The sequence below is a fragment of the Hevea brasiliensis genome, chromosome 10, assembly GCF_030052815.1.
Source record: "Hevea brasiliensis isolate MT/VB/25A 57/8 chromosome 10, ASM3005281v1, whole genome shotgun sequence".
Lineage (NCBI taxonomy): Eukaryota > Viridiplantae > Streptophyta > Magnoliopsida > Malpighiales > Euphorbiaceae > Hevea > Hevea brasiliensis.
This window is the reverse complement of record NC_079502.1, coordinates 71,633,467-71,777,645: the sequence shown is the minus strand read 5'-3', so window position 1 is coordinate 71,777,645 and position 144,179 is coordinate 71,633,467. Positions and strand designations below refer to the sequence as shown.

Here is a 144,179-nt window from a genome sequence, read left to right as displayed (position 1 = left end):
GTTGTCTTTTGACCTAAATGTCCATTAAAAATAAATGATATTACAGTTGGAAAATGTCATGAAAAAATAAATTAGTGGTACCTAATGTAAATAGCAAAAATGGAGAGTTATATGTGGGAAAATGAAACTTTTGAATAAATAAACATTAAACATAACTTAGTGCTCCACTCACTCATCAAAGTAGACCACTTGCTCATCATTTTGGACAGATTTCATCTTCTTCCTCAAGCTCCCAAAGAACCAGCCGAAAGTGTCTTGAGGGAATCCACCATTGCCGTCCACTTGAAAGCTCCATGCAAGCTTGATCCAAGCTTGTTTCTTGGCACTTCCCTTCATTAAAAGTTGTCCATACACCTTGGGCAATAGATAGGCAACAAGAAGACCAAGTTTTGGAGAAGTTTTGAAGAGTTTCCAAAGTGGTAAGTATGTGTTTTTTATTATTGCTTCATTAAAGTTTGTGAGGATGTTATGGGTACTTGAATTGTGGAGAGATTTTTGGAGATTGATGTATTAAGGGAGATGTTTATTTTTGGCAGCCATGGAAACTCCTTAAGGGCAGTTTATTCTTCCTTGTAAATGGTAGATTAAAGGGTTGATTAAGTGTTTATATGTGTAGGAATAAATTGGGTGATGTATACTAAGTATATGTGAATGTATACTTGAATTTGGAAGCTTGGAACTTTATTCAAAGTGAGGTACAAATTGGCAGCTTGAATTGTGAACCAAAAAAATGTTATTTCATAGTTTGGTTTATGGAGTTGTATGGTTGAGTTCTGGTACTTGTTGTGGCAGCTTGTGTATGTGTATAAGGGTTTGAATGTGGACATGCAAATGAGCCATATTATGTAGTTAAATTGTGAGTAAATTAGACTTGGTAAATTCTATACTATAAGGTGCATATTGAGTGTGGTTATAAGCTGCCAAAGTGACCAAAAATGTGTTGTGAAATGTGTTTAGGTTATGGTACAAAACATAAATGGCATGAATGTGTAACTTGGTAATGTTAAATGTGTCCTTTGATTGAGTGATGGACAATGTGCAATAGGGCAGTGTGTAATTTGGCCTAGAACCTTAAGTGTGTAGCTCCAATTGGTATGAGACCAATTGGAGGTGAAACTAGGCACAAAAAGTGCCAACTTTCATGAAGGAAGCTTGCCAAAATTCTGCTTGGAAGGTAACTTGAAAAATGACCAAATCCGGATTAGTGCATTTAAGGCCTGAAAATTGACCATTTGGGCAGCAGTTACTGTTTTGGCCATAACTCACTCAAAACAGGTCCAATTGACCTGAACATTTTACCATGAATAACTGAGACATATATCTACAAGTCTTATGAAGACACCAAAGCCTAGAAATGATCATAAGCAAGTCAAATAGCTTGCACAATTTCGGGTCCAAAAACTGGCCGAACCTAAATGACCTAATATGACCTAAAGTGACCAATTTTGATGCACTTTGATAAGCAACAGCAAAATTACCATAACTTGGCCTAGTAAACACAGAATGACCTGAAATTTTGCCCCGCGTGCAATAAGACATAGATCTACAAGTTTGTAGTTTTGACCGAAACTCAAAAACCGAGGGAACTAGGTCATCCAGTTAGGTCAAATTAGTATACCGGAATCCGACAAATTGCACGAAAGTGCACTATACATGGAAATGAATCGGGTAACATGTACCAACACTAAAAGGCTATAAAATATGACATATTGGTAACATTGAAACCTAATTCACCTAGACTGCATCGAGGGTCGACATCTTAGGTTGACTAAGGAAATAATAGAATTGGATAAATTAATTATTGAACCTTATTCTTAGAGACAGTTTAAATGAGTACTGAAACACTTCAAATTATGTTTCTCAGTTAGCAAAGACTCAGGGAAAGGGAAGGAAACACTGAGTCAGAGGCAAGAGACAGTTATCAGAGGTTTGTGCACAATAGTTATTTCTTTTGAATTTTTCAATTGAAATAAATTATGATTATTTGTATGTTATTATTTTAAATTGTGTTTGTACACAATAGTTATTTCTTTTCAATTTTTCAATTGAAATAAATTATGATTATTTGTATGTTATTGTTTTAAATTGTGTTTGTGCACAATAGTTATTTCTTTTGAATTTTTCAATTGAAATAAATTATGATTATTTCCATATTATATTTTAAATTGTGTTTGTGCACAATAATTTTGATTTCTTATTTTCTAGTTTCCTCCCTCATTGATTTCGATTATTGGGGTGAGTGTGTCTTGTCGTGGTGTACAGCACAACATGTGTGGAAAAATTGTGACATGGCCTAAATTGTGTTATTGATTGGTAAAACTGTGTTATTCAGTTATTTGTTCAAATTGTGTTATTGATTTGCAAAACTGTGTTATTCAGTTATTTGATCAAATTGTGTTATTGATTGGCAAAACTGTATTTTTCAGTTATTTGATCAAATTGTGTTATTGATTGGCCAAACTATGTTACTCAGTTATTTGATCAAATTTGTGTTATATGAACTTTGTAAATTGTGAAATGGAATTGTGAATCATTTGATTTGTGAATTGTCAATAAAAGATTTATATATCGCATTCCAAATTGTTATTGTGCACCAATGAGTAAATTTTACTCAGCGATAGCTTTTCATTGTTGTCGCAGGTAGACAGACTGACAGGGCAGTAGACTAGTCTGCTAGTGCTTTAGAGAGAGATCATCGGGTATATTGAGTATACCATATTTTGCATTTTGTATTATATTGTATGATCACTGTATATATATAGTGTTCTAGGTTTTGAGCAGTTGTAAATTAAAATTGTACATTGAAGTTGTAAAAATAAATTGTGAATTATTTTGGCTTGAAAAAAATTGTATTATATTTCTTTTATCTCAGCCTTTGGAAATATTGAAAAATTATTGTGGTTTTGAGTTGAGAAACATATTGTGTTGATTAAATGTTGGAGTTTGAGATTGAGAAATATATTTGAAGTGCTTTTTACAGGTTTTTGAAGAACTGCTTTATTCAAACTACAGATGGCACTCCGCCAAAATTTTTACAGAAATTTCTAATAATTCAAATGTGTTAGCTGTTTCACTTCAGTTCAAAAAAGCTTTTAACACCTCTAAATAGTGCTCACCACTGTACAAAGAAGTAAGAAAAGTTTTAAAATTCCTTGTAGTGTATTTAATGGGTTATTAGTAAATGAAGTTGGTAATTCATTAGGTATACTACGGGATCATGTCATGCCTTACAGAGGGGTAGTGTGTGACATAAATTATGGTTGACTATATTGTTTTGGAATATTATTGGAGGTTGGGGTTGTGAAATGAAATTATTGTTAGTGTTTTCACAGGTTTTGAAGAACTGATTTTCCCAATTATAGACGGCATTCTGCCGAAATTTTTCAAAATTTGCGGAGAAATAAAAATGGATAAAAATTTTAATTAGTTTTGAAACTTCAATTAAATGTTTTTAATTTCTACCAAAAATGCTAACCACTCCTAGAAAAGTAAGGAAATGGTTTTAAAATCCCTTGTGGTGTACTTAATGAGTTATCGATAGGTGAAGTTCGGTAATTCATTAGGTATTCTACGGGATCATGTTATGCCTTACAGAGGGGGTAAGGTGTGACAGAATAGACATTGGTCAACGGAACATTAGAATGTACGGAACTACCTAATATGAGGGCGTTACAGTTAAATCATCAAGAACATTTAAATGAACATAGGATTTTATCCCTATTTACTTAGGGTAACGGATCCCATCTTGACTAACACCTATCTCTATATATAACTAGTTAGAGCTAACTCATGCCCATATACTCATACTTAGTATAAGTATGAAAGCAGTATCAAACTCAAACTACCTATATAGAAGATAATTGTGTTATCTCAGGTCAAGGGATTATATGCACTATTATGATCTAGATGACTTAGTATTGACAAGAGAAAACTCCATGTGCAAGTCATCTTATGTCACTGGTTTAGCCTATTTATCATATAAGTGCCCACCATATTTGTCATAGGCATGAGACTTGCCATTCCATCCCATTAGTATCTAATGCTAATCTATGAAACAAACAAAAGTGACAATCTTTCTGGATAAGTCATGCCCAATGAAGTATCCTAGATTGTGAACTGAATTTATAATACTTGTATTAGAATTTTCTATCACTCATATTCTTAACAACTTAAGAATAGAACATCTAACAAGATATTAAAAGGCCTTTTCAATTAAATTCAAAACATTTAAATATAAATGAAAAGAATAATTGCCATTAAATGGGAATAAATATTTACATGACACAATACAATGATATGCTCTAGGGCATATCACTAACAAATCTCTCACTTGCACTAGAGCCATTCATTACAAAATCTAAAACCCATCTTCTTAAGAAGTTGGTCTAGCTAGTTTTGTGCCATGGCCTTGGTGAAGGGATCAGTCGAATTATCTCCCAACTATTTCTATAATAATATGATAGCACCTTTCTATGTATTTGGATTTCTAGTGAGACCAAGTTTTCTTTGCTTGTATGACTGCACCATTATTATCACAATGCAGTGCAATTAGTGATACAATTGATGGAACCACTCCGAGTTCTATTATGAACTTCTTAATCCAAATAGCTTCCTTTATTGCATCCGATGCAACAATATATTCGGCCTCTGTAGTGGAGTGTGCAGTTGAAAACTATTTGGAACTCTTCTAACTCACTGCTCTTCCATTACATATGATCACAAAATCAGAGATATACATTCTATCATCCACTTCTGATTGACAATTAGAATCTGTAAAACCATCTATTTGGAGATCACCTCCTCCATATATCAAGAATAAATTCTTAATTCTTTTCAAGTACTTAAGGATATTCTTGACAGCTATCTAGTGTTCCAAACTTAGATTGGATTGAAATCTTCTATTCAAACTAATAGCGTAAGCAATATTTGGCCTTGTACACAATATTGCATACATTAAACTTCCAATTGTCGAAGCATATAGAATCCTGGCTATTTTCTCTCTTTTCTCAAATGTTTCTAGAGACATTTTCTTGGGAAGATGAATACCATGCCTTCCTGGTAACAATCTCCTCTTAGAATCAAGCATGTTAAACCTCTTTAACACATTTTCTAAGTAGAGACTTTAGGATAAACCTATTATTTTTTTCGATCTATCTCTATAGATACGAACACCAAGAATATAAGTTGTTTCTCCTAAGTCTTTCATGAAGAAAGTATTTGATAACCATAATTTTATAGTAGTATGCATACCGACATTATTACCTATTAATAAAATATCATCCACATACAAAACTAAGAAAGTGATTGCGCTCCCACTAACCTTTTTGTATACACAAGGCTCATCCTCATTTTTGATAAAACCAAAGGATTTAATGGCTTCATCAAAATGGATGTTCCAACTCCTTAAAGCTTGCTTTAACCCATAAATGCATCATTTTAGCTTACATACGTTGGAACCATCTTAGGATTCAAAACCCCTAGGTTATTTTATGAATATATCTTCCTTAATATATCCATTGAGAAAGGCTATTTTGACATCATAGTCATTGTATGCTGCTATAGCAATAAAATCCTAATTGATTTAAGCATGGTAACAGGCGAGAAGGTCTCCTCATAGTCGATCCCCTACCTTTGGCGAAACCCTTTCATAAATAGCCTTACTTTATAGGTCTCTACCTTTCCATCAGAACTAATTTTCTTTTTAAAAACTCATTTATTCCCTATTGGTACAATACCTTCAAGGGGGTCAATAAGATCCCAAACTTGGTTCTTATACATGGAATCCATTTCGGATTTCATTGCTTTAATTCATTTTAAAGAGCTATATCTAATATAGCTACTTCATAGGTCAAAGGATCATCATTATGATCTTTTTCCACATGAACAAACAACTCTTGTTCATTTTCATGAAGAAATCCATATCTCTTCAGTGGATGAGATATTCTGGTTGACCTTTGAAGTTGTATTATGGATATATTGTAACACCCTCACCATAGGTAGACCATACATTCTACTATTTTGACGATTAATGTTTGTCCGGACAGTCAGGATGTCTAGAACTACACTGAAATGATAGTGAGGAGATATAAAATGATAGAATACATGGTAAGAAAATACAAGAAAAATTAAGAGAAAATAAAAGAAAGGAAATGCAACTAGGTTAAACGAGCTGAAACCATAGCTGTAACGCCCTCACTTTACGTAGTCCATACATTTGACTAATCCGGTGATCTAATGTCAGTCCGGACAAGTCAGGATGTCTGGAACTACACTTCAGTGATAATAAACAGGCATAAAATAATGAAATAAATAAAAAGAAAATACAAGAAAAACTAAGAAAAAAATAAAAGAGATGAAATGAAAGTAAGTTAAATGAGCCGGCACCATAGTGATGGGTTACCGCACCGGAAAGTTACAGCAAAGATCGTTGACTAGGTCTGGACAGTGGGGAACCCTAGAAAATATTTTTAAGACTTAAATAAACATCTATTGAGGTATAATTAACTTAGAAAATATCAAAGAAAATTTAATTAATTAGTACAAAGAAAATGAAAATTAAAGAAATCGACGGGTTAAGAAATTAATCGGTAGTACCGAAAAATCCGAAATACAACCCGAAGAGGGGCATTTTGGTCAATTAATACCTAGAGTTGACTTTTGACCTAAATGTCCATAAAAAATTAGTAGTATTAAATTTTGAAAATGTCATAAAAATAAAAAATTTGACATAAAATGTAAATAGTGAGGAATTTGGGGCATAATTATAATTAAGGGAAAATTTAGATTATTAAATATTTAATCCACCTTAGTGGAGCACTATGGATTGGTATATCGATTAAGTGGAAAACATATCCCACTTCAGCCACTTCTTCATCTTCATTTCATCTTCAAGCCGAATCCAATCCTCCCAAAAACTCCATGGATGGCCAAAGCTTCAAGCTCTCATCCACCAAGATCAAGCGATGAAATCTTCAAGGTTCTTTCATTAAACTTTATCCTCATACCTTGGGCAGCATATTGGGAGCAAAAAGAAGGAGTTTTGTTAAGGTTTGAGCAAGCTCCAAAAAGAGGTAAGGGTCCAATTCACTTCCTTTCTTAAGTAAAGTTTATGTTTAGCTTGAGATGAGTTGATTGGTAATGAAAATTAATGGAATTGTTGAGTTGTTGGACAGTCCAATTTTAGGCAGCCATGGGAGCCTATATTATTTGAGTATTCTGCCCAATTTACTTTGCTAAAATTGTGTTGAATAAATATAGAAGTGCCAAGAATGAATATTGAAGTATTGGGAGGAGGAGGATTGCCAAATTGGGAGTGTAAATTCTCTTATGGAGGTTGTGATTGTTGGTAGTGTATAAATTAGGTTATAAGTGTAAAGTTGTGACTCTAATTGGTATGAGGCCAATTGGAGGTGAAACTAGACATAAAATAGGAAAAATTTTAATGTAGAGAGCTTGTCCAAATTCTGCATAGAAGTAACCTAAAAGAATGACCAAATCTGGAATTGCATGACATGAAAACCCAGAATTTTGACCATATGAATAGTAGTTAGTATTTTGGCCATAACTCACTCAAAACAGGTCCAAATGACCTGAACTTTATACCATTGAAAGCTTAGACACAGAGCTACAACTCTTATGAAGACACCAAAGCCCAAAAATGACCAGAACCCAGTCAAAATGCTTGCAAAGTTTGGGTTATAAAAACTGGCCGAATTGACTTTGGCCTAAAAATGACCTAAACTTTGCAATATAAGTGCAACTTGACCAGCAATAGTAAAATGACTATAACTTGGTCCATAGAACTCCAAATAACATGAAACCAGTGCAAAATTTTCACTAAGACACAGGCATACAATAATGGTATTTTGACCAAAACCCAGAAACTTAGAGAACTAGGTCAATTAACTTGATTAAGTTGGCATACCAAATCTGGAAATGGTTCAAATGACCATTAACTCCTGCAAAGTGTTTAAGTATAACTCTCACTAGAAGTCTTCAAACAAAATGAGCCATACCATTCTAAAAAGCTAAGAAATAGACCTTCAACTTTGTTTTAGACCTCTCCCTCACCATATGAATGTTAGAAGCTCAAATGCTGGGGCAAAGCTACTGCCCTAGTTGACCATCCTGTCACTAAAAGACCATTGAGTCTAGTCCAATAACTTAACCATAAGTAACTCTACAAGACTTGAAAAATTACAAAAAAAAATTCTTAGTGACCATAAGACATAGGGTAACATATCCTATGAAGAGTAATAGACCTAAATATAGCAGCAACTTACTCAAATAAAATTGGCAAAGTGTAATACTAAAACTGCCTAGTAAGGGAATCAAAATTCAGGATTGACCATAACTTGAGTTATACAAATCTAAATGATATGATTCAAAAAAGAAAAATATAGAAGCGCTAAGAATGAATATTGAAGTATTAGGAGGAGGAGGATTGCCAAATTGGGAGGGTAAATTCTCTTATGGAGGTTGTAATTGTTGGCAGTATATAAATTAGGTTATAAGTGTAAAGTTGTGTCACATCCTACTCCTCCGTAAGATGTAACATGATCCCGTAGTACACCTAATAAATTACTGTACTTCGCCTACCGGTAACCCATTAAATATACTACAAGGGATTTTAAATCAATTTTCGTGAAATTTAAATCATCGATTAAAATCTGGTGTTATAAAAATTTTTCAAAATTTCGGCATAGTGCCGGTTGTATTTTCAGAAAACAGTTCTTCAAACCTGAAAAAGAAAACACTCCCAATATGTTTTCTCAAATACAACTCCAATAAACTTCATTTCATCTCACAATTCAATCTCAATAATCAAATCATTTCATTTTCAAACCAACCTCATCATAAAAGAAACATTTCATTGATTACAAGACTCAAAATTTAATATTACAAAATTATTAAGGTAAATGAAATCTCAAATTTACATTTACAATAATTTACATTTAATTACATACCAAAATATTTTTACAAGAGTTTTTATACAACTGCTCAAATAATTTACACATATATTATTACATGCATACATCAAAACCTGGAGCTGATCTAAGTGTGTCTTCAAAGAAGCTTACTCAACTGCTCTATGCTCTTTTCACCTGTGACAGCATACAAAGCTATGGCTGAGTGGTAAACTCAGTGGTGCACAACTATAATTTAAAACATAGTACAATAAACATTGACAAAATTATAACAATTAATTTGAAAGTCTCAAAATTCAATAAAATTCCAAAAGTCAAAATCTTCATTGCCAATAATATAAATCATTAGTTAAAATGACTTTGAGCAAGAAATTCAATTTATCAAATCACAACTGGACATTTAAATTAATTCCAGCAATCATGGAAATAAATATTAATTCCAACAAAATCAATTATGCATAAATCCCATTTGAAATTGAAATTCTTTACTATTCAAAATCATTCTTTATCTCACTAACTATGCAAGACTAATTCGCAAAGGCGATCTTCGGGGTGATTCTAACTCCCTATGGTCAGGGAGGTTGAATCGGATTCTAACTCCCTATGGTCGAGGAGGTCGAATCATTGTGCACAGTACACATCACAATAATAAAACTTCCGAAAGGGCCATAACATAAAAACTTATATCTAACCTCTAGTAAGAGGAGAATCTAAGCCTGTGCACGTACCATGGTAATCAAAACAAAGCTAACTCCATTGTCTCCTTAGCAAATGAGCGAGACGGGTAATAACCTAGTCAAGCATCTATAGTGAGATACAAAATAATATCATCAATCTCTTTATCCTTTTTGTGAGCATAAATCACAACACAATTCGATTCAAAGTCAATTTCAATATCCAATAATTTTTTATGCTCATCACAATTTAAAACATAAATTTGTATTTTTCTATGCAAAGTGCCCATCACAATTCAAAACATATTCTATCACAATTTTCCAAAACATAATTTATTCAATCCACAACAAATGCTTAATACTTGTTGAAATACCATTTCACAAAGCTAAATTCATACATACTATAACAATTTCAATAATCATTGAATTAAATCCAATACTTGATAAACATAATACATAAGGAAAATAACGTCATTTAATCATATGAAATATTCAGAACAAAATCAATTAAAAACTAGTTATGCACAAACCTTTGATGATCTACCTCTTGGCCTTGACTCAATGTTCTTTATGCTTTTCAATATCCTTTTCAATTGAAACACACAATTTAAAGTGTTTTAGTACTTAGTTAAATCGTTTCTGATAATAAAATCCAATATCTAAATTTTTTTTGTACTATTTCCTTCAATTCATTTTATTAGTCAACCTATAATGTTGACCTTTGATGCACTCTAAGCGAGTCAATTTTAATGTTCCCAATTTGTCACATTTTATAGTCTCTAAGTGTTGGTATATGTTACCAATTTCATTTTAAAGCTTATTACATTTTATTGTAATTATTCAGATTTCATTGCCAATGTTTACTGTCTATTAGATCAAAGAACAGTGCAAATTTAACAGATTTCTCTTCATGAAATTGTTTCTCATTGTGTCTTCTTTAATTTCCTTTTTGAATCATGTCATTTGAATTTGTATAACTCAAGTTATGGTCAATTGACCATAACTAGGTCAATTCTGAATTTTGGTTCCTTTACTAGGCAGTTTTAGTATTACACTTTGCCAATTTTATTTGAGTAGGTTGCTGCCATATTTATGTAACATCCTCACTTTAGCTAGTCTGTACAGCCTACTGTTCTGGTGACCAGTGTCAGTCCGGATATCTATAACGTCTGGAAAAACATTTAAACTAAAGTGAGGAACCATAATTAACTAAAATATTAGTAAGAAAAATTTAGGAAAAATTTTAGAAATAAAATACAACCAAGTTAAATGAGCCAGTGCCCTAGCGATGGGTAACCTAGTGAGAAGTTGCGATTCTCGCAACTAGGAGTCCTAGACCTGGGGGAAAAATTATAAAATAATTTTTGGGACCCCAGAGAAGGGTCATTGAGGTTCTAATGGCATTAAAATTCCAAGAAATTACTTAGAAAAATTTTTCAATCGGTACAGACAATTTTAGCTTGTTAAGCCAAACGGAGGGCATTTTGGTCATTTTGTCATCAGAGATGATTTTTGGCCAACTTGTCCAATTAAATAAATAATTTCTATAACATAAAATATGAATAAATGTTGTTAAAAATTTAATTGTAATTAAATAGACAAGAAATGGAGAGAAAATGAAAGAAAATGGACTTATGACATCATAATTATGTCATTAAGATTCTCCCAACCTATCCAATATGGACACATGGCATAAACTTATCTTCAAGAGACAAAATCGGCTGAAAATGAACAAGAAAAAATCAGCTCTTCCTTGCCGTGACCCTCATCCATAACCACCATTTTTAAGTTTTTTCAAAGCTTGATTTTACTAACTTCTACCCAACAAAACCCTAACCTAGCAACACAAAAAAGTGTTCTTGCATCTTGGTGATTCTTTTGGGAGCAAAAAGAAGAGGAAAACAAGAGCACTAGCAAGTGGAGAAACTTCACTCCATAGAGGTTAGTGACCTAACCTTAATTTTCACCTTAAATTCATGTTAAGGACTATGTATGAGTGCAAATTACAAAGAAAATTTGTTAAATACTATTTGTATGCCATTCCATAAATTTTGGCAGCCTTGGTTAGGGTATGATTATGATGAGTTTATGGAGTTAGAATGATAGTTTGGCTTCCCTCAATATGCATGAATTGAATGGATTGATGAAATGCCATGATAATGCATGTTTGTGATATTTGAGTTAGGGTTTGGGGTGAAAAATGAGACTTTAAACATGTGATAATGAAAGTAGGTTTTAATGGTCAATTAGTAACCATTTGGTATTGTTTGAATAAAAAATGAAGTGCATTGTGTAGTGGGATTGGAGCTTGGTGTGACTGCTCTTGGTGTCCTGCAGGATTGGACATGAGTCCAGCAGGTTTGGGCAGCAATAACTTGAATTGTAGAGGTTCAATTGGTGCAAGGCAAATTGGATATGAAACTAGACACATAATGGCACAACTTTGGTGAAGAAACCATGCCCAAAAAACTAAACCAAGTTAACCAAAAGTTTACCCTAATCCGGGTGACCTACAATCTGCCTGGGCAAAATGACCAAATGAATAGTGTTTGGTCATTTGGCCATAACTCAGTGTAGAAAGGTCCAATTTACATGAAATTTTACCAGCTACAAGCTGAGATATATAACAACAACTTTCATGAAGAAACCTAACCCAAATTATGAGCAAAACATATTCAAAAAGTGAGTTGCACTCACTGCTCTAAGTACTATAGATTTGGTCAGTCCAGAAATTCTGGACAAAATTTTAATCCGTCCAGCTGTGGTTTTTGGGCCATAACTAGAGCTATAAAACATCAAATGGAGTTATTCAAAAAAGGAAATGCAACTAGACAAAATAAGGAACAACTTTCATGATGATCATTTTACTAAATTCCCAATGCAAAAATGACTAATGGAACAGTAAAGACAAAGCATGAAAACTGAAAATTCTGTCCAATTAACATTAAGTTTAGAAATGGTATTGGCAATCAATACCAACAAATTTAAAATGCAAAATGTGGTATGTTGGGAGTATTAGAACCAATGTACCTATTGCCTATGCAAAAGTCAACATTTTTGTTGACTAATAAATGGAATAGTAACACTAAAACTTAAATTTTAAAAATTGTGAAACTTAAAAGTGTAAAATGCCCTAGTATACCTAACAAGATTGGTTTGGATAGCTTGGCATGCCAATAGGGTTCTGTTAGCAGTACTGCATATGGCTTCATGCAATTTTGTGTTTTATGGCTTCCCATGCCATTCTGTGACATAATAGCCTTTGGCTATGTTATTTGAGTTGATATACTTAGGTTTTAACCCTGATAATTATTACAGCTTATTAGCTGTTCTGTTACACACCGGGAGATACAATGTGATCGATGGTGTGATGGTCCGAGGTACTTATTTACCCGTTTATCCAGTCCAATCGGCTAATATGGGTTACTCGGGCAATGATAATAAACCTTACCAAATTTTATTTGAATAACACTGCAAATAATATCAGAAATTAAGTCTACTAAAAAATGTAAACATACATTCTGCATACTTATTTTTATTATATATATATATATATATATATATATATATATATATATATATATTGTCACCACTAAGCAGAATTGCTTAGCGCGTCGCTTTTGCCATGCGTAGATACTGAACACCTAGCTGGGGAGCCCAGCAAACATCAGACTGGGTGAGCCTTCAGAGCTGCATCCGGGGTCCAGAGTCACCTCACATCTGCACTGCATATGGTAGGACATTAGGATTTTGGATAGCATTTTGTATTTTGCATTTTGTATTTTGCATTTTGTATTATGTATTAGTTTTGGGATTGTAACTATCAACTCTTGTAATTATGTAATAATGTAAATATATGAAATTTCATGTTATCGAAATTTTCTGTATAATGTATGTTGATAAATAAAATATTGAGAAATATTTATGAATATGCTTTAAGTGATGAAGTGAACAGAAAAATTTCTGAAAATAGTGTTGTGATTTGAGATTGAGATTTTGAGATTGATTTGAAATGTGTATAATGGAGTTTGAATTTGGAAATTATATTAGAAGTGTTTTTAAACAGGTTCAGAAGAACTGTTTTTCCAATTTACAGCCGGCACTCCGCCGGATTTTCTATAAAATTTGTGAAAAATTTCAGATTTATCAAAAATTGAAAATAAATGAATTAAAAGGGATAAATTGTAATAGAAACATAAATTGGTGCTCTGGCACACTGAGTGGCATAACTTGCTAGGCTACACTATAGACGGGTAAGGGGTGTCACATTTAGTGGTATCAGAGCATCGGTTTAAGCGTTTCTGGGCCTAGATAGAGTGCATACCATTGCATTGCATTTGTAAGTGTTGAGGTGACACTGATGCAGATCTGTTTGTTTTCTTATTTTGAATAGGATATGGATCCTGCTTCGCAAAGAGCAGTTGATGAAGAGGTGGAGAGTCGTGCTCCACCAAGGGCTGAATCTGGGGGCGGGGGAGAATCTGCTCTACCAGCAGCTGAGGCACCTGCCCAACCTCAGTTTTCTCTATTTTAGTAAATGACTGAATTCTACCGGCAAATGATGGGGGCAATACCACCACCATAACCATAGCCACAACCTCCACCAGTACCACAGAAGTCCCATATGGAGAAACTGCAAAAACATGGGGCTGTGGATTTTTTTGGGAAGAGGGAGGATGATCCCATGGCCACAGAAAACTAGTTGGATAGAACCATCAGAGTGCTGAAACAGTTAAATTGCACACCCGGGCAGAACCTAGTGGGTGTTGTGTCCCTACTTCAGGATCATGCATATTAGTGGTAGGACACAGTAACCAGTGAAGTGCAACCTGAACGAATCACCTGGGAATTCTTCCTCACAGAGTTCAGGAAGAAATATGTTAGCAAAGTGTACCTAGAAGAGCGAAGAAGGGAATTTATCAGTCTAAGATAGAGGCAATTATCAGTGGTGGAATATGAGCATGAGTTTGTCAAACTGAGTCGATATGGGAGGGAGATAGTCCTTACTGCGGCAGAGAGGTGCAGAAGGTTTGAAGGACTCAATGACAATATCAAAGTTATGATAACAGCATTGGAGATCACAGATTTTGCTAAATTAGTAGATGCTGCATCAAAAGTGGAAAGAGTCTGAATAAATGAACAAAATAGAAGGGAAAGACAGCAGAAGAGGGGTCTGGGTTAGTCCAGTACATTTTCTACTCCCAGTAAGAAGAGTAAGGGTCCTCTTGTTCAGAGTTCAGGACCACCACAGGGTCAGGGTCAGTCTCAGGGGCCCAGACCACAATTCACACTTAGGAGAGGCCAATCCACACCATCAGTGGGCAGCTCTCTAGGGATGGTGTTTAGCATACCAGCCCCAGCATCTTCTGCCTGTCAGTATTGTTAGAAGTGGCATAAGGGGGATTGTTGGCGAGTGACCGGTGCATGCTTACGGTGTGGATCGACAGAACATCATATCAAGAATTGTTCGAAGAGGACTACTATAGTTGCTCCAACACAAGCTGACAGACCTGCTCATGCACCACAAAGGGGTAGGAAGCCCAGTAAATCTGAGGTAGCTGGTCCATCACTGAGGCCTACATTCGAGTCAACTGAGAGGCCAGACACTAGAGTATCTGCCAGGGCCTATGCCATCAGAGCTCAGGAGGAGCAAGATGCCCCAAATGTCATTAGGGGTATATTTTCCCTCTACAACACTTCTGTGCATGCATTGGTGGATCCAGGATCCACTCATTCCTACATTTGCATCAAACTACCCATAGAGAGGGGAGTTCCAGTAGAGGAGAGTGATCAAGACATTCTGGTCACAAATCCACTAGGCCACAGTGTGGTAGAAAATAAGGTGTATAAAGGTTGCCCGTTGAGGATTCAGGGGTATGAATTCTCGGCAAACCTAATTGAATTGCCCTTTGACGAGTTTGACGTGATTTTGGGTATGGACTGGTTGTCACGTCATTAGGCAATAGTTGATTGCAAACTGAAGAGGATTTCTCTGAAAACTTCTGAGGGTAATGAGATTACTATTGTGGGTGAAAGGATAGATTTCCTGTCCAATGTTATCTTAGCCGCAGTTGCAAGAAGATTGATGAGAAAAGGCTATGAAGCTTATCTAGCACATGTGGTTGATACTAGGCAGGCTAAGCCAACTTAAGCCACAGTAAGAGACTTCCCAGATGTATTTCCTGAAGAGTTGCCTGGTTTACCACCAGAAAGGGAAGTCGAGTTTGCTATTGAGGTAATGCCGGGTACAGCATCCATTTCAATTGCTTCTTATAGAATGAGACCCACTGAATTGAAGGAGTTGAAAACTCAGTTGCAGGAGTTACTTGATAAGGGATTCATACGCCCTAGTGTGTCACCATGGGGAGCTCCGATGCTATTTGTGAAGAAGAAGGATGGAACTTTGAGATTGTGTATTAATTACCGGTAGTTGAACAAAGTAACTGTGAAGAATAAATATCCATTACCCAGAATTGACGATCTATTTGATCAGTTGAAGGGAGCAAGTGTATTTTCAAAAATTAATCTCAGATCAGGGTATCATCAGTTGAGGGTAAAGAATGCAGATGTGTCAAAAACTGCATTCAAAACCTGGTATGGGCATTATGAGTTCCTAGTGATGCCCTTTGGCCTAACAAATGCACCAGCAGCATTTATGGACCTTATGAACCGTATCTTCCATCCATACTTAGATCGGTTTGTAGTGGTCTTTATTGATGATATTCTAGTGTATTCCAAGACCAAGGAAGAACATGATGAACATTTGAGGATTGTTCTGCAAACCCTGCGAGAAAAGAAGCTGTATGCTAAGTTGTCCAAATGTGACTTTTGGATAAGTGAAATCTCCTTCCTTGGACACATAGTATCAGTTGAGGGGATTAGAGTGGATCCCAAAAAGATAGAAGCAGTAATGGAGTGGAAGCCTCCTAGAAATACAACTGAGGTCAGAAGTTTCTTGGGGCTAGTTGGGTATTACAGAAGATTTGTGAAGGAGTTTTCTCTTATAGCTGCTCCAACGACCAAGTTGTTGCACAAGAATGTGAAATTTGGCAGGAATGACAAGTGCCAAGCCAGTTTTGAGAGGTTAAAAGCTATGTTAACAGAAGCACCAGTATTAACACAGCCAGTGTTAGGAAAAGACTTCGTGGTCTATAGTGATGCCTCACATAATGGGCTAGGGTGTGTATTGATGCAAGAGGGGAAAGTGGTCGCCTATGCTTCCAGGTAGTTAAGGCCACATGAATAAAACTACCCTACTCATGACTTAGAATTAGCAGCAATTATCTTCGCACTGAAGATATGGAGGCATTACTTGTATGGTGAAAAGTGCTACATTTACACAAACCATAAAAGTCTGAAATATTTGCCAACCCAGAAGGAGCTCAATCTTAGACAGAGGCGATGGATTGAGTTCCTAAAGGACTATGATTATGTGATAAATTATCATCTTGGAAAGGCAAATGTCGTTGCTGATGCTTTAAGCAGGAAATCCATCACAGCTTTAAGATCATTAAATGCCTGTCTGTCCTTAGCTCAAGATGGAGCTATCTTAGCTGAGTTACAAGTGAGGCCAAACCTGCTACAATAGATACAAGATGGGCAGAGGGCAGATTAAAAATTAATGGCCATTATGGGTAAAATTCTAGAGGGAAAGGAAACTGAATATGAGGTGAAAGCAGATGGGTGTCTGTACTACAGAGGAAGAGTGTGTGTGCCAAATGATGGGGAACTGAAGACTAGTATTCTGAAAGAGGCACACACTAGTGTTTATGCTATGCACCCAAGAAGCATGAAAATGTATAATAATTTGAAGCCTCATTATTGGTGGCCTGGTATGAAGAGGGATATAGCTGATTATGTGACTAAGTGTTTGACATATCAGCAAGTTAAAGCAGAACATCAAGTTCCATCAGGATTACTACAGCCTATAAGCATACCTGAATGGAAATGGGACCGGGTCACTACGGATTTTGCTAGTGGTCTAGCTCTCACCTAGAAAAAGCATGATGCAGTATGGGTGATAGTGGATAGATTGACGAAGTCAGCACATTTTCTGCTAGTTAGGACTGACTACTCACTAGAGAAGCTAGCAGAATTATATATCAGTTAGATAGTTAGACTGCATGAAATCCCACTTTCCATCATATATGACCGAGACTCAAGGTTTACATCGAGATTCTAGAAAAAGTTACAAGAAGCCTTGGGCACACAACTCCGTTTTAGCACGGCTTTTCATCCCCAGACGGATGGACGGTCAGAACGAGTAATCCAGGTAAACCTAGAAACTAATTGAATATTCATAAATAATAAATTGAATAATAGTAACAATGTGAATTATGTGATAGATCTTGGAGGATATGCTAAGGAGTTGTGTTATTGAGTTTGAGGGGAGTTGGGATAGATATCTCCCACTGGCAGAATTCACATACAACAATAGCAACCAAGTTAGCATTCAAATGGCTCCATATGAAGCACTGTATGGGAGGAAATGTAGAAGCCCGCCGTGTTGGACTGAATTGGGCGAAGATAAGCTGGTAGGACCAGACCTAGTGAAACAGACTGAGGAGAAAGTGAATATAATCAAAGCTAACCTGAAGGTTGCCTCAGATAGACAGAAATCTTATGCCGACTTGAAGAGAAAAGAGATAGAGTATGCAGTTGGCAATAAAGTGTTTTTCAAAGTCTCACCATGGAAGAAAGTACTGAGGTTTGGAAGGAAGGGTAAGTTAAGCCCTAGGTTCATTGGCCCATATGAAGTCATTGAACGTGTGGGACCAGTGGCCTATCGGCTAGCTTTACCACCAGAACTGGATAAAATTCACAATGTATTCCATGTTTCTATGCTGAGAAGATATCGCTCAGACCCTTTCACATGTCATTTCCATGGAAGAGATTGAAATACAACCGGACTTGACATATACAGAAGAACCTATACAGATCCTAGCTTGGGAAGTGAAGGAACTGAAAAATAAACAAATTCCATTGGTGAAAGTGCTTTGGAGGTACCACAACACTGAAGAGGCAACTTGGGAAAGTGAAGAGACGATGAGGCAATAGTTTCATCGATTGTTTGCATCAGGCAAATTTCGAGGATGAAATTTTTATTAGAGGGAAAGAGTTGTAACATCCTCACTTTAGCTAGTCCGTACAGTATACTATTTTGTTGACAAGTGTCGGTCTGGACAGCTAGAACTTTCGGAAAAACATTTAAACTAAAGTGAGGAACTATAATTAACTAAAATATTAGTAAGAAAAATTTAGGAAAAATTTTAGAAATAAAATACAACCAAGTTAAATGAGCTGGTGCCCTAGCGATGGGTAACCTAGTGAGAAGTTGCGGTTCTAGCAACTAGGAGCCCTAGACCCAGGGGAAAAATTATAAAATAATTTTTAGGACTCCAGAGAAGGGCCATTGAGGTTCTTATGGCATTAGAATACCAAGAAAATGCTTAGAAAATTTTTTCAATCGGTACAGACAATTTTGGTTCATTAAGCCAAACGGAGGGCATTTTGGTCATTTCGTCTTCAGAGATGATTTTTGGCAAACTTGTCCAGTTAAATAAATAATTTCTATAACATAAAATATGAATAAATGTTGTTAAAAATTTAATTGCAATAAATAGACAAGAAATGAAGAGAAAATGAAAGAAAATGGACTTATGACATCATAAAGATGTCATTAAGATTCTCCCAACCTATCCAATATGGACACATGGCATAAACTTATCTTAAAGAGACAAAATGAACTGAAAATGAACAAAAAAAATCAGATCTCTCTCCTTTTCTTCTTCCTTGCCGTGACCCTCCTCTATAACCAACATTTTCAAGCTTTTTCAAAGCGTGATTTTGCTAACTTCTACCCAATAAAACCCTAACCCAGCAACACAAAAAAGTGTTCTTGCATCTTGGTTATTCTTTTGGGAGCAAAAATAAGAGGAAAACAAGAACCCTAGCAAGTGGGGAAACTTCACTCCATAGAGGTTAGTGACCTAACCTTAATTTTCACCTTAAATTCATGTTAAGGACTATGTATGAGTGCAAATTACAAAGAAAATTTGTTAAATACTATATGTATGCCATCCCATAAATTTCGGCAGCCTTGGTTAGGGTATGATTATGATGAGTTTATGGAGTTAAAATGATAGTTTGGCTGCCCTCAATATGCATGAACTGAATGGATTGATGAAATGCCATGATAATGCATGGTTTGTGATATTTGAGTTAGGGTTTGGGGTGAAAAATGAGACTTTAAACATGTGATAATGAAAGTAGATTTTAATGGTCAATTAGTGACCATTTGGTATTGTTTGAATAAAAATGAAGTGCATTGTGTAGTGGGATTGGAGCTTGGTGTGGCTGCTCTTGGTGACCTACAGGATTGGACATGAGTCCAGTAGGTTTGGGTAGCAATAACTTGAATTGTAGAGGTTCAATTGGTGCAAGGCCAATTGGACTTGAAATTAGACACATAATGTGTAACACCCCTCACCCGACTACAGTGTAGCCGAGTAAAGTGTGCTACATTCGGTGCCGGAGCACCCTATCTTATCTTACTTTATTCCTTTCATAATTTGATCTCATTATATTTTAATATTAATTATTTTTTTGACGGAGAAACCAGCGGAGTTTCCCCTATTTTATTATCAGTTGACGTGTTTTACTATTTACCTATTTGAAAGTTTCAACAATATTTTCAGAATAAAGTCTTATCCATGCTAATCATAATTATCTCATCAATCATTCTCATAATTTTCTCATATTTCAAATCTCATTCATACATTTCAATTTCATAATCATTTTCATGCATACTCAATTCGTATGTAAACATTCTCAAATTACATAAGCAAATTTTTCAAATTTCCTTAATTTACTTAATTTACAAAATAATTACAAAATTTCATAATTTACATGATATACAAATTAATTACAATTTGCTAATTTATATTACAACATAAGAAATAATTAACATACAAAAAATACATGATATGCTTAATGTGAGCCCTATCTACATGCATTGCTGAAGAGGTGACAACCTTTGACACTCTGCAGATCTGAACTCTCAAAATTTCCAGTCAAACGTCCAGTGGGTTCTAGCTTGATTACTGCGAGGAAACAATTCCATCGCGCTAAGCATTGCTGCTTAGTGGTGCAATAATATAATAAGGAAATAATATACAAATAAAGATAGACATAAAACATAATTCAAATAATCAAGATTTATTTATACTTCACATGCGGTTTCTAAAATTTAATGTGTTATATCCTAATTTAGTCTTCTTTGAAAGTGTTTATTTGCCAATGTACAGTAATAATGTACAAAGAAAAATGATTTAAAAATAATAAATTTATGCTTATATTGTTATATAAGCACATTTGCAATATTTATTTATGTTATAATTTTCTTTGCTAATCTTTTAGCATTTTCTCTATACTTGCTAGGTTGTTTTAGATTATCTCATAATAAGTAAATTTTAATAACGGTCCAGTTCATTTTGATACTTTCTAATAAATAACTATTCTAATTTATTTTAGGTCATCTCACTCATTTATTTTATTTGATTTCTAATATTTTAAATTGCTAATATTCTTAACTTATCTCAATAAATACACTGCCCAAGTAACCTACGACAGGTTGACTAAACTGGATAACGGGTCGTTGGCACTGGACATCGCGGTGCCTCGGGCCGTCATACCATGGGACGCAGAACATCAACCATGTATGCAGTCAGTATGGCTAAAAAGCCATGATAACACATAATCGGGCATAAAAGCCATGAATACAGGCATAAAGCCATGAATGTGGGCATAAAGCCATGAATACGGGCATAAAGCCATGAATACAGGCATAAAGCCTTTCGCAGTACTGCTAAAACAATACCCTATTGGCATGCCAAACTATCCAATCTGACACACATGTCTAGGCAATACAAGGGCACATAATATCATTTAATATTAATATATTGTGTTTTATGAGTTTATTATTTCATGATAAATTTCAATTATAATTCATACATTCATTTGATCATTTATATGATCACAATTCACATCAATTATCCTTTTATACCATTGTACTCAAAATGCTTCTCCTCTCTACAATAATGAGAACTAATGTCTCATTCATGCATTAATATAGTTCCTTTATTCATTCATTATGTTATTCATATTAATCACAATTCTAGACAATGGTTTACATGTGCCATTGTATTCAAAACATTTTTGCTTTTCTCATTTATACATTCAAGAATCTACTTATGTAATTTCAAATTTTATATTTCCAGTTGAGTTATTAATATTTTATGAATTCCATTTGTGATGGGTATATAAGCCCTAACTATCTATTCACATCAGTTAGGTGACTATTTTTTCATGTTTCAAGTAATCCATAAACATTTCATGGATTTCAAATTTATGGCCTTAATTTCTTTTTAACAATTTTGACTAGGATGCATAGTCTACATTTGTCATACAATTCTAAGCATTTAAGCTTAGAATTGGTTCTAGGTCTTCATCTTAATTCACTAATCATTTTGATTACTATTCCCTTACTAGTCAACCAAAATGTTGACTTTTTCATACTTAATGGATATATTAATTCTAATTACACCAAGATCCCACATTTTGAGTTTTATCTTCGCTAGTACTAATTGTCAATTGCAATTTAAAGTTCCCTCGATGCATTTCTATATTTTCATACCTTAATTTGTTCTACCAATCTAGTTATTGTACTTTGTGTCTTTGTATTACTATTCATATTACTATTCACTCAAATTGTTGACTTTTTAATATATAATAAATTTATTGAATCTAAGTTCTCAAAGATACCACATTTTGCATTTCAAATTTGTTGGTATTGGTTGCCAATACCATTTCCAAGCTTATTGGATACTTTTGAATTCTTCAAGTTTTGGTGTCACTATTCACCTCATTGGTAAATAAAAATGTTGACTTTTGGATAGAAAATAGGTACACGGGTTTTGGCATTCCCAATATGCCACATTTTGCATTTAAAACTTGTTAGAATTGATCACCAAATCCATTTCCAAACTTAGCACTAAAGGGCAGAATTTTCAGTTTTTGTAGCATAAGTTTATTGTTCCATTAGGGACTGTTACAGTGGAAATTTGAGGAAATGGTAAACATGAAAGTTGTTCCTTATTTTGTCTAGTTGAATATCTTTTTTTTGAATCACTCCATTTGGAGTTTTTTAGCTCCAGATATGGTCCAAAAACCACAGCTGGCCAGATTTCCAAAACTGCAGAGTTACCATATCTACAGTAACATGAACAGTAATTATGATTGCATTTTTGAATTGGTTATGGCCATAATTTGGGATAGATTTCTTCATGAAAGTTGTTTGTCTATGTCTTAACTTGTTTCTGTAAAAATGTCAGGTCAATTTACTATTTCTACAGTGAGTTATGGCCAAATGAACAGTTATTGTTCATTTGATCATTTCTGCAGGTGCTGTTGCAGGGTATCCGGATTGGAGCTAACTTTTGGTCCACTTACTTTGGTCTTTTGGGCATGGCTTCTTCAGCAAAAATGTGCCATTATAAGTCTAGTTTCATGTCCAATTGGCCAAATACCAATTGGACCAACACAGCCAATGATATGGCAGTCCAAACAGGCTGGACTCACAGCCTCATTTCTGCTGTCTTTGGGCAGCCTTCCCATTTCACTTTGCCACGCATTAGCTCACTTCAAATTATGATTAACTTGCCTTAAATGGTCACTAATTGACCATTAGAATGTCCATTAATAATTTCATAAGCCAAGTCCACATTTTACTCCCAAAACCCTAGCTCAAATTCATGGTTCACACAACACACACCAATTAAACATACTAATCACACTTCTCATCATAATCAAGCAAGTTATCCATTTTATTTACAATAAAACACTTCAAATCCTACTCCTACACAAGCTGGCTGGATTCTTAGTCTAACATATATCCATCAATTTCATCATTTATCATGTAATTCTAGTATAACTCACTTTATTTTCATCATTTATCATGTAATTCTAGTGTAATTTACTTTATTTTCATCATTATAAGAGGAAGAAGTAAGAATTTAGCACTAACCTTAGGAGGGCAGAATTTTCCCTTGTAAATTCCTCACTTTCTTTTATTTTCTTGGCTGCCAAACACCTTCCCAAGAGGTAAGGATAATTTTTAATGAAGAGACTTAAGGTTTAGTGGTGAGAATTCAAGGTTTGGAAGAGAGAAAATGAAATGAATTTTAATGGAGGAAGAAAAGGTTCACGTCTAAAATTGGGAAGAAGAAGAAAGCTGCATTTTTCATTCATTTTCTGCCCATTTTATTGATTTTAAATGGGTTATAGCCATGTGTCAACACTTGAGTGGGTGAAGGCACACTAATGACATCATGTGATGTCATAAATTCCCATTTAATTCATTTTTTTTTCTTTTCTTTTCTACTCATTTTCAATTCAATTTTTAGTGATATTTATTCATATTTTAAATCATAATAATTATTTACTCAAGCGGACAAGTCGGTCAAAAATCACCTCTGAAGGCGAAATGACCAAAATGCCCTCCATTTGGCTTAATGGGTCAAAATTGTCTGTACCGATTGAAAAATTTTTCTAAATATTTTGTAGGCATTCTAATGCCATAGGAACCTCAATGACCCTTCTCTAGAGTCTCAAAAATTATTTTATAATTTTTTCCCTGGGTCTAGGGCTCCTCGTTGCGAGAACCGCAACTTCCCTCTGGTTACCCATCACTTGGGCACCGGCTCATTTAACTTGGTTGTATTTTATTTCTAAAATTTTTACTATATTTTTCTTATTAATATTTGAGTTAATTTTGGTCCCTCACTTTAGTTTAAATATTTTTCCGGACGTTCTAGCTATCCGGACCGACACCGGTCACCGGAACAATAGAATGTACGGAGTTGCTACCGGGAGGGTGTTACAACTCTTCCCCTCTAATTTAAATTTCGTCCTCGAAATTTATCCGGTGTAAATAGTCGAGGAGCTATTACCTCCTTATTTCTTCACCTTTCCGTGTTATCCTACTTCACTTTCTCCTTAGTCTCAATCCTATCCTCAAACAGTTATGTACTCATCCTTTTTCATCTTAAATACAGTATCCTTCTCATCTCCATTCGCTATCTCATTGTCTCTTCACTCTCTTATTCCATACCTTAACCTAAAATAAACAGGAAATACAGATCTGCAATAGTGTCACCTCGACTCTTATGAATGCAATGCATGATATGCAATCTATCTAGGTCCAGAAACGCCTAAACCACGCTCTGATACCAATAAATGTATCACCCATCACCCGACTACAGTGTAGCCGAGTAAAGTGTGCTACATTCGGTGCCGGAGCACCCTATCTTATCTTACTTTATTCCTTTCATAATTTGATCTCATTATATTTTAATATTAATTATTTTTTTGACGGAGAAACCAGCGGAGTTTCCCCTATTTTATTATCAGTTGACGTGTTTTACTATTTACCTGTTTGAAAGTTTCAACAATATTTTCAGAATAAAGTCTTATCCATGCTAATCATAATTATCTCATCAATCATTCTCATAATTTTCTCATATTTCAAATCTCATTCATACATTTCAATTTCATAATCATTTCCATGCATACTCAATTCGTATGTAAACATTCTCAAATTACATAAGCAAATTTTTCAAATTTCCTTAATTTACTTAATTTACAAAATAATTACAAAATTTCATAATTTACATGATATACAAATTAATTACAATTTGCTAATTTATATTACAATATAAGAAATAATTAACATACACAAAATACATGATATGCTTAATGTGAGCCCTATCTACATGCATTGCTGAGGAGGTGACAACCTTTGACACTCTGCAGATCTGAACTCTCAAAATTTCCAGTCAAACGTCCAGTGGGTTCTAGCTTCAGTACCTGCGCGAGGAAACAATTCCATCGCGCTAAGCATTGCTGCTTAGTGGTGCAATAATATAACAAGGAAATAATATACAAATAAAGATAGACATAAAACATAATTCAAATAATCAAGATTTATTTATACTTCACATGCGGTTTCTAAAATTTAATGTGTTATATCCTAATTTATTCTTCTTTGAAAGTGTTTATTTGCCAATGTACAGTAATAATGTACAAAGAAAAATGATTTGAAAATAATAAATTTATGCTTATATTGTTATATAAGCACATTTGCAATATTTATTTATGTTATAATTTTCTTTGCTAATCTTTTAGCATTTTCTCTATACTTGCTAGGTTGTTTTAGATTATCTCATAATAAGTAAATTTTAATAACGGTCCAATTCATTTTGATTCTTTCTAATAAATAACTATTCTAATTTATTTTAGGTCATCTCACTCATTTATTTTATTTGATTTCTAATATTTTAAATTGCTAATATTCTTAACTTATCTCAATAAATACAATGCCCAAGTAACCTACGACAGGCTGACTAAACTGGATAATGGGTCGTTGGCACTGGACACCGCGGTGCCTCGGGCCGTCATACCAGGGGACGCAGAACATCAACCATGTATGCAGTCAGTATGGCTAAAAAGCCATGATAACACATAATCGGGCATAAAAGCCATGAATACAGGCATAAAGCCATGAATGTGGGCATAAAGCCATGAATACGGGCATAAAGCCTTTCGCAGTACTGCTAAAACAATACCCTATTGGCATGCCAAACTATCCAATCTGACACACATGTCTAGGCAATACAAGGGCACATAATATCATTAAATATTAATATATTGTGTTTTATGAGTTTATTATTTCATGATAAATTTCAATTATAATTCATACATTCATTTGATCATTTATATGATCACAATTCACATCAATTATCCTTTTATACCATTGTACTCAAAATGCTTCTCCTCTCTACAATAATGAGAACTAATGTCTCATTCATGCATTAATATAGTTCCTTTATTCATATTAATCACAATTCTAAACAATGGTTTACATGTGCCATTGTATTCAAAACATTTTTGCTTTTCTCATTTATACATTCAAGAATCTACTTATGTAATTTCAAATTTTATATTTCCAGTTGAGTTATTAATATTTTATGAATTCCATTTGTGATGGGTATATAAGCCCTAACTATCTATTCACATCAGTTAGGTGACTAATTTTTCATGTTTCAAGTAATCCATAAACATTTCATGGATTTCAAATTTATGGCCTTAATTTCTTTTTAACAATTTTGACTAGGATGCATAGTCTACATTTGTCATACAATTCTAAGCATTTAAGCTTAGAATTGGTTCTAGGTCTTCATCTTAATTCACTAATCATTTTGATTACTATTCCCTTACTAGTCAACCAAAATGTTGACTTTTTCATACTTAATGGATATATTAATTCTAATTACACCAAGATCCCACATTTTGAGTTTTACCTTCGCTAGTACTAATTGTCAATTGCAATTTAAAGTTCCCTAGATGCATTTCTAAATTTTCATACGTTAATTTGTTCTACCAATCTAGTTATTGTACTTTGTGTCTTTGTATTACTATTCATATTACTATTCACTCAAATTGTTGACTTTTTAATATATAATAAATTTATTGAATCTAAGTTCTCAAAGATACCACATTTTGCATTTCAAATTTGTTGGTATTGGTTGCCAATACCATTTCCAAGCTTATTGGATACTTTTGAATTCTTCAAGTTTTGGTGTCACTATTTACCTCATTGGTAAATAAAAATGTTGACTTTTGGATAGAAAACAGGTACATGGGTTTTGGAATTCCCAATATGCCACATTTTGCATTTAAAACTTGTTAGAATTGATCACCAAATCCATTTCCAAACTTAGCACTAAAGGGCAGAATTTTCAGTTTTTGTACCATACGTTTACTGTTCCATTAGGGACTGTTACAGTGGAAATTTGAGGAAATGGTAAACATGAAACTTGTTCCTTATTTTGTCTAGTTGAATTTCCTTTTTTGAATCACTCCATTTGGAGTTTTCTAGCTCTAGATATGGTCCAAAAACCACAGCTGGCCGGATTTCCAAAACTGCAGAGTTACCATATCTACAGTAACATGAACAGTGACTGTGATTGCATTTTTGAATTGGTTATGGCCATAATTTGGGGTAGATTTCTTCATGAAAGTTGTTTGTCTATGTCTTAACTTGTTGCTGTAAAAATGTCAGGTCAATTTACCATTTCTACAGTGAGTTATGGCCAAATGAACAGTTATTGTTCATTTAATCATTTCTGCAGGTGCTGTTGCAGGGTATCCGGATTGGAGCTAACTTTTGGTCCACTTGCTTTCGTCTTTTGGGCATGGTTTCTTCAGCAAAAATGTGCCATTATAAGTCTAGTTTCATGTACAATTGGCCAAACACCAATTGGACCAACACAGCCAATGATATGGCAGTCCAAACAGGCTGGACTCACAGCCTCATTTCTGCTGTCTTTGGGCAGCCTTCCCATTTCACTTTGCCATGCATTAGCTCACTTTAAATTATGATTAACTTGCCTTAAATGGTCACTAATTGACCATTAGAATGTCCATTAATAATTTCATAAGCCAAGTCCACATTTTACTCCCAAAACACTAGCTCAAATTCATGGTTCACACAACACACACCAATTAAACATACTAATCACACTTCTCATCATAATCAAGCAAGTTATCCATTTTATTTACAATAAAACACTTCAAATCCTACTCCTACACAAGCTGGCTGGATTCTTAGTCTAACTTATATCCATCAATTTCATCATTTATCCTGTAATTCTAGTATAGCTCACTTTATTTTCATCATTTATCATGTAATTCTAGTGTAATTCACTTTATTTTCATCATTATAAGAGGAAGAAGTAAGAATTTAGCACTAACCTTAGGAGGGCAGAATTTTCCCTTGTAAATTCCTCACTTTCTTTTGTTTTCTTGGCTGCCAAACACCTTCCCAAGAGGTAAGGATAATTTTTAATGAAGAGACTTAAGGTTTAGTGGTGAGAATTCAAGGTTTGGAAGAGAGAAAATGAAATGAATTTTAATGGAGGAAGAAAAGGTTCACGTCTAAAATTGGGAAGAAGAAGAAAGCTGCATTTTTCATTCATTTTCTGCCCATTTTATTGATTTTAAATGGGTTATAGCCATGTGTCAACACTTGAGTGGGTGAAGGCACATTAATGACATCATGGGATGTCATAAATTCCCATTTAATTCATTTTTTTTTCTTTCTTTTTTCCTCATTTTCAATTCAATTTTTAGTGATATTTATTCATATTTTAAATCATAATAATTATTTACTCAAGCGGACAAGTCGGTCAAAAATCACCTATGAAGGTGAAATGACCAAAATGCCTTCCGTTTGGCTTAATGGGTCAAAATTGTTTGTACGATTGAAAAATTTTTCTAAATATTTTGTAGGCATTCTAATGCCATAGGAACCTCAATGAACCTTCTCTAGAGTCTCAAAAATTATTTTATAATTTTTCCCCCGGGTCTAGGGCTCCTCGTTGCGAGAACCGCAACTTCCCTCTGGTTACCCATCGCTTGGGCACCGGCTCATTTAACTTGGTTGTATTTTATTTCTAAAATTTTTACTATATTTTTCTTATTAATATTTGAGTTAATTTTGGTCCCTCACTTTAGTTTAAATATTTTTCCGGACGTTCTAGCTGTCCGGACCGACACCGGTCACCGGAACAGTAGAATGTACGGAGTTGCTACCGGGAGGGTGTTACAACTCTTCCCCTCTAATTCAAATTTCGACCTCAAAATTTATCCGGTGTAAATAGTCGAGGAGCTATTACCTCCTTATTTCTTCACCTTTCCGTGTTATCCTACTTCACTTTCTCCTTAGTCTCAATCCTATCCTCAAACAGTTATGTACTCATCCTTTTTCATCTTAAATACAGTATCCTTCTCATCTCCATTCGCTATCTCATTGTCTCTTCACTCTCTTATTCCATACCTTAACCTAAAATAAACAGGAAATACAGATCTGCAATAGTGTCACCTCGACTCTTATGAATGCAATGCATGATATGCAATCTATCTAGGTCCAGAAACGCCTAAACCGCGCTCTGATACCAATAAATGTAACACCCCTCACCCGACTACAGTGTAGCCGAGTAAAGTGTGCTACATTCGGTGCCGGAGCACCCTATCTTATCTTACTTTATTCCTTTCATAATTTGATCTCATTATATTTTAATATTAATTATTTTTTTGACGGAGAAACCAGCAGAGTTTCCCCTATTTTATTATCAGTTGACGTGTTTTACTATTTACCTGTTTGAATGTTTCAACAATATTTTCAGAATAAAGTCTTATCCATGCTAATCATAATTATCTCATCAATCATTCTCATAATTTTCTCATATTTCAAATCTCATTCATACATTTCAATTTCATAATCATTTCCATGCATACTCAATTCGTATGTAAACATTCTCAAATTACATAAGCAAAATTTTCAAATTTCCTTAATTTACTTAATTTACAAAATAATTACAAAATTTCATAATTTACATGATATACAAATTAATTATAATTTGCTAATTTATATTACAATATAAGAAATAATTAACATACACAAAATACATGATATGCTTAATGTGAGCCCTATCTACATGCATTGCTGAGGAGGTGACAACCTTTGACACTCTGCAGATCTGAACTCTCAAAATTTCCAGTCAAACGTCCAGTGGGTTCTAGCTTCAGTACCTGCGCGAGGAAATAATTCCATCGCGCTAAGCATTGCTTCTTAGTGGTGCAATAATATAACAAGGAAATAATATACAAATAAAGATAGACATAAAATATAATTCAAATAATCAAGATTTATTTATACTTCACATGCGGTTTCTAAAATTTAATGTGTTATATCCTAATTTAGTCTTCTTTGAAAGTGTTTATTTGCCAATGTACAGTAATAATGTACAAAGAAAAATGATTTGAAAATAATAAATTTATGCTTATATTGTTATATAAGCACATTTGCAATATTTATTTATGTTATAATTTTCTTTGCTAATCTTTTAGCATTTTCTCTATACTTGCTAGGTTGTTTTAGATTATCTCATAATAAGTAAATTTTAATAACGGTCCAGTTCATTTTGATTCTTTCTAATAAATAACTATTCTAATTTATTTTAGGTCATCTCACTCATTTATTTTATTTGATTTCTAATATTTTAAATTGCTAATATTCTTAACTTATCTCAATAAATACACTGCCCAAGTAACCTACGACAGGCTGACTAAACTGGATAACGGGTCGTTGGCACCGACACCGCGTGCCTCGGGCCGTCATACCAGGACGCAGAACATCAACCATGTATGCAGTCAGTATGGCTAAAAAGCCATGATAACACATAATCGGGCATAAAAGCCATGAATACAGGCATAAAGCCATGAATGTGGGCATAAAGCCATGAATACGGGCATAAAGCCATGAATACAGGCATAAAGCCTTTCGCAGTACTGCTAAAACAATACCCTATTGGCATGCCAAACTATCCAATCTGACACACATGTCTAGGCAATACAAGGGCACATAATATCATTAAATATTAATATATTGTGTTTTATGAGTTTATTATTTCATGATAAATTTCAATTATAATTCATACATTCATTTGATCATTTATATGATCACAATTCACATCAATTATCCTTTTATACCATTGTACTCAAAATGCTTCTCCTCTCTACAATAATGAGAACTAATGTCTCATTCATGCATTAATATAGTTCCTTTATTCATATTAATCACAATTCTAAACAATGGTTTACATGTGCCATTGTATTCAAAACATTTTTGCTTTTCTCATTTATACATTCAAGAATCTACTTATGTAATTTCAAATTTTATATTTCCAGTTGAGTTATTAATATTTTATGAATTCCATTTGTGATGGGTATATAAGCCCTAACTATCTATTCACATCAGTTAGGTGACTATTTTTTCATGTTTCAAGTAATCCATAAACATTTCATGAATTTCAAATTTATGGCCTTAATTTCTTTTTAACAATTTTGACTAGGATGCATAGTCTACATTTGTCATACAATTCTAAGCATTTAAGCGTAGAATTGGTTCTAGGTCTTCATCTTAATTCACTAATCATTTTGATTTCTATTCCCTTACTAGTCAACCAATATGTTGACTTTTTCATACTTAATGGATATATTAATTCTAATTACACCAAGATCCCACATTTTGAGTTTTACCTTCGCTAGTACTAATTGTCAATTGCAATTTAAAGTTCCCTAGATGCATTTCTAAATTTTCATACTTAATTTGTTCTACCAATCTAGTTATTGTACTTTGTGTCTTTGTATTACTATTCATATTACTATTCACTCAAATTGTTGACTTTTTAATATATAATAAATTTATTGAATCTAAGTTCTCAAAGATACCACATTTTGCATTTCAAATTTGTTGGTATTGGTTGCCAATACCATTTCCAAGCTTATTGGATACTTTTGAATTCTTCAAGTTTTGGTGTCACTATTCACCTCATTGGTAAATAAAAATGTTGACTTTTGGATAGAAAATAGGTACATGGGTTTTGGCATTCCCAATATGCCATATGTTGCATTTAAAACTTGTTAGAATTGATCACCAAATCCATTTCCAAACTTAGCACTAAAGGGCAGAATTTTCAGTTTTTGTACCATACGTTTACTGTTCCATTAGGGACTGTTACAGTGGAAATTTGAGGAAATGGTAAACATGAAAGTTGTTCCTTATTTTGTCTAGTTAAATTTCCTTTTTTGAATCACTCCATTTGGAGTTTTTTAGCTCCAGATATGGTCCAAAAACCACAGCTGGCCGGATTTCCAAAACTGCAGAGTTACCATATCTACAGTAACATGAACAGTGATTGTGATTGCATTTTTGAATTGGTTATGGCCATAATTTGGGGTAGATTTCTTCATGAAAGTTGTTTTTCTATGTCTTAACTTGTTGCTGTAAAAATGTCAGGTCAATTTACCATTTCTACAGTGAGTTATGGCCAAATGAACAGTTATTGTTCATTTGATCATTTCTGCAGGTGCTGTTGCAGGGTATCCGGATTGGAGCTAACTTTTGGTCCACTTGCTTTGGTCTTTTGGGCATGGTTTCTTCAGCAAAAATGTGCCATTATAAGTCTAGTTTCATGTCCAATTGGCCAAAAACCAATTGGACCAACACATCCAATGATATGGCAGTCCAAACAGGCTGGACTCACAGCCTCATTTCTGCTGTCTTTGGGCAGCCTTCCCATTTCACTTTGCCATGCATTAGCTCACTTCAAATTATGATTAACTTGCCTTAAATGGTCACTAATTGACCATTAGAATGTCCATTAATAATTTCATAAGCCAAGTCCACATTTTACTCCCAAAACCCTAGCTCAAATTCATGGTTCACACAACACACACCAATTAAACATACTAATCACACTTCTCATCATAATCAAGCAAGTTATCCATTTTTTTTACAATAAAACACTTCAAATCCTACTCCTACACAAGCTGGCTGGATTCTTAGTCTAACATATATCCATCAATTTCATCATTTATCATGTAATTCTAGTATAACTCACTTTATATTCATCATTTATCATGTAATTCTAGTGTAATTCACTTTATTTTCATCATTATAAGAGGAAGAAGTAAGAATTTAGCACTAACCTTAGGAGGGCAGAATTTTCCCTTGTAAATTCCTCACTTTCTTTTGTTTTCTTGGCTGCCAAACACCTTCCCAAGAGGTAAGGATAATTTTTAATGAAGAGACTTAAGGTTTAGTGGTGAGAATTCAAGGTTTGGAAGAGAGAAAATGAAATGAATTTTAATGGAGGAAGAAAAGGTTCACGTCTAAAATTGGGAAGAAGAAGAAAGCTGCATTTTTCATTCATTTTCTACCCATTTTATTGATTTTAAATGGGTTATAGCCATGTGTCAACACTTGAGTGGGTGAAGGCACACTAATGACATCATGTGATGTCATAAATTCCCATTTAATTCATTTTTTTTTCTTTTCTTTTCTACTCATTTTCAATTCAATTTTTAGTGACATTTATTCATATTTTAAATCATAATAATTATTTACTCAAGCGGACAAGTCGGTCAAAAATCACCTCTGAAGGCGAAATGACCAAAATGCCCTTCGTTTGGCTTAATGGGTCAAAATTGTTTGTATGATTGAAAAATTTTTCTAAATATTTTGTAGGCATTCTAATGCCATAGGAACCTCAATGACCCTTCTCTAGAATCTCAAAAATTATTTTATAATTTTTCCCCCGGGTCTAGGGCTCCTCGTTGCGAGAACCACAACTTCCCTCTGGTTACCCATCGCTTGGGCACCGGCTCATTTAACTTGGTTGTATTTTATTTCTAAAATTTTTACTATATTTTTCTTATTAATATTTGAGTTAATTTTGGTCCCTCACTTTAGTTTAAATATTTTTCCGGACGTTCTAGCTGTCCGGACCGACACCGGTCACCGGAACAGTAGAATATACGGAGTTGCTACCGGGAGGGTGTTACATAATGGCACAACTTTGGTGAAGAAACTATGCCCAGAAAACCAAACCAAATTGACCAAAAGTTTGCCCTAATCCGGGTGATCTGCAGTCTGCCTGGGCAAAATGACTAAATGAATAGTGTTTGGTCATTTGGCCATAACTCAGTGTAGAAAGGTTCAGTAGACCTAAACTTTTACCAGCAACAAGCTGAGATATAGATGAACAACTTTCATGAAGAAACCTAACCCAAATTATGATCAGAACATATTTAAAAAGTGAGTTGCAGTCACTGTTCCAAGTACTATAATCTGAACAATATTTTAATTCGGCCAGTTATGGTTTTTGGGCCATAACTAGAGTTACAGAACTCCAAATGGACTGATTCAAAAAAGGAAATGCAACTAGACAAAATAAGGAACAACTTTCATGTTGATCATTTTTCCAAATTCCCACTGTAAAAATGACTAATGGAATAGTAAAGACAAAGCATGAAAACTGAAAATTCTGTCCAATTAACATTAAGTTTAGAAATGGTATTGGCAATCAATACCAACAAATTTAAAATGCAAAATGTAGTATGTTGGGAGTATTAGAACCAATGTACCTATTGCCTATGCAAAAGTCAACATTTTTATTGACTAATGAATGGAATAGTAACACTAAAACTTAAATTTCAAAAATTGTGAAACTTAAAAGTGTAAAATGCCCTAGTATACCTAACAAGATTGGTTTGGATAGCTTGGCATGCCAATAGGGTTCTGTTAGCAGTACTACATATGGCTTCATGCCATTTTGTGTTTCATGGCTTCCCATGCCATTCTGTGACATAATAGCCTTTGGCTATGTAATTTGAGTTGATATACTTGTGTTTTAACCATGATAATTATTACAGCTTATTAGTTGTTCTGTTGCACACCGGGAGATACAATGTGACCGATGGTGTGATGGTCCGAAGTACTTATTACCCAGTGCCAGTTTACCCGTTTATCCATTCCAGTCGACTAATATGGGTTACTCGGGCAATGATAATAAACCTTACCAAATTTTATTTGAATAACACTACAAATAATATTAGAAATTAAGTCTACTAAAAAATATAAACATACATTCTGCATACTTATTTTTATTATATTATATTTTTTTTATATTGTCACCAGTAAGCAAAATTTCTTAGCATGTCGCTTTTGCCACGCGCAGGTACTGAAGACCTAGCTAGGGAGCCCAGCAGACATCAGACGGGGTGAGCCTTCAGAGCTGCATTTGGGGTCCAGAGTCATCTCACATCTGCACTACATATGGTAGGACATTAGGATTTTGGGTAGCATTTTGTATTTTGTATTTTGTATTATGTATTAGTTTTGGGATTGTAACTATAAACTCTTGTAATTATGTAATAATGTAAATATATGAAATTTCATGTTATCAAAATTTTCTGTATAATGTATGTTGATAAATAAAATGTTGAGAAATATTTATGAATATGCTTTAAGTGATGAAGTGAACAGAAAAATTTCTGAAAATAGTGTTGTGATTTGAGATTGAGATTTTGAGATTAATTTGAAATGTGTATAATGGAGTTTGGATTTGGAAATTATATTGGAAGTGTTTTTAAACAGGTTCAGAAGAACTGTTTTTCCAATTTACAGCCGGCACTCTGCCGGATTTTCTATAAAATTTGCAAAAAAATTCAAATTTATCAAAAATTGAAAATAAATGAATTAAAAGGGATAAATTGTAATAGAAACATAAATTGGTGCTCCGACACACTGAGTGGCATAACTTGCTCGGCTACACTATAGACGGGGAAAGGGTGTCACAATTTAGGTCTATTACTCTTCATAGCATATGTTACCCTATGTTTTATGGTCACTAAGATTGTTCTTTTTTGTAATTTTTCAAGTCTTGTAGACTTACTTATGGTCAAGTAATTGGACTGGACTCAATGGTCTTGTAGTGACAAGATGTTCAACTAGGGCAGTAGCTTTGACCCAACATTTGAGCTTCTTACATTCATAAGGTGAGGGAGAGGTCTAAAACAAAGTTGAAGGTCTATTTCTTAGCTTTCCAGAATGGTATGGCTCATTTTGTTTGAAGACTTCTAGTGGGAGTTATACTGAAAATACTTTGCTGGAGTTAACGGTCATTTGAACCATTTCCAGATTTGGTATGCCAACTTAATCAAGTTAATTGACCTAGTTCCATAAGTTTCTGAGTTTTGGTCAAAATACTATTATTGTAGGCCTATATCTTAGTGAAAATTTGGCACTGGTTTCAAGGCATTTGGAGTTATATGGACCAATTTATGATCATTTTACTATTGCTGCTCAAGTTGCACTTGTATTGTAAAGTTTAGGTCATTTTTATGTCAAAGTCAATTCAGCCAATTTTTGTAATCCAACTTGTGCAAGCATTTTGACTTGGTTATGGTCATTTCTGGGCTTTGGTGTCTTCATAAGAATTGTAGCTCTATGTCTAAGCTTTCCATGGTATAAATTTCAGGTCATTTGGACCTGTTTTGAGTAAGTTATGGCCAAAATACTAACTGCTGTTCATATGGTCAAATTCTGGGTTCACATTTTAGGCAATCCGGATTTGGTCACTTTTTAGGTCAATTTCTAGGCAGAATTTTGTCAAGTTTTCTACATGAAAGTTGGCCTATTTTATGTTTAGTTTTATCTCCAATTTGTCTCATACCAATTAGGATCACACAAATTCACTTATAACCTAAATTACATACTGCCCTTACTAACCACACTTTGCATTGAAAAATGGCACTTCTAATGGACATCATTCACTTTACAATTTGGTCAATTGTCCAACAACAACCCAATGTAATCAAATATTCAGTAATAACTCAATTTCATTAAATCAATTGTCCCACAACAACTCAATTTAAGTCAAATATCCAGCAACACTTAATTCAATTAAATCAATATCCAACACTTATACAAATCTTAAAACTCTAATCAATTGATCAAAACCACTAATGTACATTCCATTAACTCATAATCAACATTAATATACATGATAATAAGGCCTTCCTAAGCACATCAAGGCTGCCTAAATTGGCACATATGCTTCAACTTCCATATTGACTTCATAACCTTACTTCAAATACACAATTCAAACATACACATGCTAATTAAACTCTTACACATTTAAGCACTTTAATCAACACCTCAAATCACCATTTACATGAAGAAATAATTCATACTCCCATGGACATGAGGGCTGCCAAATTGGCGACTTATCAACACTCAACAATTTCTTCAAATTCTTTCATATTCCTACTCACCATAACCTCAATTACAAGTTTAATGAAGCAAGTAAGGAAAATAAGCACTTACCACTTTTGAAGCTTGTCCAAAACTTCACCAAAACCTTTCTTTCTTGCTCCATATCTCTTCCCCAAGCTATATGGACCAACTTTAGTGAATGATAATGGAAGAAAATTGGCTTGGATCATAGAGAGAGAGAGCTTGGCCATGGATAGCCATGGATGAATTTGAATCGGAAATGGAATTCGGCCAAATGAAAATGTGAGGAAGAAGAAGAAGGTGAAAGTGGAGAAATCTATCCACTTTGGGTTTTATGTAGGTCCATTAAATAATACTTAGTGGAGCACTAATGATAACTAAAAGATTAATTAATCCAAGATTCCTAAAATTGTAATTTTGCCCTCAATCTTTCACTATTTAAATTATATACCCAATTTCTTATTTTTGTGGCATTTTCAAAATTTAATACCACTTATTTCTAATGGACATTTAGGCCAAAAGTCCACTCTAGGTGTCAAATGACCAAAATGCCCCTCTTCGGGTTGTATTTTGAATTTTTCGATAACACCGATTTTTGTTTGTTTCTTGATTTTTCGTTTTTCTTTGTACTAATTTATTAATTTTCTTTGACATTTCTAATGTCATTTATACCTCAATAGATGTTTAATTAGGTCTCAAAAATATTTTCCAGGGTTCCCCGCGGTCCACAGATAGTCAACGGTCCTCGCCACAACTTCCCGGTGCGGTCACCCATCGCTACAATTTTTAGTTCATTTAACTTAATAACATTTCATTGCTCTTATGTTTCCTTTGTTTTTCTTGTATTTTCCTCTATTTTATTTCGCTATTCTATATCTCCTCACTAACATTTAAGTATAATTCTAAGCATCCTAGCTGTCCGGACAGACACTGATCACCGAAACAGTAGAATGCACTACCGAATATAGGTGTGTTACAAGTTGTGACTCCAATTGGTATGAGGCCAAATTGGATGTGAAACTAGACATAAAATAGGCCAAATTTCATGTAGAGAGCTTGTCCAAATTCTGCCTAGAAGAGACCTAAAAGAATGACCAAATCCGGAATTGCATGACATGAAAAATCTAGAATTTTCACCATATGAACAGTAGTCAGTATTTTGATCATAACTCACTCAAAACAGGTCCAAATGACTTGAAATTTATACCATGGAAAGCTTAGAAATAGAGCTACAACTATTATGAAGACAGCAAAGCCTAGAAATGACCAGAACCAAGTCAAAATGCTTGCAAAAGTTGGGTTACAAAAACTGGCCGAATTGACTTTGACCTAAAAATGACCTAAACTTTGCAATATAAGTGCAACTTGACCAGCAATAGTAAAATGACCATAACTTGGTCCATAGAACTCCAAATGACATGAAACTAGTGCCAAATTTTCACTAAGACACAAGCATACAATAATGGTATTTTGACCAAAACCCAGAAACTTAGGAAACTAGGTCAATTAACTTGATTAAATTGGCATACCAAATCTGGAAATGGTTCAAATGACCATTAACTCTAGCAAAATGTTTTAAGTATAACTCCTACTAGAAGTCTTCAAAAAAAAAATGAACCATACCATTCTAGAAAGCTAAGAAATAGACCTTCAACTTTGTTTTAGACCTCTCCCTCACCTTATAAATGTTAGAAGCTCAAATGTTGGGTCAAAGCTACTGCCCTAGTTGAACATCCTGTCACTAAAAGACCATTGAGTCCAGTCCAATAACTTGACCATAAGTAACTCTACAAGACTTGAAAAATTACAAAAAAAAAAAAAAAATTCTTAGTGACCATAAGACATAGGGTAACATATCCTATGAAGAGTAATAGACCTAAATATGGCAGCAACCTGCTCAAATAAAATTGGCAAAGTGTAATACTAAAACTGCCTAGTAAGGGAACCAAAATTCAGAATTGACCTTAACTTGTGTTATACAAATCCAAATGATATGATTCAAAAAGAAAATTAAAGAAGACACAATAAGAAACAATTTAATGAAGAGAAATCTGTTAAATTTACACTGTAACTTGGGCCAATAGACAGTAAACATTGGCCATGATATTTGAATAATTACAATAAAATGCAATAAGCTTTGAAATGAAATTGGCAACATATGTCAACATGTGAGGAATGAAAAATGGAACATACTAGTGTCATTAAAACTAATTCACCTAGTGTGTATTAAAGGTCAACATTATAGGTTGATTAATGAAAGGAATAGTATTAATAAAATTTAATTAATGAACCTTATTATTAGAAACAATTTAAATGAGTACTAAAACACTTTAAATTGTGTGTTTCAGTTAGAAAAGACACTGGGAAGGGAAAAGACCCACTGAGTCAAGGCCAAGAGGCGACTCATCAGAGGTTTATGTACAACTAGTTTTTTAATTAATTTTGTTTTAAATATTTCATATAATTAAATGACGTTATTTTCCTTATGTATTATGTTTATCAAGTATTGGATTTAATTCAATGATTATTGAAATTATTATAGTATGTATGAATTTAGCTTTGTGAAATGGTATTTCAACAAGTATTAAGCATTATTGTGGATTGAATAAATTATGTTTTAGAAAATTTTGATAGAATATGTTCTGAATTGTGATGGGTAATTTGCATGAAAAAATACAAATTTATTTTTTGAATTGTGATGAGCATAAAAATTATTGGATATTAGAATTGACTTGAATTGAATTGTATTGTGATTTATGCTAAAAAAAAAGACAAAGAGATTGACGATATTGTTTTATATCTCACTATAGATACTTGACTAGGTTATTACCCGTCTCTCTCATTTGTTGAGGAGACAATGAAGTTAGCTTTGTTTTGATTACCATGGTATGTGCACAGGCTTAGATTCTCCTCTTATTAGAGGTTAGATCTAAGTTCTTATTTTTATGGCCCTTTTAGAAGTTTCATTATTGTGATGTGTACTGTGGACGATGATTCAACCTCCTCGACCATAGGGAGTTAGAATCCAATTCGACCTCCCCGACCATGGGGAGTTAGAATCACCCCGAAGATGGCCCTTTCGGATTAGTTTTTCATATTTAGTGAGATAAAGAATGATTTTTGAATAATAAAGAATTTTGATTTCAAATGGGAATTATGCATAATTGATGTTATTGGAATTAATCTTTATTTCCATAATTGCTGGAATAACTTTAATTGTTCAATTGTGATTTGACAAATTGAAATTCTTGATCAAGATTATTTTAACAAATGATTATATTATTGGCAACGATTATTTTAACCTTTGAAATTTTTATGAAGTTCAAGATTTTCAAATTATTTGTTATAATTCTGTCAACATATATATGGTATTAGATTTTAAATTATAGTTGTGCACCACTGAGTTCACCACTCAGTGATAGCTTTGCATGCTGTCACAGGTGAAAAGAGTATAGAGCAGTTGAGTAAGCTTCTTTGAAGACAAATTCAGATCAGCTCCAGGTATATCATAGGTATACCCATGTACATAGGTTTTGATGTATACATGTAATAATATGTATGTAAATTATTTGAGCAGTTGTATAAAAACTCTTGTAAAATATTGGGTATGTAATTAAATGTAAATTATTGTAATGTAAATTTGAGATTTCATTTACTTGTATAGTTTTGTAATATTAATTTTTGAGTCTTGTAATCAATAAAATGTTTCTTTTATGATGGGGTTGGTTTGAAAATGAAATGATTTGAATATTGAGATTGAATTATGAGATGAAATGAAGTTTATTTGAGTTGTATTTGAGAAAACATATTATGTGTGTTTTCCTTTTCAGGTTTGAAGAACTGTTTTCTCAAAATACAGCCGGCACTCTGCCGAAATTTTGAAAAAAAAAAATTTATAACACCAGATTTTAATCGATGATTTAAATTTCACGAAAGTTATGTTAAAATCCCTTGTAGTATATTTAATGGATTACCGATAGGCGAAGTACAGTAATTCATTAAGTGTACTACGGGATTATGTTACATCTTATGGAGGAATATGGTGTGACAGTAGCGATGGGTGACCACACCGGGAAGTCACTGCGTAGACTGTTGATGACCCTAGACTTGCGAGGAACCCCGAGAAATAATTTTTGAGATTTAATTAAAGGTCTACTGAGGTACAAATGACATTAAAAATGTCAAAGATAATTTAGTTAATCGGTACAGATAAAAATGAAAATTTAAGGAACCGTAGGATCAGGGATTTAATCGGTATTACTGAAAAAGTGATACTATAACCCGAAAAGGGGCATTTTGGTCATTTGGCACCTAAAGTTGACTTTTAACCTAAATGTCCATTAAAATAAGTGATATTAAAATTTTTGAAAATTCCATGAAAAAAGACATTTACATGTGTAATGTAATTAAAGTAAATATGGGGGATTAATTGAAATATTGTGTAACATCCCCACTTTAGCTAGTCCGTATGTTTTACTGTTCCAGTGACTAATGTTGGTCCGGGCAGCTAGAATGTCTGGAATTATAATTAAACTCGAGTGAGGAGTTATAAATAAATCAAATAATGACAAGAAAAATTAAGGTAAATTTTTAGAAATAAAATGCACTAGGGTTAAATGACCCTTAGGCCCAGCGATGAGTGACCCTGACGGAAAGTAATAGCGAAGGCCGTTAGCAACCCTCGACCTGGGGGAAACCTTGTGAAATAATTTTTGGGATTCTAGAAAAGGATTGTTGAGGTTTCAATGACAATAAATTGCTAAGAAAACACAAGGAAAATTAAATTAATCGGTACACTCGATTTTAGCTCGTTAAGCGAAACGGAGGGCATTTTGGTCATTTCATCTTTAGAGACGATTTTTGACCAAATTTTCCATTTAAGTAAGTGAATTATATGACATAAAATATGAAAAAATATTGATGGAAAATTTATGAAAAATGAATAGAAAGGGAAAGAAAAGAAAATGAAAATAAATTTGATTTATTACACAAGCATTAAGTAAGCATGAGGTAATTAAAACTCCTTGGCCAATCAAAATTCAATAAATACATTTATAATACATTAAAAAGAGGAAGAAGAAGTCAAAATTATCAAAAGCTATCTGCCCTCATCACCTCCTTCTTGGTCGAACCAGCTCCCTCACTCCCTCTACCATTTTTGTTCAATAAAAGCTTTATCTCTCCTTCAATTCCACCTTAAAAACCCTTAGTGATTTCATTAAAAATTGTCTTTACACCTTGGGCAAGCTAAAGGCAGCAAAAAGAAGAAGAAAAATAGAGATTTTACAAGCTTGGAAAGTAACTCTATTAAGGTTAGTGCCATATCCTTCCATTTTTCTTCTTGTAAACTTGAAATAGGGTACAAATATGGGAAGAATTTCAAGGGAAATTGAGAAATTATTCATGTTTAATCCAAGAGGAATTTCTGCCAGCTTATGTGGTTATGGGAATTGATGAATTTAAATGATATAAATGGTGTTTGTTGGAGTTACTTAATATGTATATATGAATAGAATGTTAGTTTTGCATGGGGTGCATGAAATGGACATTTTGAGAATTAGGGTTGAGGCATGAAATTAGGGTTTTGTTCATGTGTTGTGGAATTGGAATTTGACTCAATGGCAATACCAGTTCATCCTCTACCCACAGTAAGAGACTTCCCTGATGTGTTCCCCGAAGAATTGCCTGGTTTACCACCAGAAAGGGAAGTATAATTTGCCATTGAGGTATTGCCTGGTACAACACCAATCTCCATTGCTCTATATAGGATGGCACCCACTAAATTGAAGGAACTGAAAATCCAGTTGCAGGAGTTACTGGATAAGGGGTTCATACTCTCCAGTGTGTCACCGTGGGGAGCTCCGGTGCTGTTTGTGAAAAAGAAAAATGGGACTTTAAGACTATGTATTGACTATTAACAGCTAAATAAAGTGACTATGAAGAACAAGTATCCAATGCTTAGAATTGACAATCTGTTTGATCAGTTGAAAGGAGCAGGCATATCTTCTAAGATTGATCTCAGATCAGGGTATCATCAGCTAAGGGTAAAAGATGCAGATGTGCCTAAGACTGTATTCAGGACCCAATATGGTCACTATGAATTTCTGGTGATGCTGTTTGGTTTGACAAAATTCACCAGCAGCTTTCATGGATCTTGTGAACTGTATCTTCCATCCATACTTAGATCGGTTCGTAGTGGTCTTCATTGATGACATCCTGGTGCACTCCAAGAATAGGGAAGAACATGATGAGCATTTGAGGGTTGTTCTGCAAACTCTAAGAGAGAAGGAGCTATATGCTAAGTTGTCTAAGTGTGACTTCTGGTTGAGTGAGATCTCCTTTCTTAGACACATAGTCACAGCTGAAGGGATTATAGTGGATCCTAAGAAAATTAAAGCCGTGATAAAATGGAAGCCTCCCAGAAATACAACAGAGATCGAAAGCTTCTTGGGGCTAACTGGTTACTACAGAAGGTTTATGAAGGGATTTTGTTTGATAGCCACTCCATTGACCAAGTTGCTGCATAAGAATATTAAATTTGACTGGAATGACAAGTGTCAAGCTAGTTTTGAGAGGCCAAAGGTTATGTTGACAGAAGCACCAGTGTTAACACAACCAGTATCTGGAAAGGACTTTATGGTCTATAGTGATGCCTCACATAATGGGTTAGGGTGTGTATTAATGCAAGAGGAGAAGGTGATTGCCTATACTTCTAGGCAGCTAAGGCCACATGAGCAGAACTACCCTACTCATGATTTGGAGTTAGCAGCAATTATCTTCGCACTAAAGATATGGAGGCACTACTTGTATCGTGAAAAGTGCTACATCTACACAGACCATAAAAGTCTGAAGTATTTGCCAACCCAGAAAGAGCTCAACCTTAGACAGAGACGATGGATTGAGTTCCTAAAGGACTATGACTATGTGATAGACTATCATCTTGGGAAGGCAAATGTAGTTACTGATGTATTGAGCAGAAAAGCCATAATAGCATTGAGATCTTTGAATGCCCACTTGTTTTTAGCTCATGATTGAGCTATTTTGGCTGAGTTACAAGTGAACCACACCTATTACAACAGATACACGATGGGCAGAAAACTGATGAGAAGCTAATAGCTATTGTAGGTAAAATTACAGAAGGGAAGGAAACTGAGTATGAAGTGAAAGAGAATAGGTGCCTGTACTACAAAGGAAGAGTGTGTGTACTAGATGATGGGGAATTGAAGACTAGTATCCTGAAAGAAGCACACAGCAGTGTTTATGCTATACATCTAGGAAGCACAAAAATGTACCATGATCTGAAGCTTCAATACTGGTGGCCTAGTATAAAGAAGGACATAGCTGACTATGTGACTAGATGCTTGACATGTCAGCAAGTCAAAGCAGAACATCAAGTTCCATTATATTTGTTACAGCCCATCAGCATATCTGAATGGAAATGGGATCAGGTCACCCTGGATTTTATCAGTGGTCTATCTCTCACCCAGAAGAAACATGATGCCGTATGAGTGATAGTGGATAGATTGACCAAATCAGCATATTTTCTGCCAGTTAGAACTGACTACTCACAGGAGAAGCTAGTAGAATTGTATATCAGTGAGATAGTTAGACTGCATGGAATCCCACTTTCCATCATATCTGATCGAGTCCTGAGGTTCACATCTAGATTTTGGAAGAAGTTGCAAGAATCCTTGGGCACACAACTCCATTTTAGCATAGTTTTTCATCCTCAGACGGATGGATAGTCGGAATGAGTAATCTAGGTAAACATTGAAACCTATTGAATTAGTATAAAATTAAACTGAAATGATAATAATAACATCCAATATGTGATAAGTCCTTGAGGATATGCTGAGGAGTTGTGTCATTGAGTTTGAGGGGAGTTGGAATAGATACCTCCCACTAGCAGAGTTCACATACAATAATAGCTACCAAGCTGGCATTCAAATGGCTCCGTATGAAGCACTGTATGGGAGGAAGTGCAGAACAATAGTGTGTTGGACTAAATTGGGCAAAGATAAACTTGTGGGACCAGACCTGATGAAACAGACTGAGAAGAAAGTGAAGTTAATCAAAGCCAATTTGAAGGTTGCCTCAGATAGACAGAAATCTTATGCTGACTTGAAGAGAAAAGAGATAGAGTATGTAGTTGGTGATAAAGTCTTCCTCAAAGTATCACCATGGAAGAAAGTATTGAGGTTTGGAAGAAAGGGTAAGTTAAGCCTTAGGTTCATTAGCCCATATAAAGTTATTGAGCATGTGGGTCCAATGGCTTACAGGCTAGCTTTACCACTAGAGCTGGACAAGATCCACAATGTGTTTCATGTGTTCATATTGAGGAGGTATAGATCAGAACCTTCACATGTCATTTCCATGGAAGAAATTGAAATTCAATCAGACTTGACATATAAAGAAGAACCAATCAGGATCCTAGCTCGGGAAGTGAAAGAACTGAGAAATAAATAGATTTCACTGGTGAAAGTGCTCTGGAGGCACCACAATATTGAGGAGGCAGCCTGGGAAAGTGAAGAGATGATGACGTAATAGTTCCCTCAACTATTTACATTAGGTAAATTTCGAGGATGAAACTTTAATTAGAGGGGAAGAGCTGTAACATTCCCACTTTAGCTAGTCAGTACGTTCTACTGTTTCAGCGACCAATGTCAGTCCGGGTAGCTAGAATGTTTGGAATTATAATTAGACTCGAGTGAGGAGTTATAAATAAACCAAATAATGATAAGAAAAATTAAGGAAAATTTTTAGAAATGAAATGCACTAAGGTTAAATGAGCCGTAGCCCCTGCGATGAGTGACCCTAACGGAAAGTAACAGTGAAGGCCGTTAGCAACCCTAGACCCAGGAGAAACCTCGTGAAATAATTTTTGGGATTCCAGGAAAGGATTATTGAGGTTTCGATGACAATAAATTGCTAAAAAAATACAAAGAAAATTAAATTAATTAGTACACACGATTTTAGCTCGTTAAGCCAAACGGAGGGCATTTTGGTCATTTCATCTTCAGAGACGATTTTTGACCAACTTGTCCATTTAAGTAAGTGAATTATATGACATAAAATATGAACAAATATTGATAGAAAATTTATTTAAAGTAAGTGGAAAGGGAAAGAAAAGAAAATGAAAATAAATTTGATTTATTACACAAGCTTTAAGTAAGCATGAGGTAATTAAAACTCTTTGGCCAATCAAAATTCAATAAACACATTTATAAAACATTAAAAAGAGGAAGAGGAAGTCAAAATTATCAAAAGCTATCTGCCCTCATCACCTCCATCTTGGCCGAACCAGCTCCCTTACTTCCTCCACCATTTTTGTTCAACAAAAGCTTTATCTCTCCTTCAATTCCACCATAAAACCCCTTAGTGATTTCATTAAAAATTGTCTTTGCACCTTGGGCAAGCTAAAGGCAGCAAAAAGAAGAAGAAAAAGAGAGGTTTTCCATTTTTCTTCTTGTAAACTTGAAATTGGGTATAAATATGGGAAGAATTTCAAGGGAAATTGAGAAATTATTCATGTTTAATCCAAGAGGAATTTCGGCTAGCATATGTGGTTATAGGAATTGATGAATTTAAATGATATAAATGGTGTTTATTGGAGTTACTTAATATGTATATATGAATAGAATGTTAATTTTGCATGGAGTGTATGAAATGGACATTTTGAGAATTAGGGTTGAGGCATGAAATTAGGGTTTTGTTCATGTGTTGTGGAATTGGAGTTTTAATGGTCAATTAGTGACCACTTGATGAAGTTTGACCCTAAATTGGAGACAATTGTTGCATTGGAATTGAAGTTGGTATGTTGCCTCATTATTTGAATTCTGGACCGTTTGAGTCTAGTGTGTTTATGGGGTTGTAACTTGAGCTATGTTGCTTCAATTGGTGTAAAGCCAATTTGTCACACCCTACTCCCCCGTAAGATGTAACATGATCCCGTAGTACACCTAATGAATTACCGTACTTTGCCTACCGATAACCCATTAGATATACTACAAAGGATTTTAAAAACAAATTTTGTGAAATTTAAATCATCGATTAAAATCTGGTGTTATAAAATTTTTTCAAAATTTTGGCAAAGTGCCGGCTGTATTTTGAGAAAACAGTTCTTCAATCCTGCAAAAGAAAATGCTCCCAATATGTTTTCTCAAATACAACTTCAATAACTTCATTTGCACTCATAATTCAAATCTCAATAATCAAATCAATCTCCTCATAAAAGAAACATTTCATTGATTACAAGACTCAAAATTAATATTACAAAACTATTCAGATAAATGAAATCTCAAACTTACATTTATAATAATTTACATTTAATTACATACCAAAATATTTTACAAGAGTTTTTATACAACTGCTCAAATAATTTACATACATATTATTACATGCATACATCAAAACCTATGTACATAAGTATACCTATGATATACCTGGAGCTGATTTGAATGTGTCTTCAAAGAAACTTACTCACTGCTCTATGCTATTTTTACCTGCGACAACATACAAAGCTATCGCTGAGTGGTGAACTCAGTGGTGCACAACTATAATTTAAAACATAGTACAATATACATTGACAAAATTTACAGTAAATAATTTGGAAATCTGAATACTCATCAAATTCTAAAACTCAAAATATTCATTGCCAATAATGTGAATCATTTGTATAAAATGACTTCGATCATGAAATTCAATTTATCAAATCATAACTAACCATTTAGGTAATTCCAACAAAATCAATTATACATAAATCATAATTGAAATCACAATTCTTTACCATTCAAAAGCCATGCTGTGTCTCAAAAATCATGCTGTATTTCAAAAATCATTCTTTATCTCACTAACTATGCAAGACTAATCCGAAAGGGCCATATTAGATGTGATTCTAACTCCCTATGGTCGGGGAGGTCGAATCAGACTCTAACTCCCTATGGTCGGGGAGGTCGAATCATCGTGCACAGTACCATCACAATAATGAATCTTCCGCAAGGGCCATAACGATAAAATAAACTTAGATCTAACCTCAAATCAGAGGAAAATCGAAGCCTATACACGTACCATGGTAATCAAAACACAACTAACTCCATTGTCTTCTCAACAAATGAGAGAGACGGGTAATAACCTAGTCAAGCATCTATAGTGAGATATAAAACAATATCACAATCCTTTTAGTGAGCATAAATCATAATATAATTCGATTCAAATTCAATTCCAATATCCAATAATTTTTATGCTCATCACAATTCAAATCATAAATTTGCATTTTCCATGAAAATTACCATCACAATTCAAAACATGTTCTATCACAATTTTCCAAAACATAATTTATTCAATCCATAACAATGCTTAATACTTGTGGAAATACCATTTCACAAAGCTAAATTCATACATACTATAACAATTTCAATAATCATTGAATTAAATCTAATGCTTGTTAAACATAATATATAAGAAAAATATGTCATTTAATCATATGAAATATTCAAAACAAAATCAGTTAAAAACTAGTTGTGCACAAACCTCTGATAACTGTCTCTTGGCTCTGACTCAGTGTTTCCTTCCCCTTCCCTGAGTCTTTGCTAACTGAGAAACACAATTTGAAGTGTTTTAGTACTCATTTAAACTGTCTCTAACGATAATACTTGATAATTAATTCACTAAATTCTATTATTTGCTTAGTCAACCTAATACGTCGACCCTCGGTGCATTCTAGGTAATTTAGATTTTAATGTTGCTATATGTCACATTCGATAGTCTTTTAGGGTTGGTACATGTTACTAAGTTCATTTCCATGTATCTTGCATTTTCTTGCAATTTGCTGGATTCCGGGATACTAGTTTGACCTAGCCGGACGACCTAGTTCCCTCGGTTTTTGGGTTTCGGTCAAAACTAAAAACTTGTAGATCTATGTCTTATTGCACGCAGGGCAAAATTTCACATCATTCTGAGTTATGTAGACCAAGTTATGGTCATTTTACTATTGCTGGTCAAAATGCATCAAAATTGGTCACTTTAGGTCATTTTAGGTCATTTTAGGTTCGGCCAGTTTTTGGACCCGAACTTGTGCAAGCTGTTTGACTTGCTTATGGTCATTTCTGGGCTTTAGTGTCTTCATAAGACTTGTAGATATGGGTCTTAACTATTCATGGTCAAAATTTCAGGTCAATTGGACCTGTTTTGAGTGAGTTATGGCCTAAATACTAACTGCTGCCCAAATGGTCAATTTTCAGGCCTCAATTGCACTAATCCGGATTTGGTCATTTTTCAAGTTACCTTACAAGCAGAATTTTGGTAAGCTTCCTTCATAAAAGTTGGCACATTTTGTGCCTAGTTTCACCTCCAATTGGTCTCATACAAATTGGAGCCACACACTTAAGGTTCTAAGCCCAAAATGCAAACTGCCTTATTACATTTCCTTCATACACATCAAAGACCACTTTTACACTTACCAAACTCAACATTCAAGCGAATTCTGGTTTGTACCATAACCTAAACATAGTTCACAACATATTATAGGTCATTTTGGTAGCTTACAATTACATTCAACGTACATCATAAAGTGCAGAGTTTGTCAAACTCATTTACAACAATTCAATCACCTAACCATAACACTTTTACATGTCCAACTTTACACCATCACACACATACCCAAACTGCCATAACAACCAACACAATTCAACATTAATATTCCATAATCCAAACATGAAATAACATCCTTATGGTTCACCAAACCAGGCTGCCATTTCATGCATTACATTCCCATAATTTCCAAGCATTCAAATTTCAATACACATTCACATATACTAAGTATACATCACCCAAATGATTTCCTACACACATAAACATTTAATCAATGCTTTAATCCACCATTTACAAGCAAAAATAAACTGTCTTCAAGGTGTTTCCATGGCTGCCAAAAGTACACATCCCCATTCAACATCAAACCTCAAAATTCTTTCCACAATTCAAGTACCCATAACATTCCTACTAACTTTAATGAAGCAATAACCCAAAAATACAAACTTACCACTTTGGAAATTCTTCAAAACCTCTCCAAAACTTGGTCTTCTTGCTGCCTATCTACTACCCAAGGTATGGTGATCACTTTTAATGAAGAAACCATAACCATTAGAAGCTTGGATCATGGATGCATGGAGGACTTCAAGGTGTGGCCATGGAGTCCCATGGAGGATAAATTCGGCTGGTTTGAGATGAGGTTGAAGATGAACTCATTTCTGCCCATTTTAGCTCTTAAGTGTCCCACAATTCTAAGTTAGTGGAGCACTAACCATTATTTAATATTAGTTTAACCTTAACTTTCCTTATTCCCAGAATTAGCTCCCCATTTTTGCTATTTACATTATGTACCACTAATTTAATTTTTCATTATATTTTCCAAATGTAATATCATGTATTTTTAATGGACATTTAGGTAAAAAGACAACTCGGGATGTCAAATGACCACAATGCCCCTATTCGGGTTGCATTCCCGATTTTTCGGTAACACCTGGTTTTGTCCATTTTCTCGATTTCTCACTTTTCTTTGTACTAATTAATTAATTTTTCTTTGATATTTCTAATGGAATTTATACTTCAATTGATGTCTCTTTAAGTCCTAAAAATATTTTCCAGGGTTCCCCGGGGTCCAGGGCTAGTCAACGGTCCACGCCGCGACTTCCCAGTGCGGTCACCCATCGCTAGGGTTCTCGGCTCGCTTAACTTGGTTACATTTCTTTGCTATTATTTTTCCTTTGTTTTTCTTGTATTTTATTTTCTTGTATTTCAATATTTTATGTCTCCTCACTCATATAGAAGTATAGTTCTAGGCATCCTAGCTGTCCGGACAACACTGGTCACTGGAATAGTAGAACGCATTACCGAACTTAGGGGTGTTACACAATTGGAGATAAAATTTAATACCTTAAGCTACATTTTTTATGGAGTAACCTTGCCCAGAAAACCAACCTAAGTTGACCTAAAAATTGCCCTAACCCGGGTAACACACAAGCTACCCTGGAAAATGATCAAATGAACAGTGTTTATTCAAATGGTCATAACTTAGTGTAGAAATGTTAAATTGACCTGATTATTTTATCAATGGAAAGCTTAGATAATTTAGAACAACTTTCATTCAGAGCATAAACCTAAATCCTGACCATATCTAAGTGAAATTGTCCACCAAAATCAGGACACCAAAACTGCCAGAACCATTTTCTGCCCAGAATTTCTGGGTAGAGATCAATTTGGGCAGCCTTAAAAAAATTAGCATAACTTGAGCTACAAAACTCCAAATGGAGTGATTCAAAAAGAGAATTAAAGAAGACACATTAAGGAACAACTTTCATGGAGAAAGTTTGGCTAAGTTCCCACTGTAGCTTGGTCCAATGGAACCGTGAGCATTGACCATGAAATCTAGAAATTATAAATAACAAACCTATTATGTATTTAAAAATCAACATTTGTGTTTGGATAGTAAAACGAATAGTAACTACCAATCCTCAAAAATAAGAAATTAAATAATTAACTTTATAAAATGCCTTATTATGCCTAAAGTGATTGGTTTAGATAGGTTGGCATACCAATAGGCTTCCGATAGTAGTATTGCATATGGCTTCATGCCATTCTGTGTTCTATGGCCTATTATGCTATTCTATGATATAGTAGCCTTTGGTTATTTTGCTTATGATAATATGCTTGGCCTTGTGCCTAAGGTTTATTACGGCTTATTAGCTGTTCTGTTGCACACCTGAAGACACCTTATGACCGATGGTGTGATGGCCCGAGGAACTTGGCACCCAGTGCTAGTTTACCCGTTTATCTAGTCTAGTCAATTTGCATAGGTTACTTGGGCAACTAAATTAAGTATGAATAAATTATTATCAAATGATGAGCATAAAAAGTACTTATTAATAACCTTATTAGTAAGTACCCAAAATTTTCAATCTGCATAAAATATCATCTTCAAGTTTGCATAAACATTTATTTTGGTTTATTTTACTTTATATTGGCACCACTAAGCTGTATTGCTTAGTGTGTTGCTTTTTCCATGCATAGGTATTGGAAACACAACTGGTGATCCCAACAAACCCCAGACTGGGAGAGAGTACTGATCTGCGTAGAGTCCAGAGTCACCTCCATCTCAAGGCTGCATTTGGTAGGACTCTTAGGCTCTTTTGGGATTTTGTATTTTACATCTTGTATTAGATATTAGTTTTTGGTTTGTAACTTATAAGCTTCCATGCATATTATGAACTTGTGTAATTTTGTATTTGTGTAATCCACTATAATACTTTATTAGTTAATAAAAGTTTGAGTATTTTTTTTTTTATGAAATGGAGTTGAATTAAGTTCTGAATGAAATTTGCAGAATTGTAATGGACTGTTGAGATTTTTGAGAAATATTGAGATTGTGTTGATATATATGCAGTTTGAGAATATGAAGCATGTATTGGAAGTGTTTTTAACAAGTTCAGAAGAACTATTTTTCCAATTTACAGCCGGCACTCTGCTGGATTTTCAATAAAATTTGCGAAAATTTCAAATAATGAAATTTTAAATAAAAGACATAAATGGTGTGAATTTCACATAAAAGCCTTTTTATCAATAACCAAAAAACTAGAATTTGGAATAAGACAAGATAAGGTGCTCTGGCACTCTGTGTGGCATTCCTTGCTCGGCTACACTGTAGACGGGTATGGGGTTTCACATATTGAAAAGTTTAATTATTACAATCAATTAATTTTACTTAGTGGGGGTATATAAAGCCATAAAATGACAAATCCCACCACTTCATCATCCTCTTCCTAAACACCTTCTTTTGGCCGAATTGATCTTCTCCAAAATCCTCCATGGAAGTGATCATGCAAGCTTGAAATCCCACCATTTTTCCACATGAAATCATACAGTCCCTTCACAAGATATTGTCCTCACACCATGGGAAGACTATAGGCAGAAAAAGGAAGGAGAAATTCCAAGGTTTTAACAAGCTTAAGAAAAAGTTAGTGCTTAACCTTTCCACTTTTCTTCATTAATTCTTGTTTTGAGCTTGGGATGGGTTGATATGCTAAGAAAATTGAGGAAATTGATGAGTATTTAGGGAGCCTTGAATTCGGTAACCATGGAAACTATGGGAATTTGATTGAGTTTTACATGTAAATGATGATTTGTGAGGTTGCTTAAGGTAATTACATGTATTAGGATTTAATTGTATATGTATGTTTGAGGTTGATAATTTAAATTAAGGTTTGAAGAATAATTGAAGGCTTTGTGTATTTACTTCAATTCGGCAGCCTTGTGGAATATGAGAGCTTGATTAATTCATGAATGTAAATGATGTTTTGTGATGTTGATGGATAAGTGGAAAGTGAATTATATGTTGATAGTTGAAGTTACAAGTACTAGTAATTATTTCCATTGAATATTGTTGACTTTGAATTAGGGTTATGAATTAATTCTTGGAGACTTATGCAATTATTGACTTTTGGCAGCCCTAATTCCCTTAAGAGTTGATGAATTCTTAACTAGAATGATGGTTATTAATATTAGTTGATGCATCTAAATGTAATGGAAGTGATTTTACATGAATACGTATGAAAATTGGGAAAACTTGAATTGTAGCTTAATGATAAATTAAGGTTTTGTGAATATGCTGGAATTTGACCAAATTGAGATTTGAATTGATGATATTAGAAATTCCATGAATGTCAATGAGGAATTTGGGAGTTGGAGAATGAAATTAGAAGTATAAATTGTTGTGGTAGGTTGAGTATTTGTTGAATGCAGTGTGTATTTTAAGCCATAAGTAAAATTCTGTGGCCACAATTGGTATGAGGCCAATTGGAGGTAAAATTAGACCTGAAAAGGTCCATTTTTCATGTAGAAATCATGCCAAAATTCTGCCAAAACAGTGACCTAAAATCTGCCCTAATCCGGATTACCAAATTGTGAACCTTGAATTTTGACCAAATGAATAATGTTCATTCATTTGGTCATAACTCACTCTAGACAGGTCCAAATGACTTGAAATTTATACCATTGAAAAGCTTAGACATAGGGCTACAACTTTTGTGAAGAATACAGATCCCAAAAATTCTATTAGCTAAGTCAAATTGCTTGCAAAAATTGGAACACCAAAACTATCCAGAACCAAAACAGCCCAGAATTGCCTTTATCTAGGCAACTTGACCAGTTTTGGCAAGAAGCCATAACTTGGTCCATAAAACTCCAAATGCCTTGAAACCAGTTCCAAAATTTCAATAAGACATAGGCCTACAAGATTGGCATTTAGAACAAAACCCAGAAATCAAGAGAAATAAGTTAATTGGCTAGGCCAAGCTAGTGCATAAATTTTAAAAATGTGCATAAGTAACCATTGACTCCAGCATTGTCTTTTAAGCATATCTCCCACTAGAAAACTTCAATTGAGATGTACCATATAGTTGTGGAAACCTAAGAAATAAGGCTTTAACTTTGTTTTAGACACCTATCTCAAATTATGAATTTAAGAAGTTTAAATTTTGGGTCAAAGCTACTGACCAAAATGGAAATCATCATGTTTGTATAGGACATTTGAGTCCAAGCAAATAATGTGGCTATAAGTAAGTTTACATGACTTGAAAAAGTTCAACTAAAAATTTTGAGCAACTATAAGACATAGGGAAATGTATCGTATGGAGAACACTAGGCCTAAATATTGCTACAACCTGTCTAAATAATTTGACAAAATATGATACCAAAACTTTCTAGCTAAAGGAACTAGAATTTGCAACTGAATCAGTTATGGTTATTTGACCATAAATTGAGTTATACAAATTTAAATGACATGATTCGAAAAGGAAAATAAAGACAAGACATAGAAGAACAACTTCCATGAAGGAAGTGGGGCTAAACAGTAGCCACAAGTTGCTCAATTTGATATGTAAAATCAAAACAGTAAAACTGAACCTAAAGAAAGGTTCTTGAATTAAATTGTTTTTAATAAGGACTTATCCCTAATAAGTCACTACATGCTAAATTACATGAAACATGTATGTGGGACCCACTTTCCTACTACAAGGTGACATGAAATTAATTAATACATAAAATGTAAATTACCTAAATGGTTTGCTAAACACATAAGTCATGGGAAAATACACTTGGAACCTATGTTTCCATCATATATGAAATAACAATACTATAAATATGTATAGTACATGACATAAAATAATGAGAGTGATAAATACATAAGTTATATGAATATGTACTTGGGACCTATGTTCCCATTATAATGACATGAAAATGGTATAAAGTATAGATAGTACATAAAATGAAATAATAATATGTTATGAACCCTTAATAGTACATAGCATGAAATAATAAAACTATAAGTGCTTAATAGTACTAATTTGCCCAAAGCATACCTAGACTTATGTATATAGTTGGATCGATTCGTATACCAATTAGTAATTACAGATAGCAGTACTGCCTACATAGAAAGTCATAGACTGACAATATATGTTTGATATGATTGTTCTACAGGCTATATGCCTGCCAGTTGGCCATTGTGCCTAATTGTATTTCTGGCTTTAACAGCCTACCCACTGGCCTTGTGCCTGACATGACAGATGCCATTGTGCATAATTGTAATTCTGGCTTTATGCCTGACAGACAGTTGCATACAGGATATTATATGCCTGCTCGCTGGCCTAGTGCCTGACATGATAGTTATATACAGGATAGACACTCCCGTGTATCCAGCCTTATAGTTTGTTATAGGTTACTTGGGTATTGATATGACTTTAAAAGATAGAGAAAGAAATAAGTGCACGGATAAGATACTGATAATTAAATTATTCCCAAAGTGCAATTGAAATATACAATTGACCTATAATTATGAAATTTCACATATTATTATCATTTTAAATCATTTAGTTATTCTGCTTTAAGATTATGCACTAGTAAGCAATTTGCTTAGCGCGTTGGATTTTTCATTGCGTAGGGTTTAATTGTGGCATTCCTGGAGGAGTCAATTGAGAAATAATGTTGTGTTCCTTTAGGAACTCATCAAACTCAGTACTCAAGTATTCTCCTCCTTGATCTGATCGTAGAGTTTTAATACTTTTCATGTTTGCTTTTCTATTTTAGATTTAAATTCTTTGAACTTTTCAAAGGATTCATGCTTGTATTTCTTTAAACACACCATACCTTGATTTATCGTCGATAAAGTTGATGAAGTAATCTCCTTTTGCCATTTCTTTAAATGGGCCCATACATCAATATGTACTAGCTCCAAAATATCTTCAACTCTTAGTCCTTGTCCAATAAAGGGAGATTTATTCATTTTGCCTTGAAGGTAAGATTCAAAAATTGGAGTAGGTTTAGAATCCAATGAAGACAAAATTCTCATTTTCTTTAATTTTATAATCCGATCTTCTACAACACAACCTAATCTTAAGTGCCAAAGACGTTTTGGACTTTATTTGGTTTCAGTAATGGCATTAAATTCAATTTGATTGCTTGCACTAATTTTGTATTCATTATTATTATCTAAATAGTAAAGGCCATCATGTAAATTACACATGCTAATAATTTTATTTCCAAAATAAATATTGCAAACATCATGAACCAAATCTATTACTAGTCAAATTAGACGCAGAAATGATGTTTTTAAAAGCATCAAGTATGTATAATACATGATCTAAATATAAAACATGTCCTTTTAGAAACAAAGATTTAGACCCTATGACTAAGGCTGCAAGTATTGCTCCATTGCAAGTGCAGAGTCTAACATCTTGCGCCTCCAAGCATTCATTACTTGCTAGTTCTTGCATATAAAAACGTATGTGAGAACTTGCACAAATATCTAAAACCCAAGCTATAGATGAAATATGAGTGTAACACCCCGAACCTCCGAGTTATGAATAGTACCATTTTTGGTCCGTGACTAATACTATTCAAAGATACCTTGAGGACCAAAAATAAATAGAAAATTAATTGAGATAGACACAATAAAAATTCTAGTGAACAAAAAAGCTAAGGACTCATTAGGTATTATAAAGAGAAGGATTATGACCCGATGAGGGGCATTTTGGTTAAATTACCTCAAGAGTTAACTTTTGACCAAAATGTCAATTAAATTAAATGAAATTAATGAATTGAATTATGGGGTAAAAATTGAAGAAAAATTCAAGTACAAATATGTAAGGGAAAATTTAAGAAATGAAAGCTTAAACTTTCATTTCCATTATGACAAAATTAAAATGAAAGACTTATGGGCTTTTGATAGTTAAATTTAATTATTTAATTAAAAGGAAAAATTAAGTAAAAAAAAAGGGAATAAAAATTTAAGTTTAATTATCCTTATGGCACAATTAAAATTTATAATTTTAATAAGCTAATTTTGGGGATAAATATATACATATATATATATATATATATATATATATATATATATATATATATATATATATATATATATATAAGAAGACAAATGTCTTCTTCATTTCTTTTTTTCATAAGAGGCCACCACCCTCTCCTCTCTCTTTCTCTCTCTCTCTTTTTCTCTTCTTCTTCCACTTCTTCCCCTCATTGATTTCCCCTCCCAAGTTTTAATTCCCTTAAATTCCCTTCATTAATTCCATAGCCCACTAAAAGAAAACATCAAAGAGATCTTTGATTGAGAGATTAAAAGCAAGGAGAACAAGAATTGGAAGAAAAGTGAAGTTGGAAAGAAATCAACAAGAGGTAATTTTCTTTTCATTTTAGATTAGTTGTATAAGCTTTGAATGAAGTTAATTTATGATGAAATTTCATAAGAAAATAAAAGAAAACATATATGGAACCTAAACTAGGGTTTTGGCCAAATGGGAGAAAAATTAGGGTTTTGAACATTAGGGTTTAGAGACAAAAAATGTGAAGAAGTGCTAAATGATGTCTTTGACATAGTTTAAGGAAAGAAATGGCCATTTGTGACCTAATTAAGTGTGTGAGAAGTGTTTAAATCAAAGCCAAATTCGGATTGGGTATGAAGCATGACCAAAAGTCAACTTTGAGAGAACAAAAATGAAATTTTACAAGTCCAATTGGTATGGGACCAATTGAGACTGAAAATAGGAACTAAATGACACAATTTTCATTCAGGAAGCATGCCCAAAAAGTGACCAAAACCTAGTGAACAAACTGACCAAACTTGAAAAATTGCAGTATGAATAGTACACATGAACAGTAATCATGTTTGGGTCATAACTCGAGCTAAGCAGGTTAAAATGACCTGAAATTTTACCAGTAGTTAGATGAAATATAGACCTAAAACTTTCATGAAGAACACAAACCCAAATTATGCCATTAACCCAATCAAATTATTGAGCAAAGTTGAGTTACTGAATCTGCAAAACTGCAGAATTGCCAAATGAACAGTAAATTTTGCAAGGCTATAACTCTCTCTAGAAAACTCCGATTTAGACGATTCTTAAATCGATGGAAACCTAAGACATAGTAGAATATTTCATAAGAAGAACATTTGACCAAATTATAGACTTAACTTGGTCAAATTGCTGAACGAAGTTGGATCGATAAATCTACCAGAACAAAACTGCAGCATGAACAGTGACGTGAACAGTAATGGTGTTTTGGGCATAACTTGAGCTACATAGCTCCGAATTAGGCGATTCAAAAAGGAAAATAAAGTTAAGACCTAAATGAAAAATTTTAATGAAGAACACCTCATCAAATTATGATCGAAACTAGGTAAAAATTGGGTTCAAAAATTGGGGTACCAAGCTATCCCAAAACCAAAATATTCTAAAATTTTCAAAGCTAACTTGGGATGCATTAGACATGCATATAATGAGTTCTTGGCAGCAATTGAGATTGGTATTGAGGTATTCTATTTGTGTATTTTTAGTAGAAAAAGAAGTTAAAATGGACAAGGAGAAGTAGGTAACAATAAAGGAGAGCATTGAAGGTTTGTGCACAACTAACATTTTCTTCATTTTTAAATTTGTAAATTGCTTGGAATGTGTTAAATTGAATGAGTTTGCTTTGAACAAGTTTACTTTGACTGAAATATGGTTTTTCTCTTACATTTAAGAAATTTAGGTGTTGCTACCTTTATTTGGATATTATGATGAATTTAAATGTATTTATTGGTTTATAAATGTGATTGTTGAATGGAAAATTTTTGGAAACTGTTTTGAAACCACAGTTAGCATGTGATCCCTTCAAACTCCCGAGTAATGCGGCTACTTGGGGTTGGTAATTGATATTGATTATCTCTCCCATTAATAATGGTTAGTGGGGTAAGACTATATGAGTACTCATTAGCTAGCTAGCCCTTCCCTCATTAATAACGTTAGTGAGGTTGAGATTGCTTTGTCATGGTGTACAACACGGCACTGATCGTGAAATTTTATGTCATGGCCTGAACTGTGTGTTGATGTTGGCAACACTAATGCTTTGTGAATTGTGATTTATGAAGTGTGATTTCTCATTTGAAATGTTATTCCAATAAATGGCACTTATGAACTTAGAACTATTGTGAAGTTTTCATGCTTAAGAAAAATGTGATTTATTATGCTTTGACAAATTATGTTTTACTTTAAGTTTTAAAGTTATTAGTTGTGCACCACTGAGTGATATACTCAGCGATAGCTTCTTTATGCTATCGTAGGTAAGGGAAAGGAGAAGGCTGCCGAGTGAGAGACTTGGAAGCAGCATTTTGGTATTGTTTGTGGGTATATATTGTAGTCATACCCCTGTAATTTCCTTTTGATGTATTTTGTACTTATATGCATGGATGTATGGACGTTGTGTAACACCCCAAAGTTCGGTAGTGCGTTCTGCTGTTCCGGTGACCAGTGCTGTCCGGACAGCTAGGATGCCTAGAACTACACTTTGACACGAGGGAGGAGACATAAAATAATGAAATACAAGAAAAGAAAATACAAGAAAAACAAAGGAAAAATAATAGCAAAGAAATGTGATCAAGTTAAGCGGTAGGAAACCTAGCGATGGGTGACTTGCAGGAAGTCACGGCGTGGACCGTTGACTAGCTCCGGGAACCCTGGAAAATATTTTTAGGACTTAAATAGAACCTTATTGAAGTATAAATCTCATTAGAAAGATCAAAGAAAAATTAAATAATTAGTACAAAGAAAAGTGAGAAATCGAAAAACAGACAAAACCAGGTAATACCGAAAAATCGGGAACGTAACCCGAACAGGGGCATTATGGTCATTTGACACCCCGAATTGTCTTTTGACCTAAATTTTCACTAAAAATAAATAATATTACACTTAGAAAATAAAATGAAAAATTAAATTGGTGGTACCTAAAGTAAATAGTAGAAATTAAAGGTTAAATGTGGAATAAGTGGGAATTTAGCTTATTATATGATTAAGTGACTAAGTGGACCACTAAGGGAATTAATTAAACACATAGTGGGACATGTGTACACTTAATATGCAGCTGGATACTTCATCTTCTCCATTTCCATAAAACTAGCCGTGAATGAAAGTGAGAGGAAACACCATTAACGTTTTCTCCAAGCTCACCTAATCCCTCATTTCAACCCCAAATCACCTAGGGTTCTTCATTAAACTTTGTCTACACATCACAAGGAAGATATTGATACCAATTTTGAGAAGTTTGGTGAAGGTTTAGCAATTTACAATTAAAGGTAAGTTTGCATTTTTGAGAAGTTCTTTGTTAAAATTTATGTTTATGTTATGGGTGTTAGTTTGGTGGAGGAAAATTTTGAGTTTGAAGGGTTATTGTTGTTTTCAATTTGGACAGCCATGGGGTCACATTTTTGATGATTTAATATGCATATAATTGATGCGAAATAATGTTGATCATGGTGATTTAGTAACCTAGTGATTTACTTCATGTTATATGGTGATTTATGCACTTGGATGGGAAATTGTATATTGGTACGGCAATGGGATGTTGAAGAATGGTTTGTGGCAGCTTGTGGACACTTGAGTGATGGTGTATATTGAAGGAAGTGTGGGCAGAATATTGACCTAGAAGGATTGATGATATGTATATAATTTAATGTTGTAAAGTGTATGTAAGGTTTGTAATGTTTAGGTGTGTTTGTAATGGTAATTAGAAATTGTAATTGTGAATGATATTTGGTGTGTTGAGGGTGATTGGAATCTGCCCAAAATAATGCTTATGTAATGTAGAAAATGTTTTTGGTAATGTGCCAAAACAGTTTGGTAGGTAAGTAAACAAATGGCAAAGGTAAGTGTGTGTTTGAAGTTGGGGTGTGGAATGCATATTGAGGGCAGTGTATATTTTAGCCTATAACCTTGAATGTGTAACCTCAATTGGTATGAGACCAATTTGAGGTGAAACTAGGCACAAAATGTGCCAACTTTCATTGAGAAACCATACCAAAATTCTGCTTGCAAGGTGACCTAAGAAAATGACCAATTCGGATTAGGTACACTTGAGACCTAAAAACTGACCATTTGGGCAGCAGTGAGTGTTTAGGCCATAACTCACTCAAAACAGGTCCAATTGACCTGAAATTTTAACCATGAATAGTTAAGACCCATACCTACAAGTCTTATGAAGACACCAAAACCCAGAAATGACCAGAAACAAGTCAAAAAGCTTGCACAAGTTCGGGTCCAAAAACTGGCCGAACCAGAGTTGACCAAATTGACCTAAAATGGTACCATTTGACCAGCAATAGTGTAATGACCATAACTTGGTCTACTTAACTCGGATTGACCTGAAATGTTGCACCGCGTGCAATAAGACCTAGATCTACAAGTTTGTAGTTTCGACCGAGACCCGAAAACCGAGGGAACTAGATCGTCCGGTTAGGTCAAACCAGTGTTCCGGAATCCAGCAATTTGCATTAAAATGCACTAAACAAGGAAATGACTTTGGTAAAACGTACCAAACCTAAAACCCTATCGAATGTGACATATTAACGACACTAAAACCTAATTTACCTAAAACGCAATGAGGGTCGGTATATTAGGTGATTAAGTGAATAACTGAGTTCAGTGCATTATTTACCAAACACCATCGATAGAGACAGTTTAATTTAGTACTGAAACACTTCAAATTGTGTTTCTCAGTTAACAAGGACTCAGCAAAAGGGAAGGAAACACTGAGTCCAGATCAGGGAGACAGTCATCAGAGGTTTGTGCACAACTAGTTTTTAACTGATTTTGTTTTGAATATTTCATATGATTAAATGACATATTTTTCTTATGTATTATGTTTAACAAGCATTGGATTTAATTCAATGATTATTGAAATTGTTATAGTATGTATGAATTTAGCTTTGTGAAATGGTATTTCCACAATTATTAAGCATTGTTATAGATTGAATAAATTATGTTTTGGAAAATTATGATAGAACATGTTTTGAATTGTGCTGGTAATTTTCATGGAAAAATGCAAATTTATGATTTGAATTGTGATGAGCATAAAAATTATTGGATATTAGAATTGACTTTGAATCGAATTATATTGTGATTTATGCTCACTAAATGGATTGTAATATTGTTTTATATCTCACTATAGATGCTTGACTAGGTTATTACCCGTCTCTCTCATTTGTTGAGAAGACAATGGAGTGAGTTGTGTTTTGATTACCATGGTACGTGCACAGGCTTAGATTTTCCTCTGATTTGAGGTTAGATCCAAGTTTAATTTATCGTTATGGCCCTTGCGGAAGATTCATTATTGTGATGGTACTGTGCACGATGATTCGACCTCCCCGACCATAGGGAGTTAGAATCAGATTCGACCTCCCCGACCATAGGGAGTTAGAATCACATCGAATATGGCCCTTTCGGATTAGTCCTGCATAGTTAGTGAGATAAAGATTGATTTTTGAGATACAAAATGACTTTTGAGATACAGTATGATTTTTGAGATACAAAATGATTTTGAGATACAGAATGGCTTTTGAATGGTAAGGAATGGTGATTTCAATTATGGTTTGTGTGTAATTGATTTTGTTGGAATTACTTAAATGGATAGTCAAGATATGATAAATTGAATTTTGTGCTCCAAGTCATTTATACAAATGATTTACATTATTGGCAATGAGTATTTTGAGTTGTGAAATTTGATCAGTATTCAGATTCTCAAATTATTTATCAGAAATTTGTCAATGTATATTGTACTATGTTTTAAATTATAGTTGTGCACCACTGAGTTCACCACTCAGCGATAGCTTTGTATGCTGTCGCAGGTAAGAAGAGCATAGAGCAGTAAGTAAATTTCGTTGAAGATATATTCGGATAAGCTCCAGGTATATCATAGGTATACCCATGTACATAGGTTTTGATGTAAGCATGTAATAATATGTATGTAAATTATTTGAGCAGTTGTATATAAAACTCTTGTAAAATATTTTGGTATGTAATCAAATGTAAATTATTGTAAATGTAAATTTGGGATTTCAATTATCTGAATAGTTTGTAATATACATTTTGAGTCTTGAAATGAATGAGATATTTCTTTATGATGGGATTAGTTTGAAAATGAATTGATTGTGTATTGAGAATTGAATTGTGAATTGAATTGAAGTTACTGAAGTTGTATTTGAGAAAACATATTGGGAGCATTTTTCTTTGCAGATTGAAGAACTGTTTTCTCAAAATACAAAAGCACTTTGCCGAAATTTTGAAAAAAAATTTTATAACACCAGATTTTAATCGATGATTTAAATTGCACGAAATTGTTTTAAAATCCCTTATAGTATATCTAATGGGTTATCGGTAGGCGAAGTACGGTAATTCATTAGGTGTACTACGGGATCATGTTACATCTTACAGAGGAGTAGGGTGTGACATGTTTTGTGGTATCAGAGCAATGGTTTTAAAGTGAATTTCGAACTGTGAATTTGAAATCTTTTTGTCGGTAACTACAACTGCTCAAATGTTTGATACATATAGTACATTTACATCATAAATATGAACTAATGGAGAGGAATCTCCTTATGTTGGTTGTACAGGAATAGAGAATCTTGTGGAAAGATATGGAAGAGAAAAATGAGACCGTAGAACAGTCCATGATGGCAGAAGTACAAGTTGAGGCCCCAGCTCCACAAAGTGTTGAAGGCCCGACTGTACCAGTTTTACCAAGACAAATTATCGCACAAATGGCCCAAAGAATGGCCACTTTCTTCCAACAAATGGCTGATAATCTGTCGGCCCAAGCCCAAGTCTGCACTCCAACCCCACAAGGGCAACATGAAATGGAAAAGAGGGAGAAACCTATGGGTCAGAGCTCGAACAGTAATTTGAGAAAGAGAAAAGAATTTGAGGAACCCCGAGCTCAGGGATACGATAGAGGTGGATCATTAAGACAGAGACCACCAAGGTCCAGTCGTCGAACAACTAGAAGTTCCTACCCTTCCCGCCAATGTGAAACTTGTGGAAAATATCATGGTGGGATATGCTATAAGACCTCTGGAGCCTGCTACAATTGTGGAAAACTTGGACACTTTGCTAAAAATTGTACTAAACCACCTCGATCTGCTCTCCAGAGTTCACAGACCGTCAGTCAGAGTCAAGATAGAAATAGAGTTAGTACTCCTCACCACTATAACACAGTGAATCAACCCGAATATGGTAGTGCACCAGCCAGAGCGTCCACTGTGCGCCAAGGAGAAAGAGCAGAAACTTCAGATGTAGCTACTGGTAAGTTCTTAAATTTTGAAAGAAACAATTAGTTATTATTTGATCCCAGCACTATTTTGTTGTGTGTTAGTGTCAGAACTATATGTCCTGTTGTTATTCCTTTACATGGGAATGAATTTTGATGTATTAGTGACTAGTCTTTTAGGATAATAATTGTAATAACAAGTATGATTGACATTAATTTTGGAAGAATTGTTAACTAAAAGAATTGGGATATTGTAATCAGAATCGGTTTAGGATATTAGTGGATTCGAGAAAGATAAGATGTTAGAAAACCTAGTCCATGAGGTTATAACGTAGTGACTATATAATGTTCTCAATGTTTATATTGTAAGTCAGACATTCTGATCGACACGAGATTATTGTGTAGAGCTACGTGCTTCCTTGTGGTATAATAAATTAAGAATAATTGTAAGTAATCTATAAATTGATACAGTTGCACCCGAATAGAGTACTATTACTGGAAATAAATGTGAAAATTTTAGTCAGAAATTTAAGACTTCAGAACTAGTCTATCAAACGACTACACTTGTAAGGTAGCTAGAGTCAGTGACTCGGTTACATGAATGTGAATTACCTGTACCACAGTAATTGCTATAAGCTTAGAGATATCAGTAAGACTTATCATCCTCAAATGGATGGACAGTCGAAACAAGTGATTCAGGTAAATTCTGAAACTCATTGGGTTTCTATAAATAATGAAATGAAATGATAATAATAACCTGTAAAATGTAATAAACCCTCGAGAATATACTGAGAACTTATGTCCTTGAATTCGAGGGGAGATGGGACAGATACATCCCACTAATAGAATTTGTATACATTAATAAGTGTCAAGCTAGCATACAAGTGGCACCCTATGAAACATTGTAAGGGAACAGATAACTATGGATTTTGTGATGAGATTTCCGAGGACACAGAATAGTCATGATGCAGTATGGGTTATAGTTGATAGACTAACCAAGTCTACTCACTTTTTGCCATTCTAAATGGACTATAGTTGGAGAGATTGGCCAGATTTTTACATATATGAAATTGTAAAATTGCATGGAGTGCCAGTATCGATTATATCTTATAGAGATCCTTTGTTCACTTCTAGATTCTGGGGTAGTCTTCAGAGAGCCCTAGGAACTAGATTGAACTTCAGCACAGCATTCCACCCACAGACAGATGGCCAACCTGAAAGAGTTATTCAGATATTGGAGGATATGCTACGGGCTTGTGTGATTGAATTTGAAGGTAGTTGGGATACACACTTGCCTTTGATTGAGTTTGCTTATAACAACAGCTACCAATCAAGCATTGGGATGCCTCCATATGAAGCTTTGTATGGCGTAAAGTGCAGAACTCCCTATGTTGGGATGAAATTGGTGAAAGAAAGATGATTGGGCCGTAAATTGTTCACAGACATAGGAAAAGATCAAATTGATCGAGATGGACTCAAGGCTGCGTCGGACGTCAAGTCCTATGTTGATCTGAAGAGAAGAGATATTGAGTATGCAATGGGTGATAAGGTAGTCCTCGAAGTTTCTCCTTGGAAGAGGATTATGAGATTTGGCAGAAAGGGGAAACTGAGTCCTCGTTTCATCGGACCATATGAAGTTCTGGAAAGAGTGGGTCCTTTGGCATATCGGTTGGCATTACCTCCAGAGCTAGCAAGGATACACAGTGTCTTCCATGTGTCCATGTTAAGGAGGTACAGATCAGACCCATCTCATGTACTATCAGTTGAAGAGATTGAAGTAAATCCAGACCTCTCATATGAGGAAGAACCCATAAAAATTCTGGCTTATGAGGTGAAGCAGCTGAGGAACAAACAGATACCCCTGGTTAAAGTGCTGTGGAACCATCATTCAGGCCAGGAAGTTACTTGGGAACGTGAAGAGGATATGAGGAGACAGCACCCACAGCTGTTCAGAGACTAATGCCAGGTAAAATTTCGAGACGAAATTTATTTAAGGGGGGGAGAATTGTAACACCCCAAAGTTCGGTAGTGCGTTCTGCTGTTCCGGTGACCAGTGCTGTCCGGACAGCTAGGATGCCTAGAACTACACTTTGACACGAGGGAGGAGACATAAAATAATGAAATACAAGAAAAGAAAATACAAGAAAAACAAAGGAAAAATAATAGCAAAGAAATGTGATCAAGTTAAGCGTAGGAAACCTAGCAATGGGTGATCAGACTGAAGTCACGGCGTGGACCGTTGACTAGCTCGATCATGGAACCCTGGAAAATATTTTTAGGACTTAAATAGAACCTTATTGAAGTATAAATCTCATTAGAAAGATCAAAGAAAAATTAAATAATTAGTACAAAGAAAAGTGAGAAATCGAAAAACAGACAAAACCAGGTAATACCGAAAAATCGGGAACGTAACCCGAACAGGGGCATTATGGTCATTTGACACCCCGAATTGTCTTTTGACCTAAATTTCCACTAAAAATAAATAATATTACACTTAGAAAATAAAATGAAAAATTAAATTGGTGGTACCTAAAGTAAATAGTAGAAATTAAAGGTTAAATGTGGAATAAGTGGGAATTTAGCTTATTATATGATTAAGTGACTAAGTGGACCACTAAGGGAATTAATTAAACACATAGTGGGACATGTGTACACTTAATATGCAGCTGGATACTTCATCTTCTCCATTTCCATAAAACTAGCCGTGAATGAAAGTGAGAGGAAACACCATTAACGTTTTCTCCAAGCTCACCTAATCCCTCATTTCAACCCCAAATCACCTAGGGTTCTTCATTAAACTTTGTCTATACATCACAAGGAAGATATTGATACCAATTTTGAGAAGTTTGGTGAAGGTTTAGCAATTTACAATTAAAGGTAAGTTTGCATTTTTGAGAAGTTCTTTGTTAAAATTTATGTTTATGTTATGGGTGTTAGTTTGGTGGAGGAAAATTTTGAGTTTGAAGGGTTATTGTTGTTTTCAATTTGGACAGCCATGGGGTCACGTTTTTGATGATTTAATATGCATATAATTGATGAGAAATACTGTTGATCATGGTGATTTAGTAACCTAGTGATTTACTTCATGTTATATGGTGATTTATGCACTTGGATGGGAAATTGTATATTGGTACGGCAATGGGATGTTGAAGAATGGTTTGTGGCAGCTTGTGGACACTTGAGTGATGGTGTATATTGAAGGAAGTGTGGGCAGAATATTGACCTAGAAGGATTGATGATATGTATATAAATTAATGTTGTAAAGTGTATGTAAGGTTTGTAATGTTTAGGTGTGTTTGTAATGGTAATTAGAAATTGTAATTGTGAATGATATTTGGTGTGTTGAGGGTGATTGGAATCTTCCCAAAATAATGCTTATGTAATGTAGAAAATGTTTTTGGTAATGTGCCAAAACAGTTTGGTAGGTAAGTAAACAAATGGCAAAGGTAAGTGTGTGTTTGAAGTTGGGGTGTGGAATGCATATTGAGGGCAGTGTATATTTTAGCCTATAACCTTGAATGTGTAACCTCAATTGGTATGAGACCAATTTGAGGTGAAACTAGGCACAAAATGTGCCAACTTTCATTGAGAAACCATACCAAAATTCTGCTTGCAAGGTGACCTAAGAAAATGACCAATTCGGATTAGGTACACTTGAGACCTAAAAACTGACCATTTGGGCAGCAGTGAGTGTTTAGGCCATAACTCACTCAAAACAGGTCCAATTGACCTGAAATTTTAACCATGAATAGTTAAGACCCATACCTACAAGTCTTATGAAGACACCAAAACCCAGAAATGACCAGAAACAAGTCAAAAAGCTTGCACAAGTTCGGGTCCAAAAACTGGCCGAACCAGAGTTGACCAAATTGACCTAAAATGGTACCATTTGACCAGCAATAGTGTAATGACCATAACTTGGTCTACTTAACTCGGATTGACCTGAAATTTTGTACCGCGTGCAATAAGACCTAGATCTACAAGTTTGTAGTTTCGACCGAGACCCGAAAACCGAGGGAACTAGATCGTCCGGTTAGGTCAAACCAGTGTTCCGGAATCCAGCAATTTGCATTAAAATGCACTAAACAAGGAAATGACTTTGGTAAAACGTACCAAACCTAAAACCCTATCGAATGTGACATATTAACGACACTAAAACCTAATTTACCTAAAACGCAATGAGGGTCGGTATATTAGGTGATTAAGTGAATAACTGAGTTCAGTGCATTATTTACCAAACACCATCGATAGAGACAGTTTAATTTAGTACTGAAACACTTCAAATTGTGTTTCTCAGTTAACAAGGACTCAAAGAAAGGGAAGGAAACACTGAGTCCAGATCAGGGAGACAGTCATCAGAGGTTTGTGCACAACTAGTTTTTAACTGATTTTGTTTTGAATATTTCATATGATTAAATGACATATTTTTCTTATGTATTATGTTTAACAAGCATTGGATTTAATTCAATGATTATTGAAATTGTTATAGTATGTATGAATTTAGCTTTGTGAAATGGTATTTCCACAATTATTAAGCATTGTTATGGATTGAATAAATTATGTTTTGGAAAATTATGATAGAACATGTTTTGAATTGTGCTGGTAATTTTCATGGAAAAATGCAAATTTATGATTTGAATTGTGATGAGCATAAAAATTATTGGATATTAGAATTGACTTTGAATCGAATTATATTGTGATTTATGCTCACTAAATGGATTGTAATATTGTTTTATATCTCACTATAGATGCTTGACTAGGTTATTACCCGTCTCTCTCATTTGTTGAGAAGACAATGGAGTGAGTTGTGTTTTGATTACCATGGTACGTGCACAGGCTTAGATTTTCCTCTGATTTGAGGTTAGATCCAAGTTTAATTTATCGTTATGGCCCTTGCGGAAGATTCATTATTGTGATGGTACTGTGCACGATGATTCGACCTCCCCGACCATAGGGAGTTAGAGTCAGATTCGACCTCCCCGACCATAGGGAGTTAGAATCACATCGAATATGGCCCTTTCGGATTAGTCCTGCATAGTTAGTGAGATAAAGATTGATTTTTGAGATACAAAATGACTTTTGAGATACAGTATGATTTTTGAGATACAAAATGATTTTGAGATACAGAATGGCTTTTGAATGGTAAGGAATGGTGATTTCAATTATGGTTTGTGTGTAATTGATTTTGTTGGAATTACTTAAATGGATAGTCAAGATATGATAAATTGAATTTTGTGCTCCAAGTCATTTATACAAATGATTTACATTATTGGCAATGAGTATTTTGAGTTGTGAAATTTGATCGATTCGATTCTCAAATTATTTATCAGAAATTTGTCAATGTATATTGTACTATGTTTTAAATTATAGTTGTGCACCACTGAGTTCACCACTCAGCGATAGCTTTGTATGCTGTCGCAGGTAAGAAGAGCATAGAGCAGTAAGTAAATTTCGTTGAAGATATATTCGGATAAGCTCCAGGTATATCATAGGTATACCCATGTACATAGGTTTTGATGTAAGCATGTAATAATATGTATGTAAATTATTTGAGCAGTTGTATATAAAACTCTTGTAAAATATTTTGGTATGTAATCAAATGTAAATTATTGTAAATGTAAATTTGGGATTTCAATTATCTGAATAGTTTGTAATATACATTTTGAGTCTTGAAATGAATGAGATATTTCTTTATGATGGGATTAGTTTGAAAATGAATTGATTGTGTATTGAGAATTGAATTGTGAATTGAATTGAAGTTACTGAAGTTGTATTTGAGAAAACATATTGGGAGCATTTTTCTTTTGCAGGATTGAAGAACTGTTTTCTCAAAATACAGCCGGCACTTTGCCGAAATTTTGAAAAAAATTTTATAACACCAGATTTTAATCGATGATTTAAATTGCACGAAATTGTTTTAAAATCCCTTGTAGTATATCTAATGGGTTATCGGTAGGCGAAGTACGGTAATTCATTAGGTGTACTACGGGATCATGTTACATCTTACAGAGGAGTAGGGTGTGACACGTTGAGCAGTTTGTATTTAAAAACCTTGCATTGCTATCACATTTTGAGTTTGTAATTATTTTGTATTTTACTTTGAGACTTATGAAAATGTAACTTTTGCAATATTTAGTCTATCATTATTTCTAATGAATGTTTGCATGGAATTTTAACTATTCTCATACGATTTTCCATAAAGAATTGATAAGATAAAAAGCTATGGTTTGTTTTAAAATCCTTTGTAGCATAACTAATGGGTTATTGGTAGGTGGAGTTCGGTGATTCATTAGGCATGCTACGGGAACATGTCATGCCTTACAAGGGATAAGGTGTGACATGTTTTAGTGGTATCAGAGCTTTGGTTTTTATACAAGTTTTGAAATTGCATGTTTGAAAATTTTTAATAAGTACAACTGCTCAATTGTCATTATTGATACATATAGTGCATTACATCATAAATATGGACTAATGGAAGGAAATCTCCTTGTGTTGGTTGCTCAGGGAGTAGAATTCCTTGTGATTCAATATGGAAGAGGGTGATCACACGGTAGAGCAATCAGTAGTAGCTGAGGTACAAGGGGAAGCCCCAGCTCCTCAAAATGCCAGTGGATCGGCTGCACCAATCCCACCCATGCAGTTTCCTGCTCAGTTTGCTCAGCAGATGGCTGCACTATTTCAGCAAATGGCTGGCAATATACCAGTCCAAGCTCCTGTGCAAGCACCTCTAGTGCAACCACCATCCCCAGCCAGACAATATGACAAGTTAATGAAGTATGGGACAACAGAGTTCAAGGGTACAGTGGACCCATTGGAAGCTAAGCAATGGTTAGAATGGATGGAGAGGGTTTTCAAGAAATTGCACTGCACAGATGTGTTGAAGTTTGAATATTCAATTTCCTTGCTGCATGGAGATGCATATGAGTGGTGGAAAACCATTCTCCACAGTTTGGCTGAGCCGCCAGTGCTGACATGGGATGACTTTCTAAGGTAGTTTAGACAGAAGTATGTTCCTGATGCCTATGTGGATATGAAGCTATAGGAGTTTCTTAGTTTGATGCAAGGGAACAAGACTATAGCCGAGTATGAGGGAGACTTTTCTTGCCTCAGCCATTATGCTGGAAGCCTACTCACTACCAGTAGAAACAGATGCAAACGGTTTGAGGCTGGTTTGAGGCCTAGTTTGAGATTACAAGTGGTTGGGTTTCGACATGACAACTTCTCTGGGTTGATATCATAGGCCCTTGAATTAGAAAGGATAGAACTGGAAGGGGCATTTGAGAAGGTAATCATTGAAAAAGAGAAGAGCAGTAAGCCTACAGGTCAAAGTCCAAGTGACAATTCGGGTAAGAGGAAGAGCTTTAGGGGACCAAGTAACAAAGGATCTAGTAGGGGAAGATTCTCAGGGCAGAAGCCACCTAGATCCGGACAGCAGACCTTTAGGGGTTCCTTTCCTACCCGTGCTTGTGAAACTTGTGGCAGGACTCATGGAGGAGTATGTTATAAGGCCATAGGAGCCTGTTACAACTGTGGTGGAAGTGGGCATTTTGCTAGAGATTGCACTAGTGCCTGCAGATCTAGACCGCCTACTACCACTCAGGGATCTGTTCAAGGTTCTGCTTCTAGAGGACAACAGACAACTAGTAGAGGCAGAGGCAGGGGTAGAGGTAACACTTCTGGTAGTCAGGGCACAGTGAGCCAACCAGAGCAGAGTGGTGCACCAGTCAGGGTGTACACCATGTGCCAGAGGGATGAAGCTGAGACATCAGATGTTATGGCTGGTACTTTCTCCATTTTTGATAGAGATGTATATGTGCTGTTTGACCCTGGTTCTACACATTCTTATGCTAGTGTCAGTATTGCGTGCTCTATTGCTATTCCTTATGTGAAATTGGATTATGATGTGCTAGTGACTAGTCCTTTAGGACAAGAGGTTAGGGTGAACAAATTGTATAAGGATTGTCCTTCGGTGATCCAAGGACATACATTCCTGTCAGACTTAAATGACATGCCCTTCCGAGATTATGATATCATCTTGGGCATAGATTGGTTAGCCAGGCATCACACCATGATCGACTGTAGACTGAAGACAGCCACTTTTGGTCTTCCCGAGTATGCAGATGTAGTGATACATGGGGAGAGGCAGTTATTGCCATCCAACATCATTTCAGCTGCACTTACTAGAAAGATGATTAGAAAGGGATGTGAAGCTTATCTAGCTCATGTGATAGACACCCAGGTGGGGAGTCCAGATCTTAAAGATATTCCTACAGTATGGGATTTTTCTGAATGTTTTTTCGAAAGAATTACCGAGATTGCCTTCGGAAAGAGAGGTGCAATTTGAAATTGAGACTATGCCTGGTGTGGAGCCAATCTCCATCACTCCTTATAGGATGGCACCTGCTGAGTTGAAAGAGCTGAAGGTACAATTGCAGGAATTGTTAGATAAGGGTTTCATCTGCCCTAGCGTGTCACCTTGGGGAGCACCAGTATTATTTGTGAAGAAAAAGGATAGTACTCTCCGTCTATGCATAGACTACAGATAGTTGAATAAGGTGACCATAAAGAATAGATATCCTCTGCCACGGATTGATGATTTGTTTGACCAGTTAAAGGATGCAACTGTATTCCCCAAAATTGACTTGAGATCGGGCTACTACCAGTTGAGGGTGCAGGAGCAAAGTATTCCTAAAACTGCCTTTAGGACTCGGTATGGCCACTATGAGTTCTTGGTAATGCCATTCGGGTTGACTAATGCTCCAGCTGCTTTTATGGGCCTAATGAACACTATCTTCAGGCCATATTTGGACCAGTTTGTTGTGGTGTTCATTGATGATATTTTGGTGTACTCAAGAATGCAGAGGAACACGACAAGCACTTGAGGATAGTATTGCAGACTTTGAGGGAGAAGCAGTTGTATGCCAAACTGTCGAAATATGAGTTTTGGCTAAAGGAGATTTCATTTTTAGGGCATATTGTATCTGCAGAAGGTATCCAGGTGGATCCAAGCAAAGTTGAAGCCATTCTTAATTGGAATTCACCCAAAAATGTCACGGAAGTTCAGAGTTTCCTTGGTTTAGCTGGGTATTATCGAAGGTTTGTGAAGTGATTCTCCATACTAGCATCTCCATTGACCAAGCTACTTAGGAAGGATGTAAAATTTTGGTGGACTGATCGATGCCAGGAAAGTTTTGATGAGTTAAAGAGGCATTTAACTGAAGCTCCAGTTTTAACCTTGCCCACTTTGGGTAAGGAGTATACCATATATAGTGATGCTTCTCATAACGGATTAGGTTGTGTGTTGATGCAAGATAGAAACATCATTGCCTATGCTTCACGCCAGCTTAAACCGCATGAGAGGAATTATCCTACACATGACTTGGAGCTAGCAGCCATTGTCTTTGCCTTGAAGATCTGGAGACATTACTTGTATGGGGAGAGATGTTATATATACACAGATCATAAAAGTTTGAAGTACTTGGGCACACAAAAGGAGTTAAATTTGAGGCAAAGGAGATGGTTAGAGCTGATAAAAGATTATGATTGTTTGATAGACTATCAGCTTGGAAAAGCTAATGTTGTAGCTAATGCTTTAAGTCGCAAGACTATGGCTGGTTTGAGGGTTTCTCCTTTGTCCATGGTGCGTGAATTAAGGGCATTGCATGCTAATTTGGAGATTAATGAAGATGGGCAGATGGTAGATACTTGGCAAGTGAAGCCAATGTTGGCAAAACAAATTAAAGCAGTTGCACAGAAGGATGATAAGTATGTGAAGTTGATGGAAGAGGCTCGGGATGGCAATAAACCAGAATTATCAGTAAATGATGAGAGCTTGTTATTATATAAGGGCAGAATGTGCATTCCTGAGAATGTTGAACTGAGGCAGACTATTTTAAAGGAAGCACATGATTCACCTTTTGCAATACACCCTGGTGGAACCAAAATGTATAGAAGTGTGAAAGAGCACTATTGGTGGAGAGGAATAAAGAAAGACATTGCAGAATATGTTGCCAAATGCCTAACTTATCAGCAAGTAAAGGCAGAACACCAAGTGCCTGCAGGGTTGCTACAGCCATTGCTAAATCCCTAATGGAAATGGGAAAGAATCACTATGGATTTTGTGACAGGACTTCCACGTACACAAAAGAATCATGATGCAGTTTGGGTTATTGTTGATAGATTGACCAAGTCTGCACACTTTTTGCCAGTGAGAATGGATTACAACCTGGAAAGATTGGCCAAACTATACATTGATGAAGTGGCGAGGTTGCATGGAGTGCCAATGTCTATTGTGTCTGATAGAGATCCTAGGTTCACTTCTAGATTCTGGTGTAGTCTCCAAAAAGCCCTAGGGACTAGATTGAACTTTAGTACAGCATTCAATCCACAGACAGATGGCCAGTCTGAAAGGATCATTCAGATTTTGGAGGATATGCTTCGGGCTTGTGTGATTGAGTTTGAAGGGAGTTGGGACACACACTTGCCTTTAATTGAATTTGCCTACAACAACAGTTATCAGTCAAGCATCGGAATGCCTCCATACGAAGCACTTTACGGCAGGAAGTGTAGAACTCCTTTGTGTTGGGATGAAGTGGGCGAGAGGAAGTTGATTGGTCCAGAATTAGTGCAACAAACAGAAGAAAAGGTTAAGCTCATTAGAGACAGACTCAAAGTTGCAACGGATAGACAGAAGTCCTACATTGACCTAAAGAGAAGAGATATTCGGTATAGTGTGGGTGACAAGGTGTTCCTGAAAGTTTCCCCATGGAAGAGGATCATGAGGTTTGGTAAAAAGGGAAAACTAAGTCCTCGCTTCATTGGGCCGTATGAGGTTCTGGGAAAACTAGTCATACCCCTGTAATTTTCTTTTGATGTATTTTGTACCTATATGCATGGATGTACGGACGTTGAGCAGTTTGTATTTAAAAACCTTGCATTGCTATCACATTTTGAGTTTGTAATTATTTTGTATTTTACTTTGAGACTTATGAAAATGTAACTTTTGCAATATTTAGTCTATCATTATTTCCAATGAATGTTTACATGGAATTTTAACTATTCTCATACAGTTTTCCGCAAAAGAATTGATAAGATAAAAAGCTATGGTTTGTTTTAAAATCCTTTGTAGCATAACTAATGGGTTATCGGTAGGTGAAGTTCGGTGATTCATTAGGCATGCTACGGGAACATGTCATGCCTTACAAGGGATAAGGTGTGACAATGAGTATTACCAGAATCTAAATAATAAGAGATAGACATACCTTCCAAAGGCTTATCCTTCTTTTTCTTCACAGATTCTAAATACTCAGGGCAATTCCTCTTCTGATGCCCTTCTTTTTGACAATGGAAACATTTTCCCTTGTCTAAAATAGGTTTAGATTTCTTCTTTTTTTTGTTTGGTTATTCTCCCAGATGGACTTGGAATAAAAGGTTTCCTTTTCTTGTTACTTTTTTTTCTTCTTGGACTTTCTAACAGAAGAAGATGAGGCAACTAAAGTAACCTCCTTTCCTTTATTACCTAGCATGTTCTTTTGGGCTATCACTAGCAGGTTCAACAACCTAGCTAAAGTGCACTCCTATTTAGTTATATGGAAATTAGTAACAAAAGATCTAAATGAATCAGGCAGGGAGAAATTCATTTGTAATTGGAAGTCCATGGAAAAATCAAGATCCTCCAGCTGTACAATAAGCCAGATCATCTTATGGACATGGTCACCCACATTCTGTCCCTCAATCATCTTCATTCTTAACAGCTGTTTAGATATCCCATATCTTGCATGTCTACTATGCTCACCATATAACTCTTGCAAGTGAGTGAGCATGTCTGATGCACTTTGCATTTTCTCACACTGCTTGTGCAATTCATTTATCATGGAAGCCAGCATATAGCATCTAACACTCATATCTGTTTGCTTGGTTTTACAACCTCGCAAGTGCACTGTCACACCTCACCCCTCTGTAAGGCATGACATGATCCCATACAATACCCAATGAACTACCGAACTTCACCTACCGATAACTCATTAAGCATCCTACAAGAGATTTAAAACCATTTTCTTACATTTTGGAATTGGTAAGCATTTTGGTAGGAATTAAAATCATTTATTCAAAGTTTTAAAACTACTTAAAATTTTTGTCTCATTACATTTTTTCGCAAATTTTATAAAAATTTCGGCAGAGTGCCATCTGTATTTTGAGAAAACAGCTCTTCAAATACCTGAGAAAAACACTTTCAATAAATTTTTTCACAACTCCCAACCCAAATCAACTCAAAATTCTCAAATCAACCACTTCAAAATAATTCCATCAACATTGCATTCAATAAAGCTAATTTATATTCACAAGTTTAATTTACAGATATAAAATACAAAAATAATATTATTATAATTTATAAATACAACTACTCAACTTTACATTAATACATATGAACAATATTTATTTAAATCAAACTAAATTACATTGGGTATAAAATAATACCCGTACAAAATCAGCGAAGGCTTTTCCAGTTCAGCAGCTCACTTTGCTGCTTTTTCCTTGCTCCTATCTGCGACAGCAAAATAAGCTATCGCTGAGTATAAAAATACTCAGTGGTGCACAATAAAAATTTGAAATACAGTGCATAAAACATTCATTAATAAATCACAATTTAAATATTACACAAATCATTAAAACTCATTATAGCACAATTTCGGTCAAACAATTTAATAAACATAGTGTTGTCAATTCATACACAACTTAAGCCATGACACAAAATTTTCGATCAATGCCGTGTTGTACACCATGACAAAGCAATCTACAACCCCACTAATCAAAATCAATGAGGGAGGTGGCTAGCTAGCTAATTAGTACTCATCCGATCTACAACCTCAACTGGTAAACCAGAGAGGGAGGAAAATAATCGATCTCACCCCATAAATGGAGGAGGAATAATAAGGCACTGTCATGCTAAGTGTGAATTAAAAATCAATTTCAAACATTTTATTCAAATAATTCATGAGAAATCCAATAAATTTCCAAATTCATAATTTCATTCACAAGGTGGCAACACAATTCATGATTAACATCAAATTTTCATAAATCATACTAAATCAATTTTTCAATGACAAAATGCTCAAATAAGGTTTATTGTGCACAAACTTGACGTGAGTCGCCTCTAGGCCTTGACTCATTCTCTCAAACTTTCCAAGTTTTTTTCAGCTGAAACACAAAATTTATATTGTCTCAGTATCTTTACTTCATAACTATTCCAATAACTAATTTCAATATGTTTAAACATATATTCTTGCAAATTTTCATTTTGAGGTTACTATTCATTATACTATTCAAGTCAAAATATTGACTTTCTTATCCTTAAAAGGTATGGGAACTCCAACTATACTCACATACCACATTTTGGTCACTAATTTTGTTGGTTTTGGTTGTTTTCTCAAAACTTAGGTCTTTTAGGCAAAATTGCAAATTTTCAGTTTTGGCGTGTTATGTTGCACTGTTCCATTGGTCATTTTGCTGTTAGAATTTGGCTAAGTTTTCTCATAGAAATTGTTCCTTATTGTCTTAACTTTATTCTCCTTTTTGAATCACTCCAATTGGAGTTTTGTAGCTCAAGTTATAGCCATTTGAATCATGGCTGCTGGATTGGACTTACCCAGATTTTCCGAGCAAATTCTGGTTATGGCAGTTTTAGGTCACCAACTTTGGGTGGTTACATGACTTGGTTAAAGGCATAATTTGGGTTTGTGTTCTTCATGAAAGTTTTAGGTCTATATCTTAGATTTCTACTAGTAAAATTTCAGGTTATTTAGACCTGCGTAGCCCAAGTTATGGCCAAATGAATAAATACTGTTTATTTGGTCATTTTTGTACAGGTCAGATTGCCTAATCCAGATTTGGTCAATTTGTTTACTAGGATTTAGTCACTTTTTGGGCATAATTCCTAGATGAAAAATGTGTCATTTTGTGTCTAGTTTCATCTCCAATTGGCCTTATACCAATTGGGCTTGTAAATTTTCAATTTTGGTCCCTGAAAGCGACCTTGGTCATGCTGCTTGCATACTGCCCATAACCAGTCCGAATTTCCAATTGGTTCTAACACTTCCAACACACATCAATTGGTCACGAATGACCATTTTTCATCTCCAACAAAGTCAAACACAACATTTAACAAATTTTCACACTTTTGTCTTCCAACCCTAGGTGCCAAAACCCTAACTACCTAATTGTTACATTTCACTAAATCAAAGCCTACCAACATCATTCCTCAACTCACTTAAGCTTCCATACATATTGAATTCAATCAAAACACAAGAATATTTATAGCAAACCCTAGCTGGCCAAATTTAGTTCTAGTCCTCCAACAATTATTTTCATTTCATTTTAAGCATAATTCTAAGTTAGTTAAGCTATAAATACAATAATTAAACTATAAATTCTATGTTTAGCTACTAACCTTGAATGAAGCTTCCCAACCTCTTACTTTTCTAAATTTTCTCCCCTTCTTTCTTCTTCAATCTTCTTGTCAATTGGTAATAGCAAGTTTTAATCAAGAATCTTGGGAATTTATGGGAAATTTTGGGGTTTAAGAAGCTTAAAATTAAGCTTCCATGGAGGTTTGTGAGAGAAAGGGAGAGGGAAGGAGTGCCACGGCAAGGAGAAGAAGAAGAAGTAAAAAAAAATCTTTTTAGTTTTTGTTTTTATTCCACATAATTGACTTGGTCAAAAAAAGAAAAAAAATTTAAATAAATTAAAAATCAATTGATGTCATGCACATGATGTCATAAGTCCATTTTCTTTTCTTTTCTTTTATGTATTTTTAAACTAATTTAATTTACAATCATCCAATGGTAATTTCAAAATTTTAATTATTAAGTTTATTGCATCATTCATGATGTCATGCATGATGTAACAAGCCTTCTTACTTTTTCAACTTTTCTTTTTCTTTATTTTTTTCATTTATTTTTTTTAGTTCTTTAATTTAATTCCTGATTCCAAAATTTTATTTTCTCTTATTTTATTTGACAGTTAGGTCAAGAGTCAGTTCTCGGGGTCAATTGACCAAATTGCCCCTCGTTGGTTCGACCCGATTTGTAAATAATTTAATATTTCTTTCGGATCCCTGACCTAATTATTTGACTGGCTTAACAGTTATTTTTCGTGATTTTCTCTTTTCCACTGTGTTCACAATAGTCCGAAGGACTGCAGCATCACATTTTACAGTTCAAAATCTGAGTTTAAATCGACTTCGCAATCCTTCCTGAGAAGGTCACCCATCGCTGTGACTCTCAGCTCCTTTAACTTCTTATGTTCTATTTTTCTTATTTACACTTAACTAATATGCAATTACTAATTATTTGTGTTCAGGGTTTATCTAGTTGTCTTAAGTGTGGTTCTAATCCCCTAAATTATTCGGACCGACATCTATCACCGGAATAATGAAATATACCAAGCTATGCAAATAGGGGTGTTACATGCACGGATCGCTAACAAGTAATAAAGTGATAAGTAGAGTATCATTCCCATGAGAACCTTTGTTTAACAAGTACCAATCTACACATTAATTTTGATTGTCTAGGCTATTGAATATTTAGGGAATGAAGTTTGTTAACTTTAAACACTAGAATAGTAAACTTAAAATGAAGTAATCTATTTTTGGAACAATCCTGGAGTTAAGATTTCACACTTGAATCTTATTAGGGATGTTATCTCGTTTGTTTATTGAATTGAGGTTCATTTTCCTTAATGGAAATTAGCCCTAAGTTATCCTAAATCCTCTCTCGAGGCATCTAGGGTGTATTTTAATTAATTCAAACCCTACTTTCTTGGTGATCAAATTAATTAAAGTCCTTTAAGACCTTTGACCAATTTTTAGGTTCCACAAAGGTATCAGCCGATGTCTAGGTCAGAATTCCTAGGTTCAAGATCTTGATTTTCTAATATTGATCTTCACCTTTCAGTCCTTCAATCAACATCTACAATCATGTCTAAGTGGGTACCATCACATAGCATGCATTAGGATCATAAGAAATTAAATTAAGAAACGAATCTCAAATCCAGTAAATAAAACTTAATGTTCATCCATAATAATGATTACAAGCATTACTCTCCTAAATCCAGAATAAGGAAACTACTCACTCATGGTGAGTTCAGCAAACATCATGATAAAAAGTAAAGACAGTAAAAAGAAAACCATGTAAAGAAATAAAGCAATAGGAATCTGTCTAGGGGGATAAAACGAAGAAACCAAAGATAGTTTGCAGATTTGATCTTGTGGAACTTCAGCTGGAGAACTTCTTTTGGTACTGATGCAAAACCCGATAGCAGTAGCCTTCAGTAGTCTCCCCGCGACAGTTATCTTTTTCTTCCCCTTCTCCCCTCTTTTTCTTTCGATGTTTTCTTTTCTATTTATATTGGTTGCTCTGAGTCCAAAGGGCCTTAAGAGTTTCATTTTTTTTCGAAAACAGGAGGCAAATTCGAGTTATAAAACTAGCTGCAGCATAGTACATGGCTCGTGTGTCACTATACGGGTCCCACTAAGTAGGGCCGTGTAACTTGCTGGAGGAGAATCGCGTGGTCTTATTTTGGCACAGAAAGTTACATGGGTCTGTACCAACTACACAGGCCTGATTACACAGGCCGTGTACTTTTGTTCCCATAAGTTTCTTCAATCTTGCGCTCGGCAGAGACTTACATGGGTCCCTATAGATTACACGGGTCTGATTACACAACCCGTGTACTTGTGTTTCTCATCGATTCTCTTGGCTTTCTTCTGGCAGAGATTTACACGGGTTTGGGGCTTGATTTACACAACCCGTATACTTTGTATTAGTAGCAATTCTCTGTCTCTTGACTCCTCTAATGTAACACCCCTATTTGCATAGCCTGGTATATTTCACTGTTCCGGTGACTAGTGACAATCCAGACAATTAAGAGAAGTAGAACCATGTCTAAGACACCTAGATAAGCCCTGAACATAAATAATTAATAATTGCCAAATAGTTAAGTATAAATAAGAAAAATAGAACATAAAAAGTTAAATGAGCCGGGAGTCATAGCGATGGGTGACCTTTCTCGGGAATGACTGTGAGGTCAGTCTAAACTCAAATTTCAAACCGTAAAATGTGATGCCGCGGTCCTTAGGACCATTGTGAACACAATGAAAAAGAGAAAATCATGAAAAAGAATTGTTAAGCAGGTCAAATAATTAGGTCAGGGATCCGAAAGAAATATCGAGTAACTAGCAAACCGGATCGAACCGGTGAGGGGCAATTTAGTCAATTCAACCCTAGAGCTGATTCCTGACCTAACTGTCTAATAAAATCAGAGAAAAGAAAATTTTGGGATCAAGAATTAAGTTAAAGAACTAATGAAAAAAAAAAAGAGAAAAGAAAAAGTTTTGTTACCTCATATTGATGACATCAATTATGTTGTCAAAATTTATTTTTAATTTCCCACATTTTTTGACCAATTCAAATACAAAAAATAAGACCTAAAATGACATAAAAAAGAAAAAAGAAAAACATACTCATCTTCCTCCCAAACCAGCCGACTCCCTCTCTCCTTCACTTCACCATTAAAATAACTTCCATGGAAGCTTGATCAAAGCTTTTCAAAACCTCACTTTGTCCCCAAAATTCTCATTAGATCTTGTTAACTTAACTTGAGAAGAAGCTTGAGCAAGAAAAGAAAAGAGAAAAAGGAAAGAATTAAGGAAGTGGAACTCCAAAGTTGAGGTAAGAATTTAAATTGGAATTTTTAGTTTAAAACACATGTTTTGAGTTAATTTAACTTAGATTTCAACTTAAAAATTAAAACAAAACAATTGTTAGGGGGCTAAATAGGAAATTCATCCAGCTAGGGTTAGGGTTTTTTATGAATGAGTTTGATGGTCTTGAATGGCTATTTGAGGTGAATTAGGCGTGTATAACATGAATACACACTTTAAATTGCATTAGATTGAGCTTTGAGTGTAGCTAGGGTTTTGAGCATATGAAAAATTGAACAAAAATTTGAGAATTGGCCAAATGATGTTATTGACCTTATTTGAGATGAGAAATGGTCAATTGTGACCATTTGTGGTGTATATGAATTGTTGGAAACAAGTTTAAATTCGTATTGGAGAGGGTCAATCTGCAGGCAGCATGACCTTGGTCCCTTTCAGGGACCAAAACTAAAAATTTACTAACCCAATTGGTGTGAGGCCAATTGGGAATGAAACTAGACATAAAATGGCACATTTTGCATTCAGGAATCATGCTCAGAAAGTGACCATAACCTAGTGAACAATTTGGCCAAATCCGGATTGGGCAAACTGACTTATACAAAAATGACTAAATGAGCAGTAGTTACGTAACTGACCATAACTTGGTCTAGGAAGATCCAAATGACCTAAAATTCTACCAGTAGAAAGTTGAGACATAGCCCTACAACTTTCATAAAGAAAAAAACCCAAATTTTGAACATAACTTGTTTGAAAATCCACCTACAATCAACTACAAAAATTGCCAAAATCCAAAATTTACCCAGAATTCTGAGTAACCCCAAATTCGGTTAGCCATGTTCAAATGGTTATAACTTAGGCTAAAAATCTCCAAATGGAGTGATTCAAAAAGCCAATAAATTTAAGACAATAAGGAACAACTTCTATGAAGAAAAATTAGCCAAATTATCACAGCAACATGACCAATGAAACAGTGTAAAATTGAACACCAAAACTGAAAATTTAAAATTTGTGCCTAAGGGACTTAAAGTTTGAGAAAACAACCAAAACCAATAAATTAGGTAACCAAAATGTGGTATGTGGATAAAATTAGAATTCCCAAACCTATTAAGCATTAGAAAGTCAACAAATTGACTTCAATAGTATCGTGAATAGTAATCCCGAAATACAAATTTTAAAGAACATCAAGTTTAGTATAATAAAGCTTGGTATAAGTAGATTTCAATTCATTTTTAGACTTATGATAAATTGTGAGACTGAATCATTGTGAAACTGTGTGTTTCAGTTGAAAAGAATACCAGGAAAGAACCCAAAGCATTGAGTCAAGGCCAAGAGGCGACTCCCTTAAGGTTTGTGCACAACATCAATATTCTTTAAAATTTATTTACAAGGTGCATGAAATGAATTGCTTATATTGCAAAATGTGTATTATGCTTTTGACTTAAATTGTTGAAAGTTTACTTGTATGTGGTTGAAATAGCAATAAATGTTTAGTAAATTGTTAAGATAGTTTTGAAACCACAGTATCATGGCCATATATTTGAATACCTCACTAGCATGACTAGTGGAAAGACATAGTTTTGAATTTTGATTCCCTCTCTGGCTGAAGTGTTGAGGTGTGTGTCAGTAGAGGAAGAAATTGAATGGGTACCCATATATTTGAGCTAGCTAGCCTTGTGATTTCTCATAAGCTTCTGGCTATTGAGATGAATATGTTTCGAATGGCATGATATAACTGTGTGTTTTTATGAAATTGATTTGAGAATTCCTAAATGAGATATTTGGACTAAAAATTTATAAATCATGTTTTGTATCTATTTTTCATGTTCAGTTCAACATTTGAATAAATATGATTTGAATTATGCATAAACTATTTTTTTTAGTATGTTGTGCACCACTGAGTCATAGTACTCAGCGATGGCTATTATTGCTGTCACAGATATAGAGACTAAAGGAGCAGCAGAGTGAGCTGCTAAAGATCTTGGAGTTACACCCCCCTGAAGTTTTGTCCAGTATATTTTATACCCTGTTTGTAATATTTATTTTGATGTATGTAAATGCATGTACATGTAATAACTGGTCATGAGCAGTTGTGTAGAGTTTGTAATAATAGTATTTTGGATTTTTAAATGTAAAGTTTGGTTGATTAATGTAAAGTGAATTTATTATAATAAAATATGAATGGAATTATTGAGTACTATTTTTTATAACAATTGAATTGAAAAATGATATTGAATTGTGTTGAGGTAGTAATGAGTTTGATGAAAAAGAATCATTGGAAGTGTTTTTATAGGTTTTTGAAGAACTGTTTTCTTAAAATACAGACGGCACTCTGTCAAAATTTTTCCAAAATTTGCAGACTAATAAAAAATGACAAAAATTCTAACTAGTTTTCAAACTCCAATTAAATATTTTTAATACCTATTAGAAAATGCTCACCACTTCCAAAAAGTATGAAAATTGTTTTAAAATCCCTTGTAGGGTACTTGATGAGTTATCAGTAGGTGAAGTTTGGTAATTCATTAGGCATTCTATGGGATCATGTTATGCCTTACAGAGGGGTAAGGTGTGACATGTTTTAGTGGTATTAGAGCAAATTTTTAAAGTATGTTTTAACTTGTGAATTTGTGTGTTTTCTTTGCTAAGTACAACTGCTCAATGTCCTTATTTGTTACATACAGTGCATTACATCATAAATATGAACTAATGGAGGGAATCTCCTTGTGTTATTTGTTTAGGAGATATCCTAACTCCAGACTGATATAGAAGAAGGGGATTGCTTTGTTGAGCAGTCTGTAGAGGCTGAGGCCCAAGGGGAAGCCCCAGCTCTCCAAAATGTAAGTGGGTCAGTGGCAGCAGCCCCACAAATGCGGCAGTTTCCTACGCAGTTTGCACAGTAGATGGCTGCAATGTTCCAACAAATGGCTGGAAGCATGCCTACCTAAGCTCCACTTCAGACACTTGTTGTGCAATCATAGCCTCCAACCAGGCAGTATGACAAGCTACTTAAGTATGGGCTACAGAGTTTAAGGGTACAGTGGACCCTTTAAAGGCAGAGCAGCGGTTGCAGAGAATGGATAAAGTATTTAAGAAGCTGCACTACCAAAATGAACTAAAATTTGAATACTCAGTGTCCTTGTTGCAATCGGATGCGTATAACTGGTGGAAGACCATCCCCCATAGCTTAGTTGAACTGCCAGCATTGACCTGGAATGACTTCATCAGAGGGTTCAGACAGAAATATGTCCCAGATGCATATGTGGATCAGAAACTATAAGAATTTCTAAGTCCGAAGTAGGGCAATAGATCAGTGGCAGAGTATGAGAGGGAGTTCTCCCGCTTAAGCCACTATGTTGGGAGTCTCCTGTCTACTAGCAAAGAAAGGTGCAAGAGATTTGAGATGGGTTTGAAGGCCAGCCTACGGATGTAAATAGTGGGATTCAGACACAGTAACTTCTCAGAGCTCATCTCTCAAGCACTTGAGTTATAAAGAATTGAATTAGAAGCGACCCCAGTAAAAGAAAAATCTGAGAAGATTGAAAAATCAGAGAAAGATAAAAGGGAAAAGTTAGTAGAATAAAGTCCCAGTGGTATATCTGGAAAAAAGAAGAAATTTGGGAGACCTAGCAGAGGTAGATGTGGAAGGTTTGGAAGGGGCAGATTCTCTAGACAGAGACCCCCTAGATCTGGTCAGCAGTTGACCAGGGGTTCACATTCTCCCCGCCCCTGTGAGACTTGTGACAAGATTCATGGGGGAGAATGATATTGGGCAACGGGAGCTTACTTTAACTGTAGAGGCAAAGGCCATCTTGCTAAGGACTGCACCAGTGCCCCAAGATTTGGTCCAGCTCCTACTACTACAGAAGGATCCATTCAGAGTCCTGCTACCAGAGGTTCACAACTGGTTAGCAGAGGAAGAGGTAGAGGTAGAGGCAATACTTCTGGCAGTCAAGGTACTGTTAGCTAGTCAGCACAAGGGAGTGTTCGGGCCAAAGTCTACACTATGAGACAGAGGGAAGAAGCTGAGACTTCCGATGTCGTAGCCGGTACATTCTCTATCTCTGATCAAGATGTATTTGTACTGTTTGATCTGGGTTCAACCCACTTATATATTAGTGCTAGCATAGTCAGTGCACTTGCTATTCCGTGTGCCAAAAATAGATTTTGAAGTGATAGTAACTAGCCCATTAGGACAAGAGGTCCGGGTTAATAGAATCTATAAAGATTGTCCTTTGGTCATCCAAGGACACACTTTTCTATCGGATTTGATTGAAATGCCCTTTAGAGATTATGATATCATCTTAGGCATGAATTGGTTAGCCAGGCATCACGCCATGATTGACTATAGATTGAAGATAGTCACTTTTGGTTTTCCTCTATACGGTGATGTGGTAATACATGGGGAGAGCCAGTTACTGCCATCAAACATTATTTCGGCTGCACTAGCCAGAAGGATGATCAGAAAAGGGTGTGAAGCATACTTAGCACATGTGATAGACACCCAAGTGGGGAGTCTGACACTGAGAGACATCCCTACTATATGTGACTTTCTGGATGTGTTTCCTAATGAATTGCAGGATTACCTCAAGAAAGAGAGGTGCAGTTTGAAATTGATGTTATGCCTGGTGTGGACTCAATCTCTATAACAACATATAGAATGGCACCAGCAGAATTGAAAGAGTTGAAAGTGCAGTTGCAAGAGCTACTTGACAAGGGCTTTATCTGCCCTAGTGTGTCATCTTAGGGAGCTCCAATGTTGTTTGTTCAGAAGAAGGATGGCACTCTCTGCTTATGTATTGACTATCGGCAGTTGAATAAGGTGACAATAAAGAACAGATACCCATTGCCCCGCATTGATGACTTGTTTGATCAGCTAAGGGGTGCAGCTGTGTTCTCTAATATTGACCTAAGATCGGGTTATTATTAGCTGAAAGTACAAGAGCAGAGTATTCCTGAAACTGCCTTTAGAACTCGCTATGGCCATTATGAGTTCTTGGTCATGCCATTCGGGTTAACTAATGCTCCATATGCATTTATGGATCTGATAACACTATCTTCATACCATACCTCGACCAGTTTATTATTGTATTTATAGATGATATATTGGTCTACTCGAGGAGTGCAGAAGAGCATGATAGACATCTACAGATTGTACTGCAGACTTTGAGGGAGAAATAACTATACGCCAAATTGTCAAAGTGTGAATTTTGGCTGAAGGAAATATCCTTCTTGGGGCATGTAGTATTGGTAGAGGGCATCAAAGTAGATCCAAGTAAGATAGAAGCTATCCTTAATTGGAGGCCACCTAGAAATATCACGAAGATTCACAGTTTTCTGGGTTTAGCTAGATACTACCGCCGATTTGTGAAAGGGTTCCCTATGTTGGCATCTCCATTGACTAAGCTACTTCGAAAAGATGTGAAATTTTAGTGGATGGATAAATGCCAATAGAGTTTTGATGACTTGAAGAAATGTTTGACTGAAGCTCCAGTCCTTGCTTTACCTACTTCGGGTAAAGAATACACAGTTTACGGTGATGCTTCTCACAATGGGTTAGGCTGTGTACTGATGCAAGAGCGGAATGTCATTGCCTATGCATCACGCCAGCTGAAACCGCATGAGAGAAATTATCCGACACATGACTTAGAGCTTGCAGCTATTGTGTTCGCTCTTAAGATCTGGAGACACTATTTGTTTGGGGAGAAGTGCTACATCTATATAGATCATAAGAGTTTGAAGTATCTGGGCACTTAGAAGGAGTTGAATTTGACACAGAGGAGATGGTTAGAGTTGATAAAAGACTATGATTTTCTGATAGACTATCAGGTAGGGAAAGCTAACGTGGTGGCTGACGCCTTAAGTTGCAAGACTATGGCAAGTCTACGAGTTTCTCTTTTGTCTATAGTACATGAGTTGAGAGTATTGCCAGCTTAGAGATTAAGAATGAGGGGCAGACAGCAGTTGCATGGCATGTACAGCCAGTGTTGATTGATCAAATCAGAATGGCTGCTCAAAATGATTAAAAATATCAGAAGTTGTTAGAAGAAGTCAAACAAGGCAAGAAAATCGAATTCTCAGTGACAGATAATGGCCTATTGCTTCACCAGGGTGGAATGTGCATTCCTAATAACGTTGACTTAAGGCAGATCATTATGAAGGAAGCACATGAGTCTCCTTTTGCTATGCACCCTACTGGCACAAAAATGTATAGAGGGTTAAAGGAGCATTACTGGTGGATGGGTATGAAAAGAAATGTGGCAGAATTTATTTCTAAATGCCTAACTTGTCAGCAAGTGAAGGCAGAGCATCAAGTACCAGCTGGTTTGTTACATCCACTACTAGTACCAAAATGGAAATGGGAGAGAATAACGATGGATTTTGTGATGGGACTTCCAAGGATACAAAAGATTCATGATGCAGTATGGGTTATAGTTGACAGATTGACCAAGTCTGCTCATTTTCTGCCTATCCAGATTGACTAAAGTTTAGAAAGATTAGCCAAGTTGTATATAGATGAGATTGTGAGACTGCATGGAGTGCCAATATCCATCGTATTAGACAGAGATCCTAGGTTCACTTCTAAATTCTGAGGTAGTATTCACAAAGCCCTAGGAACTAGATTGAACTTTAGCACGGCATTCCACCCACAAACAGATGGCCAGTCTGAGAGAGTAATTCAGATCTTGGAGGATATGCTACGGGCTTGTGTGATTGAGTTTGAGGGTAGTTGGGACACACACTTGCCTTTGATTGAGTTTGCTTACTACAATAGCTACTAATCAAGCATTGGGATGCCTCCATATGAAGCTTTGTATAATAGAAAATGTAGAACCCCATTGTGTTGGGATGAGTTAGGCGAAAGAAAGATGATTGGGCCAGAAATTGTTTAGCAAACTGAAGAGCAAATCAGATTGATCAAAGATCAACTTAAGACTGCATCAAACCGTTAGAAGTCCTATATTTATATGAAGAGAAGGGATATTGAGTATGCAGTGGGTGACAAAGTATTCCTCAAGGTTTCTCCTTAGAAGAAAATTATGAGATTCGATAAGAAGGGGAAATTGAGTCCTCGTTTCATTGGGCCATATGAGGTTTTGGAGAGAGTGGGTCCTTTGGCATATCGTTTAGCACTACCTCCAGAGTTGGAGAAGATACATAACGTCTTCCATGTGTCTATGTTGAGGAGGTATAGATCAGACCCATCTCATGTACTACCAGTAGAGAGATTGAGGTGAATCCATACCTCACATATGAGGAAGAACCCATAGAGATTCTGGCTTATGAGGTGAAACAGCTATGGAACATGCAAATACTGTTAGTGAAAGTGCTGCGGAACTATCATTCGGGCCAGGAGGCTACTTAGGAATGAGAAGAAGACATGAGGAAATACACCCACAATTGTTCAGAGACTGATTACCAGGTAAAAATTTCAAGACGAAATTTATTTTTAGGGGGGGGGGGGGGGAGAATTGTAACAATCCGTTTTTGCATAGCCTAGTATATTTCACTATTTCAGTGATCGATGACGATCCAGACAATTAAGAGAAGTAGAACCATGTCTAAGACACCTAGATAAACCCTAAACACAAATAATTAATAATTGCCAAATAGTTAAGTATAAATAAGAAAAACATAACATAAAAAATTAAATGAGCCAGGAGTCACAGCGATGGGTGACCTTCTCGGGAATGACTACGAGGTCAGTCTAAACTCAAATTTTGAACCATAAAATATGACGCTGCGGTCCTTAGGACCATTGCAAACACAGTGGAAAAGAGAAAATCATGAAAAAAGAATGTTAAGCAGGTCAAATAATTAGGTTAGGGATCCAGAAGAAATATCTAATAACTAGCAAACCGGATCGAACTGGCGAGGGGCAATTCGATCAATTCACCCCTAGAGTTGACTCCTGACCAAACTGTCCAATAAAATCAGAGAAAAGAAAATTTTGGGATCAAGAATTAAATTAAAGAACTAATGAAAAAATTTAAAAAAAAAAAAGAGAAAAGAAAAAGTTTTGTTACCTCATGTTGATGACATCAATTATGATGCCAAAATTTATTTTTAATTTCCCACATTTTTTGAACATTCAAATACACAAAATAAGACCTAAAATAACATAAAAAAAAAAAAAAGAAAAACATTCTCATCTTCCTCCCAAACTAGCCGACACCCTCTCTCCTTCACTTCACCATTAAAATAACTTCCATGGAAGCTTGATTCAAGCTTTTCAAAACCACACTTTGTCCCCAAAATTTTCATTAGACCTTGTTAACTTCACTTGAGAAGAAGCTTGAGCAAGAAAATAAAAGAGAAAAAAGAAAGAATTGAGGAAGTGAAACTCCAAAGTTGAGGTAAGAATTTAAATTGGAATTTTTAGTTTAAAACACATGTTTTGAGTTAATTTAACTTAGATTTTAACTTAAAAATCAAAACAAAACAATTGTTAGGGGACTAAATAGGAAATTCATCTAGCTAGGGTTAGGGTTTGTTATGAATGAGTTTGATGGTCTTGAATGGCTATTTGAGGTGAATTAGGTGTGTAGAACATGAATACACGCTTTAAATTGCATTAGATTGAGCTTTGTGTGTAGCTAGGGTTTTAAGCATGTGAAAAATTGAAGAAAAATTTGAGAATTAGCCAAATGATGTTATTGACCTTATTTGAGATGAGAAATGGTCAATTGTAACCATTTGTGGTGTGTATGAATTGTTGGAAACAAGTTTAAATTCGGATTGGAGAGGTTCAATCTGCAGGCAGCATGACCTAGGTCCGTTTCAGGGACCAAAACTAAAAATTTACCAACCCAATTGGTGTGAGGCCAATTGGGAATGAAACTAGATACAAAATGGCACATTTTTCATTTAGGAATCATGCCTAGAAAGTGACCATAACCTAGTGAACAATTTGGCCAAATCCTGATTGGGCAAACTGACCTGCACAAAAATGACTAAATGAATAGTAGTTACATAAATGTCCATAACTTGGCCTAGGAAGATCGAAATGGCCTAAAATTTTACCGGTAGAAATTTGAGAGATAGCCCTACAACTTTCATGAAAAAAATAAACCCAAATTTTGAGCATAACCTATTTGAAAATCCACCTGCAGTCGGCCACAAAAATTGTAAAATCCAAAATTTGCCCAGAATTTTGGGTAACCCCAAATCCGGCCAGCCATGTTCAAATGGCTATAACTGTCACACCCTACCCCTCTGTAAGGCATAACATGATCCCGTAGTATACCTAATGAATTACCAACTCCGTCTACTGATAATCCATTAAATACACTACAAGGGATTTTAAAAACTTTTCTTACTTCTTTTACAGTGGTGAGCACTATTTACAGGTGTTAAAAACCTTTTGAATCAAGTGATAGAACTAACACATTTGAATTATTTGGAGTTTCAGAAAATTTTGGCAGAGTGCCATCTGTATTTTGGATAAAATAGTTCTTCGTAAAACTCAGTAAAAGCACTTCAATAGATTTCCAAATCTCAACTCCAACATATTTCTCAATACAACACATTTCTCAACTCAAATCCACAGTGATTTTTCAAAGACTGAGGTAAAAGAAATATAATACAATTTTTACAAGCCAAAATAACTCATAATTATTTTGCAACTTCAATGTACAATTTTTATTTACAACTGCTCAAAACCAACAATAATATGTACATACAGTGAACATACATTACATTACAAAATACAAAATACTGGTATACTTATTATACCCGTAGTCTCTCATTGGAGGTACTAGCACCTAATCACAGACTGTCATCTGCCTACTGCGACAAAGAATAAAGCTATCGCTGAGACAATGTCTCAGTGGTGCACAACATTAACCAAATACAATTTAAATCACAATTCATAATTGAAATAAATAGTGGATACTTAAAAACCATAGTTAAATTCAAGACAATACTGTTATAAGGAATTTAACACAATATCACAATAAATCTCAATAATCAAAACATAGTTAAATTCAAAAGACAGTGAATGTCAATAAGAATTTAAACTCCATTTCACAAATTATCAAATCGCATAACAACACAATTTAGTCAAATAATTTAAGAATACAGTGTTGCCAATTCATTCACAACTTAAGCCATGACACATATTTCCGATCAATGCCGCGTTGTACACCACGACAAAGCAATCACAACCCCACTAATCGAAATTAATGAGGAAGGGAGCTAGCTATATAATGAGTATTCATCTGATCACCTCAACTGGTAAACCAGAGAGGGAGAAAAATAAACGATCACGACTCCATAAATGGAGAAGGAAATAAACGATCACAACTCCATAAATGGAGAAGGAATGATATGATACTGTCATGCTAAGTGTGAACACAAAATCAATTCCAAACATTTTATTCAAATGATTCGTGAGAATCCAATAAATTTCCCAAGTCATAATTTCATTCACAAAATGGCAACAAAATTCATAATTAACTTCAATTTTCACAAATCACACTAAACCAATTTTTCCACAATTTCAAACCATTTACAATGCTTTTTAAGCAATGAGTATCTATCAATATCATTCAAACAATTTGTCACAGTTTCAAACCATTCACAATGTTTTTCAATCAATAAGTGTCCATCAAACACATTTCCACAATTTAAAACAATAATATACAAATAGTCAATATTTATTTCAATTGAAAAATTCAAGAGAAATAGTTGTTGTGCACAAACCTCTGATATTTGTCTCCTGGTCTGGACTCAGTGTTTCCTCCCCTTTTCCTGAGTCTCTGGTAACTGAGAAACACAATTTGAAGTGTCTCAGTACTAAATTAAACTGTCTCTAACGATAATGTTCGATAAGTAATTCACTGAATTCAATTATTCACTGAATACCTTTATTTGCTTAATCACCTAATATACTGACCCTCGATGCGTTTTAGGTAAATTAGGTTTTAGTGTCATCAATATGTCACATTAGATAGGGTTTTAGGGTTGGTACGTTTTACCAAACTCGTTTCCTTGTTTAGTGCATTTTAATGCAACTTGCTGGATTCCGGGATACTAGTTTGACCTAGCCGGACGGCCTAGTTCCCTCGGTTTTCGGGTTTCGGTCAAAACTACAAACTTGTAGATCTATGTCTTATGGACCGCGGTGCAAAATTTTAGGTCAATCCGAGTTAAGTAGACCAAGTTATGGTCATTATACTATTGCTGGTCAAATGGCATCAAGTTAGGTCAATTTTAGGTCAATTTGGTCAACTTTGGTTCGGCCAGTTTTTGGACCCGAACTTGTGAAAGCTTTTTGACTTGCTTATGGTCCTTTCTGGGCTTTGGTGTCTTCATAAGACTTGCAGGTATGGGTCTTAACTATTCATGGTTAAAATTTCAGGTCAATTGGACCTGTTGTGAGTGAGTTATGGCCTAAACACTCACTACTGCCCAATTGGTCATTTTTCAGGTCCTAATTGTACCTAATCCGAATTGGTCATTTTCTTAGGTCACCTTGCAAGCAGAATTTTGGTATGTTTTCTCAATGAAAGTTGGCACATTTTGTGCCTATTTTCACCTCCAATTGGTCTCATACCAATTAAGGTTACACATTTAAACTTATTGGCTAAAATGTACACTACCCTTGGTTACTTTGCTTAACACACATCAATTACACACATTTACCTTGCAATATGTTTACTTCCCTACCAAATCTGTTTTGGTACATTACCGAAAACACATTACCCTTTACATTAACATCATTTTGGGCAGATTACAATTATCCTCAATACACCAATTTAAGTTCACATTTACAAAGTCTAAATACAATCACATACACACCTAAACATCACTAATTCTCACATACACTTTACAAAATAATTTCATACACATATCCATCAATCCTTAATGTCAATATTCTACCAACACTTCCATGAATACATACATTTATTCAAGTGTCCCCAAGCTGCCAAAAATCTTCTTCAACACCAAATTGTCCTACAATTCATCAATTCCCATCCAAGTGCCAAAAATCACCATATAAATATGAAGTAATTCACTAGGTTTATTAAATCGTCATAACTAACATAATTCTCATCAAATATATGTACAATTACTTCATCAATACATGAATACATGGCTGCCCAAAAATGGATATCTCAATACTATTCAAACTTAAAAATTTCCTTCACAAAACCAACACCCATAACATGTATACAAAGTTTATCAAAGAAATCTTCAAAAATGCTAACTTACCTTATGGTTGGAGCTTGTTAAACCTTGCTTAAACTTCTTAAATTTGGTATCAAACTCTTCCTTGTGATGAGTAGACAAACTTTAATGAAGGAACTCAAGTGTTTGGAGTTGAAATGGAAGGATGGATCAAGCTTGCATGAAAATGTCCATGGAGTTTCCTCTCCCTTCATTCACGGCAACTTTGGTACAATGGAGAAGATGAAGTTTCTGCCTTGGATAATGGATGTACACCTGCCCCACTATGTGTTTATTATATTCCTTTAGTGGCCCACTAACTCCAAATAATTATATGATATGTTAATTCCCACTTATTCCACATTTAACCCATGATTTTAGCTATTTACTTTAGGTACCACCAAATTAATTTTTCATTTTATTTTCTAAGTGTAATAATATTTATTTTTAATGGACATTTAGGTCAAAAGACAATTCGGGATGTCAAATGACCATAATGCCCCTGTTCGGGTGGCATTCCCGATTTTTCGGTAATACCGGGTTTTGTCCGTTTTTCGATTTCTCACTTTTCTTTGTACTAATTATTTAATTTTTCTTTGATCTTTCTAATGAGATTTATTCTTCAACAAGGGTCTATTTAAGTCCTAAAAATGTTTTCTAGGGTTCCCCGCAGTCCAGGGCTAGTCAACGGTCCACGCCGTGACTTCCCGGTGCGGTCACCCATCGCTAGGGTGTCGGCTCGTTTAACTTGGTTACATTTTATTGCTATTATTTTTCCTTTATTTTTCTTATATTTTCTTTTCTTGTATTTCATTATTTTTGTCTCCTCATTCATATTGAAGTGTAGTTCTAGGCATCCTAGCTATCCGGACAGCACTGGTCACCGGAACAGCAGAACGCACTACCGAACTTAGGGGTGTTATAATAACTTAGGCTACAAAACTCCAAATGGAGTGATTCCAAAAGGGAAATAAGCTTAAGACAATAAGGAACAACTTCTATGAAGAAAACTTAGCCAAATTATCATAGTAACATGACCAATAGAACAATGCAAAACTTAACACCAAAATTGAAAATTTAAAATTTGTGCCTAAGGGACTTGAAGTTTGAGAAAACAACCAAAACTAACAAATTAGGTAACCAAAATATGGTATATGCGTAAAATTAGAATTCCCATACCTATTAAGCATTAGAAAGTCAACAAATTGACTTAAATAGTGTCGTGAATTGTAACCCCGAAATACAAATTTTAAAGAACGTCAAGTTTAGCATGTTAAAGCTTGGTATAAGTAGATTTGAATTCATTTTTAGACTTATGATAAATTATGATACTGAAACACTATGACACTGTGTGTTTCAGTTGAAAAGAATACCGGGAAAGAACATGAAGCATCGACTCAAGAGGCGACTCGCTTAAGGTTTGTGCACAACATCAATATTCTTTAAAATTCATTTACAAAGTGCATGAAATGAATTACTTATACTGCAAAATGTGTATTATGCTTTTGACTTAAATTGTTGAAAGTTTACTTGTATGTGGTTGAAATGGCAATAAATGTTTAGTAAATTGTTAAGATATTTTTGAAACGACAGTGTCATGATCATATATTTGAAAACCTCACTAGCATGACTAGTGGGAAGAAATAGTTTCGAATTTTGATTCCCTCTCTGGCTAAAGTATTGAGGTGTGTGCCAGTAGAGGAAGAAATTGAATGGGTACCCATATATTTGAGCTAGCTAGCCTTGTGATTTCTCATAAGCCTCTGGCTATTGAGATGAATATGTTTCGAATGGCATGATATAACTATGTGTTTTTATGAAATTGATTTGATAATTCCTAAATGAGATATTTGGACTAAAAATTTATAAATCATGTTTTGTATCTGTTTTTTCATGTTCAGTTCAATATTTGAATAAATGTGATTTGAATTATGCATAAACTGTTTTTTTTAGTATGTTGTGCACCACTGAGTCATAGTACTCAGCGATGGCTATTATTGCTGTCGCAGATATAGAGACTAGAGGAGCAGTAGAGTGAGCTGCTGAAGATCTTGGAGCTACATCCCCTGAAGTTTTGTCGGGTATAATTTTATACTCTGTTTGTATATTTATTTTGATGTATGTAAATGTATGTACATGTAATAACTGATCATGAGCAGTTATATAGAGTTTATAATAATAGTATTTTGGATTTGTAAATGTAAAGTTTGGTTGATTAATGTAAAGTGAATTTATTATAATGAAATATGAATGGAATTATTGAGTATTATTTTTATGACAATTGAATTGAGAAATGATATTGAATTGTGTTAAGGTAGTAGTGAGTTTGATGAAAAAGAATCATTGGAAGTGTTTTTACAAGTTTTTGAAGAACTATTTTCTTAAAATACAGACGACACTCTGTCGAAATTTTTTCAAAATTTGTGGACAAATAAAAATGGACAAAAATTCTAACTAGTTTTCAAACTCCAATTAAATGTTTTTAATACCTATTAGAAAATGCTCATGACTTCCAAAAAGTAAGAAAATTGTTTTAAAATCCCTTGTATGGTACTTAATGAGTTCTCAGTAGGTGAAGTTCGGTAGTTCATTAGGTATTCTAAGGGATCATGTTATGCCTTACAGAGGGGTAAGGTGTGACATGTTTTAGGAAGGTCCCTTAGGCAAATCCCACATCGGCAAAGCACGGAGATGGTCTTGGGTTTAAAAAGTAATGATATATAAAATGGTGGAACTAATCACTAGAGGCGCCTTTTGGTGGAATGGCCTAGAGAGTTGGAAGAGCTCCAGTGTTAAGCGTGCTCGCTTGAGAGAAATCCTAGAATGGGTGATAGCCTAGAAAGTTCTCCATTCCACCTATGGGACAAAACTGTGAGGCTTATGGCCAAAGCGGACAATTCCTCTAGTGGTTAGAGCCTGATCGTTACAATTGGTATCAGAGCAACTCGTGTGTCCTCTTGGGGATGGTGGGGCAAACCTCTGTGAGGACGCTGAGTCCTGAAAGGGGGGGAGAAAGGTCCCTTAGGAAAATCCCACATCGGTAAAGCACGGAGATGGTATTGGGTTCAAAAAGTAATGATATATAAAATGGTAGAACTAATCATTAAAGGCGCCTTTTGGTGGAATGGCCTGGAGAGTTGGAAGAACTCCAGGGTTAAGTGTGCTCGCTTGAGAGAAATCCGAGGATGGGTGACCTCCTGGGAAGTTCTCCATTCCACCTATGGGACAAAACCGTGAGGCTTATGGCCAAAGTGGACAATTCTTCTAGTGGTTGGAGCCCGATTATTGCATCCATGCTTTTCTTGCACTCTTATACTTCTGTAGCTTCACCCAAACACCTGAAATGATGTAAAAAACATGGAATTAAGGGCTTTACAATAGAAATTACTAAAACTAATGAAATCAACTATTATACATGAAAATACTTGCCTGAATGCTATGAAATAGAATGTAAATGTGCTTAAAAACATCTATATAATTCAAATGTATCAATATCATGCTCTTTCCATCTACCTAATGTTTCTTATTCTTTTTGTGAAGCCCCTGCAAGTAAGGGACTAGGAACCCTTAAATCCAGAACATATCCAATACATTCTAAATTCAAAACAAGCTTTAGATTTCTTAACCAATTAGAAAAATTTAGACCAGTAAGCCTATTATGGTCAAACATGCTCGCTAAGACGTTGGATGGTTGTGGTTGAGTACTCATTTTATCAGATTAATAATATATAAAATAACAAGATTCAAATTAGCATATTATATCAAGTACATTAACCAAAATGATTATGGTCTTTTAATCAAATTGGTCCTCCCACTAATTTGGTGAATCCTACACTTCCAAAATAGAAAACAGAAATCCTAGTTGGGGTCGATATCTAGTGGGTGATTGAATTCTTATAAACCGTTAATCATCCTCAAGTACATCTATTCTTAGAATCATAACAATTTATAAGTGAGTAACTCTTTACTCATCGCATCACATGTGAGGTTTAATCAATTATTTGGCCCTTAATGCTCAAAACCTCAGGTACATCCATCCTTAGTTTATCTTGCATTAGTTAAGTTGAGCCCACTAAGTCAGCAAGTATGCAAATTTGAATCTCAATGACCTTAGGTACATCCATTCTTGGCCACAAAAGTATTTACCAAAGTATTTACATACTCACAATATCTCATGCTTAATAATTATTTCAAGAACATCTCTTAAACCAAATGCGTCATTCTTATGAAACTATAGCCAACAATGTAAGTGTCTAAAATTTCTCAAAATAATTGCCTTAGTGGAGAGCCATGACGCAATTTCTAAAATTACACCATTACCAACTTAATCATTTTGTTGGAAGACTTCCTTGGCCAACTTAATTACTATTTGGTCTCACTTTGCACATTAACCATTTTCATACATATCTCATGTTGTTCACTATCCTATGGTCACTTTCTAGGCATGATTCCTAGATGAAAAATGTGTCATTTTATGTCTAATTTAATTCCCAATTGGCCTCATACCAATTGGGTTAGTAAATTTTCAGTTTTGGTCCCTGAAAGGGACCTTGTTCCTGCTGCCTGCAAAATGCCCATAACCAATCCAAATTTCCATTTGATTCCAACACTTCTAACATAGCACAATTGGTCATACATGACTATTTTTCAGCTCAAACAATGTCAAACACACTATTTGACCAATTCTCAAAGTTTTGTCCCCCAAACCCTGGGTCCAAAACCCTAACTCACTTAATTTGTTACATTTTACTAATTCCAAACATACAAACACAATTGCTCAACTCATTCAAACTCATGTTCACTTTTAATTCAATCAAACACATGCAAATCACACCCTACATAGGCTAGCCGAATTTTCCTTTAGTCCTCCAAAAATGTTTTCTTTTCATTTTAAGTATATTTCTAGGTTAATTGAACTAAGAACATAAACATTTAACTAAAATATTCAAGTTTAGATTACTAACCTAACTTTAACTTTCAAATTTCTCAAATCTTCAATTTTCTTCCTTTTCTTTATCATCCAATCTTCTTTTCTACTTGAGTTAGCAAGGTTTAATAGGGATTTTGGGGAGAAAGTGAGGTTTTGAAAGCTTTGATCAAGCTTCCATGGGTGTTGCTTTAATGGTGAGAATGGGAGAGGTAGGGCAGTTTGGAGTGAGAGAAGAAGAAGACATAAATTATATTTTTTTTTCTTTTCTTTTCTTTTATGTATTTTTAAAGCTTTTAGTAAGACAAAAAAAATATCCTAAAATTTTAAATTTTAATTATTAAGTTTATTTCATCATGCATAATGTCATGCATGATGTAATAACTTTTTCACTTTTTCTTTTTCTTCTTTTTTTTTCCATTTATTTTTCCATTAGTTCTTTAATTTAATTTCCAATTTCAAAATTTTCTTTTCTCTGATTTTATTTGACAGTTAGGTCAGGAGTCAGCTCCAGGGGTCAATTAACCAAATTGCCCCTCACCGGTTTAATCCGGTTTGTAAATAATTCAATATTTCTTTCGGATCCCTAACCTAATTATTTGACCGGTTTAACAATTCTTTTTTGTAATTTTCTCTTTTCCACTGTGTTCAGAATAGTCCTAAGGACCACGGCATCACATTTTACGGTTCAAAATTTGAGTTTCAATTGACCTCGCAGTCGTTCCCGAGAAGTTCACCCATCATTGTAACTCTCTGCTCATTTAACTTCTTGTGTTTTGTTTTTCTTATTTATACTTAACTAATTGACAATTACTAATTGTAGGAGGGTGGGGGGGGGGGGCATGAGGTGAAATATCATCCATTAGAATTATATAAAATAGACCAGGTAATGCCCAGGAAAGATGGTGGAGTCACAATGGTCTCACTTAAGTAACACCTCCTTAGACAGCATTTCCTAGACATGCACTTCATACAATCCTAACAGAATCAAACCACTGGTAAGTACCATCTTCCCATAACACTACAACGGTACCAAGGATTCATGCCACGAAGGCATAGATAGACAGGAGTCGCCACCCGGGTAATAACCGGGACATATTCAGTGTTTCTTTCGAGGGTCATGGATGGCAACTTACTCCTTGCAGAGTTTCCACAATTGTCATTACCATATCCCAATGTCTAGGTTCGGGATAGTGGGTACATAAGGGGAAGGTGTTAGGCACCGCTTACGCCTAGTCTAACCTCATTAATTCGAGTGCCAGTCCTCTACTAATGTTTCTAAAAGTCTTGTTTATCATTCCTTTATTAAAACTTCATCCTAAAAAAATGCAATTTTAATCCTACACACGCAAGTAATTCATAAAGGGTTGTTGTTTACACACAATTTTCATGCACAAGTAATTCCTATCTATGGGGTTGCTAATTATTTAAATGATATTTACCAGATGACTAAAATTAATTTATTATTGAGAATTTAATTTACAAACAAATTCAATTTCAAATAACCCTACATTTCTATTTAACCTAATTAATTAATTTTCACCAAGTTACCCTAAGGATAATTGAACTAAGTTAATTATGTACATGTGTAATTTATTCTAATATCACATAAAGCCCAAACAATCACAACCTAATAAAAATTTCTAACATGCAAATTTATTTTACAATTACCAAGTATTAAATTAAATTTATTTTACATACCAATGTTAGTTTAATTTACAAACAAGATTAATTTTAATTTACAAAGTATTTATTTAAATTAATTACATGCAAAAGTTAATTAAATTAAAAATAAAGTTAATTTTAATTTACCAAATAAAAAGTTCTATTATTACTACAATTTCATGCCAATGGTTATTCGAGAAGACTAGAGCTACTTACCTATTGGTAAATGCGGTTGCCATTGGGGCAAGCTACCCTTAAAAAAGGGTGTTCTCTTCTAGTGTGGCAATGATATCCCTAGCTTACTCCCATTTAGCTCCATATAAGCTCCATGCAAATGCCCTCTTTAGTACTTACCTTAGGGCTACTTACCAATTTTGTTTGTAATAAAAAAATAAAGAAACTAAAGAAAATAAAAGAAATAAAGAAAATATTAATAACAATTTACATTGGATTCTAACTGTAGTCTCCTAAAGGGTTAAGATTCCTAATTAGTTACAATTACCTAATGGTCTAAGTCTTCTAACATGATCCAAACACTTCATAATGCTTCTTGAATTAAAAGAACACAGAAAAATAGATCAAATATCAATTAAAACCCAAGAAAATACAAGAATATGCATAAATATACAATTTCCAAATTTTGGTAGATTAATGGTAGCAAGAAATCTGATTTTTTAAAAATAGTTTTATGTGCCTAAAAATCATAAAAAAAATTACAGAAGATAGCCTACATATCATACAAGATCATAAAATTTATAAATCAAACAAAACCCTAGCCGAATGGTCTACATAAATCGTAACTTTTCTAAGTGATAGAATCGTACTACTTTTTCGTAAAATTCATAATTCATTAACCACAATAGATATGAATGCAAAACCAATTGGAAAATATTCATAAGATTCTGAAGTTAATTTTAGACACTATATTTACACAAAAATATTAAGGAACAAGGGAGATATGGGCTCCACAAGTCGGATATCCTGCAAATCAGATTTTATAGGAACCCTAAATTCAAACAACTATAACTTACAAAATATTAAAGCTTTTTTAGTGATTCTTGAGCCTAAAATTAATGGAATTTCGTGTAGAATATGAATATAATTTTTACAAATTTTTTATAGATTCAAAAAATAAAGAAAAATAATAAAAATGTGAGAGACAGAAACTAAATATGTGCAGAGTTGTGTATCCCCTCAAATTAAACATGATTACATAATCTATATGAACATATAAAATAAATTGAAGAAAAAGAGCATAGAATTAAAATATTGTGTGGCATAGATCTTGAAAAGAAAACAATAAAAACTGACCTTCCAGAAATCTTGTATGAAAATATTCTTGAAGAAAAGAAAAAAAAAATAAGGAAGAACTCAAAGAGTCTTGAATATTTCTAAATTTCCTATAGCTCTGAATTTTCTCTTTCTATTTCCTCCCATCTCCCTCTTCTTCCCTTCTCTAGTAGGGTATTTATAGGGTTTTGGGAGAGAGGTGTGATAGGGTTTGGAGTCTTAGGGTGATAAAGTTTAGATGACTTAAACAACTACGATTGCAGAATTCGAATAAGACTGGGATATGGGTGAGGTGTTTCAACCAATAGGAAGATAGGAAAAAATGGAAGGCACCAATAGGGAGTGAGGAAGAGGTGTGGTAGGGTTTGGAGTCCTAGTGTGATAAAGTTTAGATAACTTAAATGACTAGGATTGATGAATTTGGATGAGACTGGAATATGGGTGAGGTGTTCCAACTAATAGAAAGAGAGGGAAAGGGGGTGACACTAATAGGGAGTGAGGAAGAGAGTGGGGCCAAGGAGGAGATAGATATTTTGTTATTTTAATTTTTAGAAAATAATTAAATGGTTCTCATTTAAAATTCCTAACTAGGCTTTCTTAGGCCTATGGAGCCTAATTAAACTTAATTAGATCCATTTAAGAACTGCCCATATTAAATTTAAATAAAATAAAATTTTATTTAAATTTAATTAAATTAATTTCCCCAAAACTTTATTATTATTATTATTTTTTCAAGATCATGCCACGAAATTAATAATTCAGCTCCATGCCTCCAATTAAATCTTACAATCATATAATTTTTCATCATCGGGTTTTCCATGGCCTCAATGCACATACTCATCATAAAATAAGGGTCTACAGTTTGCCCCCCACTTTGGCGAAAGTTGAAATCAATGCGAAAGCATTGCTCAAGTGTCGTCAAAGTGAAACTCAAATTTCTAATAACTATAAAACATTGGCTATGAGGATCAAGTGTATCTTGCTTGGTCGACATACTCTATGTTATGAGACTAGCTACGGTCTCATAACAGTAATAACTGTGCCATGTGAAAAATGAGTGTATCTTGCTCTATCGATACACTCTACATCATGAGACTAGCTACGGTCTCATAACAGCGATAACTGTGTCATGTGAAAATTAAGTACATCTTGCTCTGTCGACACACTCTGTGTCATGAGACTATCTACGGTCTCATGACAATGGCAACTGTGTGATTTGAAATGTTGTGGATTCATATTTAGGACCGTAGTCCTAAACTACCTACGTATCCCCCTTGCTATCCTGAGGAAGAATCAGACCCACTCATAGTTCGACGTTTGAAACTGTGGTGATGTATGTTCTTCTATGCCTTACACACCTACAAGTGACATGTTGATGCATGTTCTTCTACGCCTTACACAACTATGCCATGTGCTCTAAACAACTTCTAAGGAGTTACCAAAAAACATCTGTCATGAAATGTTGTGGGTTTGCATTTAGGACCGCAGTCCTAAACTATCTATGTATCCTCCTCACTATCCTGAGGAAGAATTAGACCCCCTCGTAGTTCGATACTTGAAACTGTGGTGATGCATGTTCTTCTAGGCCTTACACACTTGCAGGTGACATGTTGATGCGTGTTCTTCTACTCCTTACACAACTATGCCATATGCCCTAAACAACGTCTAAGGACTTACCAAAAAATATTTGTCATGAAATGTTATGGGTTCGTATTTAGGACCGCAGTCCTACACTACCTACGTATCCCCCTCGCTATCCTGAGGAAGAATCAGACCCCCTCGTAGTTCGACAATTGAAACTGTGGTGATGCATGTTATTTTACGCCTTACACACCCACAGGTGACATGTTGATGCATGTTCTTCTATGCCTTACACAACTATGTCATGCGCCCTAAACAACGTCTAAGGACTTATCAAAAAATATCTATTTCATGATTTGAAAAAAAATTAAGATGACTAGGTTTCAAAACTCTTTGTGATTTTTGTGCTTCTTGTATGCTGCTTCCTATCATAGGCATGCTGATTTTACTAGAGATTCTAAAAACAACTTAGCCCTCTGAGGAACCTCTTTTTGTAAAAACTTTTTTTTAGCCTCAAAATTTTTTAGGGAAATTATCCACCGAAAAGACTTCCTTAAGGTCACAATACAATTGCCCTTTGTGTTAGTAGTATGCCCTAGAGCATAGCATTTAGTATGTATCATGTACATGTTTTAATTAATAAAAGGCATTTCCACTTTTCTGTTTACATAAGATATTTATGTGTAATAGAAAAGGTCCATTGATATTTTGTTAGAAATTCTATTCTTAAGTTGTTAAGAATATGAGTGACAGTATTTCTAGTATAAAGTATCATAAATAGGTTCACAATCGAGGATACTTGATAATAAGGACATGACTTATCCAAAAAGATTATATTCATGTTTGTTCCCAAGTTATTTATATGAGACATAAACAAGATGAAATGGTGAGTCTCATGCCATATGACAAACATGAAAGGCACTTATAAATGATAAGTAGGCCAAACTAGTGACACTTATGACAAGCACATGGATTTTACTCTTGTCAATGTTCTCATAAATCACATCAGTACATATAATCTTTAGACCTGAGATAGCACAATTATCTTGTATATAGGTAGTTTGAGTTTGATACTACTTTCATACTTGTACTGTGTATGGGTATATAGGCATGTGTTGGCTCCTACTAGTTATATATGGAGGTAGGTGTTGATCAAGATGGAATATGTTCCTCTAAGTAAATAGAGATAAAATCCTATGTTCATTTAATTGTTCTTGATGTTTCAAGTTCTTGGCCATGACAGATAGATTTAATCAAAAAAGAGTTTCTAATGAGAAAATCTTTTTAATCAAGAACTAGAATTAAAAGAGAACATAATATTCATAGCAAAGGAGTTTGACATAAACCATAACTCTAGCTTGAGTTGGGATTTTGTAACAGAGAGATTCTAGTGCATGGTAACATATGATTATAGGTTCATTTAAGGTAAACCTTATTACTAATTGGGTGGCCATGGCATGCTATGCTAGGTGTTAACTATGGTTTATGAGGTGTATAAAATGATTTAGAGAAATCATTTATGGTAAGAAAGAGTTCTGATGATATTAAGAGTTGATATCATATCTCATTGCCAATTAGTGATGAGCCTAGTAAGTGTCACACATACACAAGTTATCACCTAATTAAATATGATTTAATTAATTAATTAAAGAGTTTAATTGATTAATTAAATAGGTTTGGTTTGCAATTTGATTGTAAAGTCTCTAACATGACTTGAAACCAAATATAGATTATTGGATGTATAGTATAAGTTAAATTTATATTTAAAGTGTTTAAATATGAATTTAATTAATGAGAAATTAATTAATAGAGATTAAACAATTAATTTATATTTGATATAAATTGATTAGAAGAAGAGAAATAATTATTTTGGTAAGAACTCAAAATTAAGACACAGGGGCATTATGTCATTTCACAGGGTGACATGTGGCACCATGAGATGGTGACATATGGCATTACACATAAGCTTGCCAAATGTCTTTTAATCATGTAAGATGATTAAAATTAAGATTAAATATATGTTTGACACTTGGCACAATGTGATTGGGTCAATTAAACCTAGAACCAACCAGAGGGTGACATGTGGCGAGGGTTTAATGTGTTGACCTAGCTATATAAGTGTTGTTATGAAAAGAAAATATGACAACCAGCTACTATTCTCATTTGTGCCGCCACCTTGAGGCTATCCCTCTCTTCTTCTTCATCTCTCATCTATTCCAAGAGATTAGTAAACAATCTCTTGAATTAAAAATACTAGAAATCATTTCTAGTGTCATGTTTACATCTTTAATCTCTTAAAAGGCAAAACTTGATTTTCTAATTAATAGAAAAAGCTTTGGAAGCTATTCAAGGGCTGTCATAGGTGTTCTTGGTGTGGTTAAGCTAGAGGGACATCATCTGGTGTCCTGAAGACGAATCTCAAAGGCGCAAATACACTATAGTGCATCAAGAGGTTAGTGTGTATATTCTTGATTTAATCTAGGGTTCTAAACTTAATCTGATTAATTTTAAAATCTTAAATGGCAAATACAGATCCAAAAACATATTAAAAGAGTTTTAATATATTGTTTATAATTGAAATCAAATAGATAAAAATAAATCTTGCATGATGCATATGACTCTAGGTGAAAATTTTTGAATTCAATGGTATAAACTTGTGTTTTTCACGCTTCTGTTCCTTCAATTGGTATCAGAGCCACTATATTTGCCATTTAGATTGTTGATTATATGATTTAATTGTGTGTTTTGATCATGAGATGATTTATCCATTGCTGGTTGCAATGGATGTGTGGCGGCATACTTGAAGAACACTATCTTTGGTGCGCCAATTTTGCCTTCTATGGGTGGCTCAAGGTTTGGCTCTTTAATTTGCAATTGTTGTATGATCTAAAAGCTCATCCTATGTCTAATTAAATTGTTTAATTAGAATTTTAATTACACAATTAAATTTTGATTCAAATCAGAATTTTAAAAATTATTTGAATGTGATTTAAATCTGAATTTTAAAAGTTGTTTGAATGTGATTCAAATATGAATTTTTAAAGTTGTTTGAATGTGATTCGAACCTCAATTTTTAAAGTTGTTTTAATCATATTTAAATCTTATTTTTTAAAGTTGTTTGAATAATATTCAGATCTGAATTTTTAAAAATTGTTGGAATGTGATTCAAATCTGATTTTTTAAAAATTGTATGAATGTGATTCAAATATGAATTTTTAAGGTTGTTTGAATGTGATTCAAATCTGAATTTTTAAATTTGTTTGAATCATATTCAAATCTGGATATTTAAGTTGAATATGACATATTCAATTTAATTTAAGTATGTATGTTTTATTTAATTATTAAATAGTGATATGCATGATGGATGATCACGGACTATAAAAGACCAATGTGATTGGATTTATTTCTTTTATGTTTCTTTGGGATTGTAAATTAATTAATTTATTTTAATTTATTTTGGGCATGTATTATTAAGGTTATAATAATTTTTGAGTTGTAATTTCATTTATTTAAGTTCTTGTAAAGTCGCCTTGGTATGCCAAGGATTACTATGTAATAATGGATTGCAAGAAGATCAAGGAGGTCAAGAGCATTGGTGGGACTAGTGGGAGGAATTCAATATCAACTGTTGATTATGTACTCCTTCAGCAACTCTTGTAATATGAATGAATGAAATGCACCTAGGAATGCCCTGATTCAATTCTTGGTGGCTCAGAATTGAATCCCTTAGAAAGTCCATGATCATACCATATTTACTGCTTATCCATGAATACATGAGATGTATGTGAATGTATGCAGTATGTGATATATATATGCTAAATGGATAATGTGCAAAGTGAGACCTTAATAGTAATTAGGATGACCATAAAATCTTCCAAATAAATGATTAAGTTGGAAATGCTATAATTAAAGTAATTATAACATGGGCCCTCCATTGGGGCAATTATTTTAAGAAATTTTAAATAGTTGCATAAGATGCAATTAATTTAAGAGATTTTCTTAAGAATAATTATTAAGCATGAGATGTTGTAAATATGTAAATGGTTTGATGGCTAATATTGGATGTACCTGAGGATGTTAAAATTATTTGCATAATTACTGGCTCAATGGGATCAACTTAACTAATGCAAGATAAGTCAATAATCGATGTACCTGAGATTTTGAGCATTAGGGGCTTAGTAAAGGATTGAACCTCACATGAGATGTGATGGGCAAGGAGTTGCGCACTTATAGTTTATTGTAATTCTAATAACGGATGTACCTGAGGATGATCAATAGAATTATAAGAATTCAATCACCCACTGGAAATCCATCCAACTAGGATTTCCGTTTTCTACTTTGGAAGTGTAGGATTCGCTAAGTTAGTGGGAGGACTAATTTGATTAAAAAACCATAATCATTTTGGTTAATTACTTGATACATTTAATAATTAATCTGGTTATTTTCTGTGGTTAATTTTCTGATAATAATGAGCACAGAACAACCACTACCATCCAATATCCTTGCAAGCATACTTGATCGCAATAGGTTAACAGGACCTAATCTGTCTGATTAGCTAAGAAATTTGAAACTTGTCCTGAACCTTGAACATATAGGATATGTTCAAATGTTCCTGGTCCCTTACCTCTAGAGGCCACTCAAGAGTGTTAGTAGTATGCCCTAGAGCATACCATTTAGTATGTATCTTGTATATATTTTTAATAATAAAAGGCATTTCCACTTTTCCGTTTACATAATATATTTATGTGTAATAGAAAAGGTCCATTGATATTTTGTTAGAAATATTATTCTTAAGTTGTTAAGAATATGAGTGACAATATTTCTAGCACAAAGTATCATAAATAGGTTCACAATCGAGGATACTTCATAATAAGGACATGACTTATCCAGAAAGATTATATTCATGTTTGTTCCCAAGTTATTTATATGAGATATAAATAAGATGGAATGGTGAGTCTCATGCCATATAACAAACTTGATAGGCACTTATAAATGATAAGTAGGCCGAACCAGTGACACTTATGACAAGCACATGGAGTTTACTCTTGTCAATGTTTTGTCATAAATCATATCAGTGCATATAATCTTTAGACCGAGACAGACACGATTATCTTGTATATAGGTAGTTTGAGTTTGATACTGCTTTCATACTTGTACTGTGTATGGGTATATGGGCATGTGTTGGCTCCTACTAGTTATATATGGAGGTAGGTGTTGATCAAGATGGAATCTGTTCCTCTAAGTAAATAGAGATAAAATCCTATGTTCATTTAATTGTTCTTGATGTTTCAAGTTCTGGCCGTGACAGATAGATTTATTCGTAAAAGAGTTTCGATGAGAAAATCTTTTAATCAAGAACTGGAATTAAAAGAGAACATAATATTCATAGCAAATGGAGTTTGACATAAACCATGACTCGGCTTGAGTTGGGATTTTGTAATGAGAGATTCTAGTGCATGGTAACATATGATTATAGGTTCATTTAAGGTAAACCTTATTACTAATTGGGTGGCCATGGCATGCTATGCTAGGTGTTAACCATGGTCTATGAGGTTCATAAAATGATTTAGAGAAATCATTTATGGTAAGAAAGAGTTCTGATGATATTAAGAGTTGATATCATGTCTCATTGCCAATTAGTGATGAGCCTAGTAAGTCACACACATACACAAGTAATCACCTATTTAAATATGATTTAATTAATTAATTAAAGAGTTTAATTGATTAATTAAATAGATTTGGTTTGCAATTAAATTGCAAAGTCCCTAGCATGACTTGAAACCAAATCTAGATTATTGGATGTGTAGTATAAATTAAATTTATATTTAAAGTGTTTAAATATGAATTTAATTGATGAGAAATTAATTAATAGAGATTAATTAATTAATTTATATTTGATATAAATTAATTAGAAGAAGAAAAATAATTATTTTGGGTTAAGAACTCAAAATTAAGACACAGGGGCATTTTGGTCATTTTGCAGTGTGACACGTGGCACCATGAGATGGTGACACATGGGATTACACATAAGCTTGCCAAATGTTTTTTTTTAATCATGTAAGATGATTAAAATCAAGATTAAATATAGGTTTGACACTTGGCACAATGTGATTGGGTCACTTAAACCTAGAGCTAATCAAAGGGTAACATGTGGCAAGGGTTTAATGTGTTAACCTAGCTATTTAAGTGTGGTTATGAAAAGAAAACATAACCAGCAGCCTCTCCTCTCAATTGTCACGCCACTTTGAGCCTCTCCAGCTATTTCTCTTCATCTCTCATCAATTCAAAGAGATTAGCCATCAATCTCTTGAATTAAGAACACTAGAAATTGTTTCTAGTGTCCTGTTTATATCTCTAATCTCTTAAAAGGCAGAACTTGAATTTCTAATTAATAGAAAAGGCTTTAGAAGCTATTCAAGGGCTGCCATAGGTGTTCTTGGTGTGGACAAGCTAGAGGGACAACATCTGGTGTCCTGAAGACGAATCTCAAAGGCGCAGACACGCTGCAGCACATCAAGAGGTTAGTGTAATCGTTCTTGATTTAATCTAGGGTTCTAAAATTAATCTGATTAATTTTAAAATCTTAAATGGCAAATACAGATCCAAAAACATATTAAAAGAGTTTTAATATGTTGTTTATCATTGAAATCAAATAGATAAAAATAAATCTTGCATGGTGCATGTGACCCTAGGCGAAAATTTTTGAATTCAATGGTATAATCTTGTGTTTTTTCACGCCTGCCTTCAATTGGTATCGAGCCACTATATGTGCCATTTAGATTGTTGATTATATAATTTAATTGTGTGTTTGATCATGAGATCAAGAGATTCATTGCTGGTTGGATCATGAGGTATGGCGGCACACATGGTGAAGCCACCATTGGTGGCAGCAACAATGGTTCCTTGGGTGGTTCAAGGTTTGGCTTTTAATTCTGCAATTGTTGTATGATCTAAGGCCTATTCTTTGACTAATTAAAGTGTTTAATTAGTTGTTTTAATCACACAATTAAATTATGATTCAAATCAGAATTTTAAAAATTGTTTGAATGTGATTCAAATCTGAATTTTAAAAGTTGTTTGAATGTGATTCAAATCTGAATTTTTAAAGTTGTTTGAATCATATTTAAATCTGATTTTTTAATATGGATTAAATAAAATTCAGTTCTGATTTTTAAAAATATTTGAATGTGATTCAAATCTGATTTTTAAAAATGTTTGAATGTGATTCAAATCTGAATTTTTGAAGTTGTTTGAATGTGATTCAAATCTGAATTTTTAAATTTGTTTGAATGAGATTCAAATCTGAATTTTTAAATTTATTTGAATCATATTCAAATCTGGATTTTTAAGTTGAATATGAGATATTCAATTTAATTTAAGTATGTATGTTTTATTTAATTGTTAAATAGTGATATGCATGATGGATGATCATGGACTATAAAAGACCAATGTGATTGGATTTATTTCTTTTATGTTTCTTTGGGATTGTAAATTAATTAATTTATTTTAATTTATTTTGGGCATGTATTATTAAGCTTGTAATATTTTTGGGTTGTAATTTCATTTATTTAAGTTCTTGTAAATTCGCCTTGGTATGCCAAGGATTACTATGTAATATTGGATTGCAAGAAGTTCAAGGAGGTCAAGAGCATTGGTGGGACCAGTGGGAGGAATTCAATATCAAGTGTTGATTATGTACTCCTTCAGCAACTCTTGTAAAATGAATGAATGAAATGCACCTAGGAATGCCCAAATTCAATTCTTGGTGGCTCAGAATTGAATCCCTTAGAAAGTCCATGATCATACCATATTTACTGCTTATCCATGAATGCATGAGATGTATGGGAATGTATGCAATTATATGATATATGCATGCTAAATGGATAATGTGCAAAGTGAGACCTTAATAGTAATTAGGATGGCTATAAAATCTTCCAATCAAATGATTAAGTTGGAAATGCTATAATTAAAGTAATTATAACATAAGCCCTCCATTGGGGCAATTATTTTAAGAAATTTTAAATAGTTGCATGAGATGCAATTAATTTAAGAGATTTTCTTAAGAATAATTGTTAAGCATGAGATGTTGTAAATATGTAAATGGTTTAGTGGCCAATATTGGATGTACCTGAGGACATTAAAATTATTTGCATAATTACTGGCTCAATGGGATCAACTTAACTAATGCAAGATAAGTCAATAATGGATGTACCTGAGATTTTGAGCATTAGGGGCTAGGTAAAGGATTGAACCTCACATGAGATGTGATGGGCAAGGAGTTGCTCACTTATAGTTTATTGTAATTCCAATAATGGATGTACCTAAGGATGATCAATAGAATTATAAGAATTCAATCACCCACTAGAAATCCATCCAACTAGGATTTCCGTTTTCTACTTTGGAAGTGTAGGATTCGCTAAGTTAGTGGGAGGACCAATTTGATTAAAAGACCATAATCATTTTGGTTAAATACATGATACATTTACTAATTAATCTGGTTATTTTCTGCAGTTAATTTTCTGATAAAAATGAGCACAAAACAACCACCACCATCCAATATCCTTGCAAGCATACTTGACCACAACAGGTTGACAGGACCTAATCTGTCTGATTGGCTAAGAAATTTGAAACTTGTCTTGAACCTTGAACATATAGGATATGTTCTAGATTCAAATGTTCCTGGTCCCTTACCTCCAGAGGCCACACAAGAGGAACATGAAACTTTGGACAAGTGGAAGGAGCATGATATGAGAGCTAAGTGTTACATGCTTGCTTCCATGAGTAATGAGTTACAGAAGCAACATGAGAACATGTAGAGTGTGAGTGAAATCCTCCTTCACCTACAAGAGTTGTATGGTGAGCACAGCAGGAATGCTAGGTATGAGATATCTAGACAGCTATTCCGTATGAGGATGTCTGAGGGACAGAATGTTGGGGATCATGTCCACAAGATGATTCGGCTGATTGAGCAGTTGGAACATCTTGACTTCAACATGGATTTCCAACTACAAACGGATTTGATCCTTCAGTCCCTTCCTGAGTCTTTTGGGAATTTTGTGACAAATTTCCATATGACTAAACAGGAATGCACCTTAGCTGAATTACTCAACATGCTGGTTATTGCCCAAAAGAATATGCCAGGCAATAAAGGAAAAGAGGTAGCTTTGTTGCATCTTCTTCACTGGAAAGTCCAACAAGAAGAAGGGTAATAAGAAAAAGAAACCTCGATTCTGGTCCTTCCAAGAAAATAGCTAAACAGAAAAGGAAGACTAAAGTCGATGGAGGCAAAGGAAAGTGTTTCCACCGCCAAAAGGATGGGCACTGAAAAGGAACCGCCTGCAGTATCTTGCTTCTCTAAAGGACAAGAAGGATACACCTGGAAGGTATGTCCATATCTTGTTATTTAGATTCTGATGATACTCATAGTTCATCTACAGCTTGGGTTTTAGATATCGTGCCGTTCTCACATTTCTAATGATATGCAGAACTAGCAAACAAGAGTACTTGCGTTCTCAAGATATTAGAGTCCTGGATTGGCAATGGCTCAACTGTTGAAGCTTTAGCCATAGGATCTAAATCTTTTACATGTTTGGACATGTTTTGTGTTTGGATAATATTTTATATGTACTGATGCTTTTAAGAACATCATTTATATATCTAGTTTGACTAGAAATGGCTATGAATTTCATTCACAGATGATGTTTGTAATATTTATTTTGGAAATAAATATGTTGGTTCGGTTATATGAATGATGGTCTTTATTATTTGGATAATAATGACAAACACAAATTGAATGCAAGTGATCTAAAAGAATACAATGCCATGGTGAAAACCAACTCAAGTTCAAAATATATTTGGCACTTAAGGTTATGTCATGTTGCGAAGATAGGATTGCAAAATTGGAGAAAATGGGGATTTTATCCTCATTGGGCTCGAGCCTACTCTAACTTGTGAATCTTGCCTTCAAGGCAAATGACTAGATCACCCTTTGTTGGACAAGGGCTAAGAGTCAAAATATTTTGGAGCTAATACATAGTGATGTATGTGGTCCATTTAAAGAAATGGCTAGAGGGGCTTTCATTATTTTATTACCTTTATCGATGATAAATCAAGGTTTGGGTATTTGTATTTGATGAAATACAAACATGAATCCTTTGAAAAGTTCAAGGAATTTAAATCAAGTAGAAAATCAAACAGAAAAAGTATTAAAGCTCTTCGATCGATCGTGGAGGTGAATATTTGAGTATCGAATTTGATGAATACTTGAGAGAGCATGGCATTGTTTCTCAGCTGACTCCTCCAGGAACGCCACAGATAAGATGGTGTATCTGAAAGGAGAAATCGTACCCTATTGGATATGGTACGTAGTATGATGAGCTATACTGATATGCCAATCTCCTTTGGGGATTTGCATTAGAATCACTTTATATATTCGAATAGGATTCCATCAAAATCGCTTTCTTCCACACCTTATGAGATATGGCATGGAAGAAAACCAAGTCTTAAGCATGTTAAGATTTGGGGTTGTCCACTTATATCAAAAGTCAACACCGATAAATTGGAGACCAGATCAGAAAGAGGTCGATTTGTTGGATATCCAAAAGATAGTTTTGGATATTATTTTATTTGCCTACTTCACAAAAGGTTGTGATAAGAAGAGATGCCACATTTCTTGAACAACAGTTTGTTCAAGAAGGAGGCAAAGGAAGGCAAATTGAGTTAGAATTGGAGAATTCGACCAACCAATGCATCGGATGGATATAGATCCATCTAGTCAACCTATACCCATTGATGAAACATCTACAAATGCTCCTCGTAGAACAACCAGGTATCTCACCCACCAATGAGATATGGTTTTCTTCATGAAGAAGAACAAGAGTTGTCTACTCATGAAGAAGTAGATCATGGAGATGATCCACTTACCTATGAAGAAGCTATATCAGATATAGACTCTTCAAAATGGATTGATGCTATGAAATCCGAGATTGATTCCATGTTTAAGAATCAAGTTTGGGATCTTGTTGACCCACCTGAAGGTATTGTACCTATAGGGAACAAATGGGTTTTCAAGAAGAAAATTGGTTCTGATGGAAAGGTAGAGACCTATAAGGCAAGGCTAGTAGCGAAAGGGTTTCGCCAAAGGCAAGGAATAGACTATGATGAGACTTTCTGCTTTGTTGCCATGCTTAAATCAATTAGGATTTTATTAGCAATAGTGCATACTATGATTATGAGATTTGGCGGATGGATGTCAAAATGCCTTTTCTCAATGGATACATTGAAGAAAACATTTTCATGGAACAACCTAAGGGATTTGAATCCCAAGATGGTTCCAAGGTATGCAAGCTAAAGCGATCCATTTATGGGTTGAAACAAGCTTCGAGGAGCTGGAACATCCGTTTTGATGAAGCCATTAAATCTTTTGGTTTTATAAAAAATGAGGATGAGCCATGTGTATATAAGAAGGTTAGTGACAGCTATCACTTTCCTTGTCTTATATGTGGATGACATATCGTTGATGGGTAATGATACAGTATGTTGACGACTATAAAGGTATGGTTGTCAAATACATTCTCCATGAAAGACTTAGGGAGGCAACCTATATTCTTGGGATTCGCATCTATAGAGATAGAGCGAAAGAATAATTGGTTTATCCCAAAGTCTATACTTGGAAAAGGTGTTAAAGAGGTTTAACATGCTTGATTCCAAGAGAGGATTGTTACCAGTGAGACATGGTATCCACCTTTCTAAAGAGATGTCTCCAAAGACACCTGAAGAAAGAGATAAGATGGCCAGGATTCCATATGCTTCGGCTATTGGAAGTTTAATTTATGCAATGTTGTGTACTAGGCCGGATATCGCATATGCTGTTAGTTTGACTAGCAGGTATCAATCCAATCCAGTTTGGAACATCGATAGTCACAAGAATATCCTTAAGTACTTGAGAAGAACTAAGGATTTATTCTTGATTTATGGAGGTGGAGACTTGCAATTGGATGGTTATACCGATTCTCGATTTCCAATCGATATCGATGATAGAAAGTCTACCTCTGGATATGTGTTCATTTGTAATGGAGGTGCGATCGGTTGGAAGAGTTCCAAACAGAGCACGATCGCAGATTCCACTCATCGAGGTCGAGTATATTGTCGCATCGATGTCGCAAAAGAAGTCGCTTGGATAAAGAAGTTCGTGATGTAACTTACAGAGTTCCTTCCATTGAGTCGCCAGCCCATTACACCGTGACAATAATGGAGCAATCATACGAGCTAAGGAACCAAGGTCTCACCGTAAATCCAAACACATAGAAAGGCGCTACCACATTATCGGAGAAATAGTTGGGCGAGGCGATGTAGCCATGCAGAAAATAGCATCACCAAAATCCAGGTGATCCATTCACTAAGCCTATGTCACAGACTCGCTAGACCGACATCTTGAGAAGATAGGTCTAAGATATTGTAATGAATGGCTCTAGTGCTAGTGGGAGATTGTTAGTAGTATGCCCTAGAGCATATCATTTAGTATGTATCTTGTATATATTTTTAATAATAAAAGGCATTTCCACTTTTCCGCTTACATAATATATTTATGTGTAATAGAAAAGGTCCATTGATATTTTGTTAGAAATATTATTCTTAAGTTGTTAAGAATATGAGTGACAATATTTCTAGCACAAAGTATCATAAATAGGTTCACAATCGAGGATACTTCATAATAAGGACATGACTTATCCGTAAAGATTATATTCATGTTTGTTCCCAAGTTATTTATATGAGATATAAATAAGATGGAATGGTGAGTCTCATGCCATATAACAAACTTGATAGGCACTTATAAATGATAAGTAGGTCGAAACCGGTGACACTTATGACAAGCACATGGAGTTTACTCTTATCAATGTTTTGTCATAAATCATATCGAGGCATATAATCTTTAGACTGAGACAAGACAGCTTATCTTGTATATAGGTAGTTTGAGTTTGATATCGCTTTCATACTTGTACTGTATGGGTATATGGGCATGTGTTGGCTCCTACTAGTTATATATGGAGGTAGGTGTTGATCAAGATGGAATCTGTTCCTCTAAGTAAATAGAGATAAAATCCTATGTTCATTTAATTGTTCTTGATGTTTCAAGTTCTGGCCAGACAGATAGATTTATTCGTAAAAGAGTTTCGATGAGAAAATCTTTTTAATCAAGAACTGGAATTAAAAGAGAACATAATATTCATAGCAAATGGAGTTTGACATAAACCATGACTCAAGCTTGAGTTGGGATTTTGTAACAGAGAGATTCTAGTGCATGGTAACATATGATTATAGGTTCATTTAAGGTAAACCTTATTACTAATTGGGTGGCCATGGCATGCTATGCTAGGTGTTAACCATGGTCTATGAGGTTCATAAAATGATTTAGAGAAATCATTTATGGTAAGAAAGAGTTCTGATGATATTAAGAGTTGATATCATGTCTCATTGCCAATTAGTGATGAGCCTAGTAAGTCACACACATACACAAGTAATCACCTATTTAAATATGATTTAATTAATTAATTAAAGAGTTTAATTGATTAATTAAATAGATTTGGTTTGCAATTAAATTGCAAAGTCCCTAGCATGACTTGAAACCAAATCTAGATTATTGGATGTGTAGTATAAATTAAATTTATATTTAAAGTGTTTAAATATGAATTTAATTGATGAGAAATTAATTAATAGAGATTAATTAATTAATTTATATTTGATATAAATTAATTAGAAGAAGAAAATAATTATTTTGGGTTAAGAACTCAAAATTAAGACACAGGGGCATTTTGGTCATTTTGCAGTGTGACACGTGGCACCATGAGATGGTGACACATGGGATTACACATAAGCTTGCCAAATGTTTTTTTTTAATCATGTAAGATGATTAAAATCAAGATTAAATATAGGTTTGACACTTGGCACAATGTGATTGGGTCACTTAAACCTAGAGCTAATCAAAGGGTAACATGTGGCAAGGGTTTAATGTGTTAACCTAGCTATTTAAGTGTGGTTATGAAAAGAAAACATAACCAGCAGCCTCTCCTCTCAATTGTCACGCCACTTTGAGCCTCTCCAGCTATTTCTCTTCATCTCTCATCAATTCAAAGAGATTAGCCATCAATCTCTTGAATTAAGAACACTAGAAATTGTTTCTAGTGTCCTGTTTATATCTCTAATCTCTTAAAAGGCAGAACTTGAATTTCTAATTAATAGAAAAGGCTTTAGAAGCTATTCAAGGGCTGCCATAGGTGTTCTTGGTGTGGACAAGCTAGAGGGACAACATCTGGTGTCCTGAAGACGAATCTCAAAGGCGCAGACACGCTGCAGCACATCAAGAGGTTAGTGTAATCGTTCTTGATTTAATCTAGGGTTCTAAAATTAATCTGATTAATTTTAAAATCTTAAATGGCAAATACAGATCCAAAAACATATTAAAAGAGTTTTAATATGTTGTTTATCATTGAAATCAAATAGATAAAAATAAATCTTGCATGGTGCATGTGACCCTAGGCGAAAATTTTTGAATTCAATGGTATAATCTTGTGTTTTTTCACGCTTCCGTTCCTTCAAAGAGGAACATAAAACTTTGGATAAGTGGAAGGAGCATGATATGAGAGCTAAGTGTTACATACTTGCTTCCATGAGTAATGAGTTACAGAAGCAGCATGAGAACATGCAGAGTGCGAGTGAGATTCTCCTTCACCTACAAGAGTTATATTGTAACACCCATAAGTTCGGTAGTGCGTTCTACTGTTCCTGTGACCAGTATTGTCCGAACAGCTAGGATGCCTAGAACTACACTTCGATATGAGTGAGGAGACATAAAATAATAAAATACAAGAAAAAAAAATACAAGGAAAACAAAGAAAAAATAATAGCAAAGAAATGTAACCAAGTTAAGCGAGCCGAGAACCCTAGCGATGGGTGACCGCACCGAGAAGTCACGGCATGGACTGTTGACTAGCCCTGGACTGCGGGGAACCCTGGAAAATATTTTTAGGACTCAAATAAATATTTATTGAAGTATAAATATCATTAGAAATATCAAAGAAAAATTAAATAATTAGTACAAAGAAAAGTGAGAAATCGAAAAACGGACAAAACCCAGTGCTACCGAAAAATCGGGAATACAACCCGAACAGAGGCATTGTGGTCATTTGACATCCCGAATTGTCTTTTGACCTAAATGTCCATCAAAAATAAATAATATTACACTTGGAAAATATAATAAGAAATTAATTTAAGGGTACCTAATGTAAATAGCAAAAATGGGGAGTTAAATATGGGAAATTGAAACTTTTGAATAAATTAACATTAAACTTGCAATAGTGCTCCACTAACTCATTAAAGTGGACCATTTAATCTTCATCTTGGACCAGCAGATTTTCATCTTCCTCATTTCTCAAAATTCAGCCAAAAATGGAGAAGGGAAGAATTCCATTGCCGCATGGCTTTGGAGCTCCATGCAAGGGTGATCCAAGCTTCTTTCTCTCCACTTCCCTTCATTAAAGTTAATCCTCACACCATGGGCAGTAGATAGGCAGCAAGAAGATTAAGTTTTGGTGAAGTTTTGAAGAGTTTCCAAAGTGGTAAGTATGTATTTTTTTATTAGTGCTTCATTAAAGTTTGTGAGGAGGTTATGGGTGTTTGATTTATGGAGAAATTTTTGAGGTTTGATGTTGAATGGGAGTGTGTACTTTTGCAGCCATGGAAACACCTTGAAGGCAGTTTATTTGTGCTTGTAAATGGTGAATTAAATGATTGATTAAATGTATATTGTGTAGGAAATTGTTTGGGTGATGTATACTTGGTATATGTAAATGTGAAATGAAATTTAAAGCTTGGAAATTAATGGAATGTAAATGTACCATTGTGGCAGTTTGTTAACTCTTGAGGAAAGCTGGAATTGATGCTTGGTTTATGAAATAATGGTGTTGAAATGCGTTGGTTGTTATGGCAGTTTGAGTGTATGTATGATGGTGTAAAGTGGGACATGTAAATGGGCATGAATTGGTGATTGAATTGTTATAAATTGAGTTGGACAAATTCTACACTTGTTGGTGCACATTGAATGTAATTGTAAGCTGCCAAAATGACCTATAATATGTTATAAATTATGTTTAGGTTGTGGTACAACCAGAATTGGTTTGAAGGTTAAGTTTGGTGAGTGTTAAAAGTGATGCTTGATGTGTATGCAAGAATTTCAATAAGGCAGTTTGAGTTTTAGGCCTATAACTTTAAGTGTGTGACTCCAATTGGTATGAGACCAATTGGAGGTGAAACTAGGCACAAAATGTGCCAACTTTCATGAAGGAAACATACCAAAATTCTGCTTGCAAGGCAGCTTGAAAAATGACCAAATCCGGATTAAGTGCAAATAAGTCCTGAAAATTGACCATTTGGGCAGCAGTTAGTGTTTAGGCCATAACTCACTCAAAACAGGTCCAATTGACCTGAAATTTTAAACATGAATATTTAAGACCCATATATACAAGTCTTATGAAGACACCAAAGCCCAGAAATGACCATAAGCAAGTCAAACAGCTTGCACAAGTTCGAGTCCAAAAACTGGCCGAACCTAAAATGACCTAAAGTGACCTAAAATGACCAATTTTGGTGCAATTTGACCAGCAATAGTAAAATGACCATAACTTGGTCTACATAACTCAGAATGATCTGAAATTTTGCCCCGCATTCCATAAGACATAGATCTACAAGTTTTTAGTTTTGACCAAAACCCAAAAACTGAAGGAACTAGGTCGTCCGGCTAGGTCAAACTAGTATCCCGGAATCTAGCAAATTGCAAGAAAATGCAGTATACACGGAAATGAACTTGGTAACATGTACCAACCCTAAAAGACTATCGAATATGACATATTCGTAACGTTAAAACCTAATTTACCTAAAACGCATCAAGGGTCGATATATTAAGTTGATTAAGTAAATAATAGCATTCAGTGAATTATTTATCAAACATTATCGTTAGAGACAGTTTAATTAAGTACTGAAACACTTCATATTGTGTTTCTCAGTTAGCAAAGACTCAGGGAAAGGGAAGGAAACACTGAGTCAAGACCAAGAGACAATTATCAGAGGTTTGTGCACAGCTAGTTTTTAACTGATTTTGTTTGAATATTTCATATGATTAAATGACATATTTTCTTATGTATTATGTTTAACAAGCATTGGATTTAATTCAATGATTATTAAAATTGTTATAGTATGTATGAATTTAGCTTTGTGAAATAGTATTTCCACAAGTATTAAGCATTGTTATGGATTGAATAAATTATGTTTTGGAAAATTGTGATAGAACATGTTTTGAATTGTGATGGTAATTTTCATGGAAAAATGCAAATTTATGATTTGAATTATGATGAGCATAAAAATTATTGGATATTGGAATTGAATTTGAATCGAATTATATTGTGATTTATGCTCACTAAAAGGATTGTGATATTGTTTTATATCTCACTATAGATGCTTGACTAGGTTATTACCCGTCTCTCTCATTTGTTGAGAAGACAATGGAGTTAGTTGTGTTTTGATTACCATGGTATGTGCACAGGCTTAGATTTTCCTCTGATTTGAGGTTAGATCTAAGTTTATTTTATCATTATGGCCCTTGCGGAAGATTCATTATTGTGATGGTACTGTGCACAATGATTCGACCTCCCCGACCATAGGGAGTTAGAATATGATTCGACCTCTCCGACCATAGGGAGTTAGAGTCACATCGAATATGGCTCTTTCGGATTAGTCTTGCATAGTTAGTGAGATAAAGATTGATTTTTGAGATACAACATGATTTTTGAGATACATAATGATTTTTGAGATACAAAATGGCTTTTGAATGGTAAAGAATTGTGATTCAATTATGGTTTATGTATAATTGATTTTGTTGGAATTACTTAAATGGTTAGTCATGATTTGATAAATTGAATTTTGTGATCAAAGTCATTTATACAAATGATTTACATTATTGGCAATGAATATTTTGAGTTTTGGAATTTGATGAGTATTTAGATTTCCAACTTATTTACTGTAAATTTTGTCAATGTATATTGTACTATGTTTTAAATTATAGTTGTGCACCACTGAGTTCACCACTCAGCGATAGCTTTGTATGCTGTCGCAGGTAAGAAGAGCATAGAGCAGTGAGTAAGTTTCTTTGAAGACACTTGCAGATCAGCTCTAGGTATATTATAGGTATACCCATGTACGTAGGTTTTGATGTATGCATGTAATAATATGTATGTAAATTATTTGAGCAGTTGTATAAAAACTCTTGTAAAATATTTTGGTATGTAATTAAATGTAAATTATTGTAAATATAAATTTGAGATTTCATTTATTTAAATAGTTTTGTATTATAAATTTTGAGTCTTGTAATCAATGAAATGTTTCTTTATGAAAGTTTGAAAATGAATTGATTGTTTATTGAGAATTGAATTGTGAATTGAAATGAAGTTATTGAAGTTGTATTTGAGAAAATATATTTGGAGCATTTTCTTTTGTAGGATTGAAGAATTGTTTTCTCAAAATACAGCCGGCACTTTGCCGAAATTTTGAAAAGATTTTTATAACACCAGATTTTAATCGATGATTTAAATTTCACGAAAATTATTTTAAAATCCCTTGTAGTATATCTAATGGGTTATCGGTAGGCGAAGTACGGTAATTCATTAGGTGTACTACGGGATCATGTTACATCTTACAGGGGAGTAGGGTGTGACATATATGGTGAGCACAATAGGAATTCTAGGTATGAGATATCTGACAGCTATTCCACATGAGGATGTCTGAGGGACAGAATATTGAGGATCATGTCCACAAGATGATTCGGCTGATTGAGCAGCTAGAACATCTTGACTTCAACATCGATTTCCAACTACAGACGGATTTGATCCTTTAGTCCTTTCCTGAGTCCTTTGGGAATTTTGTAATAAATTTCCATATGACAAAACAGGAATGCACCTTAGCTGGTTTACTCAACATACTGGTTATTGCCCAAAAGAATATGCCGGGCAATAAAGGAAAAGAGGTTGCTTTGATTGCATCTTCTTCTTCTGGAAAGTCCAACAAGAAGAAGGGCAATAAGAAAAAAAAATCTCAGATCTCTGGTCCTTCCAAGAAAATAGCTAAACAGAAAGGGAAAACTAAAGCTGATGGAGGCAAAGGAAAGTGTTTCCACTGCCAGAAGGATGGGCACTGGAAAGGGAACTACCCAGAGTATAGCAATCTACAAGAATGCAATGCCATGGTGAAAACCAACTCAAGTTCAAAACATATTTAACACTTAAGGTTATGTCATGTTGCAGAAGATAGGATTACAAAACTAGAGAAAATGGGGATTCTATCCTCATTGGGCTTTGAGCCTACTCCAACTTGTGAATCTTGCCTTCAAGGCAAAATGACTAGATCACCCTTTGTTGGACAAGGGCTAAAGGCTGAAAATATTTTGGAGCTAATACATAGTGATGTATGTAGTCCATTTAAGGAAATGGCTAGAGGCGATTTTCATTACTTTATTTCATTTACTGATGATAAATCATGGTTTGGGTATTTGTATTTGATAAAATACAAACATGAATCCTTTGAAAAGTTCAAAGAATTTAAATCTGAAGTAGAAAATCAAACAGGAAAGAGTATTAAAGCTCTTCGATCAGATCGTGGAGGTGAATACTTTAGTACTCAATTTGATGAATACTTGAGAGAGCACGGCATTGTTTCCCAGCTGACTACTTCAGGAACACCATAGCTGAATGGTGTATTTGAAAGGATAAATTGTACCCTATTGGATATGGTACGTAGTATGATGAGTTATAATGATATGCCAATCTCCTTTTAGGGATTTGCATTAGAATCAGCTTTGTATATTCTGAATAGTATTCTATCAAAATCAGTTTCTTCCACACCTTATGAGATATGGCATGGAAGAAAACCAAGTATTAAGCATGTTAAGATTTGGGGTTGTCCAGCTTATATCAAAAAGCTGAACATTGATAAATTTAAAACCAGATCAGAAAAAGGTCGATTTGTTGGTTATCCAAAAGATAGTTTTGGATATTATTTTTATTTGCTTACATCACAAAAGGTTGTGGTGAGTAGAGATGCCACATTTCTTGAACAATAGTTTATTCAAGAAGGAGGCAAAGGAAGGAAAATAGAGTTGGAATTAGAGAATTTTGACCAACCAACAGATTAGATGGATATAGATCTATCTAGTCAACCTACACCTGTTAATGAAACATCTACAGCTGTTCCTCATAGAACAACCAGGGTATCTCACCCACCAGTGAGATATGGTTTCCTTCATGAACAAGAACAAGAGTTGTCAACTCATAAAGAAGAACAGGAGTTGTCAACTCATGAAGAAGTAGATCATGGAGATGATCCACTTACCTATGAAGAAGCTATATCAGATATAGACTCTTCAAAATGGATTGATGCTATGAAATCTAAAATTGATTCCATGTATAAGAATTAATTTTGGGATCTTGTTGACCCACTTGAAAGTATTGTACCTATAGGAAACAAATGGGTTTTCAAGAAGAAAATTGGTTCTGATAGAAAGGTAGAGACCTATAAGGCAAGGCTAGTAGCGAAAGGGTTTCGCCAAAGGCAAGGAATGGACTATGAGGAGACTTTCTCTCCTGTTGCCATGTTTAAATCAATTAGGATTCTATTAGCAATAGCTGCATACTATGATTATGAGATTTGGCAGATGGATGTCAAAACAGCTTTTCTCAATGGTTACATTAAAGAAAACATTTTCATGGAACAACCTAAGGGTTTTGAATCCCAAGATGGTTCCAAGGTATGCAAGCTAAAGCGATCCATTTATGGGTTGAAGCAAGCTTCGAGGAGTTGAAACATCAGTTTTGATGAAGCCATTAAATCCTTTGGTTTTATGAAAAATGAGAATGAGCCATGTGTATATAATAAGGTTAGTGACAGTGCTATCACTTTTCTTGTCTTATATGTGGATGACATACTGTTGATGGGTAATGACACAGGTATATTGACAACTGTAAAGGTATGGTTGTCAAATACATTCTCCATGAAAGACTTAGGGGAGGCAACCTATATTCTTGGGATTCGCATCTATATGATAGAGCGAAAAGAATAATTGGTTTATCCTAAAGTCTATACTTGGAAAATGTGTTAAAGAGGTTTAACATGCTTGATTCCAAGAGAGGATTGTTACCAGTGAGACATGGTATCTACCTTTCTAAAGAGATATCTCCAAAGACACCTGAAGAAAGAGATAAGATGGCTAGGATTCCATATGCTTTGACTATTGGAAGCTTAATGTATGTAATGTTGTGTACTAGGCTGGATATCGCATATGCTGTTAGTTTGACTAGCAAGTATCAATCCAATCCAGGTTTGGAACACTGGATAGCTGTCAAGAATATCCTTAAGTACTTGAGAAGAACAAAGATTTATTCTTGATCTATGAAGGTGGAGACTTGCAATTGGATGGTTATACTGATTCTGATTTCCAATCAGATATCGATGATAGAAAGTCTACCTCTGGATATGTGTTCATTTGTAATGGAGGTGCAATCAGTTGGAAGAGTTCCAAACAGAACATGACTGCAAATTCCACTACCGAGGCTGAGTATATTGCTACATCAGATGCTGCAAAGGAAGCTGTTTGGATAAAGAAGTTCATGATAGAACTTACTGTAGTTCCTTCCATTGATTTAGCAGTTCCACTACACTGTGACAACAATGGAGAAGTCATACAGGCTAAGGAACTAAGGTCTCACTAGAAATCCAAATACATAGAAAGGCGTTACCACATTATCAGAGAAATAGTTGGATGAGGAGATGTAGCCATGCAGGAAATAGCATCAGCTGAAAATCCAACTGATCCATTCACTAAGCCTATGTCACAGACTCAACTAGACTGACATCTTGAAAAGATAGGTCTAAGATATTGTAATGAATGGCTCTAGTGCTAGTGGGAGATTCTTAGCAGTTTGCCCTAGAGCATATAATTTAGTATGTATCTTGTACATGTTTTTATTAATAAAAGGCATTTCCACTTTTCCGTTTACATAAGATATTTATGTGTAATAGAAAAGGTCCATTTATATTTTGTTAGAAATTCTATTCTTAAGTTGTTAAGAATATGAGTGACAGTATTTCTAGTACAAAGTATCATAAATAGGTTCACAATCGATGATACTTCATAATAAGGACATGACTTATCTAGAAAGATTGTATTCATGTTTGTTCCCAAGTTATTTATATGAGATATAAATAAGATGGAATGGTGAGTCTCATGCCATATGACAAGCATGATAAGCACTTATAAATGATAAGTTGGCCGAACCAGTGACACTTATGACAAGCACATAGAGTTTACTCTTGTCAATATTTTGTCATAAATCATATCAGTGCATATAATCTTTAGACCTGAGATAGCACAGTTATCTTGTATATAGGTAGTTTGAGTTTGATACTGCTTTCATACATGTACTGTGTATGGGTATATGGGCATGTGTTGGCTCCTACTAGTTATATATGGAGGTAGGTGTTGATCAAGATGGAATCTGTTCCTCTAAGTAAATAGAGATAAAATCCTATGTTCATTTAATTATTCTTGATGTTTCAAGTTCCTGGCGAGGACAGATAGATTTAATCAAAAAAAAGTTTCTGATGAGAAAATCTTTTTAATCAAGAACTGGAATTAAAAGAGAACATAATATTCATAGCAAATGGAGTTTGATATAAACCATGACTCTAGCTTGAGTTGGGATTTTGTAACAAAGAGATTCTAGTGCATGGTAACATATGATTATAGGTTCATTTAAGGTAAACCTTATTACTAATTGGGTGGCCATGGCATGCTATGCTAGGTGTTAACCATGGTCTATGAGGTGCATAAAATGATTTAGAGAAATCATTTATGGTAAGAAAGAGTTCTGATTATATTAAGAGTTGACATCATATCTAATTGCCAATTAGTGATGAGCCTAGTAAGTCACACACATACATAAGTTATCACCTAATTAAATATGATTTAATTAATTAATTAAGGAGTTTAATTGATTAATTAAATAGGTTTGATTTGCAATTAGATTGTAAAGTCTCTAGCATGACTTGAAACCAAATCTAGATTATTGGATGTATAGTATAAGTTAAATTTATATTTAAAGTGTTTAAATATCAATTTAATTAATGAGAAATTAATTAATAGAGATTAATTAATTAATTTATATTTGAAATAATTTGATTATAAGAAGAGAAATAATTATTTTGGGTTAAGAACTCAAAATTAAGACACTGGGGCATTTTGGTCATTTAACAGGGTGACATGTGGCACCATGAGATGGTGACATATGGCATTATACATAAGCTTTCCAAATGTCTTTTAATCATGTAAGATGATTAAAATTAAGATTAAATATAGGTTTGACACTTGACACAATGTGATTGTGTCAATTAAACCTAGAACCAATCTGAGGATGACATGTGGCAAGGGTTTAATATGTTGACCTAGCTATATAAGTGTTGTTATGAAAAGAAAATATAACAACCAGCTACTGTTCTCATTTGTGCCGCCACCTTGAGGCTCTCCCTCTCTTCTTCTTCATCTCTCATCTATTCCAAGAGATTAGTAAATAATCTCTTGAATTAAAAATACTAGAAATCATTTCTAGTGTCCTGTTTACATCTTTAATCTCTTAAAAGGCAAAACTTGATTTTCTAATTAATAGAAAAAGCTTTAGAAGCTATTCAAGGGCTGCCATAGGTGTTCTTGGTGTGGACAAGCTAGAGAGACAACATCTGGTGTCCTGAAAATTAATCTCAAATGCTCAAATACATTACAGTGCATCAAGAGGTTAGTGTGTTTATTCTTGATTTAATCTAGGGCTCTAAAATTAATCTGATTAATTTTAAAATCTTAAATGGCAAATACAGATCCAAAAACATATTAAAAGAGTTTTAATATATTGTTTATCATTGAAATCAAATAGATAAAAATAAATCTTGCATAATGCATGTGACCCTAGGTGAAAATTTTTGAATTCAATTGTATAAACTTGTGTTTTTCAAGCTTCCGTTCCTTCACTCTGATTTTTCTGTTTCTTCTCTCCCCCCATGGTTTCTGCCTTGACTCATTTTTTTTCCATGAACTTTATTCTCTATGCCCTAACTTTTGCCTAAAATGCTCTTTCGAGTTTTCATTTCAACGGGCTTGCTCTAACTTTTGCCTAAGCAGCCCTTTTGGGTTTTCCACTTAGTGAGCTCTCTTTTTTTCTTTTCTTTTTCTTGTTCTTTTTCTCTCTTTTTTTTTTTTCGAAATTAGACAATCACCAGGATATTCATATCAAGCACCTATTCTATCATGCTCACAAGACAATAGGTTAAATCAAAACAATACAGTTCAATTACTTAATCTTTTGATGTATCCCTCAAGACACAAACATTCATAATCATAATTAAATAAAACCTATTCCTAGTTAATGCAGTAAAAACTTCTTTATTTATTCAGGTACACCATTACTCCCTCTTACATCTAGTTTTGCCAAATTTCTAACCTTCTAAAATAAGCTTTATAACCTGCCAAATGGCCTTTTCAGGTTTTCCACCCAGATCTTCTCTCATCTCTCCTTTTGCCTAGACTACCTTTTACAAGTTTTCAATCTAGCATTTTTTTTCTTTTCTCTTTTTTTTTCTTTAACCCTTACTTTTGCCTAGACCGCCTTTTGCAGGTTTTCAGCCTAGCGGGCCTGTCTCACACAAAGTACCATTTAAGCCTGTCTAAATTGACTGGTTCTTGAAATTCATTCCCATCCAGGTATGATATTCTTACAGTAGTAAGATCTTTTTGACTATGTATGGACCATCCTAGCTTAGGTTAAACTTTCCTCTTAAATCAAAAGGGACAGGCCGAGCTTGTTTCAAAACCATGTCTCCCTTTTTGATCTTTCTTGGCTTCACCTTCTTATTAAAGGCTCTAGCTATCTTCCTCTATAAGCCTACATATGATACAAGGCTCACATCCTCTTTTCATCAATCAAAGTTAGTACATCATATCTCTTTTAAGCCCACTCATTTTTTAGGATCTTAGCTTCTAGCATTACTCTTAAGGATCTGATCTCTTACTTAATGGATAGCATTACTTTAGTCCCATACACTAAAGAGAATGGGGTTGCCCTCGTGGATGTCCTTGTAGTACTATGATAACCTTAAAGAACATAAAGGAGTTTTTCAGGCCAATCCTTGTATGTTTTGAACATTTTTTTTTCAACTAGAACCTTTCCATTCATATGGGGACTACACATTTTTGCATGTACTTCTTTCATTATTTGCTCAGCCTATTTTTCTATCACACATAAGAGTTTGTAGAATTGCCCCCCAGCTAAAGTAAATTGAGTGGCTAATCTATGAATTATTGCTCTATCTCTTTTGTATGCTTATTGCGAGTATTCTCTCACTTCCAAAGACCTCCTTATGTCTTCATATCATTTTCTTTCTCCCTCTAGGTCCACATGTGCTACTACTAATCCTTCATAACATGAAATTTTACTCATCATTAGGATAACTAGCTAAGTCAAATTTTGATCATTCTTTCTTATGGGGACACTAGCTTGGCTTGGGAATTGGCCATCTAATTTTAAGCTTGGGGCATGTACTTCTTGGTACTTTGTTAACAAGGCTATAAATTTATCTCTTTCTTCTTAGGTTAAATCTTCAGCTAACTTAATGTCTTTAGGATTATTTGGTGTACCCAAATTAATAGATATCGATTTTGATGCATTAATAAAAATAGATTCTAAATGATTATGAATGCCATGCATATGCCCATTAGAATAAACATCAAATAAGTAAGCAGAAGGACTAGTCATGTTATTGATCTTCGCCTTAAAATCAGTATCAAGTATATCAGAAATGGAAACATCAGTATCACTACTGTGAGCATTACAAAAGACAAACTCAAACTTAGGAGTATAACTTTAGGTTCTTGGCTTCCATGCAGTCTTTAGATCAATGGTGCTAATTTTCTGTTCTAATTCTTTCACATGTTGTAACCCCTAATCATATGTCAAGGTAATTGGCCCCTCATTCAAGAACTTAGGAGGCTTTGGCTCTTCTTCCTCTTTTGTTGGCTTATAGCCCAAACCATGACTCGTGATCTGCCCCTTCATCTTAAGAAAAGTCACCAGACCATTTATACTTTCTCCTAGGCCTATGCTAAGAAAAAAAACTTCATTCCTTTTTTCATAGTATCCACTTTTAGATCCATCTAGTTTTTATAGATCCCAACAACTTGAAAATCAGACACTAGTGAAACTGAACCATCTAGTTGTAATGCAACTACCTACTCATCAAAATTGGTCAAAACATCTAAAGGACCCTCATCATAGCTAGAATTATCACAAATGTCAACAACCATTATAGACTGAGGTTCATTAGGCTTTTGGATGGGTTGGATAGGTTCACTGGGCTTTTGGATGGGTTGGAAAAGTTCATTGGGCTTTTAGATGGGTTGGATAAAGTTAATAATTCTATTAGGGCTATTTGGGGTGATGGAGATCATGTAGAGACCTGGTGTAGGTAGAAATTTTGGCAATGCATGGGGCTTTTAGGTTGATTTTCTAGGTCAATTATCCTTTTAGCATCAATTAGGTCTTAGATATCATGCTTCAGTTGAAAGCATCAGTCAGTGTCATGACTATGGGTTTGGTAGAATTGGCAACATTGGTTGATATCATAGCTAGGTGGGAGTGGATTTGGTAATGGTCTGGGTGCTAAGAGCTGTAGGAGGTCTTGAGCTTTGAGACGCTCCAAAACTTCAGATAACGGTTGGCTGAATTGGAAAAATCTCCTTGGGGTGTGAGACACAATTTGAACCTCAATAACTTTAATGCCACTTAATTGGCCTACCTCGGGGCCTCTTTCTAAAGTTGACCACAATTTTCTCTTATAGCTCAAACATCTCAGCTTTCAATATTTCATAAAGCATGACCATAGTTTCTTCCATCTTAAGTAGTACAGGTGAAATCCTTACTAGTCTCTTCCCTTCCCTAACCCAAGTGACCTGATTTGAAGTCTCTTTGGTGTGTTTTGAGGCTATGTTTACTAAAAAAAATAGGATTTAAGGGTTAACCTAAGCATGCTATGTACATGAATGCAATGCATGAATGGACAATTTTTTTCTTTTTTTTTCTTTTTTTTTTGCCTTTACTTTTACAAAACCAAAACTGAACCATACCAATAGAACGAAAAACTGAACCAAAACCAGACCATATAAACTGAACTAAAATCGGACCAAAGACTGAATCAAAACTGAAAAAAAAAAAAGTCTCAAAAACTGAATCTTTGCCCTTTTATACCTTTAACTCTCACGCACAGGGTAAGAAAAAATTCCATCCTAGGCTACGGTACACTGGACACACCAACAGGGGGTGGTCGAGGACTATCCTTCCCTCATAAACAAAGTATTTATATCCTTAAAGTGTAACCATAAGTAAACATCCTCTTGCTTAACACGGGTTTTGAAATGGACTTGGGCCTATACACACATTGGGTTTATACATAGGCCTAAGTTCATCTCAACTACCACTAGAACTTATGGTTTGAATGATAAGGTTATAAATCCCGCACAATAAAAATCTATGAGGTACCTAGGGCTGAAATCTATGGCTCATGGGCTTATCAGGTAGGAAAAGGGTCACCCATGCGAGAGCTTGTCCATTAAGCACAATGGCCAGAGCTGTGGCTCTTTTATATACTCAAAGGTACAGGCATGGGGTGCTAGCATTCACCAATTCATCATAGCTAGAGTAGAACCATGGTCTCCTTGGCTAGTAGTAACGGGGCTAAAAGGGTAAGGGTGATCCGTGTGATAGTGTAGTGCAATGCAAAAAGTTTAGTAGAGGAATAATATTAGACTAATAGAAACATATTGGAGTAACTATCCATTTAGTCCCCAGTGGAGTCGCCAAACTGTAGGAGGGGGGGGGGGGGGGCGTGAGGCAAAATATCATCCATTAGAATTATATAAAATACACCAAGTAATGCCTAGGACAGATGGTGGAGTCACAATGGTCTCACTTAAGTACCACCTACTTAGACAGCATTTCCTAGACATGCACTTCATACAATCCTATTAGAATCAAATCACTGGTCAGTACCGTCTTCCCATAACACTACCACAATACTAAGGATTTATGCCACAAAGACATAGATAGACAGGAGTCGCCACCCGGGTAATAATCGGAACATATTCAGTGTTTCTTTCGAGGGTCATGGATGGCAACTTACTCTTTGCAGAGTTTCCACAACCGTCATTACCATAGCCCAATGTCTAGGTTCGGGATAGTGGTACATAAGGGGAAGGTGTTAGGCACCCCTTACGTCTGGTCTAACCTCGTTAATTCAAGTGCCAGTCCTCTACTAATGTTTCTAAAAGTATTGTTTATCATTCCTTTATTAAACTTCATCCCAAAAAATGCAATTCTAATCCTACACACGCAAGTAATTCACAAAAGGGTTGTTGTTTACACACAATTTTCATGCACAAGTAATTTCTATCTATGGCGTTGCTAATTATTTAAATGATATTTACCAGATGACTAAAATTAATTTATTATTGAGAATTTAATTTACAAACAAATTCAATTTTAAATAACCTACGTTTCTATTTAACCTAATTAATTAATTTTTACCAAGTTACCCTAAGGATAATTGAACTAAGTTAATTATGTACATGTGTAATTTATTCTAACATCACATAAGGCCCAAACAATCATAACCTAATAAAGATTTCTAACATGCAAATTTATTTTATAATTACCAAGTATAAAATTAAATTTATTTTACATGCCAATGTTAGTTTAATTTACAAACAAGATTAATTTTAATTTACACAGTATTTATTTAAATTAATTACATGCAAAAGTCAGTTAAATTAAAAATAAAGTTAATTTTAATTTACCAAATAAAAAGTTCTATTATTACTACAATTTCATGCCAATGGTTATTCGAGAAGTCTATAGCTACTTACTTATTGGTAAATGCAGTTGCCATTGGGGCAAGCTACCCTTAAAAAAGGGTCTTCTCTTCTAGTATGGCAATGAAATCCCTGGCTTACTCCCGTTTAGCTCCATATAAGCTTCACGCAAATGGCCTCTTTGGTACTTACCTTAGGGCTACTTACCAATTTTGTTTGTAATAAAAAATAAAGAAACTAAAGAAAATAAAAGAAATAAAGAAAATATTAATAATAATTTACATTGGATTCTGACTATAGTCTCCTAAAGGGTTAAGATTCCTATTTAGTTACAACTACCTAATGGTCTAAGTCTTCTAACATGATCCAAACACTTCATAACACTTCTTGAATGAAAAGAACACAGAAAAATAGATCAAATATCAATTAAAACCTAAGAAAATACAAGAAAATGCATAAATATACAATTTCCAAATTCTGGCAGATTAACGGTAGCAAGAAATCCGATTTTTTAAAAATAGTTTTAGATGCCTAAAAATCATAAAAAAAAAAAATTACAGAAGACAGCCTACATATCATACAAGATCATAAAATTTATAAATAAAAAAAAAACCCTAGCCGAATGGTCTACATAAATCGTAACTTTTCTAAGTGATAGAATCATACTACTTTTTCGTAAAATTCATAACTCATTAACCACAATAGATATAAATGCAAAACCAATTGAAAAAGATTCATAAGATTCTGAAGTTAATTTTAGACACTAGATTTACACAAAAATATTAAGGAATAAGGGAGATATGGGCTCCACAAGTCAGATATCCCACAAATCTGATTTTACAGGAACCCTAAATTCAAACAGCCATAACTTACAAAATATTAAAGCTTTTTTAGTGATTCTTGAGCCTAAAATTAATGGAATTTCGTGTAGAATATGAATATAATTTTTACAAATTCAAAAAATAAAGAAAAATAATAAAAATGCGAGAGATAAAAACTAAACATGTGCAGAGTTGTGTATCCCCTCAAATTAAACATGATTACATGATCTATATGAACATAAAAAATAAATTGAAGACAAAGATTATAGAATTAAAATATTGTCTGGCATAGATCTTAAAATGAAAACAATAAAAACTGACCTTCCAGAAATCTTGTATGAAAATCTTCTTGAAGAAAAGAAAAAAATAAGGAAGAACTCAAAGAGTCTTGAATATCTCTAAATTTCCTATAGCTCTGAATTTTCTCTTCCTCTTTCCTCCTATCTCCCTCTTCTTCCCTTCTCTAGTAGGTTATTTATAGGATTTTGGGAGAGAGGTGTGATAGGTTTGGAGTCTTAGGGTGATAAAGTTTAGATGACTTAAACAACTATAATTGCAGAATTCGAATAGGACTGGGATATGGGTGAGGTGTTTCAGCCAATAGAGAGACAGGAAAAAATGGAAGGCACCAATAGGGAGTGAGGAAGAGGTGTGGTAGGGTTTGGAGTCCTAGTGTGATAAAGTTCAGATAACTTAAATGACTAGCATTAATGAATTTGGATGAGACTGGAATATGGGTGAGGTGTTCCAACCAATAAAAAGAGAGGGAAAGGGGGTGACACCAATAGGGAGTGAGGAAGAAAGTGGGGCCAAGGAGGAGAGAGATATTTTGTTATTTTAATTTTTAGAAAATAATTAAATGAGTCCTATTTAAAATTCCTAACTAGGCTTTCTTAGGCCCATGGAGCCCAATTAAACTTAATTAGATCCATTTAAGAACTACCCATATTAAATTTAAACAAAATAAAATTTTATTTAAATTTAATTAAATTAATTCCCCCAAAACTTTATTATTATTTTTATTTTTTCAAGATCATACCACGGAATTAATAATTTAGCTCCATGCCTCCAATTACATCTTATAATCATATAATTTTTCATCATCGGGTTTCCCACGGCCTCAATGCACATACTCATCACAAAATATGGGTCTACACTAATTATTTGTGTTCAGGGCTTCTCTAGGTGTCTTAGATGTGGTTCTAATCCCCTTAATTATCTGAACCAACACCGGTCATCGGAACAGTGAAATATACCAGGCTATACAAATAGGGGTGTTACAATTCTCCCCTCCTTAAAATAAATTTCGTCTCAAAATTGTACTTGGTATCAGTCTCTAAACAGTTGTAGGTACTGTCTCCTCATATCCTCCTCTCATTCCCAAGTAGCCCCCTGGCCCGAATGATGGTTCCACAGCACTTTTACTAATGGTATCTGCTTGTTTTGTTGTTGCTTCACCTCATAAGCCAGAATCTCTATAGGTTCTTCCTCATATGTGAGGTCTGGATTCACTGTAATTTCTTCCATTGGTACTACGTGGGATGGATCTGATCGATACCTCCTCAACATGGACACATGGAAGACATTATGTATCTTCTCTAACTTTGGAGGTAGTGCCAAACGATATGCCAAAGGACCCACTCTTTCCAGAACCTCATATGGCCCTTATAAAACAAGGACTTAGTTTCCCCTTTCTGCCGAATCTCATGATTTTCTTCCAAGGGGAAACCTTGAGGAATACTTTGTCACCCACTGCATACTCAATATCCCTTCTCTTTAAATCAATATAGGACTTCTGATGGTCTGATGCAGTCTTAAGTCAATCTCTGATCAATCTGATTTTCTCTTCAGTTTGCTGAACAATTTCTAGCCTAATCATCTTTCTTTCGCCTACCTCATCCCAACACAACAGGGTTCTAAATTTCCTACCATACAAAGCTTCATATGGAGGCATCCTAATGCTTGATTGGTAGCTGTTGTTGTAAGCAAACTCAATCAAAGGCAAGTGTGTATCCCAATTGCCTTCAAACTCAATTACACAAGCCCGTAGCATGTCCTCCAAAATCTAAAATACGCTTTCAGACTGGCCATCTGTCTGTGGGTGGAATGTCGTGATGAAGTTCAATCTTAGTTCCTAGGGCTTTTTGAAGACTACCCCAGAATCTTGAAGTGAAACTAGGATCTCTGTCAGATACGATGGATACTGGCACTCCATGTAGTCTTACTATCTCATCAATGTACAACTTGGCCAATCTTTCTAAACTATAGTCCATCTGGACTGGCAGAAAATGAGCAAACTTGGTCAGTCTGTCAACAATGACCCATACTGCATCATGACTTTTTTGTGTCATCGAAAGTCCCATCACAAAATCCATCGTTATTCATTCCCATTTCCATTCCAGTATTGGTAATGGATGTAACAAACCAGCTGGTACTTGATGCTCTGCCTTCACTTGCTGACAAGTTAGGCATTTGGAAACAAACTCTGCCACATCTCTTTTCATACCCATCCACCAGTAATAGTCTTTCAGTCCTCTATACATTTTTGTGCCACCAGAGTACATAGCAAAAGGAGACTCGTGTGCTTCCTTCAAAATGATCTATTTCAAGTCAAAGTCATTAGGAACGCACATTCTGCCCTGGTGAAGCAGTAGACCATCATCTCTTAATGAGAATTCTGGTTTCTTGTCCTGCCGGACTTCTTCTAACAATCTCTGATACTTCTGATCATTTTGAGCAGCCATTCTGATATGATCAATTAATACTGGCTATACATGCCATGCAACTGCTGTCTGCCCCTCATCATTAATCTCTAAGCTGGCATATAATGATCTCAACTCATGTACCATAGACAAAGGAGTAACCTGTAGACTTGCCATAGTCTTACGACTTAAGGCATCAGCCACCACATTTGCTTTCCCTGGCTAATAGTCTATCAGACAATCATAGTCTTTTATCAACTCTAACCATCTCCTCTATCTCAAATTCAACTCTTTCTGAGTGTCCAAATACTTTAAACTCTTATGATCTGTATAAATGTAGCACTTCTCCCCATATAAATAGTGTCTCCAGATCTTAAAAGCAAACACTATAGCTGCAAGCTCCAAATCATGTGTTGGATAATTTCTCTTATGCGGTTTCAGCTAGCGTGATGCATAGGCAATGACATTCCGATCTTGCATCAGTACACAGCCTAACCCATTGTGAGAAATATCACCATAATAGTATATTTTTTACTCGATGTAGGCAAAGTCAGGACTGGAGCCTCAGTCAAACACCTCTTCAATTCATCAAAACTCTGCTGGCATTTATCCGTCCACTGAAATTTCACATCTTTCCTAAGCAGCTTAGTCAATGGAGATGCCAACATGGAGAATCCTTTCACAAATCAATGGTAGTATCTAGCTAACCCCAGAAAACTACGAATCTCTATGGTATTTCTGGGTGGCTTCCAATTAAGGACAACTTTTATCTTGCTAGGATCTACCTTAATACCCTCTGTTGATACTATGTGCCCCAAAAAGGATATCTCCTTCAACCAAAATTCACACTTCGATAGTTTTGCATATAGTTGTTTCTCCCTCAAAGTTTGCAATACAATGCACCGATGTCTATCATGCTCTTCTGCATTCCTCGAATAAACCAATATATCATCTATAAACACAACTACAAACTGGTCGAGGTATGGTCTGAAGATAGTGTTCATCAGATCCATAAAAGCATCCAAAGCATTAGTTAACCCAAATGGCATAACCAAGAACTCATAATGTCCATAGCGGGTTCTAAAGGCAGTTTTAAGAATACTCTGCTCTTGTACTTTCAGCTAATAATAACCTGATCTGAGGTCAATTTTGGAGAACACAACTGCACCCCTCAACTGATCAGACAAGTCATCAATGTGGGGCAATGGATATTTGTTCTTTATTGTCACCTTATTCAACTGCCGAAAGTTAATGCATAACCAGAGAGTGCCATCCTTCTTCTTTACAAACAACACTGGCGCTCCCCAAGGTGACACATTGGGGTGAATGAAGCCCTTGTCAAGCAGCTCTTGCAACTGCACTTTCAATTCTTTCAATTCTGCTAATGCCATTCTATATGGTCTTATGGAGATTGGGTCCACACCGGGCATAACATCAATCTCAAACTGCACCTCTCTTTTCGGAGGTAATCCTAGCAATTCATCAGGGAACACATCCGAAAAGTGACATACTGTGGGGATGTCCCTTAATGCTGAACTACCCACTTGGGTGTCTATCACATGTGCCAAGTACGCCTCACACCCCTTCCTAATCATTTTTCTGGCCAGTGCAACTAAAATGATGTTTGGCGGCAATAACTGCCTCTCCCCATGTATTACTACATCACCACACTGAGGGAGACTAAAAGTGACTGTCTTCAGTCTACAGTCAATCATTGCATGATGCCTGGCTAACCAATCCATGCCCATGATAATATCATAATCTCTGAAGGGCATTCCAATCAAATCTAATAGAAAAACATGTCCTTGGATCACCAAAAGACAGTTTTTGTAGATTTTCCTGACCCTAACCTCCTAACCTAATGGACTAGTTACTAGCACATCATAGTCCATTTGTACACACTAGATAGCAGTAGAACACATCACACTAGCACTGACATATGAATGTGTGGAGCTAGGATCAAACAACACAGATGCATCTTGGTGAAACGATAGAGAAAAATACCAGCTACTACATCTGATGTTTCAGCCTCCTCCCTCTAACGATACAGTATGACTGGTGCGCCACTGTGTAACACCCCAAAGTTCGGTAGTGCGTTCTACTGCTCCGGTGACCAGTGTTGTCCGGACAGCTAGGATGCCTAGAACTACACTTCAATATAAGTGAGGAGACATAAAATAATGAAATACAAGAAAATAAAATACAAGAAAAACAAAGGAAAAATAATAGCAAAGAAATGTGATCAAGTTAAGCGAGCCGGGAAACCTAGCGATGGGAGACCGCATCGGGAAGTCACAGCGTGGATCGTTGACTAGCCCTGGACTGCGGGGAACCCTGGAAAATATTTTTAGGACTTAAACAGACCCTTATAGAAGAATAAATATCATTAGAAAGATCAAAGAAAAATTAAATAATTAGTACAAAGAAAAGTGAGAAATCGAAAAACAGACAAAATTCGGTGTTACCGAAAAATCGAAAATGCAACCCGAACAGGGGCATTATGGTCATTTGACATCCCGAATTGTCTTTTGACCTAAATGTCCATTAAAAATAAATAATATTACACTTAGAAAATGAAATGAAAAATTAATTTGGTGGTACCTAAAGTAAATAGCTAAAATCATGGGTTAATGTGGGATAAATGAACAATTAACATATTATATGATTTAATCTTAGTAAGTGGACAACTAGGGATTTAATTAAACATAAAAATACTGATGTAAGTCCACTATACCCATCAGAATGTTCATCTTCTTCATTGTACCAAACCAGCCGAATTGAAGAACCTAGAAACCTCCATGGCCGTTTTATGTAAAGCTTGATCCATCCCTCCATTTCATCTCCAAACACTTAGGTCCCTTCATGAAAAATTGTCTACACATCATAAGGAAGAGCTTGATACCAAATTTAAGAAGTTTAATCAAGGTTTGGCAAGTTCCAACCATAAGGTAAGTTTACATTTTTGAAGATTTCTTTGTTAAACTTTGTGTACATGTTATGGGTGTTGGATTTGTGAAGGAAATTTTTAAGTTTGAAGAGTTATTGAGATATCCATTTTTGGGCAGCCATGTATTCATGTATTGATGAAGTATTTGTACAAATATTTGATGAGAATTAGGTTGGTTATGGTGATTTAATATCCTAGTGAATTACTTCATATATATATGGTGATTTTTGCACTTGGATGGAAAATTGATGAATTGTGGAAAACTTGGTGTTGAGGAAGTTCTCAGCAGCCTTGAGATTCTTGAATAAGTGTATATGTTCATGAAAGTATTGGCAGAATATTGACCTTGAGAGTTGATGGATATGTGTATAGATTGATTGTGTAAGTATATGTAAAAATTTGTAATGGTTAGGTGTATATGTGATTGTACTTAGAACTTGTAAATGTGAGCTTTAATTAGTATATTGAGGATAATTGCAATCTGCCCAAAGTGATGTTAATGTAAAGTGGATTATGGTTTTGGTAATGTGCCAAAACAGAAATTGTAAGGGGAGTGGACATATAGCAATTAAATGTGTAATGGATGCATGTATAAGCAAAGCAATTAAAGGCAGTATGCAATTAAGTCAATAACTTTAAATGTGTAACCTCAATTGGTATGAGACCGATTGGAGGTGGAACTAGGCACAAAATGTGCCAACTTTCATTGAGAAAGCATACCAAAATTCTGCTTGCAAGGTGATATGAAAAATGACCAATTCGGATTGAGTACATTTGAGGCCTGAAATTTGACCAATTGGGCAGCAGTTAGTTTTTAGGCCATAACTCATTCAAAACAGGTCCAATTGACCTGAAATTTTAACCATGAATAGTTAAGACCCATACCTACAAGTCTTATGAAGACACCAAAACCCAGAAATGACCAGAAGCAAGTCAAAAAGCTTGCACAAATTCGGGTCCAAAAACTGGCAGAACCAAAGTTGACCAAATTGACCTAAAATTGACCTAATTTGATGCCATTTGACCAGCAATAGTATAATGACCATAACTTAGTCTACATAACTCGGATTGACCTGAAATTTTGCCCCGCTTGCAATAAGACATAGATCTACAAGTTTGTAGTTTTGACCAAAACCCGAAAACCGAGGAAACTAGGTCGTCCGCCTCGGTCAAACTAGTATCCCGAAATCCAGCAATTTGCAATGAAATGCAAGAAAACGCAATATACATAGAATTGAGTTTGGTAACACGTACCAACCCTAAAACCATATCGAATGTGACATATAAAGGACACTAAAACCTAATTTACCTAAAACGCATTGAGGGTCGGTATATTAGGTGATTAAGCAAATAAAGGTATTCAGTGAGTAATTAAAGTCAGTGAATTACTTACCAAACATTATCGATAGAGACAATATAATTTAGTACTGAAACACTTCAAATTGTGTTTCTCAGTTACCAGAGACTCAGGAAAAGGAAAGGAAACGCTGAGTCCAGACCAGGAGACAGTCATCAGAGGTTTGTGCACAACTAGTTTTCAACTGATTTTGCTCTGAATAATATTTCCTATGATTAATTGTATGTTATTGTTTTAAATTGTGTTTGTGCACAACAGCTATTTCTTTTGAATTATTTTCAATTGAAATAAATTATGACTATTTGCATATTATTGTTTTAAGTTGTGAAATTGTGAAAAATGGTTTGAATGATATTTGATGGATACTTATTGATTGAAAAGCACTGTAATTGGTTTGAAACCACAACTATCATGTGCATTGATTGTATTCCTTGCTAGCTTGTCTTGTGGGATGAATTTAATTCCCTCTCTGGCTGAAGTGTTGAGGTGTGTGCCTGTTGAGGATGAATTAGATGAGTACTCATATTTTTGCTAGCTAGCTGTGTTATTCCTCATTAGTCATTGACTTTTGGGATGAATTGAATACCTCATTAGCCATCGGCTTTTGGGATGAATTGACTTTGGAACATGATTAAAGCTGTGTGTGATTTATTGATATGTATTGTGAGATTGTGAAATGAATTTCAACTCTTATTGACATATACTGTCTTTTGAATTCAACCATGATTTGACTTATTGAAATTTATTGTGATATTGAGAAATGGAGTTTAAATTCTGGTTGACAATTATTGTCTTGAAATTAACTATGGTTTTAAGTATCCACTATTTACATGACTTATGAATTGCGTTTTAAATTGTATTTGGTTAATGTTGTGCACCACTGAGACATTGTTTCAGCGATAGCTTTTTATTGCTGTCGCAGGTAGACAGACCGATAGGGCAGCAGATTAGGCTGCTAGTACCTCCAGCGAGAGACTACCGGGTATAATGAGTATACCAATATGTTGTATTTTGTAATGTAATGTATGTTCACTGTATGTAAATATTGTTGTTGGTTTTGAGCAGTTGTAAATAAAAATTGTACATTGAAGTTGTAAAATAATTATGAGTTATTTTGACTTGTAAAATTGTATTATATTTTCTCTATCTCAGTCCTTGAAAAATTACTGTGAATTTGATTTGAGAACTGTGTTGAAGTTGAGATTTGGAAATTTATTGAAGTGCTTTTTACAGGTTTTCTGAAGAACTGTTTTGTCCAAAATACAGATGGCACTCTGCCAAAATTTTTACAGAAATTCCAAATAATTCAAATGTGTTAGTTCTATCACTACAATTTAAAAAGGTTTTTAATACCTGTAAATAGTGCTCACCACGGTAAAATAAGTAAGAAAAGTTTTTAAAATCCCTTGTAGTGTATTTAATGGATTATCAGTAGACGGAGTTGGTAATTCATTAGGTATACTATAGGATCATGTTATGCCTTACAGAGGGGTAGGGTGTGACATGTTTTAGTGGTATCAGAGCAATGTTTTTAAATTTTATTTTCACCTGTTATTTGAATATTCTTTCTTCATAGTACAACTGCTCAATATCATTGTTTAATACATACAGTACATTACATTATAAAAATGCACTAACGGGAGGAAATCTCCTTGTGTTATTGGTTCAGGAGATCTTAAATCCTCGTATTGAATATGGAAGAGGGTGATCGTTCAGTCGATCAATCTATTAAGGCTGAGGTGCAAGGGGATGCCCCAGGCCTACAAAATGTTAGTGGTTCAGTAGCACCAGCCCCTGCAGTATCACAATTTCCTGCTCAGTTCGCTCAGCAGATGGCTGCAATGTTTCAACAAATGGCTGGTAATGTACCTACTCAAGTCCCAATACAGACACCAGTGGTACAACCACAGTCTCCTACTAGGCAGTATGACAAATTGATGAAGTATGGGGCTACAGAGTTTAAGGGGACAGTAGATCCTCTAGAAGCTGAACAATGGTTAGAGAGGATGGATAGGGTGTTCAAGAAGCTACATTGTACAGAAGAGCTCATATTTGAATACTCAGTGTCCTTACTACAGGGGGATGCTTATGACTGGTGGAAAACCATTCCCCACAGTCTGGTAGAACCTGCAGTGCTAACATGGAATGATTTTCTCAGGGAATTCAGACAAAAATATGTCCCTGATGCTTATGTAGACCAGAAGCTGCAAGAGTTCCTAAGTCTGAAACAGGGGGGCAGATTAGTGGCTGAGTATGAAAGGGAATTTTCCCGCCTGAGCCATTATGCAGTGAGTCTACTCTCTACCAGCAGGGAGAGATGCAAGAGGTTTGAAACTGGCTTGAAGCCTAGTATCAGATTACAAGTAGTCGGCTTCAAATACACTAACTTCTCTGAACTTATTTCTCAAGCCCTAGAGTTGGAAAGAATTGAGTTTGAAGCTGCTCCTGAGAAAAAGAGATCAGAGAAGACAGAGGAAGAGGGAAAATCAGAGAATGAGTTCCAGTGGTCCCACTGGAAAGAGGAAGAACTATGAGGGACACAGCAGAGGTGGCAAGAAGTCTGGTAGGGGAAGACATTCAGGACAGAAACCTCCTTTATCTGGTCAGCAGAGTACCGGAGGTTCCTACCATTCCCGCCAATGTGAAAATTGTGGAAGATATCATGGTGGGGTATGCTATAAGGCTATTGGAGCCTGTTATAACTGTGGAGGCACAGGACATTTTGCCAAGGACTGCACTAGTAGTCGCAGAGTTGGACCACCTCCTACTACTGCAGAAGGGTCAGTTCAGAACCCTGTCACCAGAAGCTCACAACCACCTAGCAGAGGTAGAGGCAGGGGTAGAGGTAGCCCAGCAGGCAGCCAAGGCACAGTAAAACATTTAGAGTAAGATAGTGCTCTGGTCAGAGTCTATGCAATGAGACAGAGGGAAGAGGCCGAGACATCTGACGTTGTGGCTGGTACCTTCTCAACTTTTAACCAAGATGTGTTTGTGTTATTTGATCCGGGTTCTACCCAT

The 144,179-nt window shown here is 34.8% G+C and overlaps 1 long non-coding RNA gene across 1 annotated transcript; it reads left to right on the top strand.

Moving 5' to 3' along the window:
• The first annotated feature begins 62,442 nt into the window (after positions 1–62,442).
• LOC131169519 (uncharacterized) lies at positions 62,443–64,421 on the top strand. The gene is made up of 3 exons (XR_009140457.1): positions 62,443–62,507; positions 63,571–63,630; positions 64,336–64,421. It is a non-coding gene; the product is annotated as an uncharacterized LOC131169519 (long non-coding RNA).
• The last annotated feature ends 79,758 nt before the right edge of the window (positions 64,422–144,179 follow it).